At 39.7% G+C, this 142,612-nt stretch overlaps 11 protein-coding genes across 19 annotated transcripts in view; 5 read left to right on the top strand and 6 right to left on the bottom strand.

Moving 5' to 3' along the window:
- Nucleotides 1-959: 959 nt before the first annotated feature.
- On the top strand, nt 960-17,494 carry PTAC12 (plastid transcriptionally active 12). 3 transcript variants are annotated; one of them, XM_039114572.3, is made up of 12 exons: nt 960-1,129; nt 1,454-1,549; nt 1,641-1,711; nt 1,950-2,621; nt 2,809-2,921; nt 4,419-4,681; nt 7,021-7,142; nt 10,304-10,372; nt 10,528-10,581; nt 10,849-10,944; nt 11,413-11,550; nt 16,970-17,494. In XM_039114572.3, the coding sequence occupies exons 2-11, from the start codon at nt 1,516-1,518 to the stop codon at nt 11,509-11,511; spliced, it is 1,593 nt and encodes a 530-aa protein (XP_038970500.3). In that variant the 5' UTR covers nt 960-1,129; nt 1,454-1,515; the 3' UTR covers nt 11,512-11,550; nt 16,970-17,494. The 3 variants fall into 3 exon arrangements, with proteins under 3 accessions (XP_038970500.3, XP_038970499.3, XP_088572262.2); XM_039114571.3 differs by having other exon boundaries at nt 990-1,129; nt 1,352-1,549; XM_088716136.2 differs by lacking the exon at nt 16,970-17,494 and adding an exon at nt 11,646-11,664 and having other exon boundaries at nt 990-1,129; nt 1,352-1,549.
- Nucleotides 17,495-19,027: 1,533 nt separating this feature from the next.
- On the top strand, nt 19,028-28,097 carry LOC103703672 (Galactosyltransferase family protein). Its single transcript, XM_008786599.6, has 7 exons — nt 19,028-20,419; nt 22,334-22,566; nt 22,791-23,081; nt 26,569-26,697; nt 26,816-26,989; nt 27,390-27,497; nt 27,603-28,097. The coding sequence occupies exons 1-7, from the start codon at nt 19,528-19,530 to the stop codon at nt 27,807-27,809; spliced, it is 2,034 nt and encodes a 677-aa protein (XP_008784821.4). The 5' UTR covers nt 19,028-19,527; the 3' UTR covers nt 27,810-28,097.
- A 647-nt stretch (nt 28,098-28,744) lies between these two features.
- On the bottom strand, nt 28,745-35,358 carry BRCA1 (breast cancer susceptibility1). Its single transcript, XM_017841929.4, has 14 exons — nt 35,115-35,358; nt 34,345-34,398; nt 34,149-34,219; nt 33,264-33,377; nt 32,406-32,899; nt 32,222-32,320; nt 31,084-32,100; nt 30,881-30,981; nt 30,602-30,788; nt 30,360-30,460; nt 30,136-30,256; nt 29,888-30,053; nt 29,648-29,766; nt 28,745-29,312 (listed from the first exon to the last, which is right to left on the bottom strand). The coding sequence occupies exons 1-14, from the start codon at nt 35,168-35,170 to the stop codon at nt 28,965-28,967; spliced, it is 3,048 nt and encodes a 1,015-aa protein (XP_017697418.3). The 5' UTR covers nt 35,171-35,358; the 3' UTR covers nt 28,745-28,964.
- Nucleotides 35,359-42,790: 7,432 nt separating this feature from the next.
- Nucleotides 42,791-44,440, top strand: DLAH (alpha/beta-Hydrolases superfamily protein). The gene has a single exon (XM_008786665.6). It carries the CDS (start codon nt 42,867-42,869, stop codon nt 44,364-44,366), a length of 1,500 nt encoding a protein of 499 aa, XP_008784887.4. The 5' UTR covers nt 42,791-42,866; the 3' UTR covers nt 44,367-44,440.
- A 932-nt stretch (nt 44,441-45,372) lies between these two features.
- Nucleotides 45,373-54,139, bottom strand: ERD4 (Early-responsive to dehydration stress protein (ERD4)). The gene is made up of 6 exons (XM_008786601.6): nt 53,480-54,139; nt 51,112-51,257; nt 49,306-49,581; nt 48,323-49,167; nt 46,525-46,780; nt 45,373-46,159 (listed from the first exon to the last, which is right to left on the bottom strand). The coding sequence occupies exons 1-6, from the start codon at nt 53,748-53,750 to the stop codon at nt 45,782-45,784; spliced, it is 2,172 nt and encodes a 723-aa protein (XP_008784823.4). The 5' UTR covers nt 53,751-54,139; the 3' UTR covers nt 45,373-45,781.
- Nucleotides 54,140-58,940: 4,801 nt separating this feature from the next.
- Nucleotides 58,941-78,339, top strand: LOC103703676 (mediator of RNA polymerase II transcription subunit 32-like). The gene is made up of 5 exons (XM_026803234.4): nt 58,941-59,587; nt 68,822-68,914; nt 75,474-76,444; nt 76,566-76,634; nt 77,893-78,339. Exons 1-2 carry the CDS (start codon nt 59,029-59,031, stop codon nt 68,845-68,847), a joined length of 585 nt encoding a protein of 194 aa, XP_026659035.3. The 5' UTR covers nt 58,941-59,028; the 3' UTR covers nt 68,848-68,914; nt 75,474-76,444; nt 76,566-76,634; nt 77,893-78,339.
- Nucleotides 78,340-79,834: 1,495 nt separating this feature from the next.
- On the bottom strand, nt 79,835-81,738 carry LOC103703677 (myosin heavy chain-like protein). Its single transcript, XM_008786607.5, has 2 exons — nt 81,009-81,738; nt 79,835-80,841 (listed from the first exon to the last, which is right to left on the bottom strand). Exons 1-2 carry the CDS (start codon nt 81,088-81,090, stop codon nt 79,982-79,984), a joined length of 942 nt encoding a protein of 313 aa, XP_008784829.4. The 5' UTR covers nt 81,091-81,738; the 3' UTR covers nt 79,835-79,981.
- Nucleotides 81,739-94,313: 12,575 nt separating this feature from the next.
- On the bottom strand, nt 94,314-97,563 carry PID (Protein kinase superfamily protein). The gene is made up of 3 exons (XM_089928907.1): nt 96,656-97,563; nt 95,440-96,516; nt 94,314-95,322 (listed from the first exon to the last, which is right to left on the bottom strand). Exons 2-3 carry the CDS (start codon nt 96,054-96,056, stop codon nt 94,593-94,595), a joined length of 1,347 nt encoding a protein of 448 aa, XP_089785033.1. The 5' UTR covers nt 96,057-96,516; nt 96,656-97,563; the 3' UTR covers nt 94,314-94,592.
- Nucleotides 97,564-103,204: 5,641 nt separating this feature from the next.
- Nucleotides 103,205-118,052, bottom strand: LOC103703679 (Metallo-hydrolase/oxidoreductase superfamily protein). Of its 2 annotated transcripts, XM_026803242.3 has the most exons (10): nt 117,769-118,051; nt 109,741-109,876; nt 109,353-109,480; nt 107,602-107,749; nt 107,412-107,517; nt 106,180-106,238; nt 104,531-104,566; nt 104,315-104,424; nt 103,957-104,018; nt 103,205-103,558 (listed from the first exon to the last, which is right to left on the bottom strand). In XM_026803242.3, the coding sequence occupies exons 1-9, from the start codon at nt 117,978-117,980 to the stop codon at nt 103,961-103,963; spliced, it is 993 nt and encodes a 330-aa protein (XP_026659043.2). In that variant the 5' UTR covers nt 117,981-118,051; the 3' UTR covers nt 103,205-103,558; nt 103,957-103,960. The 2 variants fall into 2 exon arrangements, with proteins under 2 accessions (XP_026659043.2, XP_088572302.1); XM_088716176.2 differs by having other exon boundaries at nt 107,412-107,749; nt 117,769-118,052.
- Nucleotides 118,053-122,373: 4,321 nt separating this feature from the next.
- Nucleotides 122,374-129,401, top strand: LOC103695846 (Tetratricopeptide repeat (TPR)-like superfamily protein). 4 transcript variants are annotated; one of them, XM_039114564.3, is made up of 2 exons: nt 122,374-125,669; nt 129,178-129,401. In XM_039114564.3, the coding sequence occupies exon 1, from the start codon at nt 122,921-122,923 to the stop codon at nt 125,474-125,476; it is 2,556 nt and encodes an 851-aa protein (XP_038970492.2). In that variant the 5' UTR covers nt 122,374-122,920; the 3' UTR covers nt 125,477-125,669; nt 129,178-129,401. The 4 variants fall into 4 exon arrangements, with proteins under 4 accessions (XP_038970492.2, XP_026656484.3, XP_008775491.3 ...); XM_026800683.4 differs by lacking the exon at nt 129,178-129,401 and adding an exon at nt 126,848-127,072; XM_008777269.6 differs by lacking the exon at nt 129,178-129,401 and adding an exon at nt 127,112-127,439 and having other exon boundaries at nt 122,400-125,669.
- LOC103703684 (solanesyl-diphosphate synthase 1, mitochondrial) overlaps nt 128,277-142,612 on the bottom strand; it is a 24,189-nt gene continuing 9,853 nt past the window's right edge. For all 3 annotated transcript variants that reach the window (XM_039114566.3, XM_088716196.2, XM_088716193.2), the window contains exons 4-13: nt 142,031-142,111; nt 141,800-141,871; nt 141,377-141,508; nt 141,112-141,198; nt 139,022-139,093; nt 138,824-138,909; nt 138,475-138,607; nt 138,276-138,365; nt 129,239-129,337; nt 128,277-128,917 (exon numbers count right to left, since the gene is read on the bottom strand). In XM_039114566.3, the coding sequence (XP_038970494.2) occupies nt 128,738-128,917; nt 129,239-129,337; nt 138,276-138,365; nt 138,475-138,607; nt 138,824-138,909; nt 139,022-139,093; nt 141,112-141,198; nt 141,377-141,508; nt 141,800-141,871; nt 142,031-142,111 (1,032 nt within the window). In that variant the 3' untranslated portion in view covers nt 128,277-128,737. The remainder of the gene's footprint in view (nt 128,918-129,238; nt 129,338-138,275; nt 138,366-138,474; nt 138,608-138,823; nt 138,910-139,021; nt 139,094-141,111; nt 141,199-141,376; nt 141,509-141,799; nt 141,872-142,030; nt 142,112-142,612) is intronic.

A 142,612-nucleotide genomic window follows, 5' to 3' on the forward strand; every position in this document is an offset into this window, starting at 1 on the left:
AACTAAGTCATCGACTTGATAAGGTTGAAGGCTCAAGAGCAAAACATGATGTAGTTACTAAAGGATTAAAAAATAGAAAGTGGAGACAAATCGTTAGAATTGGCCGCGACAACTATCAGGAGAAAGTAGATGAAATGATAATAACCGGAAATGATAGATGTCAATACTAGAGATAGATAGCTTTATGATGATTAAAAAGTAGGATGTATAAATGCTAAATTGTAATTCTGTGAGTAGGTTTTTGTCAATCAATGTCCAGTACTTTTCTTTAATTTTTGAGTTATCTTATGTTATTCTTATTTATCGTTAAGTTTATAGTCTTTAGCCAAGTTGTGCAGTATCGTAGCTACTGCTTCCTTCTTCGAAATGGTAGTACTTAATAGTGAAAGTCTTTGTAGATCAAGGCAGCGAAAACCACAACCATCTATCTATTCTAATTTACACACCGACAGCATGCTCGTGCATCTATGCAGCCCAACCGTCAATTACTTCTACCTTCTTCGGAACAAATATTCTCCGAAATAATTAAAAAAATTTCAAATTATTTCAATTTTTCTCATGATTGAATGGTTCTCTAAATTATTCTCGAAAAATAGATCGATTCAAAATAGTCAATTATTCTCGTATCAAGTACAAATTTTAATTTATTCACAAATTATTTTGGATGAATTAAAAAAGTTTTATGCGTTATAAATTAGGGATACCATATATTATTGCTAAAGAATTTCTTTTACTACTTCATTTGTTATTTTACCTCTCCTATGCTTATTTTTTTAATTAAATAAATTTATAAATTTTCAAATGCTTATATTTTAAATTTTAGTATTTTTATTTTCTTTGTCATGTGAATTCTTTCAAAATTGTTGATAAATTTTTAAGATTTTTTTTTGAAATTGCCGAATTGTTGCTGTTGGCGGTGGTGTTCTTGTTTTTGTTTGCGAGTCCCCGTCCAAATTCTTATCCTATTCCAGCGACGCACCAGATGAACCGTGCGCGACCCGGCACGATCAGCGCTTCCGGATAAACCCCTCAATCTCTCGTTATCACCAAGGAGCCTGCTCCTACTAGTCTCTGGACCTTGGGGAGAAGAAGAACACGGAGCTCAGTTCAAGACCGCTTTCTCTCGGGGGTACTTTCACAAACCCTAGAACCCTGATCTTGTACCTCGTCAGGTCTCCTAATCTTGTTGCTTTTGTAGCTTTTCTCTCGCATCGTGTACTAATCAGCTAGACTCTACCAGATTCCTCTTAATATCTTGAATTTTATCGAGGCTTTTGATATGTTCCAGTATGTTGCCTTTTTTTTTTTGTAGATAGATTAGTCTATTGATTAGTATTGGATTTGTATACAGTTTGGTGAAGGAAGAATGGAAAGGAGCTGAAAGTTTCTTTAAATTTGAATTTAGAAGATGCTGTTGGAGAGGAACCCTAGTCTTACTGTTAACGTATTGCAGATAGGTAGATATTAGACTTGAAGAGTTTTTATTCAACAAGCGAGAATTCAAGGAAAGGAAAGATGACGTCTTTTTCAAATGCATTTCTGTTTCAAGGTGCGCTGGACTTGAAAGAATCAATAAAAGTTCCCTTTTTTATTCTTCACATAATCCACTGAATTGATGAATGCTTATATTTGTTGGGCAGAGGGATCCATGGGGGGTTTAGCAGCAGCAAGTGGTGCGCTTATTGGAAAATCTCATTCTCAAAAGTTCCAGGTGTAGCAAATTTTTACCTACGTTGCACCCCTTTTTTACAAAATAGTTTCAGTCTCAAATTTTAATTTTGTAATTTTGAAACCGGAACCTCCTAGCTTGTGGTGTACCTAATATTCTTCCTTTAAAGGAATGGAATTCGTTGAAGTATGCATATACCTAATTGCTTGACCACTATTGATAATATCATCCTACTGATAGGTAATGTGTTATCTTTGTTTGTACAATTTGAAATTTCCAGACACCATTTGTAGGTGTATTTCATTCAAGCAAGCTGCGAATTCTTGTTCGGTCATATAGATACTCCCAAAGGAAGTCCGGACTATTACCTTGTATAAGGTGTGCAAGAAAGGATGGAAAATTTGATCCATCTTCCATCGAACCGCCGCCATACCATTGTTACTTTGATTCCACATCCGGGCAGCTTGAGCCAGCATCTGGTGCCCGGGCCAGTATACCTGGGAGGGAGTACTGGCCTGAAGGAACTGCTAGCCGGGTGAGGGCAGCCAGGGCTCCTGAACCACTTGGCAAGTCGAAAGGGAAGCCTTCATATGGAAAAAGTCCTGGAAGCAGGAGGAAGAAGTATAAGGGGCAGGCTGCTGCTTCCGAAACTTCAGAAATGAGTAGTGATGTGACTGACCCACCACCTGTGCTTGAGACTTCTGATGATGTTTCTGATGAACCTAAAAACCCATCCAAGGAATATGTTATTTATCAGACAGAACCGGAGGAAAAGAATCTCAGTCCTTATGAGTTGGACAAAGAAATGGGGCGACCACATCCCTTTATTGATCCAGCTTCAAGCAAGCCCATAGAAGAGCCTCAAACAAGTCAAGATTTGTGGTGGAATTGGAGAAAGCCCGATGAGGAGCAATGGTCAAGGTGGCAAAGAAGGCGTCCAGATGTTGACACGGTTAGTCTAGCATGGTTTATGTATTCGAGATAAATAAGATCTGTGTCATTTTGGCACAATATATATCACATGAGAATGGTACCATTTTATGGTAGAGCTCATAAGGTGCTCTGGACCTAAGTCATTTGTCGGATATATTTGATAGTTCTTTTTTTCATACCGCATTTGTCATATATCATGAATGCAGGTGTTTGCAAAGGCAATGGCTGAGACTGGGCAAATAAAGCTTTATGGAGACTATCCTACAAGAACTGAAGCTGCTCTTGCAAAGGCAAGAAGACATGTATTCAAAGAGGAAAGGTAAAATAACTAGTGAACTTCCAAGATTTTAATATTAAAGCTATACTTGCAAATGATTGTTGCATTGTCTGTGTGTTGTTGCTGTCAACGTTAAATTGGCTGCCATTTACTGATATCTGTGAAAACATTTGAAACTTGTTGAATATGTTTCAGAATCTTATTTGCCAGCTACATAGAGGCATTTTCCTGACTCAATTGGCTACAGATGACATGAAAAAAACTAAGAGAGTGTTTTTAATTTTTTATTGCAAGGAAATTAAGCAAAATGAGAAAAGAAACACTGACGAAGCAGCTCATCCCCCCTTCCCTTTTCTCCCTCACAGTCATCACTCTAATAATTCTTGTGCTGATTTCTTTTCAGAACAAAAGAACTGCCTTGGAATTTTTTTCAAAACCCAACCTCCCCACCTCTTCACTTTGTCAAGGAACACTTCTATGATTTAATGAGTAAGCTTTATGTAGTATGTTTCAATTGGATTATCAGTTACAGTGCATTAATTTGGACATGGTTGAGTATATCATGCTTGATTACAGTTAGAAATCAGCTTGTACAACATACGCCTAATGGCACAGAACAGCATTCAGCATATAAGGATAACGACCTTGACAAAGGATGATCTAATGATATGGCTAGGTGCATTTGTAAAACATTTTTGTTTACCTTATATCAAACAGTTTGAAATGGTTTGAAATGATGAATACATGTTCACGATGTTCAAATTATATGTTAGATTCTCATAAGCACATTAAAATTGTTGGATTCCCTCACATACACATTTCTGTTTTGGATAAGCAATGGTGAGGATTCATAGCATTAACTACAAAAAATACGATAACAATTTTTTTAAAAAAACAATGTTAACAAAAAAAATTAGAAAATTTGAATTGATATATGTTAACTGTGTCAGTATACTTTGCAGTATGTCTTGCTATATGATAACTGTGTTGCTTCATACTTGATATCCTACAAGATGAAGCAGTGCCAACCATACTAGGTTTTCATGAGCCCCAAGATTCCTGGGGAGTGTATTCCACCAGTAAATCTCTTGCATGGTGTGTATTACTGATTGGCAATACTTGAAATCTTGCCTTCAGATTGAAGCAGGTATATTGAAATACTATATAATATTGTCCGAGGGATCATCATGTCTTTCTGCCTATCCAAGGTGTTGTCCATTTCTGTTCATGCTATGAATTTTTTTATTTCTGTTGGTGGGCGTCACACCATGTGCTTGTTTTCTGGGTTTTTTTTGCTTTTGCTCCCCTTTTTCTTTTCTTTTACTTTTACCAGTTGAACAAAATATTCATCCCAGCAATCCTGTAAAGGAAGTATTGCACAATCAATTCATCTGTTATTTTTTCTGTGTTATTCTTCATAAAAAAATTGCATATCATGGGCAAACTTGTGTCGGGATTCCAAATATTAAAAATGAGATTTTTTTTCATATAAAACTATTCTTTGTCGGCTCTGTTAACTGATATGCCAAAAAAAATCAGGCTACAAGCAGAGCGGAGGAGACTGGAAGAGATAGGACCATTAGCATACTATTCTGAATGGGTTAAAGCATATAGAAACAGGGATACTTCATGCAAAGCTGTGGAGAAGCACTTTGAAGAAACTGGAGAAGATGAGAACACTCAACTCATCACAATGTTCCAGCACCAAACTGCTGAAGAGTATCGCATTATGATGGGCACTGATATTCGTATAAAGCGGGATCCTTTAGCTATGAGGATGCGAGAAGATCAAATCAAAGAGAGTATGACATTTCTCCAGTTCCATAAGATATTACCAAATGTTTTTTCCTCTCTTTGACATATTTGTTATTCAACTTTTAGTGATACCAAAGCATATGTTAGATGGGGAACAAATTTATATTAATTTTTCTTTGGTTCAGGCTTCGCCAGTAAGATGGATGAATCTAAACTGTTGATATATATGCATTCCAGCATTAAATATATCACACATTAATAGGGTCAGCAAATTATTGAATTTTCACCACCAACTATTTATCAGCTACTTTTTTCTGTAGTTCTGTTAGTTTTATCCCCTAAAAAATTAATTGATTAGTGGCAGAAAATTTTAGTAAAATTAAGTCTATTTTTAGTCCAACTTATAATTGAATTTGACAATAGAATATAGTATGGACCTATATCTAGAAAATGCTTGGAGACACGTTGGTGAACAATATATATATTGCCTGAAATTCAAAATCAGATGTTTTTAAGGATCTTGACCTAGTCGTCGTGTGGGTACAAAATTATCTGAATATTGATGAACAATATACAGATTTCTTGAGATTCAAAAGCAAATGTTATTAAGGTTTTTTTACTTTTTCATCATGTGGGTATCAAATTATCTGATTCTATGGCAAGATACAATGACTTAATATGATTTATAGTTCAGTAATGCCCAGTTTCACTGGATATTGATCCATGTGTTTCTTAAAATTCCTAGATCATGTTCAATAGTGCAATTTCTGATTTATATGGAACATTGTGCATTTCCAAAATATTCAAATTTTAGATCAGTAGGCTGTTATAGCTGTAGATCGTGATTAGAAGTGTTGATTGATGATCAACATGGCTCATATTGTATTTTGCAACAGTAGGGTATGTACTTAGGTGCACTGGTAGGTCTCTCCCCCCCACCCTCCCGCCCCTCCCCCCATGTGTTTATCTAGATGTAGGCATACGTGCTTGTTGTTATATATGCACACAATGGACCTAAATGCAAACTTTACTAAGGTTCATCATAAGTTTCTAAGTTGTATACTCTTAGTGGAGTCTGTTCCTTTGATTCAAGATATTCTATGAAAATGTTCTCTGAAGATAGTCTCAAAAGGCCAGTTTGGATGTTTGGACTAACTATCTAGGTTTGATGGCGCGCTGTACACTGTTCGAAGATCCAGGCTCATCATCTAAAGGATTAGGATCCTAGTCTTGGTCATAGAACAAGATGGAAGGATCTAATGATAGACTATTCACCATAGGCTTTTCCGATGGCAGAATAGGTACCATCTGAACCCTTCTCATGGCAGTTAGTTCACTGTTGGAAGAAACTTTCTTCTAAAAGTGCCCTTTCCGCAAGATTACTTTGTAGCAATGTATTAGGAGCTATTATTGAGTTTTGCTAAGACTTTGAGGGTAGACATCATTACCCCTCGTAGATGTTCCAGATCCTCAGAATACCCCTTATGTACCCTTGTTTTCATAAGTTCATGAAAATTTCTATCTTGGGTGCTACTTTTCTCCTCTTTCTTGTATGGTAGATTCAGTGCAAGCCCTGGTGGCTTCTAGGTTCGAGGCAAGTGTGTTAATGGAATCCTTGATCATGTCGTGCTTTGAGGTGTCAATTTGGTGGCGTCCTTGTAAATATAAGCCCTTTGGTAGGAGGGCAAAGAAGCTAATAGGCATCCCTTAGCTCATAGATGTAGTTTTCCTAGCCTTTAGTTTTCAAAATTAATTTTCTTGCTTTCTAGCTTCTAGGCTTAAACCATATCTTTTTTAAGATTAATTAATCTTTTGTTAGAAAATTATAATCTTTAATTGTTTTGCTCTAAAGCTGATGTTAGGCCTTCCCCAACTTCGTTAAAAATCCCCTGCCTTCCCCTGCCTACCTATTCTTGCCCATGACCATATATGGGATATTTTGGCAGATAATTGACCTAGAAATCCAAACAGGCCCCTAAAATGCCGATACAGGTGTTTATGTTATTTACTTGCAATAGATTTATCCTCCATTCAATTTTGTTCAATGATCTACATGGTGGAACTCAAGTTGTTGCTAATGCTTCATTTAGTAACCATGCTGTGACTGACTTCTTTTTGCAATTCAAAGTACACAGTTTGTCATAACATGTTCGATGGGGTGTAGAATTTCTTGCTGCTTTATTCAACCTATAACATCTTTATGCTAAATATATGCACCTTTGCGCTACTCTATTGGTTTTAATTTACAGGATTCCAGAAGCTAAACACAGTTAGAAACTAAGAATTTTTTTTATTTTTTTAATCTTTTCTTTTACTCTTGTATCCTTTTAGTTTTATTGAATAGATAGTAAGCCTTAATGTTAAATTATCCAATGTCCTTTTGCAGTATGGGGGGGTGATCCTGTTTACCCAACTGTGAATTATGTTCAAGACCCTGATGAGGTCATCGACTATAGGGGTCCGGATTTCCATGAGCCAACACACGACATGTTGACCTATCTAATGGAGGTAGACACCATTTCTCTTGTTCTTATTTTTTTTTCAAGATATAGCGTACAGTATGTATCTTTTGATGATAAAGCAAACATCTACCTAATGATGTGTAACAGCTCATTGACCCTCTACAATTTTGTGTGATGAAATCAGTTCTATGTGTTTCATTAAATGCTCGAGGCATCTATAATCTTGTCTCCTTTTCATTTTTCCTTGAAACATATATGATAGCAAAAGCATGATTTCAGAAAAGATGCAAATTTATTAGCTGCAAATAACAAAAACCTGCCTAGCATGTTCTTAAAATGATCAGAAAGAGTTACAATAGCATATGCTTACCATGGTCATATTTATTTCCAGAAAATGCATTTCATGAAGCAACGTTTCAGAAGCCAATTCAGTTTAGGCTTTTTAATTGTGTGAATCTGCAACATATACCATGTTGCACAGAAAAGGCTGGGAATTTTTCTAGTGCTCTCCCCAGTGTTACCCATGTATTGCTAACCTAATCCTATATTTTTTTCTGTAGGAACCTTCCAGATTAGGATATGACAGTGCAGATATGCCAATATGACCATTTTTTAGAGACAGGATATAAGATAGCCAGGATAGGAGATATATGTTTATATATTATTTACATGTATGAACAAGCATCAACAAAATATAATAGATTATCACAAAAAAATAGAGGCTGTACCTGGTAAGATAACATAAACATCCACAAACTACATTAGTCATCACTGGTCACTCAAATCATAGGCTTTACTATCTATCTTTAAAAGATCAACATCATTTGAAAAAAGGCCCACCCTGTCATTCATAGAGATATTAGGGAACCACACTATGCATCAAGTATCAATAACCCTTTTTCATAAAAAAATGGATACCTAAAAATAACTATCTGACATGTATCCTAGTTGACTATATCCAACAGGTACCAGTATCATATAGGTATCGGATGTAGACACAACATGCAATTTGAATTTTCTGTGCTTCTTAGATATAGGTCAGATTTTGTGGATGCATTGAGAAGATAGGTGATTTTGGGAAAACCAATGAAGAATATATATATTTCAGCAAAAAAAATGAAGGAAAAAATAGAGTAGGAGGGACAATTAATAAGCAACCGAAGATGAAAAGAAGATTAATTTGTTAGTCATTGCTAGAAATAGACTTAGAATTAATCACTTACATTTCGAGATGTTTTCACTATGGTGCACATCAGGGGGGAGGGGGGGGGGGAGGGGGGAGAGATGAGAAAGAATTGGTCCTTTTGAATTCATGGATCGCTTGAGAAGAAACATGTGATAGGAGCTGGCTGGTTAAAGTCTTGCCTGATCAAAGTAGTGCTAGTACTAGGAATCTGCATGTACGAGGTAAATTCAAGAGGAAGGATACTTCATAATAATTATGATCAAGGTTCGCCATACCGGTGCATACTACCCCGTACAAGTACCGAACCGAGACTCAGTATAGGGGGCATACTGAGTCTTAGTACGCCAAACTAACCTTTGTGCTGAGTTACCAATATGGGGTCCAGTATTGAGACAGTGAACCTTGATTGTGATTTTAAATACATTTTCACCGTGGAACTTTTTAATATGCTCTTTTTATACTGTATATTTTCTAACATTATTTGGAAAGGAGTTTCGACTTTCAAGAGGACAATGTTCATTGAAGTGCAGTGTATTAGAAGAGGTCGCAGTCTCAGGGTCTCACACTATTTGGAAAATATTGTACATTCACATACATGCATATCTGCATGTGCAAATGCGTGCATCCATAATGTATGTATTATATTCATGCACATATGCATACAACACATGCCTAGATGTATATGCACTCTCGTGCATGTGCAACACATATCCATAAACACACACACATGTTCGTACATACATATGTACGTATATAGGTACACATATATGTATATAGAATTGCATATTTAAATGTATGTGTAACTCTGTATTTGTTCATGTATATTAAGATTTTAAGTATTGGTGCTGGTGGGCATACCAGTCACTCATCAGCATGGTACTTGTGATGCTGCAATGTGCCACACCATACTGAATGCAAAAAATCTTTCTATAATTAATCATATGAGAAAAGAGTTAAATATATGCGATGCTGTCCTACGCCAAGTGCCAATTCTGACCTGGCATGTTATATGCTGACCAACATGGCCAGCATTTTAAATTGTGCGTTGCACATACATGCACAAATAAAATAATGGTTTATCACCAGCACCGTGGGTTTTCTTTAATCAAGCATATAAAGCTGAAATAATATTTTGCAAACTTAAAGAGGAGATAAACCCCTCTAATATAAGCCAAGCTGTTCCAGAACCATATTATATTGATAGGGCATTACAAAAATTATGGGAATTCCGAATCTTATTTTTCTTTCTTTTTCTTCTTTGTTTTTGTTCACTCTTCCTTTGTTTCATAGATTCTTAAACATTTATATCAGTATGGTTTTGTTGCCTTGATATTCATCCCAATTTTAGGGATGTTGCATTGCATTTATCTATCATTGCTCATTCTTGTCTAAATAAGTCACTTTCTTCTTGCCTGGTGGCAAATGTTGCAACTGACAGTGACTTTCATTGCTGCATTGTCAGAAAACACTTCAAAGCCAATATATCTGAAACCAAAGTAGTTTAAATATTTACCTACAAGCTCTGATAATTTGTAGTTGATGACAAATTAGTTTTAAATTTTTATTGGTTACACCCTTTTTCTTTAGCCCCAGCCAAGTACAAGTGGAGTCTATTTAACTGATCTAGGAATGATTATCTCGCCTTCCTCTGTTATGACATATCTGTGGCAGGCAAATTAGCAATGATCTGGTCAACCTGCTTCTTTGCCATTATTGACTTTTTGAGAAATAATGCATACCTACCTGTACACCATATTTTGGCTGTATGTTATGCCACTAAGTGCACTGTTTAAGCGTTTGTACTTGTACTGACTCTGCATTGGTTAAGGGCTTGCACTGACTTCTGTAAGCTGGGATCTTTATATTAATTTATCCATTTTCTATTTCATGACTAAATATCAAGTTCAAACCTATCTGTTTGGATGTTATTGTTCGTCCTAAACCACATGAAGGAACTATCTGGCTTCAGATATGTCAACATGTTTTCTGGTGTTTGTGTTTACTGACTTTCTATATCTCAGCAAGGAAAAATCATACCAAGAGAGGAGCTTGAGAAAATTTTGGCCAAAGAGAAGACTCAAGAACTTGAGGTAATTAATCTTTTGGTACAGAGTTCAGGTAAATTCAAAAATTTGTTAAAGATGATAGGCACATTTTTATTTGTAAGAATTGCAGCATCTAATTACTATCAGTTTTGCACTTTCTTCATAAACTTTACATCTCACTGTCGTGGTTACTAATGCAGATCACTGATGTGGATGAAGCTATGGCAAGTGCAGTTGACATAGGAGAGGATGATGTGAGTCAAACTTGTGAAAATTTTACCTCTCTTTTCAATATTGTTATCATGTATTTCTTTCTTTCCACCCATATTTTCTGTCTCGGAGGAAGGTAAGGATATAAGACTTCTGTTTTTGGAGTAGTTGTTCAGACATCTACAATTTATGGATAATATGCTGAAACAGATAAGCATTACCATATTCTTTACTGGCAGCTCATTTTTATGCAAACATTCCCTTTTTTCTTTTTTTTTCTTTTTTTTTCTTTCTTTCTTTTTTTGAAATAGGATGAGGAAGATGGTGAGGACGAACAACAAGAGGAGGAGAAAATTACCCGCAACTGGAGCGTTTTGAAAACTACTACTCAGCTTCGCAAGTCAAAGGTACACCTGGATTCCAAGCATTCAATATTATCTATCATGCAGGTAGAAAAACAAAAATTGTGGCATTCCAGTTTTAGGATGTCAAAGTCTTGTTTTGTGTGCATTTGAGCCATCAGTGCTTCTTCTTCCCATTAATATTCATAGCTTGTGCAAGTTTCTTTCGTCTCCTTATTTATTCACAAGCAGGAAACATATGGTGCCCAATATTTGATATGCATTAATTATGTACTCTTCCATATTTAACATATAATGAATTAATCAGATAACCAGATGCAACTGTTCAAGTGTTTCCTATTACAATAATAATCTGTTAAAGTTAAAAAAACTTTGCAAATATATATAATTTATGGCGTCAGATGTTATCGTGTAACTCTCTTTGACATTATTTGTTCATTAGTTTCAATGGTTTCTCCCATTATGTAAATCAAGCATAAAAAATTTTATTTCTCTAATTTCCACCTTTTGCAGGAAAAACCAAAGAAGGAAGGTCCAATGACACTAGAAGATGCTATAGATGATTCAGAGAACTTGACTGATTTCCTTATGGACTTTGATGAAGAAGAATGATGTTTGTAACATGCTGCTGACAGAAACCGTCTGTGACTGGTGAGTAGAAGACAAGTTTTAACTTGATTTCTGCCAGCATATTCTATGTAAGTGCTTTCTGCTGACTTGGAGTGGCCACATAACTTCTTTTTTAGGAGCCTTGAAGTATCTGAGACTGCTGAATTATCTCAGAGACACTAATACAAGAATGTAACTGCCTTTATCCTACATTATGAAACATAAAATCAAAGGAAAAAAAAAATCTTTAGGAGCTTCGAGGGAAATAATGGCATAATTGTTAGTTCCTTATTTGTTGCTCCATTACCTAATGTTGCACATTTTTGTCAACTGAAAACTGTAGTTTGCCTAGAGTAATGTCTGATCTGAACTTATATTTCTCCATGCTTGTTATCGATGAACCTATAGATGAGTCTCAAGAGAAGGTGCCATTTTATGTTATTTAAAGATGATGTAATCATAACTGACACAAAATTGGAGTTCAATGTGAATTCAGATTTATGGGGAGAATCTTTAGGGATAAAAACTTGAAATCAACAAAACTAACTTGAGGTTATAAGGTGTGCAGTTTTGCAGAATGATTTTAAACAGGGGCATGGCCATAGTGTCGCAAAGGGGGGGGGGGGGGGGGTAGTCCGCTAGGTAGTATTTAGAAACCTTCAAGTCTCACTCCTTGCCCCGTGGATTTGGACTCCATCCGCTCCTGCCTCCCGATATGTGGATTCTATGCACTCATGGAGCTACTGTGATACGTAACTCAATCAGGAAAGAAAGACAACTACAATCACAAAACATATCCCCAAGACTCACGTAATGGGGAAAAAATATCATTATGAGACGTGGTCCATATGGAACCCCTCATTCACCCGTATTTTCTGTTTAAAGTTATTTATCACTTGCTAATTGTAATAGATTTTGTGTTCTCGTCTAGATTCTCACTCATCCAAGCCTTCTTGTCCGATAGAGATTTTTTGCATATAAAAAGAAAATCTAAGTCATATTGAATATGTGATTTTAAACATCTCGCAAACCTGCCCAACTTGATTCCCTCCCTCTTCTTCAAATTTTTAAACCCCTCGCAAAAATTTACCAATAACATTTTGGCAGATTATGATGCTTCTCCACATAAATTCATGCTTATCTCTGAATTGCCCATGATTTAAGTACTCTTTTGCCTTTTTAATAATAATTTCAGGAAATCTAAAACTTCAATATGTAAATATAGGTATTTTTATAATTATTAATATAAACATAATTTATATTTTTAATTAATGATGTAATTATTATTATTAATTTAAGATGAAATAAATACTGTAAAGTTTTAATACTTCACCTCCCCACATAGAATTTCTAGCTTCGCCCTTGATTCTGAATTCACATTAAACTCCAATTTTGTGTCAATTACTATTACCCAGATATTGGTAAATCATCGAATAATATATGAAATCATGGACGAGCCAAAATTGGTGGCTAAGACATCCAAAAATACTATTACTATAATCATGAAGGTATCGATGAACAAATATGTAACTATATTGGAGCAAGCAAAATAAGTGAAGTGCTTATGGCACGTTGTGTAAAAGTTGTACGAATTAAGCATGACAGAAAAGGTTCAAGTACATATACTAGTGATCCGATCGGGGAGGAGAAAGTAATTTTTTCAACCTGTTCAAGTCGAGTTTCTTAAGAAAATTTAGAAAAGGTAGAAAAATTGGCAAAAGTAGAATCTCAATCCTCTTTTCTTTCATTAATGAACTCAAAACTGAGTTACATAGTCTTTATTTATATTAGTGAGGTATACCCTTTTACCCTTTGGGTCTGATTCCTCTTCTAGTTAAAAAAAGATCACCTTTCTTGAAATAAAGATGACTAGTAGAAATAATCGTAAACAAGTTAAATTTCTACAAGAGGTAGATTTCAATTTCTACATTGACTGTCTTTAGCCGCTCCGCCAAATTCTTCTTCGATTAGGAGATATATTCGATCAAAATTTTTCTTAAAAGAAAGTTTTTGCTTTGATCGGTCTATTTCAGGGCTAAGATGATCGTACTTGGCTCTGATCATTTGGTGCACCGTGCCTTGTGTGGAGGGGGAGGCGCCATATTATAGAACTCAAAAAGTTATCCGATTTCAAAAAAAAAAGAGCACCTCAATGGGACAACCTATGGGCAAGTTTGGCCTTCGAAAGTTTGATATGCGATCTTTCCAATATAGTGGATCTCGCACCTGGGCCTATCCAATCCTCCTTGACTCCTTTTAGTGGTCAAAGTGGTTCACATTGAGTATGGTGATTTTTCTGGATCAAGGCTCCTCTTTAGAGGATTTAGCTCTTACTAAATCAAAATTAGAGACGGAGAAATGTTTAATCCATTGATCCCACGATGGTTGCAATATTTTTTTGAGTCTTATTGTCTTATTTCATACTCTACTCTTCATTTTGGCTTAGTTTTCCACAACCTTTCTTGAACTTATCACACTTTTTGCACCATTTATTCTCATCAATTTCTGTAACCTTCGTGCTAGTTCACTGAAGTCTTCAACTTTAAAGAGCTTTAGTTTTGTTCGATACTCACATGAAAACCTTCGACATACTTCACGAAGATTGCATGATCATCAATGGAGATCACGAGTGAGATTGCTTGCTTGTGAAACTTAGTGGTGGTGTAGGACGGGATAGATTGATAATATTTCAATGCAGGTACTGCTAGTTAGTCTGCCAATCTTCCTTATGGTCGATTGGATAGAATTACTTCTTAATTAAGTTCTTGAATTTTCTCCATATCAGATTAGAGGTATCATCATTTCTCATATACTAATTCCATCAGATAAGAGTATGGCTAGAAAGCTTGAGGCGAGTAAAAACTACTAGACACGTGTATCCATAGATAGTGAAATAGATTCCAACTGGTCTAACCAGTTATCCAACTTTTCTGCATCAACAGTTCCATCGTATACCAGGATCTCAATTCAAGCATCGACTTTGAAAGGTTGAAGAGGAGGATTCTGAGAACCCACAGGTTGCTCATACTCCTCACTGAATGGTGGATCCTTGTCTCCAAACATAGGAGATAGCTTTGCTACAGGAGTTGGTAGTGTTTGTGTTGAAGGCGTCACTGGTCTAGTTACGATCTCGATGAGTCAATCTTCTTCTCTAACTATCAATAGTCATTCCTATCTTTTTTCTTCAATGTATTTCAAGCAACAATAGACGTTCCCCGTCTGCTTGTACCGCTCTTGCATTTGACCATAAACCAAGGCCCCCATAGATATAGACGATCGGAGCTCTGATACCTACTTGATCCAGTTGTGAGAATGAAGTAATTCTGTCAACTCGCTCTACTCGAATCTCTTAAGAAAATTTAGAAAAAGTAAAAAAAAATGGGCTAAGGTAAAATTTGGTCCTTTTTTCTTTTATTAATGAATTTAAACTTGTGTTACGTAGTCTTTATTTATAGTAGTGAGACCCATCCTTTCACAATTTAGGTCAGATTCCTCCTATAGTTAAAAAAAGATGGAGCTTTGCTGAAATAGACATGACCATTGAAAATAATTATGAAAAATCTAAAATTTTGTAGTTGGGAGATCTCGACGACATCAACTTTGTCTTCAGCTGCTTCGCCTTATTCTTCTTAGATCAAGAGATATGTCTAATTAAAGTCCTTTTCAAAAAGAAAATTTTTACTTTGACTGGTCTATTTTAGAGCCCAAATAATGGAATTTGACCTTGATTGTTCAATGCATTGCACCCTTGCGGGGGTGCCACGTCGTAGAGATTGAAAAATTATAGAAAAGAGCACCTCAATCAAACATCATATAGGCAAATTATGGTCTTTGGAAGTTTAACGCGTGATTCGACTTCTCAATATGGCAGATCTTGCTCATGAGTCATGAGTCTTGTCTAGTGCTCCCTATAGTGACCAAATTGTTCCACATTAAGTCTAGTGATCCTCTCAGATCAACTAAGCATGATAAATATGAGGATTTTATCTTGTGGTTTATGTTGATGGAACATGAATAATTTATAGGAGGAACAAAACTTACACCACTTGAAGGTTAGGAATTGCGCCACCAAGATGATGTGCAACATAGATCCAAATCAGCATGATAGAAGGTGCAATATGGATAATATGGTGGTCAAAAAGTTACACTGAAAATCTAAAATAACATGGATGGGGATTGTATGGCGTGAACATGAGAAGATCGTTATAAAAATTGTGGCTTTCCAAATGAATGAACAGCAGACAGATGCATTAAGCCATATATTGCTAGGAGAAAACTTGATGGAAATGATTGTGCTAATTGTTACAAGGAAAGTTAAATAAGATTAATAAGAATGAGATACAGAGAACTTTATGATCAATGCTTAGGCTGTAAAACTTTTCTGTTTGAAAACGGATGCCTAATTACAAGGATATTAATTTTTCTGATATGGGCCAGCTAGAAAGTAAACAATGCAAATCCAATGATCCTACAATGTGGCCACTGAAACTTTATTGAGCTTGGATAAACATAAAAGGCATCCTTTATTCTAATTTGGGACTGCCTCAGGAATCTGGCCTGTCACATAAATCGTATCCAAATCCAGTCAATTGATATTGGCATAGAGGGGGATCAGCCAAACAGCACACACGAGAAGTGCCTGGTCAGAACAACTCTCAGCCTCTCACCCACAAAAGACATTCAGAACTAAGCTTGCTTGCGGAGTTTTTAAAAATTAAGCTATTCACAAGTCAGCTTGAGTTTGGATTGAAATTTGGCTCGCCTAGTTAGTTAACGAGGCGAGCTGGATCTGGGCTTAACCTGCGTAGCTCAGCTCTATTTGGCTCGATGTATAAATATATATAAATAATTTATATATTATATTATTTTTTAATTTATATTGTCTACATAAAACTAATTTTTATTATCTATGATAAACTAACATAAGTAATGTAAAATATAATGAATTGCAATTATAATATTAAAATATAATTAAAATTATTAGTCTAAACTATATAAATAAAGGCCTTGAAATACCTTAAGCTCTTTCCATTTCTTTTAAACAAGCTGTTCATGAACAGCTCAAGTTTAACTTGAAGTTAGATGAGCTGGCTCGAGCTTGGATTGATTACAAACAGACCTGAGCTTGAGCTAGGACTTGCTCGCTCCATGTTCGGCTTGTTTACACCCCTAGCTTGCGGTACGATGACATCCATGTTCTCTGCTTTTATAGCAACACTAGCAGACATGCAGTTTGCGCCTGAGAAGTTAGAAGCAAGTTTCTTAGTGAATGGGTCATTTTAGTAGCTGCACATGCACACAAAAGTTAGATGCAACCCTAGGGTGTGCTCACATTGAACTTCTGTACATGATCTATGATAAGTCATCATTAGATGGGGTTTGTTTTCTTTTGTCCTTTGTATTGCTTATCTATGAGCTTTAGATTTTAGAATAACCTGAAATGCACTTAATTTGCTTGCAGATTTTTAACATATTAGAACAAAGGGACCAGGAAGAAAGAGACATGGTAAATCTGATCACAGGATTGCAGATTTCGATAAAAATAAATTGATCAACTCTTGATGCCAACAGTGTGAGCATGTTGCAGTTCTTGTGGTATAAATGCTATGCAAGAGCTTTTCCACATGTTTCTTGAATGAAATGAGAGGGCACAGCTGTGCAATTTGTTGTTGCTTGATACACGGCAGGAGCTTCGGTGGATTCTGTATGGCCTCGCAATGGAAATCTTTCATCTTGCTTGTCATAGTGAATGAAATATTACAGGATTCTTGGTTCCTTGAAAAGGCTATGGACCAAGTGGCTTGAGCATTGATGAGTGTCCCAGTCTGTCCAAGCCACTACTATTGTCACAATCTCTCCGATGAACTCCGGACAAGTTGTCCCAGAATAATTGAAGTATTCTAATTATCTGTAAGTTCTTTGGTGAACTCATCTGATCTCCATGAGTTGGTTAATTATTGTAGCAAAGTGTCATCTGCTCTTTCTGGACCAAAACAAACTTGCTTTTGCTCGTACCCATTCTATACTTGCCTCGATGCGAGGTAGTAGAGTTAGATGGAGCGAGTTGGACAGATTGGATTACATTATATTATTAAAATTATTTTTTGCATATAAATATTTTTTTTCTCTTTCGAAGAAGAAATTTGTGAAGAGTTATATTTTTACAAATGGGATCCACTGCGGATTAGGTAAAACCCGTACCATCTCGGATCCACTGCAGGTTAGTTTAAACCCATCCTATTAGGTTTGAGTTGGACAAGGTATCCTATGAGGCGGAGTAAACTGCTACATCTATTTCTAGGAATGGGTTAGAGTTGGATGAAAGCTCAATGTTGAAGGCATCAATGGTAGAATGAGAGGAGATGGAAGGGTGGAAGTGAAGGTGCTACATTTTTGCTGGGTCTTTGAAACCACTAGCAGCCTTTATACTTGACTAATGATGGAGCTGGGTGGAAGGACTCCTCAAATAGGGGGAGCATGGTTGCATGAGGATGACGTAAAATGCCATGCCTCCACTCTAAGCCACTGTTGCACCAATGTGCTGGTGCCTATGGAAATCCTAAGAGGGATGTTTTTTTACAGTTTGTCGGTAGGGCTAAAACCAGATTGGATATGCACCCAATACTTGTATATATTTTAATTAATAAATATAAATATATATATTGATGTTAGTCGAATGTAAAAATTTATATTTATATTTATTTTAAATAGATATGGATATAATTCAGATACTCGAAGTATGGAGATAAATATCGATATAAGTCAGATAATTAAATTTTATTATTGTGGAATTAAAGATATAATTAAGTGGATGATAAGTCAAGTTAATAGCATATTAGTATAGTTATTTACTTTTTTTTAAGTTTGAGTGCTAAAAATAAAATTGGATATTTGGATTAGGATTGGATCATCATCTATCTATATTTATTTTTTTTTATAGATATAGATATGGATATTTGTAAAAAACTCAAATTTTTATCTAAATAGATTTAGCTAAAAAATAAATCTGAATGAATATTATCTGATCCAATTTTATCCCTAGCATGGAAAAATGCATATTTGTGCAAAATGAGAAAATGCAATTTGACATTAGAGAAGGATACTCCCAAAAGCAGCCACATTGTTTTGATGGCTCCAATCCAAAACCAGAAATGGTTCGTACGTGTCTCGCTGGCGACCACGTCCAAGCTCACCGCGAATTCTTTTTTTTCTATTTGTTAAACAATAATCCCACGCCATCCACCTGCACCGCCGAGCTGGTGGGGCCCAGCATTTTTTTACCGAATGAGCGAATGCCACCTCATTGCTTGGTCTGTATCCCGTCACCGTCGTGCTCGGGGGTCCGGCTGTCCGTCGCTGTCAGCCGCAACCGCCAAACGACAAACGCCACGTTTCAATCTTCTATTCGGGAATACTACGTTCCCCGTTTTCCTCGGCCCCCGTTACCACGTCGTCGTCCAACTGCAGCAGATCCAGCGAGAGGCAGCCATTAATAAAACCTTTAACCTTTAATTAAAGAAGTCCTAAAACTGGAACTGCCGCTCCAGGCGCCAACCCATCATTAAAGCTGAAGAGAGAATATGTACTCAAAATAGTCGACTCTTCTAACAGTGGAAAGAACTGAAAGGAAAAAAAGCAAAAAGAAAAATATTTCGGTTTCATCTCTCTACTTCTTTCGAAGAAAGAAAAGAAAACGACGTTTATTAGCATGTAATTATTAATTTAAACTCTTGATTTAAGTATTATTAATTGGGGAGAAACGACTCCTTATTCCTCCGTTTTTTCCGTTTTATGACGAGGTTCTCCTTTTTATTGTTCTCCCCACCTCTCTCTCTCTTTCGCTCGAAGCGATCCATAAGAGTTTCTCTCCGATCGCGGCGGGGCCGAGGGCGGAGCTCGCCTCGATCCCCGTCTAGGGTTTTTGGTCCAATTCTAGGGTTTTTTGTTCCAAACCCTTGCGGTGGATCTTGGCGGCACTAGGGTTTTGGTTCCAACTATTTTTTTTTTTTTTTGGTCTTTATGAAGAGGTCCAAGAGCGTGGAAGCCCTCGGGGGTCGGCGGTGGAAGCTCTCGCACGCCCTGCTCGCCGCCGCTGTGCTCTACCTGCTCTTCATCTCGTTCAAGTTCCGCCACTTCCTGGAGATTGCCACCGTGCTCAGCGGCGACCGCAGCTTCGCCGGCGGTGACGTCGGCCAGCATTTCTTGGGATCTATCTACCATGGGGATGCTTTCCACCGGAAGCTGGAGGACGCTCGGAGCCGCGATACGCCGCAGATGCCCCACAACGACCCGCTGGTGCTCCGCGCCGGCCCGCTCCGGCCTTTCCGCCGGCATTACGGCCGGATCACCGGCGAGATGCTGCGGCGGTACGGGCGGAGATGGAACCGGACGCGGAGCGGCAACTTCTCCGATCTGGAGAAGACGGCGCATGAGGCCTGGGCCCTCGGGCTCAAGGCTTGGGAGGAGGTGGAGAAAAGCAAGGCTGGGGCGAAGTTGAACTCCACCACGGTGCTCGAGGGAAAGCCCGAGTCGTGCCCGTCCTCGGTGTTGATGAGCCGGGCCGAAGTGGGGCCCGACGCGGAGCGGATGATGTTCCTTCCGTGCGGGCTCGCGGTTGGCTCGTCGATCACTGTGATCGGGACGCCGCATGTTGCGCACGAGGAGTTTGTGCCCCAACTTGCGAGGCTCCGGCAGGGGGATGGTAGGGTGATGGTGTCGCAGTTCATGATGGAGCTGCAGGGGCTCAAGGCAGTGGAGGGTGAAGACCCGCCCAAGATCTTGCATGTGAACCCGAGGCTGAAGGGGGATTGGAGCCGAAGGCCCGTCATCGAGCATAACACCTGTTATCGGATGCAATGGGGTAAGGCAATGCGGTGTGATGGGTCACCGTCTGAGGGCAGTGAGGAATCTGGTATGTCGCCATCCCTATTCCCCGGCTTTATGTTTTATCAAGTAATCGGTCAATGTTCTTACCTATCTATCTGACTACAATATTCTGAAAATAGCAAAATATAGGAGTAAAATGGTGACTTGCTTCATGAGATGCAGGTGTGCATAATTGGAACATATATTGGCCCTGCTGAGTGGAGACCTGGGTGAATGAGCTAGTAGTTGATACTCATGTTTCGGAAGTTTGTTGTAAGATTAGTTTGTTTTGAGTTATATAAACGTTGCATCTTTTATCACCTGGTTTCCAAGTGCCACTTGAGTGAATGAGTTAGTAGTTTGTTTCCAAGTGCCGCTTGAGAGTTCTGGGCATTTGATCGGTGGTAGTCAGCTTTGATGTACTAGGGTAGGCATCCTGTTTTCTTGAATTCAAATAGAAGATCCAATTGTAGCCACTTTTGTGATGTAACATAACAAGGGTTTTCTGTTTTGAGTTATCGAGCTATTTGAAGCTCAGGCTAGGTCTTAACATCAGAGAACTCGATTTGCTTTCAGATTAGGCAAGTAGTGATGTATAAACTTTTACCCCATTTATCTCTTTCTTTAGTGACTTCATCTAGTCACCGATGAGATTCATGTCTTAGCAAATTATATGTAGCTGTCAATTGAGGTCGAGGATATACTAGATGAGCGCATGTTGAGAAAGTTTTTATACAAAATTTACTTATTCTGTTTAGTCATTTAAGGGCTGTTTGATGCGTCATTAGTTATAATCTTCATTATTGATAAAAATAATGTATTTCCTATTATTTCTTTCAAACAAATGCAGAGCTGCTTATACTGTTTGTTAACTCGCCTACCTACATTAGCTTCGGTCAGTTCTGTGATATTGTATTTTTTTATTTTTTTTGAAAAAAAATGATATCAGAGTTTGAATGCCAGAAATTTGACTTCCAGTTTACATCATTATGTGTACTGCATCTTAGCCGAGCATTTGATATGTAACCAGCACTCGACAATATGATATTAACCAACATCCTAACACTTATCATCTTGTCATGCATGAACTGATAAATCCTGGTATATTGGCCAATACAATTTTAAACTACTAATCAATTTTGTGCCTCCTCAAATTAATTTTTAATTATTGAATATTTACTCCAATTCCTTAAGTGATAGATAATTGTAGGTTTCCTACATTGGCAAGATTTTGATATCTAGATTTCTATATCATCGGCCAAGATCTTGGAATATCTTGCTCCTTTCCCATTTTTCCCAACTTTCCATCTTAGCTTGGGTAAACTAAGATCTCAGCTCAATTCAGCATCAGCCACTGACCAAGATGGCCAGGATTTTGCAATTTAAAGACTTAACGCTCCTCACTACAAGCTTAGGCTGGTGCCTTGTTAGAACCAAATTCATGGCTCACCACCGTAGGCTCTAAAATTTGCTGTAATATGCAATGGCTTTTTGTATGCATGTTTATTTTGAAATGGGCACCTATCAAATGCCTTTAAGAACTTTTTCTCTTTACATTAAAACCAAATTCATAAAAAATGTTGCCAGGTGAGATCAAAATTGTAGTGCTCTTTTAAGTGGCCTTTTCTTACTTCTTTGCACCGTCCAACTGCATTATTCATTTTGGCCAGGTGGACAGCCTTTTCCAATGCTCAGGTCTGTCTCAATCATCGCTTTTTGGGTAATGTGATTTTTTGGCCTTGTCGTTCAGTGCCATGATATATAAATTATTTCATAAGGAATCCTCTTGATTTATTAGATCTCCGAATTGTTATTTATCTCCAGTTTTGTTGTTTCCTGGTCTGTTTTGGTCATAATGAGTTCCAAAAGTCAAGCATAATGCATACATGAATCTGTTCAGTCTTCAGGTTAACATGTTTGGGCTAAAATCTTTCTTATTTTTTCTTTCTTTTTTTGCTAGTTGATGGATTTAACAAATGTGAGAAATGGGAACGTGGTGATACTGTTGACTTGAAGGAATCTAAAACAACTTCATGGTTGAAACGGTTCATAGGTCGTGCAAAGAAGCCAGAAATGACATGGCCATTTCCATTTGTAGAGGGCAGAATGTTTGTTTTGACACTTCGAGCTGGTGTTGAAGGATATCACATTAATGTAGGGGGCCGGCATGTGACTTCATTCCCATACCGCACGGTCTGTATATCTTCCTCATCACTTTGCCTGAAGCATTAGTCAATCTGTTTACCTTTTGAATTAACTGGTCATTTTTAACAAATGTCTGGGTCTATAGAGTATGTTAAATGACCTTCTGGATTTTTAGTTTTAGACTTGAGCACTATTGTTTTTCAAGATAGATGCTGTGTTTCATTGTTTACACTGCATAAATAGCTTTTGACATGTTGTGGATATTTTTCCAGGGATTTACTCTTGAAGATGCAACTGGTTTGGCAATTAAGGGAAATGTGGACATACATTCAGTATATGCTACTTCTCTTCCAAAATCACATCCCAGTTTTTCACTTCAGCATGTTTTGGAAATGTCAGAGAAATGGAAAACCCCTTCTCTACCAGAAAACCCAGTTGATCTTTTCATTGGTGTCCTATCTGCAACAAATCATTTTGCTGAACGGATGGCTATCAGGAAAACCTGGATGCAGTATCCTGCTGTCCAGTCATCAAATGTAGTTGCCCGTTTCTTTGTTGCTCTGGTAAGCTTCATCTTCTGTTAGTTGCTTGTTACTATGTGAATCTGGCACCTGAAAATAAATATAAAATATGAATCATGACATGCATGTTGAAATCGTAGCTACATAAACCTTTTCGACCACTCCCAATACCCAATCTAGTAACTAATTGCTCTAGAATTTTATCATATATTTTAGCAAATATAAATTGCACTCAGTTCTAAAACGTATGTCACATATGGGGTCTTGTAATCAATTACTTGACAACTTGAATAATTAATTCCATATTTACAAATGGTCAAAGGTCTTTGGACTTTCAATTTTGGAGTTATCATCAGTTTATTTAGTAAATTATAGAAGTATATCAATCCATTACATGAACGAATCTTCAATAATTAATGGCATCTAGTATATATATACGAGTTGGACTGCACACTTTATGTTAACTCCTTAAGAATGGAGTTAATGATTTCAAAATCATTAATAGGCTATCCAAATTAAAGATCCAAATCATTGAACATGATGTACACCGTAAGAAATGCCTAGACCCAAAAAATTCATATATTTTGGGGTTCTGTGACCTATGCATCAAATCGGTGCAAAAATGAACTATATCAATTGCATTAGTATCATAAAATATATGATAGGATGCATAAATTAAAAAATCTACTAAATGGATCATAATCTACACTTCTTGAAACTTGGGTAGGTTCTGATGATTAGATCATAGTAAACCATCGTATCATGTTTATTAAAACCATCCATTTTGACACCTACTTGATGATTAGGTTAGAGACCACAAAAACATATGAATTTTAGAATCTAGGCAATTTTTTATAGTGTGGATCATGCTCCACAATTTTGGATCTTGGATTTGACTAGTCCATTGATTTTGAATCCTTAACTCCATTTTTAATTAGTTAAAGTAAGGTATATAGTCCATCTCTATGTATATAGTCTTGAAGTTTCAAACTATATTCTATACTATTAGCATTAGTGGTTGCATCTTAAATTTGATTTTTTTAATGCTCTTTTTTTGGTAACATACTGTTCATTAAATTGTGCTTATGAACATAACATTGGGATACTTTAGTTATCACGGGATTTACTGCTCATTAATTTGTATTTCTGAACATAACATGGGGATACTTTAGTTATCACAGGATGACATATATTTAGAATCATGAGTCATGTTTGAATAATCATTACAGATAATATATGAATCATGTGTCAGTCAGTCATGTTTCAATAACTAGAATCATGGGACTCGTGCCCTTTCAACTCCAGTTGTCATCCTATCTCTTTAAATTTCTTCCTTGAAAGGACAACTCTCAATATTGGACTGTGGATTTATGGAGTGACCAAGCTCCAACTAGAATGGATTCCATTGGTTGCAGGTGGCAAATAGACTGATTTCAATGTGGTCCCTAAGAACAAACTCAAAAGCAAGGTCTACTGAACCAGTATTGGTGCTTGTACTGATTGATGACCTGTTCAATACAGTACAAGTTTATACCATGCTATTGTAGGGCGTATTGAAATAGGGAGAACTGGAGAGGGAGGGAGAGAGGGAGAGGGCGAGAAAGGGAGAGGTAGAGGAAGGGAGGGAGGGAGAAGGAGAGGGAGAAAGGGAGGAAGAGAGATGGAGGGGGGGGGGAGAGAGAGAGAGAGAGAGAGAGAGAGAGAGAGGTTTGAGCCGTCACAAGGAGCTTTGAGGGCTCCGAATCTAGCGATGGGGGCTGAGAGAGAGAGAGAGGGTAGAGAGTGAGATTCACTTGGCTGGAAACCTCATCGTTGTCGTTGTATGGCATCATCGTTGACTCGATAGGACGGTGGGCTTGGGAGAGTAGGGCTTCAAAATTGAGTGGGCGTGCGCCGAATGAAAAGCTTTGAAGGAGGAACGAAGCTTTTTATATTCTGAATCAATTGGCTGAGGTGTACCGGTAATCAACCAGTTTGATTCGGTACATACCGAAACAGCCAGTTTGGCACTGTTCGGCTAATATTGCTCAAAAGGGTTTATCTTTTGTTGGGTCTTCTAAAGTGGTATACTTCCACATCTATTTGTGGGACATAAGTAGATTCCTTTTCATAATATTAATTGCTAGAAATTTGGTTTAAAATTGAAATAGTAGTGTCATCTGGTATCCTCAAGCTGAATTGTGTCGGTAGTTCTATAGCAATTAGGCTCTACCAGCATTAGTGATGTAGTGAGGGGTCATGATAGTGGCAATCATTTAGGATTTATCTATGCTTACTGGTGTGAAGAACTCATGCAAACAGGAGTTTAAGGTTTTCATTGAAACCTTTCAAAGTGCAGAGGAACAAATCCAGGTTAGATGTGCGGACAGCCAAATACATAGTGAGGAAAAGAAAAATTATATATGAAAAAAGGAAAAATGATTATATCAATGTTTTGTTTTTATGATTTTATAGTTCTCGTGGGCTACAACCATTATAAGTCACTATAAATTTATCATGAATTGTTATTAGGATAATAAACATTATGTTTTTAATTTTATTTTCAATCAGATTTGTTGATGTAATAATTGTTAATGTTAGTTATAACAGAATGTAATGGTTTATAACAACAGAACTTACAAAGTTATTATTTAAAGCTGAAAACATATGGAAGATGTATAACAAAATTACAAAAGAAGAGCTTTATTAATTAGCAAATGAAGTAGATTCAACTAGGTACCATGGGCAAAATAGAGGCATGGAAGAGAAAAAGTTAACAAAATAAATAAGATCTGGCCAGGTCCGGCTATTATTAATCAAAAAAGAATGGAGGGGAGACTCACCTTAGAGCGATGAAGAGAGATATTGTAAAAGAAAAGTAGAAGGGGTAGCGGATAAGAGAAAATCTGTTAAGAATGTAGCAACCCATATTGATCCAGGGTATATACTCTGCATGAGTGATCTACTGTCCATTCTCTTGTATGACTGTATCTCACCGCTGATAAGTAATGTTTGCTGGGGCCATAAACCGGATTAGAAGAGGATGGTGGGGTTGGGCCCTTGTGCAGGGTTAAGAACGGAGGTTGTAGGGCAACGCTAAATTTTTTAGGCGTGTATGCAGGCTTTTGGGGACCCCAGCTCTCGCGACTCCATTCCTGGAAGTGCATGTATAAGTTTTTATGAATTGTTGTGAAAAGTGAGGAGAGGATATTAACTTAGCTTGGATTGGTGAAGGTTTTCCTTCTAAAATGTGCTACTTTGATGAGATTCATGATATTAGAATGGAAATTTCCTTTTTATCCAGGCAAATTTGTTCACCTGTTATTCAAGTGGTTGTCCATTTTTCTGCAACCTCATTTAGCTATAATATCCGACCGTATGTGATTAGGGATTATTTTCTCTATCTGCCACTAATTAAGATGAAAAAAACGCATTTCTCTGAGTGCATGCGCCAGTGTAGCACCTTCCTTGGCTTTGTGTTTATTCTTGTAAAGAATTATTATCTAAGCATTTTTTTTTTGTCTCTTATCATTTATCTTGCAATGTGCAGAGTCCAAGGAAGGAGGTAAATGCAGTGCTGAAGAAGGAAGCTGAATATTTTGGAGACGTTGTGATTTTGCCATTCATGGACCGTTATGAGTTAGTTGTTCTTAAAACAATTGCAATTTGTGAATTTGGGGTGAGTTACATATGTTTTGTTTCCTTTTTGGTGTACTGCTAATGTATTTGGCCATTTGTGATGTTGATGTTATTGGTCCTTGGCAGTTGATCTGACATTAGCCATCTTTATCCTGCAGGTCCACAACTTGACTGCAGAATATATTATGAAATCTGATGATGACACATTTATCAGGGTGGATGTCGTATTGAAAGAAATTGAGAGCATTGCTCAGAATAAATCTCTATATATGGGTAATCTGAATCTTTTACATAGGCCACTCAGAAGTGGAAAATGGGCAGTTACATATGAGGTAAGGAGTCTGCACCAAGCATTTCTGAGAATTTGCTAGTGAGTCATTCAATTATCTCATTTTCCTTCTGAAAAGCTTGTCACTGAGATTCTTTGCCATTTGATTTATTCCAAATTAGGGACATCCTTGACTATCAAAATATTACTTCTCAACTATTAAAAGTAGTCTGAATTTGAATTTAACTTGTGAGAGTTAGGTTAGCTGAGTGAAGCTTTGATCTATACAACCTGAAGCAAACATCAGGATAAGAATACTGGCTCAACTTGGCTGTTGTTGACATTTTCAAATATTTCATAGATATGTTCGACAGCAATATATTTTTCACCGGTCTCCAATGAATATTTATGTCATCTGAGTTATGGCTTATATATTTATAACTTCTACTTAATGGTGGATGTAGGAGTGGCCAGAAGAGATATACCCACCATATGCCAACGGACCTGGTTACATAATTTCAGGTGACATTGCAAAGTTTATCATGTCTCAGCATGCCAATCAAAGCTTAAGAGTAAGCCTGATAACTCAGAAATCAACCCCCACATTCTATTTAGTTGCAAGTTATTCAAGCCTCGGCCATTATGTACATCTGACACGTCTTGCGACTTGTTTGCAGTTGTTCAAGATGGAAGATGTAAGCATGGGAATGTGGGTTGAAGAGTTTAATGCTACCACAACCGTTCAGTATTCTCACAGTTGGAAGTTCTGTCAGTATGGGTGCATGGAGAACTATTACACTGCACATTACCAGTCTCCAAGGCAAATGATTTGTCTGTGGGACAAATTATCGAGGGGTCGAGCCCAATGCTGTAACTTTAGATAACCACGCAAGATATTGTTCTCATAGCAGCTGATCTCTTTTCTCCCATTAATCAACCCCCCACAACATTTTTTGTTGATGAATGCTTTTTCGGTGTAGCATTTCTGGCCCCACGAGCCTTCAAGTTTTGTTGGATGGCTGAGGACTGGCATCATCTCCTGCCTCCCTCCTGGTTGTCGCATCTTGTAAAAGTATGTATATTTGATTTTGTTTTTTGACAGTTCTCAGTCAATACAGCTTGTCACACCACCATATCTTGCAACTGAACGAAAACTTTTGTTAGTTTTTGCACTTCTCTGAATGCTTGGTGTTCTGTTATGGTTGATTATCCTTTTTTTTTTGACGGCCAAGTAGTAAACAATCAGCAACGAATTTTGATTCACCAACATGCTAACCAAGACTTATTTTTTTCCTTGTGCTGTGGTTTGGAATGAGTTTCAGCACCGGTGGCAAACGCTGCCTTGGTCGTGTAATAAAACATACTGAAAATTGTGATCTCTAGCAATGTACCGATTTCTGATCCTAATTTTTAGGCTTCTCCTAGCCCTGGCAAGTTTTACTACATTGCATCAGAAGTGCTCATGTATTGAGACTTAAACATATCCAGCAAGCATTTTGCCCACTATAAAGACAAAAGATATCATGCAAATAAAAGCTTCATCAAGTTTGTCTTTCAACTCATATTAAGAATTTGTTTCTCAGGGCCAGGAGCAAGATCGTCTTGCTTGAACTGGTCTTGAAGTAGCTACAACTCCGAACTGGAATACGTCGAAGAGTTACTATAATGAAGATGGTTGTACTAAAAAGAACCAGCAAGCAAGCCAACTTTGGACCGAGATCCAATCTCATGACCTTGGAAGCGCATAGCAGCTGCAAGTAAAAGAAAAGAGTAAAAAAATAAAAGAAGACTGCTGCATGAGTACAAATGGAAGAACTCCTTGGGAAAAATTATAGTTACGCGTTACCTGCACACTCCAGCAGGAGGAAGCACCAAATATGCTTAAGAAATGATAAGGCCCAAAGGCTACTGTTATATATCAAACAAGCGTTTGTTATACTAATTGCCAAACATAAATCATCATTTCTTTTATACACGACTTGGAGCTAGGTGTTGCTGAAAACATTTCAAAAAAAAAATTGTTATATATTATTGGATGTTCAAGTGAGAGGTTGCAGTTTGCAAGCAGCAATGGAGTCTATGATCCATGTATTGGTTGCCACTTTGCCTCCAGAAGCATCAGCAAGCGCCTGGGCTTCTGCTCGCCTACGGTTAAAAACCAAAGCATAATCATTGCATCTCTTTTTCTCTGGATGCTCAAGGCTGTAGATTATGAAGATTGTGGAAGTCAAGGAGTTATCCAACAATTTTTCTTGGTCTCTTGAAATTGGCTTCCTTTGCAGAATTGTCCCTCCTGCCTTAATGGCGAGATCTTGCAGATAGCTTTTATAAGATGGTGTGTAGTCTCCACTGAAATAAAAGCTGATTCCGGCGAAGAGCTTTGGTTGCTGCAGTTAGGAGCAGAAAGTAAATTACTACATAATCTATGGAGGTATGTTGGGCAACAAATCTATGTACCAACAAAGGCATGCAGGCCACATAAAGACAATCATATTTCATTTATCATCTTTAGCCAATGTTTGCATAGTTGTAACCAATAAAAAGTTATGTCTGAGACAAACTTTTTATGTTACACTTTCAGAGAATATTGGAGATGGCTGAGCACTAGAAGCAAAGAGTTGGACTTATTAATATAGGTGCTTTTTGGTGAGCTGGAACAAAACACTAAACCGTGTTTCTGTATATTGAACAACAGCATGTAAAAGATGCAGGTGAGAATTACCTTATTAATTGCCCTCAGTCTTCCCAATTGGGGACCCCTGCTTATTCCATGCACATCAACTGTAATCTCATATTTCTCCTCATCAACAGGTTCCCTAGACTCAATGCATGCTTTGATCCCTGTATTATAAGATAGATACAAAAAAAAAATAAAAATAAAAATGATGAAGCAATGATAAAAATTTTAGCAACATCAGTACTCCTGAAATGATTTTGGCAAGAGATGGAGTATTGCTCTTACAATCAATTGATAAGATCCATTTTCCATCAAGGATGGCCATCAGGAATTTAAGAGTTCTTTTGCATGCCCCATTCTTGTCAGTTGATGCGATGACATGAGTGACTGTCGGACTCCAAGTTTTAGTTATGGGTACACCAGTGATCTTTGTGAATTCAGAGACAATAACCTGAACAGATTTTCAAGTTAGAAAAAATATATATATGGTACTATGGGTGCCTCGAGAATAGCTAAAGGAAGTTTGGATCAACCTTCTCTGCATCAGAAAGAGCAGAGCAACAGATGACCCACTTGCAAGGTAATCCAAAAGGCCATGTCCACATCTGGCTCATGTTGCTACCAGGTTTACTTCTTGATGAAATTTGAGATACTCTGGAAATTCTTAGCCAAGTTAGTCATAAAGGCACAAAATTGAGTTATAAAGATTTAATCAATTACATAACCAAATTTAAACGAGCCAAATCCATGCGGATACCCTTTCTGATCAGATCTCTTTCTGGTTTGCTTCTGGGGCTCAGAAGTTTCGATTGGCAGTTTGGCTGATGAATGAAGGGGGCACAGCATCACAAAATTTTCCTGTTATGGCAATTTTCCAGGTTTTCATCAGGATAATTTCTCAGGTTTTCATCAAAAAAAGTAAACCATTATACGGTCAAAAATATTTGTAATCACAAATCTAATAACTCAATTTACAGCAAATTTACTAATTTCGCTTACACTGTCCCATCGGCATTCTGGAATCAATTTAGCACAAGTGAAGTGGAAGCTCTTGCGACAACTTTTCTCGAAGCATCCAAGAGCAGCCCCTTTGATGCCACAACAACTGCATTTTATCCTTCTACTTCTTGCCACCTCTGCTGCAAGGTTGATGGCCATATCATCTTCAAAGTATACATCAGGGGCCCTTTATTTAAAGAATAGATCATGCATTTAGTAATGGCTATAGGTGCGGAATACTGCTGCTAGAACTTTAATTTGAGTTAGAAAGATTCTGACCATTCTGTGCAATTCTTGTGAGAATGTATTACAGTGACACCGCCATTAAAATCTGCAGTTACAGGCTTGCCATTGAAATAATGCATCATTTCCCCAGAATCCTGTAATTTTCTTTACAAATATAAAAGCTTCCTCTAACAAACAATAATGAAAGAATAAGAACGTATATAAGATCATGTTAGACAATGTGCTGATAGGATTACCTCTGTATCATTTGTAGACAGACAGAAAGCACATTGAATCTGAATATGATTGTTTTCACATTTCCTCAAAATACTATCCCCGAGAGTGCGGCACCTAATCTTTGTTGAATTTTTGATAGCCAAGCTCTCGGATTCCTCATGGAGATAAATGACAGCTTTATTTGTTTCACCCAAAGCCATGTTCATTGGAGGAATTTGGACAGCTTCCTTTGTGGCAGCTAAGTCAGAAGTCTGATTTTTCATCCTTCTTTGTGCATTTGACTCTCCTAACTGCTTTTCCTCATTCTTCTTTCCTCTTCTGGGGTGACCATTGCCAGAGCCTTTGTCATGTTCTAGACTCTTTTCCTTACAATTTTGATTTTCAGCTTTTGCTTCATTGATAAAATTGGCGGGTAGTTCCTCATGTATCTTAGCTACAGAATCACTTATTGCTTTCTTTATGCACTCCACGGAACCATCTATCAATTTCTTTGTGCACTTTCTCTGTGACTTGCTGGTGGACTCCTTGTCCCTTTTGCTGGCTTTACCTACTATACCTGGATCCCCCTTCTCTTCATTCTTATACTTTGACCTAGTATATATAGTCAGATGCCTTTCAGATGCTTCAGTTGTGGCGGAATCATAAACCTGGTCTGTTGGAAATTTTAGATGTTTTGCTTGGTAATGGCTAGCAGGATTGTTGCACTGTTTCAGTATTTTTCTTCCAGAAGTTGGACTCCTTTTATCACTTTCCTCATTTTCCTGGCTTGAATCTTGAGCTACTTCCTCAGAATCAGTAGGAATTTCTTTGTTGGCATTGTTGTAGACCTTGCATCTGGTTCTTGAAAGAGATGATACCACATGTCTTTTCTGAGGTTTACTGTTGTCTCTTCTGTTCTTAAGGGTTCTTTTTCTGGTTTCAGCAATTCCAATTTCAGCATTTTTGTGGGGGACTCCATCTCTTGATTCAATCCCGATCTCCAAGTCATTCCTACATTCTTTGTCTTGGATTCCATCAAGCCTATGCCTACCTTCAGTCTGCATTTCAGTGAAATTTCATTGATAAGCATTGATCAAGATGAGTTTATCAAATCAGTTGCATAAGATGTGAAACCTGCAGAAGTAAATTAAAAAATTAAGTTGAATGAAATAGTAGTACCAGCTCTTTAATTGGTGTTGAACATAGTTCTGGAGAGCAGGCTCTTTGGGTCCACTCAAACATTTCACTGTCAAAAGCTATTGCAGCATTGGGTTTGCTCTGCAATTCACCTCACAAAAGATTAATAACATGAAAGTTCAAAATTTCCATTGTTCTTCCATTCCACACAATAACTAAAACTTACAGTTGGGGTCATTTTAACGGGAGATTCATGGTCAGAGTCTTTGATGTCACTAAAACAAGGAACATTATGGGGTGGAGGTGTATCTGCCGTCTGCTGACTGCTTAGTTTCTCTGCAGTTTCATTATCTTCTTCCTCTTCTTCTCTCAGCCAAAAGAAAGGTGAAAACAAAGGATCCCCCTGGTCCTCCATAGCTAGTTCCTCATTTTTATTCATTTCCTTATTATCTTTCAACTCAATGCTTGAATCTCCTAATTTAGAAATCTTTTCAGGACGCACTGGAGTCTCTGAGACAGGGTATGGCGTAACATGTATCCGTTTCTTGCCAGGGAAAGAAGGCATTTTTGATGGACGACAATCAGAATTCCTGGCATCAGATTTCTCATTTTCTTTTTGCATTTTCTTGGATAATCCTTTTCTCTTTGATTTGCCTCGATGTGCCACAGCAGTTTCTGCTGAACCAGAATTTTTGTTATCATCGCGTCCGGCCAATCCATCTATTGAAATGGTTTACAGAATGAGGAATATAATAGTCAGCACCAGTGCAGAGAGGGCAAAAGAGGCAAAATTTAGTAATCTGTGATACTTTAATGAAACTTAAGGCAGTCCCAATAACACTAGAGTTTATGCAAGTGCTAATAAACAGTACTAAATGCCAGAGGAAAAAAAGAACAGGGATATAAAGCAACCAAAATTGAACAGCCTTCAAAGAAGAAGCAGCACATCACAATGAACTCTAAAGCTCTAAGCAATAAATCACACAAGCAACAATTTTTCATACATCCTGAGTTCTTGAACCCCAACCCTCCCCCATTTCGCAATTAAAAGAGGAAAGTAACTGGCCACCGGATATGTCATCACCTGAATTCTTGGCTGAAGGTGCTAATTGAGTGGAAAAAATGTTAGTCCCTGCTGCAGCTTCCATGCTCTTGTAAATGCCTACCAGGTTATCCATGTGAGGAGCGGGACGTACTTCTGCAACCAAGTCAAAACCATAACCTTTATGACAAGAATTAATATAATAAAGTCAAGGACAGATTGAAGATAGACAGATCCAAGATTTCAATTGAAGAAAGATGGAAGCTTAGACCACTAAGGGGATACATCTTCTAGAAAATGAACAAAGTGATCTAGTTTATTGGAATCTCTATTTAACCAGAGCACTCATCAATGGCTAAATTTAATTGTAGAGAGGTCCTGACATATTTTCTGGAGACCATGCTCCAGAATCTGTTGACTAATTGACTGCTAGTTTGGCACATAAGGGACTCAGAAAGAAACCTAATCCTTGGAGGTCTCTATTAGTTACATATAGAAGGAAGGTGTGATGCAGAATTGGAAATCGACAAGTAGGTTTAAATAAAGATGGCACTGAGCTTGTCAAATACTACTACATTGTACAAACCATGTCATAGACAATATGAACTTTGTTTATGAACAGCTTTGCAATCCCATCTCTTATGGATGTGGATATAAACTGCTTTCCTGGGTGAACAACTGCAAATTTGGATGTGGATCCCATAAAGCGGCTATTCTAATAACAACTGCTCTCTGCGTTATAAGCAGTGCAATTGCAGGCATTAAGGTATAAGGAAAAGAATGCCCCCGCTGAGAATAGTTATTGGATTTTGCCATCTAGGTGTCAACTAAAAAGAGTAAGCTGCATCATTTCAAGCTTCTGTTCAAACTATATTTCCCTAAGATGTTGCTTTTATCTCTGTGAATCAGATATGGTAGGAAACAAACCTCTATGATGGAATGGAACTTTGCAGACCGGGCAGCCGGACATGGACTTCATCGATTTCAAAATGCATGAGCTGGGTCAAAATAGTAACAGATGCATAAATCCCCAATACTTTTCTATCCCAAAACAAAAATGCCCGAGGACTAAAGAACATTAATACAACAGGAAAAAAAGAAAAAAGGATAGATGGAAACTCACTTGCAGAAGACATGGTTGCATGGAAGTGATACCGCAGAGCTTAGGAGGCTCCAACTGCAAAACATAAATGATAGAGAGAGTAAGTGAATATGATTTTGGGAATTCTATTATTCAGTTCTATCAACAAATTGAGAATTCCAGAGCTTAAAAAATGGATTCCTGAACTCTGATGCAGTACTCGGAGTAGAAATTAGAGAGATCCAGATATAGAATATATTGAGGATTGGAAAATGCAAAAAATATACGGGGAAATTGGAGAGATCCAGATATAGAATATATTGAGGATTAGGAAATGCAACAAATATACGGGTAATCTCAAAATCCGTTTTTTTTCAGCGAAAAAAAAACACGCTATCAAATCCAAGGAAAATTAGATTTGTTCTTCGGAAGTTTCGCGAGTCGTGGCATTTGGGTAAAGGTCATTCAAATGGAAATTAGATCCATCAGCGTTAGATGCAGTTCCTGGAACGAAAATTAAAGAAAACCTAGAAGATTCGGAGATGCGACAGCCGTAATGTCAGTAATAACAAAATCCAATTTTTTGAACTGGGACTATCAAATCCATCAAAAAACTAAAGATATGCTTCGTTGCTTTCATTAAGTTTGACGTCTGGGTGATGTTATTCAAATGAGAAACATGACATCGAAAGCAATTCCGTAGCTCTACCCCTCACTCTCGTAAGCTGTACATAGAGAAAATCTAAAGTCTAGTAAAAAAAATGAAAAGAAATAAAAACGAGATTAAAACGAAGTGACGGGGCTTCTGGTACCAGATGGGGCACTTGAGCTCTCTGCCCATCTTCTCCAGATGACCCAAATCCGCCATGTTCGCCACCTGGCGATTCCTCTGCTTCTAAGAGCGAGCGAGAGGGAGATGGAAACTAGGGGTGTGAAGGAGATTAAAGACGAGGGAAAAAGGCGGTGGGACGTAAAATTTGGTAAAATCTGAACGCCAGGCCCGGGTATTCCATTTCCCTGTTTCCCGCGAGTTCGCCAATTGTTTGCTTTCGATTTTAGATTTTGGCGGCAAGGCGCCCTTCCATCTGATTTTTTTTCCCGAACCAGAAGGCGACAAATCCAACCCGGTCAGATGTCATTCTCCGAATTATTCATATTGGTATTAAAATTAATAATGGCACTAATATTAATAATAATATTAATCAAAATAATATAACTATAGTAGCATTAATATATTATATGTATTATTTGCTTAATTTTTTCATTTTTTTTTTGCGTCCAGATAGGGATTAGGATCAACCGTTATAGAGAAGCTGATATTCTAAGAATGGGAAAACATTCCCATCTTTAATTCTTAAGAAACAAACATATGAGAATCATAGAGAATATATAGCATTGTTATTTTATTATATTATATATTATTATAATGCATCATGCCTTATATAGAATAGATATATTTTAATAATATTGTAATATATAATTCATAAAGCAATATTAGCGTATTTTTTATAAGCTACATTGCCATATTAATATTGTGTATGTAATTATTAAATGTATTATATAGTCTTACAAATATATTGATATTTTATTAGATAATAATCTATTATTGCAATTATAATGTTATTGTCTTTTATAATTACATAGTTCATAGAGTTATGAACATATTATATTAATATATATTTTATATAAGTAAAATAATATTATTATACTCATATCATAAAATATTGGTGTTAAGCAATATTATAATAGTAATATTATCACATAAAATATGATATTTATAATATATTATTATATGTTATACTAGAAAATATTATATAAATAGAATATTATAGCATGCCATCTTTTATAAAAATTGTCGGAATATACATTATAACAATATAAGTATTATATTAATTATAATGTACTAATGTTATTATATTATATTTTTGAGAGTACCGAGAGTCGAATTATATCTATTATATAATCGAGATAATCATATTTTACTGCTATCCCTTGTGTTCTAGCCCATCCCCTCCATGTTCCATAAATCAGTTTGACATAAGAAGTCCTGCTGTGAGTTGTAAGTGTCCTTAGCATGGGGAGTGACCGTGTCTGAGGACTGACAAGCTGAACATATACATGATCCAATTGTTGATCATATGATTACGTTTACCCCGAGACTTAACTGCCTCCTGGTTCTCTCGAAGTGATATTGCTTGAAATTTGGAATGTTTTGCTCAGTGCTTAATCTTCACATGAATTCAACTTCACCATTTCTCTTGTTTTGTTTCTTCAGGTTTCAAAATGTCAGCCATTACACTCTCCAAGAACATTTGCACACTCCAGAGCACCATTAAAAGCCAAGGCCTTTCTGTGCTGCCCAGGAGCCCTCCCTAGCTCTCTGGGCTTCACAGGGACCATCTCAAAACCACTTGTCTTCAGGTCATCAAAATGTTTTAGGACAACTGCAATGGCAGTCTACAAGGTGAAGCTCAACAGCTCGGATGGAAGGGAGCATGAGTTGGAAGCCCCAGATGATGCTTACATTCTGGACTCAGCTCAGCATAGCATCGGGGTCTGTTGATCAGTCTGAAGGATCCTTCTTTGATGACTCACAGAAGGAGAAGGGATACATCCTGACTTGCATTTCCTATCCAGCTTCAGACTCTGTCATTCACACACATAAGGAAAGCGAACTCTTCTCCTAGATTCCAGTTCCTATACACAGTTTATTGATTCTTTTTGTTAGTAAGAGCTAAGTTGGAAGTGTTCTCTGCCACATCAGTCTTCTTGGCTATAGGATGTGCTTGCACCAATCTAGACGGATATGCAAGAAGAAACCATTGGTTCCTAACCAAATTAAAGTGTGATTTGAATTTTGGTCAATTTTACTTCTTGGTTTTGTGATCTGGCTTGGACCATTGAATTAGATAAACTCAAGCAAGCGATTAATTATATACGTGCTTATAAAGTGCAGTGCAATGCGAGAGGGCAGATAAGGGGGCCATTGAGCGCTAGCTAGTTGGAACACACAACAAGAAGCTGAAATGATTAAATGACTTGTCCTTATTCCAGCATTTTCTCCCGGGTATAAATCTCATTCACATATTTAATGTTGTCATACAGAAATATCATGCTTATTATTTGGTTTCCATTCTGTTTTCCAAAGAACTATTACAAGAAAATTTTAAAATATAACAGATGAATAGGAGTGCTATTAGATTGTCGAATATCCAAAAATAATGTGCAGTTTACTTCTTGGTGATTGTTTTGATCACATCTTACGTAAGCTTGAAAACATCAGAAGGAACTGCAAGGGAGAAAATTATTCTCGTCAACTTGTCTCTTGAATGATCTTTATAGCTCCTCTTTCAGTAATTTAGCATCCATATTTCTTCCTGTTTTTCTGAAGATGGTATACATACTACCATCCAGCTTTCAACAATTGGTATTAGATAGTTTATAAATAATGCGGTCAGCTCATGAAGGTGTGAAGTGTAATGTCCGGGCCCAGAACCTACTAGGCCCAATAAGAAATGGGCCCAGTTAAAGGTTTGGGCCCAAATTTCACTGTGGGCAGTGCTGTATAATGATTGAAATAAAAAAAAAAAATGAAGGGATAAGACCGACAGGGGGGGGTTACCGCACCCCCTGCTGGCAGCCGATGCCGGCGCGCCGGAGACAAGGGGGGCGGCGGCCAGTCCCGAAGCATGGTGGAAAGGAGAGGATGGGACTTCTCAGAGGGGGGGGTTTCATCCTCTAAACAGATATTTAAGCCTCTGCCGGCAACCCCAAATCACAGACCCCCCTAAACACCGAATGAGAGAAAGAGATAGGGAGCCGAAGCCTAGAGCCGGAGGCAAAGAAACCCTGAAGCTCTGAGAAAGGAGGGACTACTAGGGAGGAAGCACTGCCCGACTGCAACTGACCAAGGTAAGGGTTTTTAAGGTTAGAGTTTAACAGAAGTAAAGAAACCCCTTTTGTGGGGTGCTCTCCCCCTCTGTGTCAACAGTGAAACAGAGGGGAAGAGGCCGGCACAGGAGAGAGAGAAAAACCCACAAGCCCCAGGTCGGGCCGGACTCACAGGCCGCGTACTCGACGACCACCCGGGCCGAACCCAACTGGGCTCGGCCTGCGGACGAACCGGACACCGCGGCCTCGGCCGCGGGTACCCTGGGGTTCGGGGGGGCAGCCCCGGGCCGCCGGTCGGGCCGGGCCGGCAACCGGCGTGGCCACAGGGCCGCCAGCCCCGGCCGGACCACCACCTCCTCTCCGGCAAGAGGTGGTGGTGCCGGAGGGAAGGACCAAAGAAAAGAAAGAAAGAAAGAAAGAGAGAGGAGGAAGAGGCCGTAGATCCGGCCGGAGGAGAAGAAGAAGACCGGAGGACCGGCCGAAATGGCTAGGGCTTCCGATCGGAACCAAGGAGAGAGAGAAAAAGGAGAGGAGGAGGGGACTTGCCCGTGTACGGCCGTGAGCGTCGCCGGTGCGGGCTCGGCCGGGGAAGCCGAGAGCTCGGCCGCGGGCTCGACCGAAGAAGCCGAGAGCTCGGTTGCGGGCGTCGCCGATCGCGGTCCGACCCCCTCCCCGTGAGGAGGAGACCATCGACCTCCCTTCGCCGGAGAGGAGAGGAGAGGAGGAATGGGAGATCGGGATGAAAGGAAGCTTCGGGAAGGAGAAGAAAAGAAGAAGGGAGGAGAGGAAGCTTCGGGAAGGAGAAGAAAAGAAAAAGGAGAAGAGAAGAAAAGGAAAGAAAAAGGAAAAAAAAAAAGAAAAAGAAAAAGAAAGAAAAAGAGAAAAAAAAAAAGAAAAGAAAAGAAAAAGAAAAGAAAAGAAAGAAAATGAGAAGAGAAAAGAAAAGAGTGGGTTAACGGACCGGAATCGGGTTCGGATCCGAAACACGTTAAGCCCAATAATAAGAAATTGGTTTAGCCAATTGAACCTGAACCCGAGCCCAATCAAATTGGGCTAAGTCTGGACAAGCCAGACTATAAATTTAACCAATTAAAGCCCAATTCAAGCCAATGTAATTAATTTGGGGGCCAAATTGATCCCGGATTGACCCTGACTCAGGCCCAAACGGGTCACAGTGACCCTAAACCCGAAATTAAACCCAATTAAGCTGGGAATTAAGCTTAGTGGCCAATTGGAAGGCCAATTAAGACTTATGAGCCCAGCCAAGACCCCAATACAGAGGAATTAGGCTTGGGCTAAATTTCAGGTAGAAAAGGAAATAACATATTGTTATTATGACATGATTTTAGGTGATTAAGGATCTATCACCTGGACTTGAGCAATTTGGAAAGCGAATTGAAGTAAGTAATCTGCCTTAATCTTATCGTAGATCCTGTATTACATTTTATAAGATGAACCAGTGTTTTTTATACAATTTGAATTGTATGCATGATTAGTGAAGAATGTAAGTAACCTGCCCTAATCTTTATGGATCATACATGAAATTTAACATGTTATGCATGTACTGTAGGCTAAGAATGATATGTGTATCTGACATGCTCTAGTTATACAAGATATGATGATATATGTTTTATATTCCGTTATGCCTACAAAATACTGGGATTACGTTACATGCTAAGATATGAGTTATGAAATATGAACATGAGTGGTACATGTCAGTCACATGATTCATAGTTGTGCACATATTATGTTTTCATAGCTCTTGTGATACATGCAAAATGAATGGAGTTCCATGTTATGATTTTTCTTAGCATGAGTGTAAAGAATGATAATGATTTGCCCTAGCTGCATATTGCTTGTAAGGGGGTACCTAAGAACTACTAATGCTACGGGCCGAATGCAACTGAGCCGGCCTTGCCAGTGGCCGATAATGACTGAGCTAGCCCCGCCAGTGGCCGACTAATAACTGAGCAGGCCCCGCCAGTGACCATTAATGAATTCGCCGTAGAATCTATGAGGTACTACCTATACGGAGCATTATTTATGAACTCTTAAGAGCTACTGACCCAATGTAACTGAGCCGGCCTTGCCAGTGGCCGAGAATGACTGAGCCAGCCCCGCCAGTGGCCGCCTAATAACTGAGCCGGTCCCGCCAGTGGCCAAGAATGACTTCGCAGTAGCATTTAAGAGCATGACCACGGTATGCCGGGGGCACGGTTTCATGTGCATGTTTTATGAAAATTTTGTGATTTGCAATACTGCTTTGTTTAAATTGCATACTTTATGAAAATGATATTTGAAGCATGATAATGAGGCTCGTTTCAGAGATTGGGTATATGAGGCGGGTGCTTCCAAATCCTGCAGATGTGTTTTTGGGGAGAAGCAAAATCGGTGAGGGGTGAAGGACGCTTGCGTGAAGCCCCGGAACCGGCCAACATCTGGCAGGGGAGCCCCGTGTTTCCCCCTCATGTGGGCCCGATAGTCACGTGCCCTGCGCAGGCGGGCCGTGACATTTATGAACGTGCCTGACCAAAGCATACATTGTTTTACAACGGGTTTTAAATATATCGTTATGAAATGTTGTATTTTGCTATAACCGATATCTCTTTTAAATTGCATACATATTATGCCATGAAGATGATTAGATAAATATGCATGTCAGCTTCTCAAACCCTGCATAAACATGGTTACCGTTATGTTCGATCCGGTAAGATTATGTATGATTACTTACTGAGCCGTGTAGCTCATATCCGTTCATTTACTTTTTCTTTCAGATCCTCACCACTGATAGCTGCCAGAGACACGTTAATTTGGTATCAGGGCTTCTGGGGTAAAGCAAGTATACTTTTGTGTACATAAACTACATAGAAGCTCTGTATTTGGGTACTGACCAGCATGTTGTACTAAGAATGCTTTCATATGAAAAGATTCGGTTGGTTTGACTACCCTGTTACCCAGGTATGAGGCTGCGTGCTATTGTGGGCGGTAGTCGGCAATAGCACGGCCGTGTCACGGATCCGGATCCGGGGCGTGACATGAAGTGTGAACGCTAACTCTCTGCACGCTTGGACGGTTGAAAATTTGAGTTTTCTCGACATATATTTTTATAGTCCCCAAACCTTAAATCTAGTGAGGATATTCCTCTCAAGTATATTATGGAAACTAATAAAAATGACAGCCATTAAACACAAATGAAACATATATCCTAAATATGACAAATGATAACCTTCCTTCTGCTTTTCAGTGGAGATTTATCAGCAGTAGACTACTCCCATTCATTTAAGAAACAATGCCATGGATTCTCATCTGTTAACTCCTTTCTTGCAATAGTTGAAAGTTCCATTTTCGCCAAACACTCAACCAAACAACGCAATTAGATCTAATATATTCACCTATTAGGAGCCCAACTCTTAATCTACTTTGCCACAAATTCACAACCATTTCCATCTCCCTCCGGCCATGTGGCTGTGGTTCTACTTCATGGATGTACCACACGTGAGTCAACTAAAACCACGTCGAACCAAGCATTTGACTTCACCTTAAATTATAATCCTGTTTTTATGCGTCTTTAGCCGACCCTAGTTGCACCTAATTAACGACACTCGATGTGAGCTCGGATAAAAGTTTTGCCGACCTGGTCTCCTTCAAGTGTGTGGGAAGGGTCCGCACATAGGCTGCAAGATTATTTTTTTTTGGTAAAAATGGCATTTCATATAACTCTAACGTGAATACATCCTGTTAAATCAAAAAAAAAGTAAAAGATACAAGAAAAAGGGATTAAACTGTCAATGTCCTCTAAATAAACTCTCCGGACTATTGGGCTACAAATGAGGCGATCCAGTCTACGGCTCTATTCGTCTTTCGAAACACATGGCTACAAGATTTCCAAACGTCTCTGGAACCATGGGAAGAATACGTGCGCTCTTGGTGTTTAGCTCTGGCTCCATGGTCCTCTCATAAGCAGCCAAATTGCCATTGGACTCCCAATTCTCTTATTCACACGACACACCACGGAAATATTCCTAAGAATGAGAAGGATTGATGCATGTTGACGTACAACATTCAAACCAACCACTGTCTTGACCCACCATCTCTTCTCCAACTGCTCTTGAAGAAGTTGTAACTAGGATTATTCTTCCTCAGGAAGCAACAAGGTTGTTCTGATTCATTCCATCTCATACCACCCCAAGAAACATGGTTGAATTGAAAGACTGTAAAAAAATATAAAATATATAAATAAATATATTTTATTCTATAAGTTTAAGTTTTTAGGATAAGTAGTGATTTCAATATGGTATCAGAATAGAGATCCAGAGTTCGAACTCTGTTTCTACACTCTTTAATTTTATTATTAAAAATTTCACATGTTGGGCTCATTCATTAAAAAAAAAAAGTCGATTTCAAGAAAGATCAGGACTTAGTAAGAATTTTCCACACGCGAATGGATTGACTGAGGCAACATGAATTCGAAGTCATACGATCCATTTGACATCACATTCTTGACTTGGAATTGTTCCAAGCCGGCTTGCAGCCTGACCTTTAAACTATCCACCTACCTTCCATTCTTTGTACTTCATTATCTCCGCACTTTATATAAACGGTTTTAAGGTTTCAGAACCCTTCCATCAACCCACAGTTTTCCGTATCTCGCTCCCTCCAACCATTCTTTCTTGATGGCCTTGGCATCCTCCTCCACCGTCCACCTCCCCGCTCCCATCCCCTTGATCACCAGGCGCTCGCTTCTTGCACCCTGCGCCGCCTACCGGACACCCGACGCCGCCGCAGCCGCCGCCGAGCTGCCCCACCAAAAACAACGCTCAAACTCCACCATCAACCTCCCAACGACGCTATCCAACCTCCTCCACCTCCACCTCACCCCCAAACCAGAAAACTCCCTTGAAAGCCTTGCCGTCGCCTTGCCCGCAGATCGCCGGACCCCAACGGAATCCCCCAAAGAGGACGTTTCCTCCTTGTGCTCCGAGCTCCATGGCCCCGGTGACTGGTCCCGTCTCCTCAACCCCCTCCACCGCTGGCTCCGCCGCGAGATCGTCAAGTACGGCGAGTTTGCTCAGGCCACCTACGATGCCTTCGACTTCAACCCCTTCTCCGAACACTGCGGCAGCTGCCTCTATTGCCGCCGTCGCCTCTTCGACAAGCTCGGCCTCGCCAAGAACGGCTACGACGTCACCAAGTACATCTACGCCATGTCCCACATCGAGCTCCCTCGCTGGCTCGAACGCTCCATCCATGCTGATACCTGGAGCAAGGACTCCAACTGGATGGGCTACGTCGCAGTGAGCGACGACACCGAGTCCCATCGAATCGGATGTCGAGACATCGTCGTCGCATGGCGCGGAACCATCGCGCCGGCAGAGTGGTTCGGGGACTTGCAAGGCAAGCTCGAGCCGCTGGGCTCCGATCATGGCGACGTCAGAGTCGAGCATGGATTCCTCAGCATCTACACCTCGAAGAGCGACGCCACCCGGTACAACAAGTCCAGTGCCTCAGAGCAAGTCATGGAGGAGATCAAACGTTTGGTGAGCTTCTACAGAGAGAAAGGCGAGCAAGTAAGCCTAACAATCACCGGCCACAGCCTCGGCGGCGCTCTGGCTCTTCTCAACGCCTACGAGGCGGCGTCGGCCGTTCCGGACCTCCCGGTGAGCGTGATATCCTTCGGGGCGCCTCGCGTCGGGAACATCGCATTCGGGGAGAAGCTGAAACAAATGGAGGTGAAGACGCTGAGGGTGGTCGTGAAGCAGGACGTGGTGCCGAAGATGCCCGGGATTTTGTTCAACGAGAAGATAAAGAAGTTTGAGAACGTTACTGGAACGTTGGAGTGGGTCTACACCCACGTTGGGCTGGAGCTTGGCCTGGACGTGAGATCCTCGCCGTATCTGAAGAAGGGACTAGATATCCCGGGATTCCATAGCTTGGAGACTTATTTGCACTTGGTGGATGGATATCTTAGCTCGGACACAGAGTTCCGGGTTGATGCTAAGAGGGATGTGGCGCTGGTGAATAAGGCGTCCGGGATGTTGAGGGAGGAATTGCGGATACCGCCGTGCTGGCATCAGTCGGCTAATAAGGGGATGGCCTGCAATTCGTATGGGAGATGGGTGCTGCCCCAGAGGGATCCCGAGGATATCCCCTCGCCCTACACAAGTGGCCCATGACTTTAGTCACCACTAAGGCTTGGAATTAGACCCCTTGGGCTACAAATTTGTGTAATTAATTTACAAGACGAGTTTATTCAACAATATCTTATTTTTAGTTGCAACAAGTTGATCAATAGCATATGCTAGCTCACTTTTGCTTCCCTCGTGCCAACACGATCTAGTTGTGTTAGTTTCTATAATTGATTTTAGCAATTAACACTAAAGCTCCTCTAAGGGCTCGTTTGGTTCGGAAAAAGAAGGGAGAAAAATGTGGTCAATGAAAAAGTAATGAGTTGCCTCTTGTTTGATTGAAGTTTTCAAAGGAGAGAGACAGAAAAGTTATATTTCCATGGAAATATGATTCCCACATTTCATGGGAAAGTCTTTCCCATGAGAAATATGGAAAAGTTACTTTCTAATGAGGCAGAAATCACTCCATTTTTATTTTTTCTCAAAAAAACCCTTCAGCATTAAAGACCTAATTTTTATTAAGGGTATAATAAGAATTATACATAACTTTTCCAGAAAAGTGGATGGTCAACCAAACATAAGCACTTTGTAAATCTGTCACTTTCCCATTGTCAACCAAACATGTCAAAAGTACTTTTCTAGGCATCATCTTCCTAGAATCTGCTTCCTAGAAATCATATTTTTAGAAGGAAAAATGCTTCCCACGAATCAAATGAGCCCCAAGTGTTCTAATCGGCAGAGCCGGTCTCGAACAAATTTTTAATACTCTTAGAGAACCTATCGACGGAGCTACTCTTGGATGAATTTTCAATATTCTTAGAGAACCTGCTGATAATTTAGATCCCGTAGATAGTCGTATAATATCTTCTAATAAACTATTCTATTTTATCAATTATCAGTTTTCAGAAAAGCTGAGGGTAAAGGTACTTCAACCATGGTGGGGAAGTGAGAAACCAGTAACAAAGTTGTGATGAAGAATCCAGGTGGGAATGGTATCAGTGCACATGAACCACCACCAGAAACATGACAAGCAGGAAAAGCTGCTGACCGCATGTAGCTAAAAACAATATACTGCATAAAAACTTCTCACAAAGACCAAATTACATACCATCGAGTAATTTTCCCCTACAACTTCAAGTACACAAGATGCAACAAGAAACTATATACGACATCACAGTATTACCAATAACCGAAAAGATGAAAAGAAACAACCAAAATATAGTAGGCCTCAGTCACTAACAGTTAGCATGCTGAATACAATCCCAGAAGAATTCTATCAACAGACACACAGCACCCACACATGTACAACCAATCAACAGCATCTATACTTTTTTCTACTCTTGAGCAAGCAAACACCTACTTTATATGCAGTCCTGGAAGTAAAGATCATCGCCAACTGTGAGTTAGCAGATGAATAAATGCTGCGCTAAGACATAATCGAGGCAAGGAGGATGCATGTTGCATTAAAAAGATGCAGTTCTAGATGTATGTGATTGGGCATCTTCAAATTGATCAACATCCTCCAGCTTCTCAGGCCTCAAGCAAGGAGGAATGTAACCTGCATATATGGATTCAAGGTTCGGGATTTCCTTCAAATCTCGGGATGCAACCTCCAATGGAGTGTAGTAGAAGGCAAGGTAGAAACGTTTTTTGCATACAAAAGCAAAAATGAAGGATAATATGATCAGGGGCAACATAAATGGAGCATAAATGAATTTCTTCAACCCAAAGAAGCCAAACATGGTGACTTGGTAGATGATCAGAGCTGCAAGAATTCTTGAGTGCATGTGAGGCCACATTCGCCCATTGCTCTCGTACTTTGGGACATAAACTTTCAGTGCCTGCATAGAGGGAAGCGGCCAATTATATTTTGTTAGATAATGTCAATTCCGTTCCCATTTCATGCAATGAAAGTTTACATTAATTATTAGCATGTTAGCTTTCTAGTTGTCTCTTTTAATTAACTCCCATTCAAACAAAGTAGTGTATGCAAGTTACTGCATCAATGAAATAGAGTAAATCTCAAAAGGTTTTTATCAGCTATTGAAATGATATGTGTGCCATTTTAAAGGTAACACATAAAAAGTTCTTCCTTTTTTTTAATAAAATATTCTTTCACAAACTTGAGATTATTAATGTAAAATCATAAATTACTACTATTATTATTTTTTTCTTTCCTAAAAGTAAATGACAGGTTTTCACTCACCTGATTTCGCGCAATAAGCCAACCAAGGGCAAAATATACAACACCAAAGGGAATGATCAGAGGAGCTATTACTGAATAACAGAGGACAACCGTTACGATAAGCATGTCATTGGGAACTCTAGTAGCATAACCAAAGTCTCCAGGGGCCCATGCCTCTTTCACCTCAGCTTCAGTCTTACAAAGAAACTTCCTTTTCAGATGGAAGATAATCAGAGGAACCAAACGAGAAAGCTCAAGCCCATATCCAACAAAAAATCTGAAACCCAATCCAATAGAAATTCCTTGTCATAGTGCCAGTAGAAAATGACCTAATAGCAACCAGTTATAATAAATTCACAGACCATAAATTTGTAAAGATGGATTTACAAATTAAGTTTCCTTATGAAAGTGAGATATCGATTTTTCACAGAGATATTTAAAAACAACAAACCTAATCCAATCTATTCAGTATTGGTCCTTATGATCCAATTGTTGCCATTTGTTCTTATAAAATTTGCTGTTTTCCAGCAACTTATCGCACTACTTTTTCCAGATATCACTTATGTCTCCTCCTACTGGATCTTTCCAACACAAGATGGAGATCATATCTAAACACAATCATAACATCTCAATCAGTATCATTGTATTCAATATTGAGCTATTCTAGCATTCTCAAATGTACTCATTATTTGTCTGCATCATTACATATAGAGAATTCTGTTTGGCATGCAGCATAATATATAGGAAAGTGTTTGCCAAGAGGTCAAGACAGATTACATTATTTATTCAAGTACGCTTTTCAACTAAAACACAATAGCAGCCGAGATTAGATGGAAGCAAGTATCCTTAGTCTTCTAGTTGGAAACTTTATAGATATCCGTGATCAAAATAACTATGCTAACAGACAGAACTCAGCTTTCTTAGTAAGAAATTTGAGAAGGATATCGTAGAATCATAACCACCTTGACCATCCATTGATTTATTCATTGCAGGTAATGCCGTGACCATTTAATCACTTGCAGAAAACAGTATCTGGCATATATCATGGACTAAAACAGCTAGTGCTTTCTAATAATTTTGTTATTCATTGAAAATAACAACAAAATGGATTATATGGTATCAGCGATCCTGGGTACATTTATCGACTTTTTAAATATCCTCACTGAAAAAGCCTGCTAAATAGAATTTTATATTCCTAGTAAGAAATGTGAGAAAGATAACTATACATTTATGGCACTAACAAAAAGGAAAATGGATAATGAGTTCTGTAAAACTTTATCCTCTACTCTGCAACTCCTGAGTTTTCTCCAATTGCTTATTTCTTTCTCATCAATAATTAAAAATGAATATTTTTACAGTGTTTAGCCTATATGCTGGAAAAGCTAAGTGCTTCTTAAGTGTTTAAGATGAAAAAGGTCTAATTAAAGAGCAATTATTTCCTACAAGAAAATAATAAAATAACTTTTAGCATCAGGTTACCTGTTGTGGATCTCAAGTCTGGTAAAAGGATGCTTGTGCCGAAAATTTTATGCAAGGAAAGCTTTAAAAAGAATCACAAAATAAAAGGATGTTTACCACTATAAATCATGCCATAGCGAAACAAGCACATCTTAGTATTGTATGCTGAAAATAGATAAAGACAATCATCTTACGGATATAGAAAATGTGCTGCATCTGAAGATTAAGATTAGAAGCTATATGAGTAGAAACTTGAAATAGATGCGCCCATGTTTCTAGACCATAGAAAAGAAAGGGATGCAAACAAATAGCATTTACTCTTTAGTGGAAAATAAGCAAATGTGGAAGATGAGAACAATACTTCAGAGCGACAAATGTAAGAAAGAAGGTTGCACTTGCAGGCAGGCTCGTCCCAAGCATACTAACAATTTGTTTGGGATGATCTATAATGGTCTTCAGAGAACTAAACAGTGCTCCACCAATTGTAACTCCGAGGAAGACATTGAATATGATGAAGTAAAAGTACTTCCCCGAGGCAGCTCGTACTGCATGGCTCTCAGAAGGGATTCCCTCTGCCTTTGACAGAAACATGAGGAACGATGGAAGCAAAGCCAAGAAGATAATAAGTGCAAGCTGAGGCAGATAAGCTTCTAAAACTGTCTTAATTGCAGTTCGGTCTACTATAACCTTCAAGAAGGGAAGCAGCTTCCTCAAGTTCTCCATGGTTGTAATTGCAGAGATGAATGAAATTGGGATCATGTAGAAGACCACAATCAGAAAGACAACACCATAGACAATAGACTGTCGTACCTCCCTCTCATATAACTTCTTTGGCAAATTTGTCCATAGTAACTGACTTGGCTGCGGAGCTTCCATCACAGTCCATCTATCGAGCATCTGAGCATGGATGGTCTGGGAGGCCAAAACTGCAGCTGGCCTTTTATTGAAGAAAACCAGGGCTGCTGCTTGCTGTTTCTCTCTGAGAGTGAGTTTCTGTTCAGCTTCTAATTTAGGCAGCAGTTCCTTAATTTGCTCGTTGCAATAATCAATAGTATCAACTTTTGCACCTATAAGACCAAGAAAGCCAGTTCTATTGGTAGGTCTTGTGCCATTTGGCTTGCTTGTAGATTTAGATTCTGCATACACAACTTCAGCACGAGCAAGTTTCTTTTTGTAACCTTCTATCTCTTCCCAAATTTTGTTGACCTAAAAGAGTGGAAACAAAAGAAGATGATATTGTTTCCGATCATGGAGAATTCTAATATTTCTCCTTTTATTGGAGCAGGTTGGGTCATAAGTACTGGAAACAAGAATTATAAGCAGAATGATAATATAATTAGCTACCTTTTTGTTGTCTGTCACCACCAATGACCTGTAGAAGGTTTCTGGATGGAGTGTTCTGAAATATGAGTCAACCTGTTCTTTTATGGTCTGATCTGGTGGAGCACTAGGAATGTCTCTCACAAGTATGGCAAACTCCTCAGGTTTCACTTCTGGACTTGATTTTGCTGCAGCTCTCAGATCGGAGACATGCTTGTAGGATTTCCATAGCATATAAAAGGTGACAAAAGAAATCAAATATGTTCCGAGCAAAAATGCCCACAACCTTGGACTTTTTTCCTGAAAACATATACAGAACAAATAGTACAGAAAGCATAAATAAAGCCAGCGCGAAAAATCATTTCTGTGATAAGCAAAGCTTTATAACTATGTTCCAATCACATGGATGCAACATTTCCCCACCAGTAGATGTCAACCCTCTGAAACTTTCATCTACTTAACTACATACATCTCATTTTTAAGAGAAATTAAAGAGGCTAGATATGAAGGGTACTGATGCTGGCAACACTAAATTACTGGTACTTCAACTTTAACTAAGCTATTTGAAATTGCATCATCTCCTTACCAGGCTATTTTGTTAACCTACTTTCTTGAGTCCCTGGAAGGAGGAAAAGCTTAGCCAAGGTGGCTGTTTTCCAAAGAAGAACCACAAAGAATTGTCCAACCAGGATCTTTTCCAAATCCACACTTGGCGTCTCGACGTGTTTAAGAAACAGTTTGCGCCCAATAGAAGTCACAATTAATTTTTTTTTCTCAGTCAGTCAATAGATACAGATCTTGGGTGCTAGTTGAATTACTGATATTCAGGAACCCTCCTGCCTGAATGCTAGTTGATGAGACAATCAAGAGCGCATGAGCATGAACATTAAAGAGGACGACGATGTAAGAGTTAGTGAAGTCAGAATATTTGTACTGCTCAATATTATATTGGGAACAGTAAGTTTGAGTTTTGACTTTTGATTCTCATCAAGAGACGCCAGGTATTGTTATAAAGATATTGGAACTGATGGGAAGACTTTTCTTACAAAATTAAGCAGGTAGTATGTGGATATATTCATTCACTATTAAACCATTGTGCAATGCAGATGCTACCCATTTAGAGGGACCCTCGTAGTTTAGTAGGCATTTTAGTGTTATATGAATCATTGTTAAGCCAGATAAATGGTAAAATCAGAAGATAATTAAAATGATGACCTGTCAAGGCAGCTTAGGAGTTCCAACAATAAAGGACAACAGCTTTACAGTTGAGTTTCTTGCTAGATCATGCTTAGTTCACTACGATCTGCAATGATGATTGACAGGCTAGGTTCCAAATACTTCCGGTCATATTTGGTATTCACCTATTGAACAGAGAGAGACCAAAAAAACTTCACCAAAGCAATGTTCTTTTTCAGAGTCAAGTACATTCAATTTGGCGAATCTAGCCCTTTCCATACCACTTGAAAACATAGAAGAAGAAAATCTCACCGAACTAAACATGAACAGCAGTGTAAAAACATGGGAACTCCTTCAGCAAATGCTAGTACCTGATTTGGTTAGCCTGAATCCTATCTATATTCATGCAAAGTAATCGATAGGCGGGCATCATTCAGATCAAAATCTTGAGCCAAAATAACAACAGAGTATTCAGGCAACGTAGCAACTGGTCCTTAGGAATTAAAGATCCCTCTACATACGGTTATAGATATATGAAGTTAGCATCAATCAGGTTGTTGTCAATGGTTATGAACAATTTGGTTTACTTCCCAGTGATTGTTTTTCCTTCTACAATAGAAGAAGGCTGAGCTTTAGAAGACTAATGCAACTTACTTGGACATTTCCCATTGATAGCTTGTCAAGATCATTGAAGGTCCCATTACTGTTCTGAGCATGCGCCTTCACATTATGATCGGTTCCAGAAACTGGAAGAAGAACTGGAAGCAGCACGATGCCAGAGAACACCAATATCCCAAGAACTGGACAAGCAGAAGAACTAAACTATTCAGAATGTTGCATGTTGAGTCAGCTAATTCTGCAAGTGAGGCAAAGTTGTACAGCATGCCAACCTTAATTGATACTACAGTAATTTTGTTACTGAAGGGCATGAGAACGACATCTATAATGTCTATCATACATGAATTATCCTCTTCTTATGGAAGAACAAATGAACTGACTCATAGTTTAATAAATGCTGCTTCTACATTATAATAAAAAAATACAAAGATGAAACATAGCTAATTTAAGTCTGGAAGGCAAAATCCTAACAGGCCAAAGAATGTGTCAACACTTCATAGAGTATTCAATGAAATCAATAAATTTCAGCATATTCAGCACTATTTCGGCAGACCAAAGGCAAAGGGATTTACTAACAATGAAGTAGCTAAAGCTCTATTTTCGGAACACTTCGATCATTGAATTATGTCACAAAGAAGCGAACACCCAACAAGCATAAAAGCAAACACCTAAAATGGCATTCATATATTGCAATTACAATTTTGAGATAGAACCAAGTTTAAACATCAATTAAGATGGAGAGGGAAAATAAGGAAAAGAAAGGCGAAATAGAAAGGACCAATGCAGCTATCAGCATTTATGTAATTGTTGAAAGGAAACAAAAATAGGGAAAAACAACATATTGAGAAAAATTATTTTAATAAATGTCAAGAATATATTATATCTATATGTGTGTGTTTGTGTGTGTGTTTTTTGTTATCAGGCAAAGTATTGAAGAACGAAGAAGTCTGAATTCATTATAAAAAAAAAAGGACATGCCTAAATTTCTTTATCCAAACATGCCAAAGATCTATTAAAGAGGTAGGCTAAATTTCTTTACCCATAATTGTCACGCCCCCGCCTCTGCGAGGCACGTGAGGTACCTAGTGCCCACGTGGGGGCCACATGAGGGGGGAACACGGGGCTCCCCTGCCAGATATTGTCCGGTTCTGGGGCTTCACGCAAGCGTCCTTCACCCCTCCCCGGTTTTGTTTTCCACCCAAAACGCGTCTGCAGGATTTGGAAACACCCGCCTCATATGCCCAGGCTCTGGAACGAGTCTTTCCGATGTGGGACTATTGGGCCTCACACCCTTCCCACCATCGGACAAGAGCCGTCCTCGGCTCTGATACCAAATGTCACGCCCCCGCCTCTGCGAGGCACGTAAGGCACCTAGTGCCCACGTGGGGGCCACATGAGGGGGGAACACGGGGCTCCCCTGCCAGATATTGTCCGGTTCTGGGGCTTCACGCAAGCGTCCTTCACCCCTCCCCGGTTTTGTTTTCCACCCAAAACGCGTCTGCAGGATTTGGAAACACCCGCCTCATATGCCCAGGCTCTGGAACGAGTCTTTCCGATGTGGGACTATTGGGCCTCACAATAATAATTTATAAAAAAACTACCCACAAATAAAGTATCCCCAAGGACAACAAATCCACATATAACAAAAATGGAAACCCAAATGCTGGATTCGTACTGAGTGAGAAAGAGAAAGTTCCAACCAAATTAAACATTGCCTCAGAACAACAGAGAAGATAACATGCCCAGAAATATCTCATAACTATACAAGATACAGAGCAAAAATTATAGAAATTTATAAAGATTTTTTTTTAACTTAAAAAAATAGACATCCTCGATCTCGATTAAGACGAAACACAGTGCGTTGTAACACCCCATAAGGCCTTGAGGGTGTGATAGTAGTTCTCATGCGTAGTTCTAAAACAAATCCTTTCAAATGATCAAATCAAAGTTAAACAGACAGTCATATAATCATACCGATATATCAAAAAAAAAAAAGGAAGATTCGCAAAATCCTCAAAATTTAGATTTTTCTTTTGGGCAGAAATTCTATCACCCTAGGCCACATTTTTTCCTTAAAAAAAACATAAAACAAAATTTAAACTCATATCAGGAAAGAAATAGTCGACTTTTATGAGCACAGAAAAAAGACCATCTACAAACAGCCTTAAGTTATTATCGAAACAATTACAATTGAATACCGTACGAGATATTAAAAAGATCAAAATCCATCAAACATTAATACAAGAAGAAAAAAAAGTTGAAAACCAGAATCATAAAAGCACAACTCAAAATAAAAAGAAAAAACAATAAAGATCTACAAAACTATAAAATATAAAGGGAATCGAAAGAAGAAAATGGAATAATTTTCTTTTTTTTTTGTAGAGGCCAAAATCCAAGGCCATACCGGAACCGAGGAAAATCAAATAGACAGCGGCATCGACGCCGGCCGCCTCGACGACATCGGCCTCGGTGGCGCTGAAGGCCTCTTGGATCCAAGCGAATGGGTTTCTCGTTCTCCTCCTCCCCTCCCATGCGTCCAGCCCTCTGAGGACTCGGTTGGGGTAGTACACCACCTCGTTGCCGGGCCTTCTGGAAAGCCACGCGAACAGAAGCATCAACACCACGAAGATGAGGAAGGACGTCACCAGCGACGTCAGAAAGGAGTTGAAGTCCATCTCCTCTTGTCCTCACTCCCGGCTTCCGCTGCTTTGTTTCCTCCTCTTCTTTGTTTTCCAGAGACTAGCCGTTGGTTTCAGAAAGAAAAAGCCGTTTGAATGGGGGGCATGGGTACTAAGAGCGCTTGCCTCGGTTAAGGGAAGAGAAAGAGGGTCCGGGAAGCTTGATTCTTTTCTTTTCTTTGCTCTAATGGTGCCTCTTTTGCGAGGCGTAAAGCTATAAATTAGCGCCGGGGTGGTCCTGCCTCTTGATGACCGCTTTGGGAGGGGAGGAGTTGATGATGCTTGCTTGCTTCTGAATCGTTTGATGGGACGGGAAACGGTTGTGGGCGCGGGCTGCCGCTGCTGTAATTACTAGGTTGCCCTCTTTGTGCAACTGTCAATCTTCCTATTTTTTTTCCTTTTCGGTGCCCATTTAGATTAAAAAAAATCACCTAGCAACAGCAAACTAGTTGTTCATCTTATGATAGCAGCCATCGATGCTATGTAGTATTTTACTATAAAATTCATAATACACAAAATTTAAAAGAAATATTAAATCAAAATTTGATGATCAAGTATGAGAGTATCTCAAATTTAAAAAAAAAAAATCATCCGACATTGTCAATCGTTTGGAAGTTTTTTCTCTTTGGCATCCGTTGGGATAAAAAAAAATCACCTGGCAACAACAACCTACCAAGCACAGTGTATAACATCATCTTATTTGCTAGTTGTCTATCTTCTGATAATAGCTATCAAACATTATACGATAAAAATTATAATGCACAATTTTTTTAAAAAAAATTATTAAACCAAAATTCAATGATCAGATGTGAGTATTTCAGATTTATGAGCTAAATATTAGCCTCGTAAGAAATATAAGCGATGCGTAAAAATTTTCAATATATTTTAAATTCTAGCAATTAGCAGCTATAACTTATGTTCTTACGTTTAAAACTTCATATATGTTAAATTATAATGTGCGATTGCTTCGAGACTCCAAAATAATGCTATGCACATTATATATTCATTTGTCATTAGATCTCGATCTAAAACTAAAGTTAAATACCTTTAACTATTCCATACTCTAACCGTCCAAAGACCAAATATATTTATTGTGGAGTACGCAGATTCTTGAGGAAAGCCATTCCGTTTTCTGCTCCAGGTTTCATGCTTCTATTAAATGATTCATAGTACGCGGCCAAAGTTACCTCCGCGTGGATGATGGGAGGGTATTTGTGTCATCTCACAACCAGGTCCCTCCCCGCGGGTATACCATCGAAAAAGATTTATGGGCCCCACTCGGATAGCACGTTCTCGTCGACAATGCCACGTGGCATGTCTATCTTCTCTGCCGGCACTTGTATTTTGACCGGCCTGCCCGACGGTATCAAAACAGTTTCCACTTTCCACACTGTTCAGTTCCCGTGAAGCCACTGCATCAATAAACACACCCATACTCACGACACCCACTCTCGCACCCTCTAATTGAATTCGAGTTTTACGTGACTGGTCCCCAAACAGGCGTTCCTTTGACACGTGCGCGAAGTTGAATTAGTTCGGGCAGCGGCCAGTGTCCGTTTCAGAACTGAATGCCAAAAGAGGAAACTTGGGCAACGGCTATCCCGAGACGCGTAGCGGACGCGGAAAACAGACACGTGGATTCACGTTACAACCGAGTGTCCTGTTCATGGCACCCACGTTCACACCCCGCAATTGAGTTTGAGTTTTAGGTGATTGGTCCACAAAGAGGCGTCCCTTTGACACGTGCAAGAAATTAATTATTCGGGCAGCCGGCAGTGTCCGTTTCAGAACAAAGTGCCAATGCAGGAAACCCGGGCAACAGCTATCCCGAGACGCGCAGCGAACTCGGTGAACCGACGCGTGGACGTAACGTTCCGTCGGAAATGGCCGTTTCTCTCGCGGGTCTCCGGGACTGACAGTTGGACGCGCGAGTGTCTCTTGGATCAGCTATTTTGGAGACACAGCAGACACATATTTTAACATGCAATCCAACGGAACGTAGTTGATGTTTTTACCCGTCCTAACATAACAACAGATCAATATCTAAACAACAGATGTCATTAAACCTTAATTTTGTTAGGACTTAGGGTAGCTATTATATGATTAATAATTTAAATTTCAGATTTCTATATTAATCTTCTGTCCCCGTATACTTTTATTGTATGACAAAAAAAATAATCCTTTTATTTGGCAAAATAATAAGTTGGACGATTCTGTAGTTTCTTCTAATATTGCTTATACTTTAAGGCAAAATCATTATTATTCTCGTATTAAATGATATGAAATTATAAAAGGGGAGAATGATGGTGATCATTATGGTCATTATAACAATTAATACGCATGGACCAGTGTGGGAAATGCTGTTTGTTGTTCTGTTCCGACAGCTTTGGATCCTCTGAGAGCACGAGGGTGGATAAAGTATAGCAACGTCTCCCATTCGCTTTTGTGGCTGTGGATGGCCTTCCTCTAAAGGATCCTAAGATATTTCTCTGGTGGTGATGATCTGTTTCTTTTATAAAAAAAAGTTTGTGAAGGTTGTTCCTTTGCAAGTACCATGCCATCCACATGCATCATTATCATTGTAGGTACCAATTTCAGGCATCATTAATGAAATAGTACTAAAGAGCATGGAGGGCTTGATGGTTGGGTTATATATGTCTTTATATACAGTTTATGCAAGAGTTTGATGTGTGATACAACTTTATTTTATATGAAATTTCAAGTCATCCACTTGTGTATGGCTGTCATTTAATAAAGAGAATTAATTTCAATTATTGTTATTATTAATGAAATGGTTGACATGTGGGGTATGATTTTTTTTTTTTAGTTTCTTTGAGAGGTTCTAAAGCAACCAAGTCACGCAATTATAGATGGTGTATCTCCCACCATTCAAGGAATCCTTGGCACCAAAACATGTGGAATATGCTCTGCCATTGGCTCGACTACCTGAATAATGATTATTCTATCTTCTCACCTTCTCTTTTCTCTTCATCTCTTTTTTCCTATTTTTTTTATATATTTCAGAGCCAATAATGATGATGTTTATCTTCAGTTCTGTATGAAGGTTGCAAAGATGGAGAATCTCATATTCTTGATGGGTAAACCCTAATCTCTAATCTCGAGATCTTCAAGCTCTTGGGGGTTGCAAACCCTAACTCCTTAATTCTAAAATTCTTAGGGTTATGGAAACCCTAAACCCTCGATCATATCTTCTTATTTTTTATCCTAATGGATTGACGGTGGGGTAGCTTCGATGGCCGCTGAGGCAACCGCTGCAGCCATTCCTTTAGGAGGAGGCTTGGAAGAGAGTGGAGGGAAAGGAAATCAAATATTATGATCATTGAAAAGCAAATCTGAGCCTCTCTTTATCTTTCTCTAGCTGTTTTATGTTTTATTTCCCTATTTTCCTAATGAGATTTTCTATTTCTAGAGTTAGAATTTGATGTTAGGTCTACGATTTTTGATAATTGAGGTCAGTATGGCTTAAGTTAAAAAGGCATATTTTTTAACTTTTTCTCATGTTGAAGGATTAATAGGATCAAACTATTTCTCATATGTCATGCATGTACTTGGAGGAAAAAGAAGTGAGAAGAGTGGGGGAGAAAGGGAAGCCAAATAGTAGAATATTTCACCCCCAATGTGCGATCAAACTGTTTCTCATGTTGTACTTAATTCAAGAGCTTTTTGCCTGATTTTTCAGTGAGGTGAGTATAATGCAGCATTTTGTTAAAAAAATATCTTGGACTTGGATATGGTGTCGTGTAAACAGTGCCCCCACATCCAATTAGTCGAAGATTAGGAGGTTGATAGGATGTATCTGACACCACATCTATCAGCCTAATTTTGGAATGAATATCATCCAACTTGATCGTTTTGAAGACCATGGAGGATTTAGCTGAAGCTAGATTGAAGCTTGAGCAGCATATAGCAACTATGGAGGATCTAGTGGAGGTATAACCCAATACCATTCTTGCTCTCCAACTTGTTGGTATGGCAAATATGGCTGACTTGCAAGGGAATGTGCCCAATAAATTTTAATTGGCTTAATCAATTTAAATTCTAATCTGATTGAACCTACTTGGATTTAAATCAGACCCAACACAGGCTAATGCAAATCCATTTAATTTCTTTAAATCGAATTGGATTAGTTTGGATTCGGACTCAACCTGTTAACCCGAACCAACCCGTTAATCAATTTAAATCTCCCTTCTTCTTGGTTTCTCCAGAACATTCCCAACGCCACCTCCACGACTCCACCCCCACCCACGACTCCGGACTCCGTCTCCTCGCCCCCAAGCCTGAAGGATGAAGCCGATGCCCCCCTCCCCGCCCTCCCCTCCGACAACGGCTACGACGATGAGGACAATGCTGTACACCCAATCCCAGTTCTCCGAGAAGCTTTGCTGCCCCAACCCCCACGCCCCATTCGGCCATTCTTGCGGCGAGGCTCCCCCTACCTGGCTAACCCCCAGCTTGCACTCCCTCTCCCGCGGCCGAGCCCGCGGCTAATGCCCGTGCTGGCCTCCCCCTTCTTTCTTTTCTTCTTCTTCTTTTCTTTTCTTTTCTTTCTTTCTTTCTTTTCTTTATTCCTCTCCTCCGACGAAATGCTGATGGGGGCGGGCTCGGGCTCGAGCTCCGGCAAACGAGCCTTGCGAGCTCAAGCCCGAGTCGGGCTGTGCCAAGCGAGCCCAAGCCCGAACACAATACAAGGCTCGGTATCGAGCCCGAGCCCGAGCCGAGCCAAGCCCGCGGAGGTTTGGGCTCGGCTCGGCTCGACTCGTTAACGGTCCTAATCAAACATGCTTGTTTTATTTTTAAATACTCCCACTTTTATAACCAAATACCATCTAAAAAAAAATCTGAACTTTGAATTTCATAATTTTTTATCCAAAAAATAAAATCATTATTTTGAAATAAAGAACCTTTAAGCACAAATTCCTCTTTATTTTATCTTCGATTTGTATATAATATAATTCATAATATATAAAAAGTTGGAAAAATAATATTTTGTATTTGTACATTCATTATTTTTTTCAACATGCATTGCAGATACCCAATCTTTTTTGTTTATCATAAAGAACAAAAAGTTGAATAATAAATATGCAAATAAAATTGTCTTACGGACATATTATACCCATAAAATATAATTTTCTTTAGAAAAACTTTCAATCACCATAAATGATAATTATCCATCCAATTTACCGCCCACACTCATCCCCACGTGTCTATCCTAAATGATAATTATCCTTCTCCCACGCCCACCCCCACGTGTCTCATGCCGGGGTTCTTACAAAATTTAAACGGAACAGTAATCCAAATCATAATATCATCGAGCGGCTTCGGCTCAAAATACCAAATTGAAAAAAAAAAAAACCCCGAACCGCAAGCACCGATGGACGGCATCGTCGACGAGCTGAGCAGTGCCTACGATGAGCTCGTTGCGGCGACTGCGGGCGTCCTGGAGGCGAGGTCCGCATCCGGGGAACAGAAGACGGCGGAGACCGACGCCACCCTGGTGGGCTTCAAGAAGCGGTGGGAGACCTTCCAGGCGGTGTGCGACCGCGCGGAGGAGATGGTGGAGCGGGCGCGCCACCGCATCGGGTCGGAGTTGCTCGTCGACGAGGCCACCGGCGCCACCTCCCAGGCGCCCGCCAGCGGGGTGCTCCCGATCAACGCCTCCCGCCTCGAGCAGACGAGCAAGGCCGTCCGCTGGCTCGTCCTCGAGATCCAGCGTGGCGCCGGGTCCGCCACCCCCTCCGCTGCCGCCCCGCCACCCGCCGCCGCTAGTCCTTCCTCCTCCTCTTTGGCACCCTCTGACGCTAGGTTTTCCGAAGGTCCGGCTCGCTAGGTGCGGGCGATTTTTTTTTTTTAATTTCATTTTTTGTGATCATTTTTCTTTTATGATGGCTGAAGAGTCTCGAAAGTTTTGTTTTGTTCGCAAAAGAAGACGTTTTTGTTGAAAGTTTAGTATTTACTACGGTTTAAGGGAATAATCCAGCAAATTGAGTCTCATTTGATTGATTACTGTAGCGTTGGCGGTTCTAGGGCTCCATTTCTTATTATATGGGTATTGATTTAATTCTATGACGTCAGATGCGGCATGTTCATGCTGTGTATGGATTGATTTGGGCAATTTAGTGTAGCTGAATAATTTAAAATTTTGGTAGGTTGTTGTGGAACTGAGAGGGAAGATCCCTTGTGGTGTGGGTTTGAAACCGTTGTCTAATGATAGTGACCATACTTAGCCTTAAAATTAGTAGTTGAAGGAATCTTGATAGGATATAGCTCCATTCTGGGGCCCCATTTTTGATTTTGGTATTTGTTGCTGGAAACTGGACCCGGGGGCGACCGCTGGCTGAGGAGGAGGAGCTCCGGCGGGTGGTGCGTCGGCAGGCTGCATCCTCCGGGAGACCTGCAAGAAGCCGGTGGCCGGGGTTTCCGGCGCCGGCCCTCCGATGCTTAAGTTAGAGGGAGCTTTCGTGGAGAAGGAGGGAGTTTGTATGTAGAAGTCAAAGTCAGAAGTTCCAGTCCCCCCTTTAGAGGAAGAAGTTTTCCTTTTTATAAGAAGGGCGCCAGGGTTAGCTGCGATGTGATTGGGCGAATTAATGGATTATCGTCATGATTGGGCGTGATCGTGTGAATTAATGAGTTGCCGTGGATGACTGGACGGGATTGAGTGAGTCAACGAGTTGTCGTGGATGGCCTGAGATTTTGGGCTGGCTGGAGGTCCGTGGAGATCGTGCGCATTTAATTGTTGACAGTCGTAGCAGGGTATGGTCCCTGGTTGATATGTCGTGGCATGGCCGACAAGCAAAGCATGGTGTGGTGAGGCTGCTGCAGGGCATGGCCGCAGCATGTGGACGACAAGGTCGGCCTTCTGAGGTCGGCTCGGCTTTTTAAGGTCGGCCTTTTGAGCTCATGCCTTCTGAGCTCGGCAGCCTTCTGTGCTCGGCCTGCTGAGCTCGGCAACCTTCTGTGCTCGGCGGCCTTCTATGCTCGGCCTTCTGAGCTCGTCAACCTTCTCGGCAGCCTTCTGAGCTCATGCATGCTGAGGTCGTGCATGTCGAGATCATGTTTGCCGAGGTCATGCCTGTCATTGGATTCGGGTGCTCTGATTGTATTTTTGGGGTGGTCCATTTTTTCCTCCAATACTATCCCCCGACTTTCGAGTTCGAGCTGCTTTTTAGCTCGGGCGAAGGAAGTAGTCCAGTCGTCGATCGTCCTGTAATATAGCCAAATGTCTATGAAGATGTACGTGCCAAGTAGGGTGTACCTCTCGTGCAGTCGGAGCTAACGGCCTTAAGCCGAGCTGTTCAAGCCGAGCTAAGCGACTCTACTCCGAGGTCGACTTCAGCGGCCTTCTTTGGTTTGTGGTCGACTCAGCAGGGTGCCCCCACTCAGATCAAGGTGCATCGTCGTAGGAGGCGTCGAAATATCGTCGAATGTCGTCGAAGTGGCGTCGAATGTCATCGAAGTGGCGTCGAATGTCGTCGAAGTGGTGTCGAAATGGCATTGAAATGGCGTCGAAATGTCGTCAAGCACTTAGATGAGCATAATGGAAGAGCTCGATCACTTAGATGAGCTTGAGAACGGAAGAGTTCAAGCACGGAAGAGCTCGAGCACTTAGATAAGCTCGAGAACAGAAGAGTCTAGCTCAGAGGTAAGCATCAGCTCGAGAACATAGACGAGGGAGGGCGATGTTGGAGATGGAGGTACCTTTTGGAGATATATTGACAGCTTCCGAGCTTCGAGGTCCCTCAAGACTTGGCTCAGCACCGGTTGGGAGTCGTTGGAGGCCGTTAGGCGCACGCATTGAGCTCTGGGCCACGCCGCTACCCCTCGAGGTTGAGGAGCTATGATTATGCAGGATCCATGGCTACCCAAGAGCATTTTCTTTGGACAGGCTGGACCCGATCTTGTTGTTGCCTTGGTTGGCCAAGAGTTGCATTGTAGGCCGAGCTGACCTGGGCCATGAGAAGAATTAATTTCATAGTACTTTCTTGGGGTGGAATCTCCTGTGCATCTAGCCAGAGGAGCGCTCATCTTTTGGAAGGCATTACAAAAATAAGGCGTCAGCCGAGCTTCCATTATGTACTAAAATACTTTTTAAAGCCTTGCAATGATGAAGGAAATAGCTACAGCGTCGTCATAAAGAGGGCTCATCACCCTTTTGGTCTTCATCGGAAAAGGAAACGACTTTTGCAGTGCATGGGTGCTTTGAGGAAGCTCCTTCTTCCGAGCTCGATGCTTCAGGTGCCTCTACTCGCCCGCCCTCTGATGGTATTGATGATGCCCGCGAGAGGTCAGTTGTCGTTCCGCTCTTCACGCGGCATTGGGTTTTGTTCCTCAGGCTCTCTCCTGTAGGCATGATCACGGACAAAACAACTCAACCGATCTCGGCGGACAAGTGCCTCGATCTCATCACGGAGCTTGTAGCAATCCTCCATATCATGGCCGCGATCTCGGTGGAAGTAGTAGTACTTTTTCGAGTACTTTCGCAACTCTGTCGGTCGCATCCTCAATGGAGGTCGGAGGTAGCCCTGACCCTCAATCTCCATGAGGATCTCTGCTTGCATGGATGTGAGGGGAGTGTATATCTGAAACTTTTGGAGGGGAGACCTCGAGTGAGCTAGGCTCTTGGGCCAAGGAGGCTCTTTCTCATGCTAGGAAAATCTGCTGCTTGGTTGGGAGCGCTCCTCGTGGCGCGTCTTCTGTATCTTGGCAGGTCGTTCGGCTGCCTCCCGCCGAGAGGCCATGGCTTCCTCAGCCTTGGCGTACTTGCGAGCTCGGGCCAACATTTTAACAAAGTCGGTGGGGAAGCTCTTCTCGATGGAGAAGAGAAATTTGTAGGACCAAGCTCCAGTCTTCAATGCCGACATGGCGATTGACTGGTCGAGATCGCGAACCTCCCATGTAGCCGAGGTAAAGCGACTGATGTAGTCTTTTAAGGATTCTCCCTCCTTCTGCTTGATGGCGAAGAGGGAGTCTGAGGTCCGGTGTTGACGCCGGCTAGCGGTAAAATGGGTGGCGAGTTGCCTGCCCAGCTGTTCAAAGGAGAGAATCGAGCTGGGCTTTAGTCTGGAGAACCAAAGACGAGCTACCTTGCGGAGAGTCGCTGGGAAGGCTTTGTAGAGTAGAGCGTCTGTGGCTCCTTGGAGTGTCATAAGGACTTTGTAGCTCTCTAAATGATCCAGAGGATCGGATGAGCCATCATATGGCTCAATCTGTGACATCTTGAACCTTTGGGGGATTGACTCATCCATGATCCATCGAGGGAATGGAGATTCTGTTGTAAAGTCAAGGTCGGCGTCTCGCTTCGGGCCTCGGTCTCGAAGCATCTGTATCTGCCGCTCCAAGTCCTCGACTTTTCTGCCGAGCTCGGGTGGGGCTCCTGTTGTAGCTTGGCATGGGGCAGACCCCGCCTCAGATGGGTGCTCTCGTACTCGAGGCGTCAGGCTTCGGCGCGAGCTCTCAAAATAATGGATGCGCGACAAGCCCTTCCGGCTTGGGGGTCGAGCTCGGTGGAAGCTTCGGTGGTGGCGACGCTCTCCAGAAAAATGACGTCGCGAGCGGCATCCTGAGGACTCATGCTCGTGAGGAGGGAGTAGAGGTTGGTCTTCTACTTGCTGTAGGCCTTGAACGGCCACAGTGAGTGCTTGGACTTGTTGGACAAGCAGGTTGAACTGCTCTGGTTGGACTTGAGGGACTGGATCCACCGGAGGCCTTGGTGGTGGGTTCTGGACTGAGTGTCCAGGACTTGGTGCGCGATGCTGGGAGGCATTAGAGGCTCTTTTACTCCTCAGCTTCATGGTCACGACTCAGGCCCTTCCTCTAGCGCCAACTGTTGCTGAAAACTGGACCCGGGGGCGACCGCTGGCTGGGGAGGAGGAGCTCCGGCGGGTCGTACGTCGGCGGGCTGCGTCCTCCGGGGGACCTGTAAGAAGTCGGTGGCTGGGGTTTCCGGCGCCGGCCCTCCGATGCTTATGTTAGAGGGGGCTTTCGTGAAGAAGGAGGGAGTTTGTATGTAGAAGTCAAAGTCAGAAGTCCCAATCCCCCCTTCAGAGGAAGAAGTTTTTCTTTTTATAGGAGGGGCGCCAGGGTTACCTGCGATGTGACTGGGCGAATTAATGGGTTACCGTCATGATTGGGCGTGATCATGTGAATTAATGAGTTGCCGTGGATGACTGGACGGGATTGAGTGAGTCAACGAGTTGCTGTGGATGGTCTAAGATTTTGGGCTGGCAGGAGGTCCGTGGAGATCATGCGCATTTAATTGTTGACAGTCGTAGTAAGGTATGGTCCCTGGTTGATATGTCGTGGCGTGGCCGGCAAGCAAAGCATGGTGCGGTGAGGCTGCTGCAGGGCATAGCCGCAGCATGTGGACGACAAGGTCGGCCTTCTGAGGTCGGCTCAGCTTTTTAAGATCGGCCTTTTGAGCTCATGCCTTTTGAGCTCGGCCTTCTGAGGTCGGCAGTCTTCTGAGCTCGGCAGCCTTCTGAGCTCGGCAGCCTTCTGTGCTCGGCCTTCTGAGCTCGGCGTTTTGAGCTCGGAGCCTTCTGTGCTCGGCCTACTGAACTCGGTACTGAGCTTGGCGGCCTTCTGTGCTCGGCCTTCGGAGCTCGGCGTTCTGAGCTCGACAGCCTTCTAAGCTCGGCAGCCTTCTGTGCTCGGCCTGCTGAGCTCGGCAGCCTTCTGTGTTCGGCCTTCTGAGCTCGGCAGCCTTCTGAGTTCATGTATGCTGAGGTCGTGTATGTCGAGATCATGTTTGCCGGGGTCATGCCTGTCATCGGATTCGGGTGCTCTAATTGTATTTGTGGGGTGGTCCATTTTTCCCCTCAACAGTATTGATGTAATTCTCTGAAGTATGATCATTTTATCAAATTTTTTTTCTTGGGTTGGATAGATCCATCTAGGCAATTTGGGGCAGCTGAACAGTGTTAAATTTTGATAGGATGTGGTAGAATCATGGTATGCCATACCGTATAGTACCGGATATACCGTATCGGTACCAGTGGCATACCGACCTTCGGTATGCCAAAAAAATTTCATACCATACTGTACCGATACTATGTTAGTGTGGCACCGGTACGGGGTTCGGTACTGGTACGACGAACCTTGGGTGGAATAGAGATGAAAGATCCCTAGTAGTTTGGGGTTGAAACCTTTGTTTGAATGGAAGTGGCCTACTTAGCCGTAAAATTAATAGTTGAAGGAATCTCAATATGCTATGCATATACCGGTACATAAGGATTGGATTAAATATTTCCAGAGAGTGATAGATGTCCTGTTTCTCTCAGTTTATATATATCACTATAGAAGGATTAGATTAAATATTTCCCAGGAGTGATAGTGGCCTTGTTTTCTGATTTTAAAACTCACTTCTGGATAAAAGGTAAGAAAAAAAGTATCTAATCTCTTGAGGAAGCACACCTTAAAGAAGTTGGGTTCAATTTGCTCTTAGTCTGAGAAGGTTGGACTCTCCACTTCAGAATATTGTTTGGCCTCAAGTTGGTATGTTTGTTGCTATCCACCCAATATTACCATGTTACACCTAAACTGAAATAAAACTGCTAACAACTTGGGTGTTTGCTGCAAGAACTGACATGAAATAAGGGAGGTAGGAAACATGAGGTCTTTTTCTTGCATTCATAATCTTTCTGTAATTTTACTATATATCTCTTCCATGTTGTTAAAGAACCATCAAATAGTCTAGTGACATATACTGAATTAAATTGTTAAAGTCAATCCTGGAGAAGTGCATTGCAGAGAAACTCTTTTGTGTATGTTATCGTCTTGGCAAGGTTCATATATACATGGTGACTATAATATCAAGGGGGTAGCTTAACATCTAACACATTCAATATACATTGCGCAAGACATCTAGTACTCTAACTTCTTCCCTCAACATTTGATGGGTCATAGATCAAGAGTTTGTAAAGAAGATGGGAGTGTTGTGCTCTCATCCAAGGTTTTGCAAATAAATCAAGTGGCCGAATCTCTATAGGCAAATAGTGAAGAGAAAATATTGCGATAAGGTGGTGATGATGATGACACGTAACGAGAAGCATTAACACCAATATGCTTGGTGAGGTCGTGGCTGCTAGGGTTGGTGACAATTTGATTAGCATTGTTATTATTACAGTGAAGTGGAGGTATCCTAGAAATGATGACACCCACATAATTAAAAGCCCAATGAAACCAAATAATCTTAAGAATGTTAGTAGCCATAGCCATAGTGCATAGCTCATCTTCACTAGATGAGCGAGTGATAGTAGATACCTTGTTTCTTGCAGATTCATGATATAAGGCAAATCCCAAGAAATATAGAGTAACCAGTGGTTTATTGTTGATGAAGTGGATCATTTGCCTAAGTAGCATAGAGAAGGCATGTAGCTGAAGATGGAAGGTATTGAAGAAATGCAAGGCTGGTAGAGTGGTACACTGGAAATAATTAACAAGTGAGATGAGCACAATGAACTAATAATGAGGCTGAGAAAAGTGGCTTAAAGCATCTGCAGTGTAAGGAATATCCGGTTTGAAAATAGTGAAATGGACAATACTACCACTAGGTGCTTAGCGAGCAGGATCAGTGAGAGGCCCACGACCCCAAGTTGTAAATTATGACAAAGCTCTATTGGAGTATCAATAATGGTCAATCAAGCTAGCTTTAGAAAGCAGGTCAATGATGTAGTTTTGCTGATATAACCTTTAGGGCTGTAGGCAACCTCAATCCTCCAAAAAAAAAAAAAAATAGTGAAGTGGAACAAGATTATTCATGGAGAACAACTAAGGTAATGCTTAAAAAAACAATGTACACAAGTAGTCACTTTGAGTGAAACCAGAAAGAACAATGGACTGAACTACTCTATACTTTTGACCAACAACACCATTCAGCTAGTGAAGCCAGGACAAGAAAGAGCTTAGGATGTCTCTTGTGAGGCAAGAAAGTCATGAGACATGTATTCAGTACTAAAGTCAAGGAAAAGTTTTAATGGTTTAGAAAATTGTGTGAAACGTAGCAAAAAGTTTTTATATATTGTTTGTAATGAGGTGCAAGAGTGCACAAAGTAAACCTGTGTGAACTGAGAATAATCATCAATAAAAATGATAAAATACCTATTTCCATATTTAGGTATAGAAGGAGCATGATGCCACACAATTGGGTGAACTAAGTCTATGGGTGAAAAGACGATAGAATTACTAGAGAGGAAGAAAAATTTCACATGCTTGTCAAGAATACAACCTTTAGAGGAGGACATGTAAATTAGAAAAGAAGTCTAATAAATCATTATGATAAAATCCCTATTTCCATCTTTAGGTACAGAAGGAGGAGCATGACGCCGCACAATTGGGTGAACTAAGTCTATGGGTGAAAAGACAATAGAATTACTAGAGAGGAAGAGAAATTTCGCATGCTTCTCAAGAATACAACCTTTAAAGGATGACATATGTAAATTAGAAAAGAAGCCTAATACATCATTATGAACTAAAGTAGCAAGACAAGAATGGCAAAGATGACCAAGATGATGATGGTGACATCTTAGAATTGGAGGAAGAAACTCTTGTAGAATCTAAGCATGGAAAACTAGGTTTATACTAGGTTTATACAAGTGGTCCATCAAATGTACTCCATTATGGCATACAAAGATGTCTGTAGAAGCATGCGATCAGCCATAATTATATGAGGCTGCACAAAAGGAGGTGAGCATGGACAAGAAGAGAAGCATGCAGGATCACATGTAAGGAGGAAAAGTTCTGGATGGTTGATATTCCATGTTTTGATATGATGATTATAGCAACAGCCAAGTAACAAATCTAATCTGCTTTGGATGCAGGGGCACATCTAGGGGGTGGTGGGAGCCATGGTCCGCCAATGCCCGCGCCTCCGCCCCAAGCCCAGGCCTGCTATTCTCAGTCCCTCCCTCCCTTTCCAATCCATTTTCAGTGCCAACTTTCTATATCTGGCCTTTTCTTTTCCTTAAAAAAAACTTTATAGCTGGCTTATTCTTAAAATATTTCAATATCTGTCCCTTAACATACAACCAAATTCCTTGGACTTCTCTTAAGTTGGAAGATAAAATGATTTGTATTTACCATTATCTATAAATAAATATCCATTCAAAATAGAAGGAACTTCTATAACTGAAAAGATACATCTCCCTATTTACTCACTTTTCTAAAATTCAAAATGCCAGCTTATCTTTCTTCCCCATGAACATTTTAATTTTTTATTGTGCCATTATTCTTGACCTTCTCATTCCCTCCCTAAAGCTCTTGCCTAATTAGTGCCCATTTGAGATTTGCTGCTTGTGCTTACAAGTTCATGTAAGATGAGTGTTTTTCACTCTGAACATATATTTTTTTAATTAAAAACTAGATCATAGTCCATGTGCATCGGGATCCATCAATGCTGCTTTCATGATGAAATCAAATACTCTACAACAAGCATTTTCTGTGGATATTCAAGAAATGGAATAGAGTAGCATTCATAGAGTTTAGTTAAATTTAGATTGCAAAAACATATTCTATCAGCTATATATTTCGATAAATTATAGAAGTGACTCAATGCAGCAAGATACTCCAAAATTAAGCAAAGAGCACTAAGCTTCTATAGGATGCAATGCTATCCTGTCTTATTTTGATTATATTAGATATTATTAATGAGAAGTGTTATATATGATTTACGTAGTTTTAAATTATGATCCAAATCTCAACTATATTATGGGTGACTGTTGTCTTAGACTTGAATTTTAAGCTCCATTCTAGAATGTTATCTACAGGTGGTGCCAAGTTTTATAAATATAGTGATAAAGCTAGCGACTCAGATTTGCTATGATATGTCTCTTTCATTGAAATGCTCACAACCTTATTTATCAGCATCATGTCATGTTAATCTTATGAATAATTTAAATTTAAATTACAATTTCATGTACATTCATTCTTTAAAAAACAGTAGATATAATCATATAAGTTTTGCACCCCCCCTCCCCCCTAAAAGGTAAATTCTATCTCAGCCCCTGTTTCCATGGGATTGATTTTTGAACCCTTCTTTACTCATTTTTATGCAGAGGTGCCCTTGTGGTTAGCCGAATGAAGCAAATATCTTCTCAAACTTTGTTGAGTTTTCCGGCACAAGTGGAAGCATAGAAGGCCTGAAAAAAGTGAATAATTTAATAAAAGCAAACTTTGTTATATTCTATTTCTCTCCACTCTGACAATGTTTTCATTTTGCTTCTATAATATTTGACCGTCAAACTCTGTGTTCTAATATATCCTCCTAATACCTCAATCATAATTACAAACAGAGAGCTTTATCTAATCCATTTTAGATCGTTACTTTCGTTATTTATTCTTCATCATTTGTTCCGATGAAAACTGTATGCTGTCACTTTATATTAATGCATTTTAGTAAAAAACTTAACAATACTTAGAAATTTGATGAAAGCTGTTTATCTAAAAAATTACTCCTTGTTGAAAGTTCATACCAACTTTGCAGTTTTACTCATGTTCCTTCTAACCTCCCTCTTATATATTTATTCAAATAAAAGTTATTTTTTTTGTGAAAACCTAAAACAGGTAAATCAAGCATATATCTAAATAGGCCATTAAAAGGAAAAAATTGTTTTATTGTGATCATGCATTATCTTGTTGTCCTGTTCAACTAGGATTGCTGCCATGCGCAACCAAGAAAATAAACAATGCCAATGACAAAATCTAGGTCACTAGCAGTGGCTCCAAGAGCAGGTCCCTATCACAAAATCCTTTAGGTATGATGGAAGCAAAGTTGTTCTGACCTTTTCTGTCTGGAACCAACTTTACAGCATTGTTTAACTTTGCGAAATTGTCATGAAGTTTCTTGAAATTTTCCTGCTTGTGAAAAAAGTACTAATTAAAGCTAATTGGTTTCATTGTGTTTAAATGACTAAATAGAACTCTTGGACGAGTCTCTTTTATGCGAATTAAAGCATTACTATTTCCAGCTGAAACAGTCAAATTTATTATTTCAATTCTAGATGAAACATGATTTGTTACTTGCACAGTCATGTGTGATTTCGCTACAATTTATTTATTTCCCATCTTAATCATTTTGGCCAAAACAAAATATTTTAGACGAAATGTTAACCATGTTCAATCTCATAGTTCTTCATTTCCTTTTATCTATCACTCATTGAACTCCCTAGCATCTCTTTTGTATGCATTTCTATCTTTTGCTAGACACCTTCCTACTGATGTATTTGTTTCTCTCAACTGATGGGAATGTATCATGAAACAATTGATTTATGCAATACTGCCAATACTTGTCTTTCTTTCATGAATTAAACTCTTCAATCCTGTTATTAGGTGAAGTCATGCAATACTTCAGCAGCATATCTCCTTGTTATGAAGTTCACTTCCTGTTTGTTGGAAGTGTCCTCATTGGTCAACTCTTCTTTCCATTAGTAGATCTAGGACAATAATGATTTCATAGCATTCCTTTTCTATGAATGAACATGTTTGTTAATGGAGAAGCATAACTTAATAGCTTTTGGTGGTCAATTTTCTGGGTTTCATTTCCTTATGTATTTGTAGTGGAGTGGCTTCTTAACTATTCTAGTTTTTGCAGGTTTATCGACCTCCAATTTGTCGCCACATCATTCTAATTTAGCATTCAACCATGCTGTCATCTTATTTTATTACCACCTCCACAAATTATAAATACAATGAGGCTGTTCCTGAGTATCCGGAGCTAGTTCTTTGTGAGAAGTGTGAAGATATAAGGACTTAAAAAAATATATGTGCATCTCAAGAGTTCGTCCGGTCTATGCATTGTGGGGTTGATATTATAAGAACTTTTTCCTTTTAGCTTTATAGAGTATGGTTTAGATCAACAAGAAAGTATTGAGCAGCATATGAAGATGGGGACCAGACCTGGGAGCAGGAGCAACTAGTAAGAGGTTTAACTTCCTTGCTACCACCTAATGGGATTGGCCTTGAAGTCTTTAATCATCGATGCCTATTTAGAAGCCATAAGCACAGTTCAATATTCCTTATTGCATGCAGAAGCTATACTTCACCATTTTCTTAGTTTTTTTGTCAAACCTGCATGTCAAACTGCCTTGAGCTCAAAGAAAAGGAAGTACCAATCCAAAATGTTATAGCTCTAGAGGAAAATTCTAGTTTCTTAAAACTGGCTATAGTATGTGGGCAGTCAAGGGATCACATAGTGCATATGCAATATACATGCTGCATATGCAGGTGCATATGTGTTTACTATTTTTAACTAATTAAAAATAAACATGATATTTTTTAAAAAAAATAATAGTGATAGTAATTTTTTATGGATAGATTATGAAAAAATGAACAACTACTACTAAAAATCAGTGCTTATTACTTAGTATCTAATACCCCATAGCAAAATTATAGTATAATAAACATTTTAGCCCAATTAATACTCATATTTGGTTCATTTGAAAACATATATCAAACCTAACCATCAGCTTGAACTCGCTTCACCTAAATGGACCTAGATAAGAGTGGGCTATATATGTAGCTCCAAAATACTAAGTGGACTCACATTTGCAGCCATATGATTAAGTAGGTCGATATGTGGTTGCGAAATGCTAAGTTGATTGCTTTTTTGGTCTATATGTAGTATGATCGCATATGTTACCGCATATAAGCAATGTGGTGCATCAAGGGACCACATATGCATGTGTTGTAGCATGCGCCACATCATGGTATGTCGTACCGTACTGGATGGTACCGGGCGTACCGTATTGGACAGTACCGAGCATACCATACTGGTTCGGTACCGGTATTGGTGGCATACTGACACTCGGTACGCTAAAAAAATCGTATACCGTACCGACACTATGCTAGTGTGTTATCGATACGGAGTTTGGTACTGAGACGGTGAATCTTACGCCACATTTTAAAATATTCAAGGAGTCATAAATTAACAGCTTTTGGTTGACTGGCAAATCTTTTCTTTGAATTAATTAAAATGATTGTTCATAGATTGACTGATATAGCTTTAAATTGGAATTTCCTATTCTGTTTTTAAATTGCACTAGTTAAGGTTTTAGATACCAATATCAAACCTATACCTTTTTCCCATCAAAATGGTATGATACTAGCATGGTCTCTACGTACCCAGACTAAGAGAATCAAAAACAAGAAAATGAATAGCAACTGGTACTGAGCAGCATGGTTGGTATGATATTGTCGATACTGATTTGTATAGGTTGATACAGACTGATACAGTCAGTACATACTGGTCCAACTGGTTTTGGCATTCCGAGGATGGTAAAGGTGCTGGTTTTTCATTAGAATAGTATACTATAGACAAGGATCGCCGAACCGGTACCGGTAGGCGTATCGGTCGGCCACCGGACCGGTTTGGTACCGGTTCGGGCTATCCCATAAAACAAATAGAATTTTTCACCATCAACTATGCATCTTACAATAGCTAGAATCCTATCCAAAATAGGTACAATTTCTTGCAGTTCGACATGTTGTCTGCCTTTTCTTTTACCCTAAAAACATGTTTGCCAAGCAAAGGATTTTTTGCAAAATAATCCTAACTATACAATAAAACTTCTATATTTGCTATATTGTTCTACATGTAAGCCTCGTGGCTGAGTCTAAAGTTTTTCCAGCTTGTCAGATGGTCAATCCTACCTAAGATCTAGCTTATCTCAATTTTTCTTGGAAGTAAAGTAATGAAGGTTAATTATCTAATTTCCTAATCTTTAGCTTAGTGCGACAACTCGACCTACCATCCTTGTGGCTTACACATGAACTTTCATCTACTATCCCATTGCATAATCTTAAAGGCCTAGCTACATACAAATGATTAAAATGTTACTATATTCTTCCATTCTAATGCTTCAAGCATTGTCTCAAATGTGTCATTAGGGAACACTTATAAGTTATAGCCATCATTTTATCTATTATTGGTAAAAATTTCCCATCACCATTTACTAAGAAGATGCCTGATAACTACTTAGGTTCTTAAAAGGGGTACGTATAACTTCTTAGATAACACACAATCTGTCAAAAACTAGGGGTGAAAGTGATCTGGATAATATCTTTCCAGATCCATTTTTATATGTGAATCTATCCGGATATGGATACAAATTTGAACCTCTAACTCCATCAAAGAAAAATGGACACAGATATAGATAGACAACTATCCGATACATATCCAAATATCTAGTTTTGTTTGTGATCCTTTTTAATCTTATATAGCACTCATGAACTTTTAAAGGAAACAAGTGACATTCTTGGCTTAATTTCAATTCCATTAAGTGGTATCTTTGATTTGGTGGCTATAAAGTTTAACTATCCAACTTATATCCATATTTATTTCCATACTATCAATATCCAAATTGTATTCTTGGCTATTTAAAACAAATATAGATATGATTTTTTCAATCTTACTGATATCTGTGTCTGCATCCGTATTTGCCAAATTAAAAATGATATGGATATGGATATTACTGATATCCAATCAGTATTTGGTTAGTTTTCAGCCCTATCAAAAACCAACAATGTGAATCTCTTCTACTTCAAAAAATCCATGTTGCTTAACATCCAAAAGAATTCTCTGCCAATGAGGATTTTTGGTCACCACACCCATCTAAATGCTTGCAACAGGAATGGTTTTCCTTTTTTCAAGATGAATAATGCTATGTGTTGCGCCTTGTTATTGGAGTGACACGGTGAATTAATGATGAGAATTGAAATGAGCCCTTGTATTTAATTGGAGCTATATCCTGGGCTGAATTACATGTGGCTTCAAATATTGGTTGATAGACTCTAGAACTAAAGGAGGCTAGCATGCTAGTCAATGGTAAGAATGTTATGGCTTGTTGATTATGAGATCAGAATATAATCATTTTACATTTTGAGGGTCAATTGAATAAAATCTGATAATAAAGAGGCTCTAACAGCAAAATGGAAACAAAAAGTTAAAGAATAGGAAATTATAAGATAAATTATGGAGAAAATAGATGTGATCTGAGAATCTAGATGATGAGTTATGCAATCCATGTGATTGCAGCAATGAAAATTATAAAAAGAAAGGGAGTTGAGACAAATTGGTGTTTGCTTTCTAGACTGCTTGATTGATTCAGATACAATACATTATGCTAATTTGGGTGAAAAAATGAATTTGAGGATCGTGTACAGCTGGCACATTCTCAATTTTAAGAGAAGGTGAGAATATGAACCATGACAACATAGAGGAAACTGTTCCATGCAGAACTCTTTTTTCTTCCTTTCTTTTTTTTTTTTTGATGCAATGTTCCAATGCAGAACTCTGCAGAAAATCAGAACTATTAGAATGATATCAATCTTGATTGTAAATGAAGAGAAAAGAGTAGATGGTTTTACAGCTAGTAGCTGTTGGCCATTACCTTGGCTGGTAGCTTGAAAGAGAAGGGAAAAAGGAAGAGGAAAGTCAAAAAGAGAAGGGAGTGTAGTATCCTTAAGAAAGGATTCATTAATAATTAATATACTCAACTCAACTAAGCCTTTAATCCGAAATTAGTTGGTGTCAGCTATTCATTAATATCGGTGATTTCGCTGGCCGTTCGGCCGGCGTGGTCATCGTGGTCACCCCCACGATGACCCAGCTGAAGTCGGCACCCCTTGCCGACTTCAGTCTGTTGGGCCCTAGAACGGGCCCAATTCAAGTCTTCACAATTTAATATAAAGAAATATAATTTAGTATCCATATAGTTCAAATAGGCAGACACAAAAATCACTATAAAACACCATCCTAATAACTTTAGGACTTTCCTAATCAACCTAATAACATCTTATAGCAAGTTAGAACCAGAGCCACCAAGGAACAAAAAATATATATGAAGAGTAAAACATGAAACATCTGTGTTTATGCTTTCTAGTATGCAAATTATCACATAGACTATAGAATTATAGTGTACGTATATCCCTACTCTTAAATGATTTGTATTTGATTTACATATTTACTGTCAAATATTTGGTTTTCAATTGAAGTGAAAGATAAAGAGTTCACTTAGTTGGACTGTGAGGTGTAATGTTAATCTTAGGTCTCAAGGTGCACCCTTGTGAAAACTATGATTAAAATGGAATTCTCAATTTAATTTTGGGGATATAATTTCATCAAGAAACATGATATATTGGATATCAAAATGTTATGAAATTCAATGTCCTCAGGGAGAACAGTTCCTGCACTGTAAGATTAACATCATTTGTCTACTGCTTTTAGTTTTAGTGAAATCAAGACCTCCTTCAAGTATTTCATATCAGAAAAAGGAGACTTAACAAAAGTCGACATACAATATGCATGATCGATCCTCTAATATAATTAAGATAAGCCATTGCCTGTCATTTTTAGAAGGTATGCACTTCCATTTTATCGAGTTACAGGGTTTCCTTTTCATTACATAGTGAGGTCAAAATAACTAATATCATCACTTCCTTTTCTGTACCACTTGTTATTCATAGCTAAGTGAGCACAGCAGAAATTTTCTAGACCATGAGAAGCCAAGAATAGCTTCATATGCCTATAATTATTGTGCACAGGCCACCACAAACTGATATAGTCTCTAGCACCTCCACCAGACCAAATACTGACAGATAGTTCGCATAAATACTTCTTTAGAGATTCTAATAACATCATTTGAAGATTGCTTGAGCTGTTTTTGCTTTTGTTTCAGTGGTGAAGCCTTGGCTTACCTGATGCTTTAACAGGTCCATGCCATTACCTGTACTTATGTGGAGAGGACTTTCCACCAATATGTCCGTGACCTGGTCGTGCAAACTGATGAGTGGCGGAAGCATGATGTGATGACATTGCATATTAATGGACATGCAATGAAAGTGGGGCATGCAACTGCATGAAGGTATGCCGCCTCTCACCTCCGAGGCTTGAAGAATTGCTGTGCTGTCAAGCAAGTGGAATGGGCATCTTCCTTGCCCCATCTCCAACTCTGTTGATTGGAACAAGTGAGTCTTTGTATTTCTATTTTGGGTTTCTCTTTGTTATTGATTCCAAAGTTTTTATTTAATTCAGTTTATTGTGGTATTTCCAAATATGGTAATTGGTAAGAAATGATCTTAGGTTCGTCATGAATGTTGGATGGACGTTATGAAATTTAAATGTGTACTTGTTTGTGGGATTTGGCCTTTGCTCTGGCTTGATATAATTGGGATAAGGCTTGTCAATATCTATCTATTTGGTTTTACATAGAAGATTTAAATTAAAACATTACAATGCTAGATTCTATGGGCATTGCAACACACTTTGAAAGTTCCCTTCTGAAAGTTGTAAAACCTGGTGTAGTTAAGACCAAAATGGAACAGGTAGAATCACTGTGGTCATTTCCAGTTTGTTCCATCTCTGAACAAGGAGGCAATTGGAGTGTTCTTGCGGATCTAAAAGCTTCCATCATGAACTCCTTATTAAGGTGATGTTTCCGAATACTGTGCTAAATTTTCATAAATTTCTTTATTTAAGTTTTATTTATTATTTCAAAAAAAAAAAGGTTCGATCATCTGTTATGTTGGAGGATTCAGTGATTCAGATGGTTGTTAAGATAGCGGGGAATGACATCCTTGTAAGGCTGCCCACAATCCAATTCATTCAAGGCTTGCTTTCTGAGAAAGGTTTCTGGAGTGGAAGATTGAAAGGATCCATCCATAAGCGCCTGTTCCAAGATGTGGTCAGCTGATAGTTTGTAGATTGTGATTTTTCTTTGTAACAATACATAATCCCAAGGTCATTATTGCAAGTTCTGAAGTTCCCCATTTTTCTTACATGGACTTTTTATTTCCTTTGAGCAGATCAGCTGAAACAGATCCTTAACAGGTCATTTCATGTCGGTATCACGCATTTCCAGTTCTTTATGACAGGTATGGGCAGACTTCTCTTCTATGCTTGTCCAAACAGAAATCAAAGTTTTTTGAGCTTTTCTCCTGAACAGATTTAGAAATATATTGATTCCGACAATTTGGTAAACCATTGCTTTATCTGATGTCTACAAATATAAATATATGATTCCTTAAATACTTTGTTTTTCCAGATCAAAATGTTTTATGTTAAAAACTGGAATTTCTAGGTCTAGCATCACATTGCACTACAAATTTAGCGCACATGCATGGGGTGTACTAAACATATTACACCCTGCCCCACACAAAACAGATCCTTCTAGACTTCTGGAATAGATTCACCAAATAACAATTTACGAACATCAGAACCTCCACTAGAGTTGTACAAGGCCAGTCTGGTGTAGGGGTGCAGATGGTGGGTGTGATTCACCTCCTGTCTGATCCCGATTCAGTCCAAATGGCTGTGTAAAATGCAAATCTACACCCTAACTACTCGGCGTGTTAGATCGAAGTTTTGCAAGCTTGAAGGACCTTTCTTTCACTTCTTTTGACAGGTCTAATCAGGTGCGCTCTTGTCCATCTCTGTTAGGTATGCATGACCATATCCAAACCCCATTGGAATTCAAGTTCTTGGTTGGGACCTCTGTTTAGGTAGTTTGCATTTTGAGTGCCAACTGCTCAATTGGTTTAGGCAAACAGGGGCTTTTATCTCAGTTGGTTGAGATTATGGGTTGGGTGGCTCTAAATCTAGAGAGCTCACCGACAGCCTTTGTCGAGGAAGTGTAATATATATGCAACGCTGGAAGAATAGATGTGATAAAACAAATGTCGGACCAGAATTGATGGTTTTATGCTTATTACTGGTTCTTCCTCGTGAGTTGACACCAATCATTTAGATGGATGGGGGTAAACTGATGAGTTCAGTGCATTGGCTTAGGCGCAATTGTACATGGTATATGCACCAAAGCAACTGAGGGAACCAGCAAAGGTCTGGACTTGTCTGCATGCATGTCTTTTGCCATGAGGGTCTGACCATATCATTAGCAATTCAGATGGTGCATTATTTTGAAAAGTTGATGAAAGCTTGATTCAATTTCTGCTGTTAAAAGAACTATGAACCTGTTTATATGCTGCATATGCGCTCTCCAACTTTCCTCCTCTCTCTTGTATGGACTTTTCTTTCTTTTTTGAAGAGGACATGCTTGTTGAGCCATCAGCTGAAACAGATCCTTAACAGGTCACTTCATGTCACCATTTACTCATCTCCAATTCTTTGTGACAGGTAAAGGAGGACTACTCTCACATCTCAGTGCTCAAGAACATATTTAGATCCTTCCAAACTTGGATTTTCTCATCATTCCTGAAATAATTTTACCAAAGAAAGATTTATGAAGGGTATCAGATGCTCGAATACTCAAGTTCTAGATTGATCATCTAAGAATTTGCACTATTTCAGGCCAGTGTGGAATAGGGGTATGTATGATCACCTACAGTCTGATCCAGATTCAGTCTTTTAAGTGGTTTTATTTCTGAAACATAAGTTTACATCCTAACTACTAAGCGTGTTAGATCAAAGTTCTGCAAGCTTGAACCACATTTCTTCACAGCTTTAAGGGTTGTCCGTTTGTGCTAGACTGCTAGGTGTACTTCCAATGTAGACCCATTAATCGGCAGTTTGCCTTCGAGTGCCGACCACCCAATTGGTTGAGATGACGGGTGGCTTCCAATCTACATAGCCCACTAGTAATTTTAGTCGAGGAAGCTTGATATATATATATATATATATATATATATATATATATATATATATATATATATATATATATATATATATATATATATATATATATATATATATATATATATATATATATATATATATATATATATATATATATATATATAAGTTGGATGTAATCAAACAAATGTGGAACCTGAATTCATGTTTTTGCGCTTATTACCAGTTTTTTGGGTTGAGATCAAATATTCAGATAGATGAGGGTAAAGGAACGAGGAAGGAGATCAAAGTGGCACAGGTGCAATTATGCATGGTGTATGCACCAAAGCTGCTCAAAATTTGCCGACCAAGCATTACGCCTGGCAATTTATTTTGTCCTTCTGGTATTCGACCCCATGAGGTTCTAAGAGGGCAGGCTTTATCTTGCGCAGCAGATTCGGAGCAGATATGGATAATTTGATTTTCTTTTTTCAAATCTGATCCGGATATATATCTTTTCAGAAATCTCTCTCTTTTGGAAAAAATAATTTACATGCAAAAAAAAGTAGTTTTATTTGATTAAATCCATCCAACTTGTCCCACCTTCATGTAAGCGTGGGGTGTACATGCTGCCATTCTAACAAAGCTTGAGAGTTATCTAGCCATTGGTGACCTTACTTAGCTCTCGCATGGCGTATCTTTGGCCATGAGGGTTTGCCCATATTTAATACTCTTAGAAGAAGAATTCTACTTTTTTTGCATGTTGCAAATGTATTTCCAATCTCATAGAAGTACTTTCATCTACTTAAATGCTTCCCCTTTTAAGTAACCCAACCTTCCTAATTTAACTTTTAACAGAAAGGAGAAAGGTTTCTGTGATTCATTATAGCATTCTTAGAACTCGCAAGGGTTTCTATTCATAAAATTTGGGGATAGGTCAATCTAAATCTTTTCACTCACTAAAAAATGTATAAATTTCTCAATGTACGTCAAATGAAGGAAAAAGATGTTTTATTTTGTAGAGTGAGAGCTAATATGATGTGAAGGTTCAGCAAACCAAAAAAAAAAAAAGAAAGAAAAATCTCTCCTGCATCAAGATTCTGGTCCTGTAGTTAAAAGTCCAAGCTTTGTCAAGTCATGCCAAATGGAAACCAACCCCAATCAACTCATTTACTAAGGCCGCCTTATTGAGATGCATTTGGATCCACTCACCTCCTCATTCATATTCAGAGACCTTAGATGGCTGCCTCTCTGGAGATATCTATGCGAGGATGACACACCCAAATCATGAAATGGTCCATATTTTTTTTCTTCATTGCATGTCATTCTTATATTATGGGCATTGCATGTGCTTCTCATCTTTTTCTTTGTCCTCAAGTTCATGGTACACTTAGGAAGTTTGTCAGTATAGCATTTTTTTGGTGCTATGGCATATAATTTTTTTTTCAAAGAAAAGAAAGGAGAATATATATATATATATAAGAAAGACAGAGGTCGCACTGTGCTTTTATTTATTTATTTATGTATATATATATATATATATGTATATATAATTTTCCATGACAAGAAAATTGAGAACCATTACACTAAACAAAAACTCAGAAGGAAAACCAAAAAAGAGCACACAATTCCTCCCTCTTCATTCTTAGCCTCTCTACTCACCTGCTGCTAAACCTGAAGGCTTGTCTGCGGGCAAATCAGCCACCGGCTTCACACTCTCCCCCCTCTTCGGGCTTCCCTTAGCTAGCTTCCCATGCGATCTAACAAGCATCCGCTCCACCGCCGCGAGCTCCTCGTCGATCCCCGCCACCCCCTCGCCGCCGTTACCGATCCTTTCACGCAAGCCATGAATCATCTCGATGCCCGCCGCCACCTCCGCCGCCGCCGCCGCCATTTTAGAAGCAATTCTAGCATTCTCCTCTTGAGCTTCCTTCAGTTTCCTCTTCATCAATCGATACCCATCCAACGACTTCAGCAGCTGCTCCGACAGCACCTTGTTTCGCTCCTGCAGCGGCGAGTCGCCGGGGATGCCGATGCTGTTCCTCCTTGCCTTGTGTTCGGCTGCGCAGGCCTTCACCTTCTCTGTTAACGTCTCATTCTGTGCCTTGAGGTCGTCGAGGAGCTCCTCCGTATCAATGAGCTCTTGCACCTTCCGAGCGAGCTCGGCGGCCATGATGGCCTTCTCCTTCCCCAAGCTCGCGAACATGCTCTCGAGGTTCTTGCGGGCCGTCATGCTCGAGTTAAGCTCCTTCCGGAGCTTACAGTTCTCCTCGGCGATCCGGTCCTGAGGCTTCTTCTCCTTGGGTGGAAAGCCACGCCTGAGGTCGGTGTTGCACCGCCGGAGCTCAGCCTCTCTCTTCCTGGGGACTTGAGATCTGTCGAGCCGAGATTTTATGTCGTCGAAGATGGCCATCATCCCGGTGACACGTTGCGGCTTCCGGACGTCGTCTTCTTTAGATGCATGGGTGTGATCGTGGATCAAGTTCAATAATAGCTTCGCATCTGCCCTTGCAGCTGAAATAAGAGAGAGAGAGAGAGAGAGACATGCATGGTGTGTTCTTCTAAAAAAGCAAAAGAGAAATATGAGAAATAGAAGAATAAAAAGCGATATACTTCGAGAAAACCCATCAAATATATTTTTTAACGTGCATGAAAGAGAGAAGATGGCGTACATCACTTACCTTCCAAAGTAGAATCGTTTGAAAGTTCTCCATGGGGCAAAGGAAGTGATTCAGAGGATGACTTCATGGCGAGCTTACTCATATTTTCTAGAGGCCTTGTTGATTATACCAACAAATTATATAGATATGTATGAGAGAGACAAGAATATCCAAAATACATAGTAGTATGGTTTTGAGCAGGAAAAGATTTTATAAATTGCTTGGAAGAAGAGAAGGAGAACGTTTTATTCAACGGATGTTCCTTCCAGTTGCATTGAGAGATACAGGAGGAAGAGAGGGCTTCGTTCTCCTCTTTCTTCCTCCCTTGTCTCGTCTCAATATTTTCTTGTTTTGTATCTCTTCCTTCTCTTTGTAGAAACTTTTTGGGTATTTGGCTGCGAGTAGCTTGCGATGGATATGTTGGTGGTTGTGGTTGCCGGTCCGAAATCTCCGGGTGTCTCCTGGACTTTTTCTGAGGCTTTGAATTTAGTAAAAGCTGCCCGTGCCTTCTGGGGTCCAGATTTCTTCCACATGAGCATGTTGACTTCGGCGTTTTTCTAAAGGGAAAGTCATGTGATCCATGTCCTTGTTAAGTTATTTCGAGGCAACAAAATTATAGTTTTGGTTCATTTTTCATCGAGGTCTCTTTCTATCTCTATCTCTATCTCTATCTCTATCTCTATGTAGATAGATAGATAGATACACACAAAAGCATATACATAGGTGATACACGTGAGAGGATATTTATTTCCCTTAACTCCAAAATAGGTGATAGGATATTTAAATTTGAAGATAATATTCTTACCATTAATCAAGATCTATACCAGTATAAAATACATTGAATCATGGGTTTTTATAATGATTGCAAACAGAGATCTTTATATCCCATGTATATTACAGCTATACAAACACACATACACATATACATACTTACGTGCATATAAACATACATACATATATACATATATGTGTGTGTGTGTGTGTGTAAGTAGGTACATATATATGTATCCATGTATGCATATCTTCATTTTTCTTAAATTTTAGATATTTTGGAAGAATAACCAGTTAATGGTCTCCTTTTCTCCCAAAAATATTGTTATTTAGTGTTAAGCTTGGGCCAAAATCAGGCTTTTTGTAAAAAGTACTAGTTCTTGTGAATGTATGGAGGTTTGAGGTTGGCTTGGACCTCCAGGATGAGACCTAGGCTGTTAGCCCCATGCTTGAGCCCAATGTCACCTCTAAGGCCCTAAGAAAGTGAGGGACGACATTGGTTTCTCCAACTAAATAAAAATGCTAGTAGATTTCCAGATATAGTTGATATGATCGAAGAATCTTGCTATTATTTTTATCTAAAATTAGATAGCCTAGAATTAAATATGGATTGCATTTTAATATAGAAAAAGCTTCAACTCTTAAAGGCAAAGATAAGAGCAGAGGGTTGTAAGGCTCCATATGTGAGATTGCCTAATTAAATGTCATGCATTACACATATCAAACTCTAGGTTTCATTAAATAAAACCAATACTTAGGATGCAGTTTGCTCTCTCTATCTCTCTTTCTCTCTCTAATTGTACAGAATGTTCTATGCTAAGGCTTCTTGCAATCCAATATGTGTGCCCAAATGTAGCAGTTTTATCATATAGAGTAGATAGGAAGATTTTAGCTTAGCTCGGTCCTTGTAATGGCAGGAAAAAGCGTTCATCTACTCCTATCTCCATGCCACACTCTCACACTATAATTAACTAAGTTTGGTGATGCGCTATCAAAAAATCAAATCCATAATCTTTAGTTTCTAAGCGGATGGGTGTAACTATTAAGACAAACCCTAATTCCACTACTTGCCCCATCGTATATATCGTTTTCTTAATTTTTAATTAGTAGAATAATGGCGTGATGCCTAAAACCAGAGATAGCTGCAACAAAAGATTGGTGGAAGACAACAAATCTCAATTTTTAAATGCGCACACCCTACTCTCTCTTTCTATCCATTAGAAAGAGAGATATAAATGTTAATTAATTAATGTGTGAGTATATTTAACATTTTATATATAATTGTGTATTTTGTTGTAAGCCCATATATTTCTATCATATGATAGAATTATATAAGTTCGTTAAACACTACTTAATTCCATCTTCGCACATACTATTCTTACAAGAAATCATAGAATCCTTGAAGGCCAAAAGATATTGGGAAAAATTTAAAAAATGTGGCCCATTCTATCTCCCCTCTTTTTTCAAAAATGCAGGACAAGTATTGGCTAATATGGTGTCATGGATTATATCCCAGCATTTTCCTGCTCTCTAAAATATAGAAATTTAATGCAAAAAAAAAACTTAAAAACTATTTTATGTGCCACCTTTAAGGAGAATCGAACTAATAATCCATCAATTAGCTAAAAAGCACCCAACCACAACAACAACAATTTATTTTATCAAATTAAGATTTATTATAGATATTAGAAGGCTATATGCCTTAAGAAATATACTCATGCAAAAAATGTGGTGATATTTCATATTTTAATAATTATTTATTTTCATAAAAACTTTAATATTTTACCTTTGAAAAAAAAATAATAACTTCATTCTAATATTTTCATATTTTTAAAATATTTTTTAAAAGTATTTAAACACATCAATAGCATCAACATATTCCTATATTTGTATATAATTTTCTCTTACAAGTTCTTTAAAATAGAGATAATTTTATTTTGTGCTGCAATTAAAAAGCAATGGTGGCATTTAATGTACAACTTAATATTTTTATACTATATACATTATTTAAATAATTTATAGTTTTACTAGGGTTTGGTATTAGATATTTGATTACTTTAAAAGATGATATAATTGTTACGTATACTTACTCGAAACTAAGGATGAGATATTTGATAGATTTAAAGCTTATAAGAATGAAGTTAAAAACCAATTAGAAAGGTGAACTGAAATCCTTAGATTAGGCGGTGGTGGAAGAGTTATCTCAACTTTGTGAGGATTATGGTGTAATCCATGAAGTGACAACTGCTTATGCTTCTCAACCTAATGGGGCAGCAGAAAGGAAAAAAAATAGAACTCTAACCGACATGATTAATACCATGTTAGGAAGCTCTAATTTGCCTAGAGAACTTCTGGGGAGAAGGCCATTTTATAATTTGTTATATTTTTATTAGGGTTCCCTTCAAAGGGTGTGAGATGACACATTCTCAAGTGTGAAAGATGGGAAGCCTAACTTGGCCTTCCTTAAGGTGTGGGGATGTCTTGCGAAGGTAGACATACACCGAGTTAAAAGGAGAAAAGGGCCCAAATTTGCAGACACCGTCTTTCTATGTTTTCTCAAAATAGTTCAACCTATAGATTTTTGTAATCAAACATGAATGTTGTAAAATTTTTTATAGGACCATAATTAAATCTAGAGATGCTTCCTTCTTGAAAAATATATTCCTTATGAAAAATAAACTGCATATACTCCCCAAGTTTGAATGTTTCCTAGATTACCATCTCCTAGCACCACACTACAAAAATTATGCAGAGGAACCTAGAAGAAGCAGGGGACCTAGAGTAGAAAAAGATTTAGATAATGATTCCATTTTGTATTTTGATGGAGGATCTCCCCTCCTATTCCGAAGCCATGGCATCTTCTGATGCTAGGTTCAGAAAAGAAGCTATTAAAAATGAGCCCAATTCAATTCTCTTTAAGTAACAACTAGGAACTAAGTAATCTGCCTTCTGGTCATAAACCCATAGGGTGCAAGTGGCTATTTAAGAAGAAATTGAGGCCTAATGGAACCATAGCAAGAATCGAGGCATGGCTTTTTGCTAGAGGGTTAACCAAAAGGAGGTGGTAGATTACTTTGATATTGAATCTTCTATGACTAGGACTATCACTATTGATGTGCTAATAGCACTAACTGATATTTATAAACTTCAAGTCCATCAAATAGATGTTAAGACAGTTCTTCATGGAGAGCTGGAGGAGGAGATTTAAATGGAGCAGCCGAGGGATATGTGATTCTTGGACAAGAGGACAAGGTTTGCAAACTTGTCAAGTTCTCATATGGACTAAAAGAAACCCAAAGCAATTTGAGACATCATATTCCTTAAATAGCTTGTAGGTTGAGTAGATACACTTCCAAGCCTAGTTAGGTTCATTAGAGTGCCACTTGACAGGGTATTCAGGGGTACCATAGATTATAGTCTTCACTTTACTGGTTACCCTGCAGTTCATGAAGGGTATGGTGATGCTAACTAGGCCTCAGATTCAGATGATAGTGAATCTACAAGATTTGTACTTACTTTAGGTGGCATTGCTACCTCTTAAAGTTCAGCTAAGCAAAATATTATTCCTTGGTTCATTATAAAAGCAGAGCTAGTAGCTCTTGACGCAACCTGGGGCTAGGCAGAATGGATTAAGGATCTATTTATTAATAGATCTTTCCTTATTGGTCAAGCCAAATCTAGTTATTATATCTACGCCCTATGTAATTAAGCCACTATTATGTCTACGCCCTATGTAATCGAGGCATGATTATATTAAGGATCCCAAGGAATTGCTTCGAATTATGTTAAGTCTATTAAGAATGTTGTAGATCCTCTGAATAAAGGGTTAGTGCGGAGACTAATCCATTATGCGTCGAGTAGATAGGATTAAAACCCAGATTTTGTTAGCACAGAGACTAATTCAATATTCATCGTGGGGATAGGACTAAAGCCTACATTTAGTCACCAAAAGTAACAACCCAACGTATTGCTTTGAGTTATCCCAAGAAATAGCACTAAGTTGCAGTTTCACTCCATATGCCAATCCCTATTATGTCAGTGCTTGATTGCAGTGGATAGAGAAAGAGCTGAAGCAATAATGAGTTTGAGAACTGCAATTTTAAGGCATGATGTATGTTGCAAGACATCCCTAGAGAGCTCACCTGCATATGAGTGCTCATGAAAATCCCTAGAGTCAAGACAATTCCCTAGGGTGCTTGTGAAAATCACGATTGCAAGGCCCGGGCCAAGCCAGGCTCTCACCGAGTTTTGCTTAAAGGTTAACACAATTTACTTAGATCTGAGCCCAATCTAGCCCGGCCTTCGGGCCTACATTCCAGGCCTTAGCCCAGCCCTTACATGAGCTATGAGCTTCGGGCCGGACCTCAGGCTTCACGACCTTTTTCTTTGAAAATAATAAAAATATTTAAAAAATATTTTAAAGAGTACTAAATATGAATAATTAAATATTGCTGGTCACTTATAACATGTCTATTATCCGATTAAGTTTATTTAGCAAAAAAAATATAGATTAAATGTACAAATACATGAAACATAAATAAATAATATAAGAAAAAATAAAAGAAAACAAAGGTCGGGCCATTATTTCGCCAGGCTTTAATTCTAAGCCCGAGCCTAATCTATTTATTAAATAGGTATATTTTCCATAATCGATCCAGTCCAGCCCACCAGGTTTAAAATCTTTGGCTCGAACCTGTCCAAAATATTTGGGACTAGAGCATGCAGGGCGGACCAGCCGCTCATGAACAGATCTAGTCGAGATACATGTACATTAAAGTACAAAGTTGAATAATCTAAATCTTGTAGCCACATACCATGCATTTGACTTGATAAAGCCTGCATTTTAACATTTCGAGTACAAAAATACGAGTCAATTAGATTCAGGTTCAAGTTCAAAAAACACTTGTCATCATCGAAACCATGGCACACAATGCTGCCCTATTGTTTTCTTTTACCAAAATTTTGAAGTTAGAGGGGGATGGTTAAAAGCTGTTTTATATCTTATATGTTTATTTTAAAAGGAATTTTAGCCATTTAAAAATTCTTTTACTTTTATTATTCACTTCATCACGTATACTTGTCTTCACTCGGTTTTTTATCCCATGGAGAGATTTTTGACATTATTATTATGAAGTTCCCAAATCAACATCTTGATCCAATATTGGAGCGTTAGTATTATATCTCAACTCTCCCCTTCGAGAGAGTACTTGTGAAAGGCTTCCCAGCGAAAAAGGTTTTCCTATACTCTAAAATAATTCTTACCAATCCCTGCTAATGAATGCCTTCTGAGTCGACCTCTTTGCATGACTGCATGCATCCTTAAGGAAATGAGATCGTTGTCTCCTGGGATGGGATTAGCTGCATGCGGTATTGTTTTTATAATATTTTATAAAAAGTTGTGAGATGTCTAAACCGGTCAATAAATTAAAGTATTTACATTATTTTATTTCTAGCAGGTTAGCGATATATAGTTAGCGACATATTACTAGATTTTTTATTTTTTTCTTAAAAAATATTTTATTATCAATTTTTTTTATTTTTTTAAAAATATATTTTAATATTTTTTTAGCAGTGGACGGTGGTGGCGGAGAGGTAGGGGAGAGGAGAGTGGAGGTGGCGATGGCGCCGGAGAGGGAGGGGGTAGTGGAGGGAGGCGGCGATGCTTGGTGAGAAAGGCGGCCACCTTGTCCTCCGTCAGCCTTGGATTCGCAGGCGCCATCTCCTTCGTCCACCACGGGCTTGAAGACTATTCAACTTCGACAAAATTAAGCTTCTTATCATCCTGGATTTTTAGAAAATTCCTGTACTAGCCATGCATATGATCGACTAAAGATGGCTATCCATGAATCGGATGGTCAGAATTTTGACTTCGGTAAAAAAATAAAATAAAAAGCCATTTTACCTTTCAGAGTATTGTAGAAAAACCCTTGCATTTTTCGAGGAAGACAGTCAGAAGATTACTTGATAGGCACGGTCTTCTTTAATAAGAAATAAAGTTGCTGTGGACGTATCTCGCTTCTTCTTCCGTTCTTCCAAACCTTTTTCTTTGTCTCCTTCCTACTAATCTTTATTTCTTTCATACTGCTAGCCTATTTAACTTAATTTTCTGCTTAGCATTTTAGAACACGGTATAGATGGAATACCACTGGAAATCATCATCGCTCCATTCACCGCCCAGTTCACGGGAACTACGTCGGCACTCGGCCAACTTCAGCATTATTCTTGCAGGCCGTGCATGGTACCTGCACCTTTATCTCTCCCAGCACGCAACGATTAGCGCAGTAGATAAATACAACGCAGTGTAAGGGTACTTTACACAGTATGAATCTAAACCGGCTAGCAAATGGTAGAATGGTTGGTAATGCATGCTATATATATTCCATTGTTGCAATAAAAAAAAAAAAACAAAATAAGAAGAGAAAAAAAATATAAAAATACATAATATTTATATGATTCGATTTATTTACCTACATCCACAGATAAAAATAATACAAAAGCATCACTATATATATATATAAAATAAAGATTATATAGTATAAGATTATTATTTTTTTTTTTTTTGCTAAAACAGGTGATTCATACAAGTCGGGTACGAATACACCCAGAAGCGTCTGCAAACAAAATGTCCCGGAAAGCACCGGGTAAGTCATCCTCACCAACCCATAGGGTATCTCCCGAGTGGCGAGCCACATATGCCGCCACCCAGTCCGCGGCCCCGTTGGCCTCCCGATATATGTGCATAGCCCGAAAGGTGATCCCCTCCCCTACTATCGACCCTATATCACAAAGCAGAGGATGCACCCCTCCTCCGTCCCTGTGAGGGCCCTGCTGGGCCCATCTGATCACCGTGGACGAGTCGCCCTCCAGAAGGATAGCGCTCGCCCGAAGCACACGCCGCGCATGTCGCAATCCCAGCCAAGCCGCTCGCAGCTCTGCCCCTAGGACCGAGGTATCAAAGATCTGACACCCACCTGCTGCCACCATGGTAGAGCTCGGTCCTCTGATAACATAACCTGCCCCTCCTCTCCTGCCTCCATCCAGGACCAAACCGTCAAAATTGACCTTGAGGAAACTCGGGGGTGGGGGCTCCCAGGTGAAAAACACCGTGTGAGAAGCTGCCGTAGCAGTATGGGGGCCCCAGATGTCCCGAGCTATCAAAGGTCTATCATCCAACCCTGCAGAGAGAAGCTCTGCTGCCTGTGTCCGAGCCCGCTCCATCACAAATCGTGGGGACGGACGGAGCTCGCCAAATACTCGAGCGTTCCTGGCCAGCTAGATCTGGTACGCTGTGCAGGACGCTCGAATAACCGCAAGGCGCATTTGAGGGGAGCTAGACCACTGCCGAACCTCCTCCAAAAAACAATCCCTCCGGCTCCAGGCACTCTCCGGGATCTCGGACAGCCTCCAAGTCCGCCTCGCCCAAACGCACTAGAATAGTGCATGATCCACTGACTCGTCCACCTCACAAGATAGGCACACAGGTGGAATGCTAACCCCACGTCGGCTCAAAATCCAGCTCGTCGGCAGACGATCCCAGGCCACCTTCCAGAGAAAAAGTGCAACTCTCTGGTGTAGCCCAAATCTCCAGACCCAGCCACAGTCCCTGCCCAGCTCTGATCCCTGCTGAAGGACCCGAGCAACATCGCCCACCCTGACTCTGACACTGCAGGTGGTGCTCCATACCCTGACATCTGGCCCTGCTGATCCCGGAACAGGAAGGGCCTGTACTCGCTCGGCTAGGTGCTCCCCAAATAACTGGCCCAGCCTGTCCACATCCCACTCTGCCTCCCCCGGCATCATAAGGTCGCACACCCGTAGTCCCTCCGCCCCCTCACCGCTGATCATCGTCGGCCACAAACTCAACGGAAGTGCATCCACCCATGGATCCTCCATCACGTCAATGCTCCGACCGTCACCAATCAGCCATCTAGTGTGCGCCAGGGCCATAGGCAGATACCTCCCAACCTCCCGCCACATAACAGAGGTCCTACGTCTCCCCACCGCCGGGCCAGCAGGGCCTGCCCGGCCATATCTCGCTATCATAACCTGACTCCACAGTCCCTGGGGCTCCAGAACAATCTGCACTGCCCGCCGCGCCAGGAGCGCCTCCCGCCTCACCAGCAGTGACTGCACCCCCAAGCCACCCTCGCCCAGAGGCGAACAAACTCTCCCCCAGGCCACCAAATGTACCCCGTGGCCTCTCCCCAAGGAGCCCCACAAGAAGCCACGCATAAGCCGCTCTATCCCCATCAAAATCATCTTCGGCACAACAGTATGGGCCATAAGGTAAATAGGCATGGAAGAGAGAACAGACCTGACCAGCGTCAGCCTACCCATCATAGAAAGTGATGAGGCCCTCCAGCCCTCAAGTCTGCTCTGCATCCTCTGCACCAAAGTAGAGCACTCCGCCACTCGCAATCTCCTCCCAGTGATGGGAACCCCAAGGTAGTCCAGAGCTCCCTCCTGCTCCTGCATCCCCAATATCACCCTGATCTCTCGGCGCACCCTCCGCTCCGTGCGTGGGCTGAAATGTATAGATGACTTCCGGAGATTGATCCTCTTTCCGGAAGCCCCACAGTACTCAGTCAACACTCTCTAGAGGGCTCGTGCGTCCCTCACCCTCGCCCTGGCAAGTAGCAGGCAATCATCTGCAAAAAGCAAGTGAGAAATGGGGCGAGCACCCGGGGCTGGACTATAGGCATCCAACTCCCGGTTCTCGCAAGCTACACGTAGTGCACGGGAAAGGGCATCAGAGCATAGGATAAAAAGGTATGGGGACAAAGGGCATCCCTGGCGGAGCCCCATAGTGGCTCGAAAAAAAGGCGAAGGCGTACCATTGACCAATATGGAGAAGCTAGGTCCCTGCACACAGCCAGAAACCCAGTCAATCCAGGTCGGGTGGAAGCCAAAACTCTCCAGTGCCCATCTAAGGAAGGCCCAGCGGATCCGGTCATAGGCACGCTCCATGTCCACTTTCACTGCCATCAAACCCCTCCTCCTCAGGGCTCTCTATAGGTCACCCATCATCTCTTGCGCTAACAAGATGTTATCTGATATGCTTCTCCCTCCCACAAACGCTCCCTGCTCCTGACTAATAATGCTAGGCAGCACCGTCTTCATTCTCCCAACCATAAGCCTCGTCACTATCTTATACAAAGTGGTGCACAAGCTAATGGGCCTGTAGTGGCCCGGTTCCGATGCATCCTGACGCTTCGGTATCAGAGTGATATAAGTAGCCTGCCAGTCATCTGTCATCACCGCCCGACTGAAGAATAGCTGCACTGCCTCTACCACCGACCTTCGAATAATACTCCAATATCTCCGAAAAAAGAAGGGTGGAAACTCGTCCGGACCTGGGGCCTTGTCCTCTGCTAGAGCCCATACCACCTCTTGTACTTCTTTATCAGACACAGGTCGAATCAATGCTTCATTTTCTGCCTCCTCAACTCTGACCGCCAGCCTGGGAAGCCGGCCAAGCTCCAAGGGCTCCTCTACCTCCGTCCATCTAGTCCTGAAGAAATCAAACAACATCCGTCTCACTGCAGAATCCTCCTCCACCCGCTGTCCCACTCCTACTCTCAGTGATCGTATCATATTCCTTTGCCTCCTGATGACCGTCGATCGGTGGAAAAAGCTGGTGTTTCGATCTCCCTCCTTGACCCACTGAACCCTCGACTTCTGCCTCCAAAAAATCTCCTGCTGATGCAACAACGAGTGATGGGAGGACAGATGTCGTCGTAAGTCTGCCATCTCCTCCTCCTCAAGCTCCCCCTCACGGTCCTCCCTTCCTTGGAGGTTCACAATCAACCCCTCCACCTCCTCCAATCTCCGGAACACATTACCCACAACATCCCGATTCCATCTGCGAAGGCGACGCTTAGTAAGCTCCAAACTACGCGACACCCTCTGCATAGCATTTTCCTGTACTGGCACTCCCCAAGCCCCCCTGACCACTTCCCAAGATTGTGGGTATGACAACCACAGCTTCTCAAAGCGGAAGGGGCTATAATGACTGGAGCTCGAAGCTGTAGAAATCAAAAGAGGGCAGTGATCTGAGGCAATACGAGCAAGATGACTAACCTGGTAAGATGGGAAATGCTGAATCCAATCCGGGGATGCAATAGCTCTGTCAAGCCGCTCCCATACTCTCCCTCCTCCAGACTGATTGTTGCACCAAGTGAACCGCGATCCGGTGAAGCCGAGGTCCACCAATCCATTTACATCCAGAAACTCCCGAAACTCCCTCCTGTCCACTGAGTCAGAGTAGATCCTCCCACCTCGTTTCTCATTAGGGCCTAGTACACAGTTAAAATCACCCACTACCATTGTCGGCACCCCCTGAGTCAGTAAACATGACAGCTCACCCCAAAGGACTCTCCTAGTCCGGTAATCAGTGCTGGCATAGACCCCACACAAGACCCACGGGGGTTCATTTGGTTCCGAAATGACCATCACCACCTGCTGAGTACAATGGCGGAAGACATCGACAGAGGCAACACCTCGCTTCCACAACATCAAAATTCCTCCAGACAAGCCCTGGGATTCAACTTCAAATGATTCCCAATCAGCTGCTAAACGTCGCTGCACCCGACGTAGACCATCTCCGGACACCCGTGTCTCACAAAGGAAACAAATATCGGGGCAATGAAGCTGAGCTAGTCTTTTGAAGGACGACAAAAAAGAAGGATATATCTGGTCTTTAGGATATTCAATTATTTTTTCTTTTTTTTTTGAAATTACAAAGAATATATATATTAAAGTAAATTGACTTAAAATTAGATTGATATTTCTATAATAATCAAATTAGATAAATATATAATTGATAATCTAAATCTAAAAACTAAGAGCATACACAACATCCACTAACTAGTATTGCTGTTAGGATTAAAGTTGAGGTCAGTCATCATCTGAGGTGCGCTGAGGTTGGCCAAGATCTAGGTCGAGATCAAAGTACGTTGAGATCGGCGGAAACTAAAGTATAAGTATACATATACATACATTATAATATATATATATATATATATATATATATATATATATATATATATATATGCACACATATATATATTATAATCCTGAGATCAATCCTAAGCACGAGTCCGTAAAAGTAGACACCGGGGAATCTTTGGGAGGCAGGACCACCATTCTACGGTCCGTGTCGCGAAGTTGACGCCCACGCAACCAGATGTCAACGGCAGCGAGGACCGATCCATCCACCTCAACATCTGGGGCAGCGTTCCCCTGTCCCCAGAGCAGTACGACCACCCTACAGCCCGCCAGTTAGTGGCAGTACGAGCACCAGTAGCAGAGCTTGCTCTCGTACGTCACCATTATTATCCTTCATTGTTCCATTCCCATGCAAAAGAAAAGAAAAAAGATAGGAATAACAAATCATCGTAAAAGAAAACTCACCGCGCCAGGTAAGCACCAGTCGTGGCGTCACCGTCGCCGTCAGATGTCGTGGATCCCCCCCCCCTCTCTCCTTCTCTTTCCTTTGCCTTTAAGGATATTGGAGCCGAGAACGACCATGCATGCGTGTTCCTCTCCTCTCAGACCCCATTCTCCATGCAGCCAATGGAGACCCGGCACGTCCACAAGTAAACAAATCTTGTCCCTGCGTCATGTCCCTCTCGGAGTTTCTCCTAGTGCCTCTCCTTCCTCCATGCCTTTACATCGAGCGTAGCATCACTAGGTTTTTCAGAGTATCGCACCCTGCGCAGCCCGATCCCACCTTTCTTCTTTCCAGATACTTAATTATGATGATGATGGCTAAAGGCTCCGGGCTACCGACGGACAAGACACCAGGGCTTGGACCGGTCCATTGCATGCTCTCGAGTTTTGGCAGCTACTGGAATTCTACCACTCATCCGTACCATGCAATCTATCGATACCAGCGTTAGGTTTTAATTACGTGACTGTGTGCACCCGCAACGTGGAGGCAGTACAGAGCCAAGTTTAGATAATAAATGAGGGCGAGTAACAAGTTTATATCATATCATCCTGTTCATTAATGGCGTGAAACGAGGTTAATAAGATGGCGAGGCAAGTCCCATCGACGTAGCTCTCACAGTCGGCCGGGTGGGGAGCAGCCACATGGCGGAGCCCAGAAAAGCGAGTCCGGTCAGCGCAGTCGCACGTAAGGCCAAACCCATATGTCCGGTCCGCATTAGACCGCGCCCAACCGAAAGCCCGTCACATGTGACGCCCACATGGTGCTCCATAAATGCTCCATCCCACTACTCTCCTGGACCACGCAAAGATCGACAAAGTTCATCAATCCAACGGTGCTGATCAGCATAACAACAAAGTCAAACGAGATTAAGGCCATGAGGCAAGACTTTTTGGTGGGACGTACAGCTCCCTTCCGACATAGACCAACCCATTATCCAACCTGCCAGGATTGGTTACAGAGTTCAAAAGCTATTAGGCTTGGGATTTGCTCGCCGTTAGTCTAAGTACTGTACTAGCGGCCATAATTGAGTGCTGCTAATAGTCTCCGGAGCATTAGTTCGTTGCGAGGGCGAAATAATAGTTGTTTAGAGAGCAGTAAGCATCGAAGAGAAGGCAAAATATTTGTAGTTATATGTACGACCAAGGAGAAGGCCTGCTCATGAGTCAATGCATGGCCCCTTACATCAATTCCAAAGCTTAATAATTAAGTTCGTTCGTGAATACTTTTCTACTTCGCAGAGACGGGGAGCATGGAAACAAAGAGAGGAGAAAAATTCCAACTCCTGTCTCCTGGTGACAACTGGACGTGGCGGCTCTGCGTTGGCCATGATTTGCCACGAGAAAGAAAAGGTGAGCCGGAGTATGCGACCGGTTCGGTTCATGTCAGAAGTAGTCGACGACGCGGGTCGGGTTCTGGCGCTCGCGGCAGGAGTTGGACCGGGTCAGATTGGGGATGACCGGGGGGCGGTAGGAGCGGAGGAGAGCCAGGTTCAAGCCTTTGAAGAAGGGGTGGGTCTTGACGTCGGCGGCTCCGCGTATCGAACCGAACCGGGAGGCTGGGTCCTTGACGAGCAGACCGGAGATGAGGTCCCGGGCGGCGGAGTCGGCCGGGCAGCCAGCCGGGGGGAAGGCGAGGGGCTGCTTGACGATGTTGCGGAGGGTGGCGTCGTTGCTGGGCCCGGCGAAGGGGGTCCGGCCGTAGAGAAGCTCGTAGAGGAGGACGCCGTAGGCCCACCAGTCGACGGCGCTGCCGTGGGAGCGGCCGGCGGCGACCTCGGGGGCGACGTACTCGTGGGTGCCGACGAAGGAGCAGGACCGGGCGGCGACCGGCTCGGCGACGAACCGGCGGGAGGGGAGGGAGGGGGCCGGCTTTCGGGGGCGGAACAGGCGGTCGGGGAGGCAGGAGGGGTCGGCGACGCCGTCGGAGACGTCGGCGGAGGCGGCGGCGGGCTCGAGGGTGGGGGAGGAGGTGGACTGGAGGGAGAGGTCGAAGTCGGAGAGCATGATGTGGCCGTCGGAGCGGATGAGGATGTTCTCCGGCTTGAGGTCGCGGTAGACGATGCCGAGCATGTGCAGGTACTCCAAAGCTAGCAATACTTCAGCGGCGTAAAACCTGGAAGGAATGGAAACGGAAACAAAATAAGGAGAAATTTAATAAAAAGAACGGTGGTTTTTGGTCAAATTTTTTAATTGGAAAAGAAAAAGAAAAGAGATTTTTTTTTTTTGGGACCTGGCGGCGTTAATGGAGAAGCGGAGCCCGGGCTGGCGGTGGCGGAGGGTGTGGAGATCGCCGCCGCTGCAGTACTCCATCACCACGCACGAGAAATGCGGCGACGCGTCGAAGTCGGCGTACAAAGTCGGCAGGAACGGGTGGTCGAGAACCCTCAGAATCCTCTTCTCCGTCGCTGCTCTCTCCAGCTTCTTCTTCTTCACAAGCGCCAGCTTGTCCACCACCTTCATCGCGTAACACACCGGCGACGCCTCCGGGCACTGCCGTTCCTCTCGGAGCCGGCAGAGATAGACGGTCCCGATGTCGCCACTCCCGATCCGGCGGACCAGCTTGAAGTCGCGGGGGCCGAGCCGTGACGGGAGCCCACCGCCCCGCCGCGACCGGATCGCCGCCCACGCCGGGTCCGACGAGCGGTGGGGCTTCGAGGCCAGCCCGGGGGGCGAGCAGGGGCAGTGGCCGCCGCCGGACGAGTCCGCCGCAGGCTCCGCGGCGGCGTCGAAGGAGAGGCGGGAGAAGCTGCTGCGGCGATCACAGCTCCCGCTGCTCATGGAGCTCTGGCTGGAATTTAGGGTTTCGGAACCAATCTCGCCGTCGGAATCCGGCAGGAGACCGATCATCTTAGCGTCCCGGTCGCAGACTTCTCGGCCTCGACAACCTCGAGCGCTTTAAATTCAGGAAAAGAAAGGGGAAAAAACCCCCCAAAATCTGCTGTTCTCTTCGATGCCAGAACAGGGGAGCACAGAAGAAAGCGGAAAAGATGGAATCTTTTTGGCCTTTTCCGCCGAATCAGACACCAAGAAGAACAATTGGAGACATTCAACAATTGCTGGCAACGGTTGACGCGATTCTTCAATCAGGAATCGATTATCACAGCAACAGTGAAAGGGAGCAGCGATTCCTTTCCCCGCACTCAGGGCATTCTAGAACTGAATACGCGGAACAGGGGCGTGAATAGAGGAAAGAGCTCGGAATAATTCCTCCCCCTTTCCTTCCCATTTCTCGCTCGCATTCATGCACGGGAACACCAAAGGAAACGCATTGACCCAGATGGATTCGTCGTCTCTCGCCTCCGTGTTTCTGGACGCATTGGAAGCAAGGGAAAAAAAAAAAGAGAGAAGAAATTCAAAAGCAGCAGCAATTCTTCGAGGAGAAAAACAGCAAAAGAGCACGGAATCGAGAGGCTTTCGGCAGGAATAATAACGGGGACAGAAGAGACCAGTCAAGTGTGCTCCGATTCTCCCACAAAGCTACCACCTTGAGACCGCCATTAGAGCACCTCTCGAGCTCCCCATCTCTCTCTCCCTCTCTCTCGGGGTGTTGCTTTCTTCGTTTGGAGAGAAGGACGGCTCAATATTTATAGCAACGGCGGCACGGGGTCGCACGCGGTCCTTCTACGATCCTTTCAAAACTATTTTCTATTACAATCCTTTTAAAAACTACTTAATTAGTACTAATTTCATATCCTTCTGTGATCCTTCTTTCTTGGTAGAGTTGAAGCATTCTATAATCCTCTTAAAATTATTTAATTAGTATTAATCTTATGGTTAGCTTAACCCGAAGTTAGCCGAAGGTAACCTGGGTTAGACTGGCACGTGCGTGCGGCTCCCTAGCACGTGCGTCACACGGGTGCCCGTATCTATTTTCGGAGCCTTTTATTCTGCGTTTGACCTGACACGTGCGCGAGTGGGCAGGATATGACGTATGCATGCAAAAAAAGAGGTGGGAGGCAGCGTCGTCAGTGTAGGGGTAGAAGTGGAATTTTGGTTTTGAGCTAATGAGAGAAGCAGTAATTAATGGACCTCGGAGACTGGAATGGTGACACAAGTGGCAGGGAAAAGAGGAGAGAGACTCATAAATGATTGAGAACCCCAAAAATTATGATAAGCCACTGCTCTTTTGAGCTGCTCTTGCCATGGATTTTGCACCCCAGCATCTAGGTTGGGGTGGTATTTTATGGCCCGACCCATCGATTTGGGTTCAAAATAACCCATCTTGATCGGATTAATAATTGAATATGGGAATGAATTAACCTATTTAATATGTTTAAGATCGGTTTAAAAACCCACTTAAATTGTTGCAAATATGATAGAACGACAAAATGAAGTAAATAATAATGTGAATGTATGGTAATTAAATAAATTGACTTAGTTATGAAATAAGATAAAATATATAAAAACTTAGAGTTACTTTGGTATATCATAAAGATGGAATAATCATAAAAAGATCTAAGTTGAGCTTATTCATCTAAGGATCTAGACTCTTAAGGTGGTATTCAAATACTTAAGAAGATTAGGATGATGATCTGTGATAAATTGGATAAATTGGCAAGGCAAGATATAAAAGTTGAGAGGGTAACTTTTATCGTGATCAAAAGATGGATATACGAAAATACTTCATTACCGCTGCTGTTGTTAATTACATGCATTGTAGCTAGACAGGATCGGAGTTTACATTTTTTCGAGGCATGGACTCATTATCCAATTACTACTAGAGGATCTGAAGCTAACTTACAATAGGCTGAGCATCGATGAATCTAAAGGTAATAGGAACTCAAGCTACTACTAGGTAAGCAGGCTTAAATCATTAAGATTACTTTCAACATTTGGAAACACTAAAAATCTACATATTATTATGAAGTTACTTTTGTAAAGAAAGAATCTTCGGCAAGCACTGCATTTGAATTACCTTTTTGATTTTTATATATATTTGTAGTGATGAAGGTAACACCTTATATTAAACATACCTTCCTCTATTAATCTCTCCTTCTTTCCCGTTGTTTAGGTAGGGTTACAAAAAGTATCCATCTGGCTATATTATCTAGGCATGCAATTACATTTCCAAGCTCTATGTTGTAAAATCTAACCACGAGAGCAGGACCAATTTAATGAAGGTTCTATTACGTTGGGAGTATAAACTTTAGTAGCTTCTTAGGTATTTATAATCTAAACTTTCGATTACTGATGCTGGCTGAGGGCAGGCAGAGGCTAGGCTTGTTTGTTGAGAGGTCAATATGAACTAAATTACACCAGAGAGGGCTTTAGAGTAGCAAATTCATTATGTACGACAATATTCTTAAAAACAAGAAAATTATTCTAATGCGGAAAATTGCTAAGGTTAAGATTAACCAATAGCGCACTAAATGTTTTACTTGTTTTCATGGATGAGATTAAATTGGATAGGATATTCCAGATCAATCACAAAAAGAAAGGAATATTCTAGTGCAAACCATTCAAAAAAGTTAAAACTAGGCACATCATGCCTAGGAGATTGCTCTGGATTAAGGTTTTAGATTCATGTCAAATGCTCTAAAAAGAAATGGACATCTAATAAGAGCCATTTCCAATAAGGCCAAAGTTTCATCCATAATCTTTATCATTCGAAATTTTTATCTCTATTAGTTCGTGCTTCCAATAATTAAGTTTTGTCTAGTATATCTTTATTCGAATCTATTCACTGATGGTCATAGTAATCGATTTAATTCACAACAAACTTGTGTTCCTTGATCCGGTCGGAATATTATTTATTTTTATGGCTCGGTCCACCAAATAATAGAATATGCTTGGCCAGAACTAGTATATAAATTGCTAATTAGAACAAATGGTGGTCAGAATACTAATAATATATGAAAGTATCGATTCCATCCATCTATAAAATTGATATTCTTGATCTTGTTCAAACCAACCGATGTCGATTCGACGTCATGGCAGCATTATGGACCACGTGCGACCCACACCCATGTGCGGCAACAGGCGGCATTTCAGTTGCAGGAGTGCAGGTCCCACATTAGGAATGGCATTAGGGTCCACATTGGGAATTAATAGCTTAATGACTATGATGATCCATCCTTATCTTATGTACATTGAATATTATTTGGATATCTTAGAGTGGAGGGAGGAAATGTGGAGGAAGGGGCCTTATGAGGTATGTATGTGAAGGCAAAGTTGCCTAGTGAAATGCCAGCCAAAAGTACATCAAGTGGAGCCCTGCCTGAGGAGAGAAGCTATATTCCTCAATGAAGAGGATGCCAACAACTCATTAAGAGATGCTTGTTGGTTTGCTCAAGGACAAGCTTAGAGCCCTTCCATAATAACTGTCACCAGCTACAAGAACAACTAGGTCCTAAAAAATAACAGTAAATCTGTCCAAGGCTTATTACAGCACAAATGATTGGATCCAAGAAGAGCAGAGTTGTCTAATGGTACTGTAGAAAAGAAGGATTGAGATCGAAAAATAGATTCGGCTGCGTCGACGTTGACGCAAAGAATTAAATTCTCAAGAAAAGAGAGGATAAGAGATAAAGATGTCGCTATGTAACATTGCAGGGAAATCTGTCCAACACTTTGGTATTCATCAAAGGGGTTGCATGTTGAAAGGTTTAAGAGAACCAAAACTTAAATGTCGAGCTCGATATATGTGAATCCATGGAGGAGGCATCCTCGATGTGTTATATCCAAGGGGTTAGTGAGGCTTATAAACTTTCCATAATGCTTCGAGCATGGCATGATATAAAATGAACACTTGGTGCAATGTTAGTTAAACTACCTAGCAATTCTGCCTCCCAAGTCTGCAGAGCTCACTCCTAGGACAAAAATCAAACTACAATAAAACCCAAATTTGATTTAAATTTGCAGTGGATACTAGCTTGGCAAGATCCTTGAGGCTTGATGGACAAAAAATATAGCAAATCTTCTCTTTCAGAGGGAGGATGGTCATTTAATAGTAACCATCAAGTATTAATTATCCAAATTAATGATGTCATCATCCAAAGAAAATTAAACACTGCAATTTATTCATGAAAACAAAGATCAAGGATCTCCACCTACTCAGGTTATTAAAGGAAGAGTTAAAGAATCTTTTTAGCAACACGTTTTTAATTTGTGGCCATTAGGATTAAAATCCTAGACCTCCACTAAGAACAAGCTCTTAGAAGAGAGGTGCCAACCAGCTGAAATAACCACTATTGGCACTAGACAGAAGCATCTATGTATATAAAGAGACCGCAAATGCAAGTTAAATTTAATGCAAGAAAAAAATTATAAAAATCTGCTGAAACTAGTTCTCACCAAGATGATGACACCTTTGATGCATATTATCTTGTTAAGCTATAGATTACTTCTGTTATCACTGACTAGCTTAGTTTCCATTATAAGCCTTTCGTTTGACAAAAGAGACAAAGGATGGACCAAAGAGATACAAGTTAATTTGAGGAGCCCACCTCATGCTTCTATATCATCCAACCAAACAAAAATTTATATGATTAAAAAATGGAAAAGGATAAGAATAATACTACGAAAACAATCCCAGTGGAAAGTAATCCTCAAAGATCTTTTTGTCAGGTGGTCCCATCTGTCAGTATCTGATGCTTCTTTCAACCAAAAAAAAAAAAAAAATGATGTGCTTCCAAGTTTTTTTTTTCCTTCAATTTTTCATGATAATATTTCACTTAGTATAATGGTGAAACCTACTTAGAAAAATGTTATTGCCTATCAAAACATCCTTCTTCTAAAATGTTTGTATGGTATGAATTGAATTGCTATCCTAAACAACTTTCAGGTTTTCCTAATTTTGAATATTGGTCAGATATAGCTATAACCAATTAAACTAATGTAGAAGAGCTTAATTGCCATGAGTCTTGAGTTCAACCACAAAATGAGTGCTTGAACTGCCACTCCAATCAACATTTTATTCGAAGTCATTTCTTTGGCAAGAGAGCCAGTAGCTGGCTTAATCCTACTTTACAAATCATCAGTCTCTATAACAATGTTTCTGACAACCCAAAAGTGTTTTTTTTTTAATAAATTCTTCTAGGCAACCAGTTTGCATCAATACTCTTCCTACAATAGTTTCTTGAGTTTTTTTTACTCCTTTTTGTTTAGTCTACAAGCTCTAGGAGGTGTAGGATTCATACTTTGCAACAAAGCTCACCACACTAGTTGCTTATTATGCCAAAGTAATTTCTCACATGACACCAACTAATAAAGTGACTCATAGGACCCATTCATCCACCTATGCTACTCCCCCAAGGTGGGCTACAAAATATACATCAATTTTTTATAACCCCTGTTCCATCATTTATGCATCAAATCATACCTGTCCAACAGCTAAATTTAGAGCTTGTGGGATGTCCAAGTTTACATGCTCAACATCTCTCAGTGCCCTACCTTTCTCACTTCTAATCTAACCATCCAAATGATCAGTTCTCCTTATACTAAAGAGAATCCAGCACATATAACTGAAACATATCTCAAAGCTAATTTCTATCCTGTCAAAATTTGCTGCAGAAGATCTCCATGAATTGGATTGCAGAATTATAGGTGTCTCATCCAAGCCTTATTCTCTAAATGCTTCAACTAAAAAATCAATCTCAAAAACCAATACCTCCCACTCACTCCTTGTGGATGGCATGCCTACAACCAGCCTAGGAACAATAAATTATTCCAATGGAGAAACCCCGAGGCAGATGACAATGATGAATTGATTATAGTTGGCACACAAAACACAAGCTTGTTATATATGATGCAATAAATTTTGATCAATCATGGAAGAACTTTTTTGTTGACGAGCCCGAGAAGGATGGAGGGGAGGCAAAGGCAAAGGAGCAGCAGGGGGCAAAAAGAGACAGCCCCACCAATATTCGCGCTGCTTTGATAGGGAGACAACAGTGCACAACAATGTCACCTCCATGACACTCCCTTCCCCTGGTACCCAACATACATACACTAATGTCACACATCTGAAGGGAATCTAGACATATTTTGTACTTCATAAAGTTTTTAATCTAATCATGGCGGTTCAGAGATTCACTAGTGATCATAAAGAACACGGAGTTATGGCTAGTCTTACAGCTATTAAACACAATCTATATATATCCTCCTGGATTTGAAAGATCCAGGGTAGAAAACTATTATAATATATACACTATTATAATTATTTATGAGAAAAATACTTGTTTAAATATACTGGATGAGGGTGCCAACTAGTTGAATTTGGTAAAGTCATGAAGCACAATAACATGGATTATATATTATCGTCACTCCAATTTTGGCCAGATTTTCTCCAATTATGACTCTCAAGAATACACAGAAGAGACCAAGTTGTCTGGATTTGCATGACATAAAATTACTGTTATTATCCTTGCATGCAAAACATTCTTTTGGAAAAAATGCAAAGTACCCTCCTTTGCGTGCCCAACAGCATGCAAAAGTGTGAACCTTCCGTCCATGAAAAAGGAGTGATTAAGTAAAGTTCTATCTGTCCTCAATTAATTTTTCTGGCTTGTTTGGTTTGTTCTCGAGAAGATCAGTACAGTTCTAGCTCTAAATGAAGGTCCATTCTACCTAAGTTTTGAGTAATATCAAAACTATGAGCTGCATGGGAGGGAGAGATGCATGAGTGCTGGGCAAGAACTTTTTTATAAGTTCACTTGATGGCTGTATTTTTTTAACGGAGAGGGGTCTAGGTTAGAAGCACAGGAGTTCACCCAATATGCAGAAGGGAAAGAAGCGAAAGTTTCAACCATTCCTAATCCCAGGCCAGACAAGATTTAGTTCACTTACGAATGGAATCATGACCTGCTTGGGAATATCAGAGAACAGGGGAAGGGAGAGGGGAAAAACAATCAAGGCCAATCGTGCCGGATTTTCTCAGGCAGGCACTAAAATTTTATTTTCCACATTACATCTTGATAGGTTATTTATGTCAAACGAGGTAAACAAAATGGTCTTCATGCTAACAAACATTTGGTACCTCAGAAGCCACCAATCAATAACCTAAATATGTCTGAATGTTTATTTGCAAACTTGCTATAAAAATACATCATCATAATGAAGACAAAGACATTGGATTTTATAGATACAATCCCTATGGAAGATCATATGATATGCTTCTAAGACACATGTATTAAAAATGAGTACCAACAATTAGTTGCTTGGCTCACTGTTTTCTTTTCCCCTGTTGCACAAAGGAACATCTTTCACACTTACATACTTCAGCAGTTCCCATGGAAGAATTGTATTGCCCATTCAATCAAGATTTAAAAGAAATCGGATAGCCAATAATTTCTATAACAAATAATGCACTCTGCAATGCAGCTATCCAGATACAGTCTTTGCAGTTAGGCCTGTTAATTGAAAAAGGATAAGAAAATCAAGTAGCCTGCCGTATGTTAAGAAAAAAATAGCAGTCAGAAATGATATTTAACAAAGTAATCTGTCGCTGCAGGTGACACTGATATAACAGCAGATTGAACCAAGTTCACATCATTAAATCACTGATACCGTACCCCAGTTTATATCAATGTTACACCTCCTTGCCAAAGGGACATGCAAACCACTTGTTAAAAGAACACATTATGAGTGGTAGGGTCGGTATCAAATTGAGCAGAACTGGAATAGGGAGTAGCCCCTTTCATTGGTGACTCCTTGCTACTGTTAAACTTTCTTTAAAAAGATGGTGCTTAATCGTAGATAACAAAGTAACGTGTCAAGAAGCATATTAAATCAAATACAGTGCTCATACCTTATTACAAGTCTATGTAGATCCGTAAACCATCATGAGCAAGCTGCACCGGGATCCCTTCTCTGAGCAAAAGAAATACTCCAGTTCAGATAGCGATTCTCAACCAGGAAGACATTTGAGAACTTTAAAAATAAAAGCAATTTGGGCATGCCATGTGGAAAAGACTACAGGTCGATTGTTTTCTTTGGTAGAAGAATTTCTATGCACTATGTGAATGCAGATTTTCCAGATCAGGGACTACAGTCTTATAATTTTGACCTATCTAGAATTGAGCAGAAGAGCTCATGTTAGATTAAGTTTGCAAATATTGGCTTTTAAACAGCTAACTTATTCTCTAAAAGACAAGATGATTATTTACCTTCTAGACCATTCAGCAAGTGCCTCATTATCTCTGTGGTGATCAAACTCATGAGTCATTCCGATTAACAGCGCCCGTTTGGGGCATAGCTTCTTAACAGCATCAAGAGCCTAATAAAAGGGACATATTTACATCAAATCCAGTCCAAAATTACAAATTTAATACGCCCATAATGGTTTATAATTGATGAAAAACTGCAATACAAACTAAACTAACCTGGGGAAAGCAGAAGTGTACATTATGAGAGCCTTTCTGTGCAAATAAGAAATATATTATATTAGAATATGAGTAATCTGTACCAAAAACTTATGATTGTCAAGATTTCATAAAAGTATATTTCATCCCAATTTCATTCTGGTGCCTCAGAAATAAATGAACAAAATCACAAATAGTTTCTCTGTTACAATATATTCATGATTTGTAGCAAAAACATATTGAGATCTTTTGAAGAAAAACTGACTCCAACAGTACCTATGTTAGTACTAGAGCTGATCACGGGCCTTCTGGCCCGCCCAGCCCGGCCCGGAATTTTTCGGGCTTGGGCATTAAAAAAAGGCCCATGGGTCGGGCCTGGGCAAGAAAAGCAGCCCGACCAAAAAAACGGGCTGGGCCTGATCGGGCCATTCTGGCCCATTTCCATATTCCAAACAAAGAAAAAATCGGGCCTGTCGGATCGGGCCTATCGGGTCGGGTCGGGCGAGACGGGCTTAGAACCAGATTTATAAAGTCGGGTCGGGCCTGGACAAAAATTTAAGCCCGACAGTCGGGCCGGGCCGGGCCGGGCCTGGGCATAGCCATCGGGCCTAATTTCTGTTGTAGAGCCCGGCCTGGCTTGGATTTTGATCAGCTCTAGTTAGTACACAGAATGTCTAACTTCAAAATGCAATTATAAAAATGAGGCTCAATTGAACATTAAGTTTCCTGAGTTCACATTGATCAAGTTTTTAAAACTTGTACTGGATGACAGATGACAGAACAAGACAGGAAATTGACTGGAAAAAGCAGCACGTTGTTGACTAACGATTAACACATTGTTTGCAAAACAAGCTAATAAAACATTCTCGGATTTGTAATGAATCACTTTCTTAAACTATGCCTAAGACTGCTGTGTGTTGTTTATCTGAAGTCCAGCCGTTATTTTGCACAACATACAGTTAGACCATTTCTCTTGAAGGCTGTAATAATGCAAATTCAGTCTAAAGAAGTCAGCATAACATCATCAATTAACGGAAAACAGTATTTACTTGCCAATGATATAATCCTACAACAAAATTGCTATTTCACATAATTAGGATTAGTAGATGATGAGTGGAAAATTACAATGTAAAACAGTGTCAGCAAGTTCTAGCAGTAGCTATATTCTATTGCTGTCAAGAATCAGCATATATAGCTCAAACTGTGAAAAACGTGGTCCAGTACAAACTGCCAGAAACAATTTCTAGAATCAGGAAGTTGCAAATGAAACTTGTTCATATCTGCTACTCATTTAATTGACTAAAAATTTGAAGTTGGCTCAGGGAGCACACATGCACACAAAAAAAAAAGGTCAAGCAGGACAGTTCAATGAAGTTGGCAAGAACCATCTGCAAAGAGTTTGAGATGTTTTGAATAGCTATATGAAAATAACTGCCAAATTTCACTCTGCTTAATTTTAATATAAGGTTTTCAGACAATTTAAGGAAAGCGAATGAGGATGGAAAAAGCAAACCAACTCCAATATTATAAAATTGCAAAAGTTAAGTAAGACTGTCAAATTTGTTATGCAGTCACTAATGCAAGGAAGGTGAAGGAAAGAGTAGTGAAGCAAAACCAAGTTTTTCTGGAAAAAATTAAAGAAAATGAAGCAATATATTTCACCAACTGACCTTGTACAATGTATCTAAGATGAGAAGATCCAACTGTCCTGCTCCAGACTTTGAAATAACTGCAGAAATAAAAGTGTATCAAGAAGCAGATATAGGAAAAGAGATTAATGCAGATGCTACTTAAATACTTGCTGCAAAGAACTGATCATATCAGGTTAAGTCTGATATACTGGCCTCAGTTTATGACTTGCTCAACCTATGAATATTATGGCACAAATATTTTAGTCAATAGATGACCAGCACATAAGTGGTTTTCCTACTTCATCAACAGTTTGACTAGGGTCCATCAACAGTTTTAATGTTCCTATGAAGCTTTGTCGATGCAAGAGAACATACCGGTCAAAGTAGATGTCCTCAATCAGTGCATAAGAATCCTAGTTTCAGTTAAGAGTCTTTAGCAAGCCGATTTCAAAGGGAAAGGTGGGTGTTCTTGAAGAAAGGTGATTGATGGTAAACAAGAAGAGCATAAAAGCCAAAGCGGAAAAATATAAAAAGAAAGAGAAAGCTTTGGGTCGTTCAGAGATGCCAAGATAGTTTGCATGAAGGAAGAGCAGCCAACAGCATGGTGGCAAAGGATAATGAACAAAACCCTTTGGTAATTTCATAACAAACATCAAGACATGCTTGCCAACAGAAAACCAGTCACATTCACCAAGATTTATGCCCAAAGGAAAATAAAATGAAATAATAAATAAAATAAGGAATCTCGTTGTGAGGCCTAAATCATTTGAGACTATTCAGCACATTCACCGGGCAACAAAAACTTCCAAAGGATATAGTTAAGAATCAGCTTCTATGCCTTTGCATCTCCTTTGCTAATGCTTATAAATCAAGAATCAATTTGGGTTCCACCGATTAAAGTACTGAAACTCAAGGATCTTTTGCCACACTGAACTCGACCAGACCAGTTCATATTAGCATGTATTATGGTCAAGTAGCTCCACAAGTTTTTTCTTCTGACTCGAAATGAATCAATAACCTACCACGCTACATTGCCGAATTCCAAGCAACTATAACTTTGACCCATATATATGGTTTACCTAAATTCTTCCATTAACAAATTCATCTTAGGGTACTTAAATCATTTATCAAAGCAATAAAATGGGGCAACCGTTAAATTATGTACTTGAAACTTTGCGTATATATATATATATATAGATAAATAAGAACATAAAACATTTTAAGCGGTGAATAAGCCAAAAGGAAAAAGAAAAAGAATAAACAATGCATACCATACTCAGTGCTAGCTGGGAAACGTGAAACATCAGATACATATGCAATTCTTGATTTTCGCCCAAAAAGGAAGCCTAAGGAAATGTAATCCTCTCCATGCATTACCTGCATACAGAAATACAAATTAACAAAATAGATGGATGACAAACAAGTTAGAATATTATGGGGTCTGAAATTTGAGCAAGTAACTGGCAATGGAACAAACTCTAGGCCTGATGATATAAATGGTTTGTCACAGTGGCCCTCAATTATCTTCCAGTCAAGTTGAGCAACGCGCCTCACTTCTTCGCCTTCTTTTAATTTTTTCTTAATCAAGTATGGGAATTTTGTTTTGATACTGTTTCCAAGGTGCAAACATGTGTCAGAATAAAGATAAGGGGATTGAATATCATGCTGTAATTTCGTAACATGAAGAGTAATGATGAGTGGAGTCAAAAAACATCAATTATCACACTACTAACAAGGATTACTTGCAAAGAAATTCCCAGCTCAATGATCATAGTATTAACTACTTTTTATCACGCAGATTCATGACCTTGTTAATTGATGGGTAATGATTTGCATGCAAGCCATGCCCACTGAAACAATACAAACGAAGCAGGTAATAACAATACCATTGTCCCATAATATGTTGAATATTTCTAAAGATTCACTCATATCTACTAAGTCCTTCATATGCTTCTCTTATCTAGAACTTTTAAAAAAAAAGCATTCCAAATTTGAACTCATTCAAATCATCATCCTTAATATCCACTTCTTGCCTCGCTAGTAAATTTTCAATGACAGATATGGTAAAAAAGATTCCGAATGTAAAATCTTTCAGTAATAACCTTTACAACTAAATCATCCACAAGAGAGTTAATGTATAAAATTTCACATTTTTTCATATCAAGTAATAAATCTACAACTTTCTCGCATGCCAATAAATCCACTCTGACATTGGACTATAGGCCAATATAAGCCAGACAGAGAGAACACTGATACTTGTGGCTGCTGGTCAAGGAAAAAAAAGAAGCAAATGCGATTTTTTCTTTATCCTTATAATGGTGTCAAAAAAAGATATTACTAAGCGATGTCAAAAACAGCTCACTTCAATTTTTTATTATATTCTCAAAAGAGAAAAGGTTTCATTCATTCCATATTTTGTCAATTGATAAACTTTGCTGCTAGCATGCGGGGGGGGGGGGGGGGGGGGGGGGGCTCTAGTATTTAGACATTAGATAAATTCCTTGGCTAAAAATTATAGCATCACAGGAATCATACCTCTCATTGACAACAAAGGTGGGCCGATGACATCATCCAAACAGAAGAGAGTGAATGTTCTATTATTAGTTGTCTTGCTTGTCATAGAAACGTCCTAATTTTGTTTGATACCCACTAGAGGCAGTTGGATATGGATCACATAATTCCAGCGCCTTTCTTTTATCAGGTTTTTGGGTCTTTTTCACTTTAGACAACTTCAGCATGATTGTCTTTAACTAAACATCGATCCACTTTTAAATCAACTTCAATTTCCTTCTAGGTTCTTCACTATTGTCGGGTAAATGTTCCACTAAGAGCTCTAGATATTCATTCTTGTATGTTTTGCAGAAAGCTTCAAAATATATTGCTCATTTTATGTGAAATCTAAAGATAGCCTTACCAGATTTAGTAGCAACCTAAGAGCAACAAATGAAGGTGCTGATAAGCTTGTTATATTAAGATAAATATGAACAGATAATGGACCTTTCTTCGACATGAAATGCATCAAATCACAAGAAAACTCCACTCCCATGATAACTCCTTTCTTCTTGTTATCAAACTTTTTCTGTACATAGAATAAGCTACCTTCAAAAATTAACATGGTAAACTAGATTTTTATAGTAATATAGGATGATACTTGCAAGCCAGTTGAACATTAAAAATACTAATGAAAATTATTTAATGACATAAAAATCTACCTGTCCATTGCATACTGGGTAAGATAAACAGGAGTGGGATCGATATCATTTGTAGAACTATGTGCTTGTACCGCACGAATGTCATCAAGACCAAGAACTGCATCAGCATGTTCATGGGTCAAAATGATCTGCAGCAAATCAAAACTGTTTCAGCTTCATATAAAAGACGTTCTGTAATCAGTACAGGATTGGTTCTAGCCACTCTGCATTTTGTTTAATCAGTGTATACGCAAAAATTAGACACATGACAGCAGCAATAAAGAGCATGAAATCACACAAACATTCATTTTTTTTTAATTTGAAGCTAAATAATGGGAAAACAAGACTTTACCATATAATAAGAAAGAAATATATAACATGATAAGAAATTTATAATAATAATACCCACAGAATCCACCCGGGGAATCTTGTGGTGAGTGAACCATCGCAAAACTTGCTCTCTGAAAGTCTTTCCAGCATCAATCAAGATGTATTCATGTACACCATCACCTTGACAATAATCAATCAGAAGGGAGGTATTGCACCTATAAGGAAAAAAAAAATCGGACAGTCATTAGCAAATGATAGTCAGATACCACATTAAGGTGTCTATAGTTAAACTATCACAGAGAGCTATTTTTCTTAGACACGCCAGCCTGAATCATTATAAGCCAATGGCACAGAATTCCTTCCAAGTCTCTTAATTGTTCCCAAAATACTGAATCTATGCATCAAATCTTATTTTTCAATGAATAAAACAAATTTTGAATAAGGAAAATCGATTGTGGGTTGGCAGATCGAGTCTAGCTAAAGCTCTATGGACCTTGATTTATGAAGTAAAGCCCAACACAGCCACTTGATTGCCACCCCTAGGACAATATGGGGCTCTTGTCACCTTGATGGCACCTTTTGCTTTTGACAAGCATGAATGATGATGTGACCCACCATTTCTATGAAGCACACTAATCATTGCAGTCTGCATACTGAAGGCATCTGTCACATGAATTGCACATGCCAAATGCTAGTCTAATAGTAATAATAGTAAATTAGTAATAACAATAAAACAATATGATTATTCAATATATTATGTAATGCTAAAGCAACTTATAATGCTTTAACCCTCTTGATGGCTTTCCTAGTTCTCAGTTTCATGGACCGGACAATACCATGTACAGACCTATTTAGCATAGGGGGTAAATGTTACTTTAAATGATGACCTAATAGTATAAAATGATAATGCAATTTTAAATCTTATGATCATCTTCAATATAATCTTATAATACATAGATTAATAATCCATCTGCATTTTGCAGCATTAGGCCAATAGATTTGACCTACTAGGCAAATGGGTATACACACAAAAAACACTTATTGTCTTGCCATGTGAATGTTCCAAGAGGACTATATGTTAGAATCCTCCTATCGCAAAATATGAATGCATGCAAGTTTTAAAAACTTTCATCCATAACCAGTTTATAAGGTGCAGATTGAACAATAGTTTCATCTCAGCTTTCGCGCAATGTGTTTGGACTTTCATTAAGGTTGTCCAATAAAGGGCATTAAGCAGTAGTTGAACTTTCAGACAACATTTTGAGAATCTTTTGATCAGGGCATCTAACACTTGCATTTGAAACAATATGAAAGACTAAGAAAATGGGATGGTGCCAGAAATAGGGCTGAAAACATGTCAGATGTACTCTGACCAAATACAATTCCACATCCAAATCTGGTCGGATTCAGAAGTACAAATGTCTGTCTGGCCCAGATTTGGATATGGATTCAGATAGAGACCTACAAAATATTTCAGATATGAATCTCCAAATATTAGCATTTTCTGGGGATATGGATTCACATATCTGAAGGTTTTATTCAAATACCGATATCACTTGACTTACCTAGCCATCTTGCCTGATTGACTCATTTATTTTCCCTTTTCTCCTTTGATTTGAAGCTTTGCCTTATCTCTAGCTTGTCTCTGAGTACAGGTGTAAACGACCCAACCTTGATAGAGCCTAGGTCTGAAAAATAATTTTTGGCTTGAAAGTTAAGATCAAGCTTGATTTGTTTACTACAATTTCAAGCTTAATTTCGAATTGAGCCAAACATGAGCCTAATTGATCAGCTTGGAAATGCTAAATCAAGCTAGAAATGAATTCAAACTTAAGACAAACTTGTTTAAAGCTTGAATTAACCCTTGACTCAAGCTTGATGTCAAGCTTCCGTACCTGAATTAACATTTAATGGATTCAAAACTAAATAAACATTCAAGCTTGAAATGGTCCTAATACTATGGACCGTTGGATCTTATCCAATAGTCACTATCTAAACATATATAATATATATGACATTTATTTTTGAGCCTAATTGAGCCGACATTGATCAAAACAGGTATATTTTTGGCTCGACTTGAAATTAATATTGAGCCTAGATTGTTGGTTCAATCTTTGTTTGTCTAGCTTTGGTCTTAGACTAAACTGAGCTTTTCTCGAGCTGAACCCGAGCTGTTCAGATCATTTACCACCCCTAGTCTCGAGCATCAGCCATGGAACATGGGAGCGTCAAGAGCCACACACAAGTGCCAAACACCAAGTCTCAACTTCGAGGCATTGTGTGCTAATCTTTGGCTAGCGATCCCCAAACCGAGTTGCTTCCAAGTGTCAACCTTTGCCTCCCTCCACCCCAAAAAAAAATCCCACTTCCCAAGCCACCATCACCCATTGCTATAGTTAGGTTGTGGCGTACTTTCCTATTTGTCTCTTTTTGACATCCTCTATACCACAGTCAACACCCCTTATATCAGATCAATCTATAAGATAGATTTCTTGTTTTTCCTTTCCTATTTTTAATCAATTTAGTGTTTATATATTTCTATTGAATTGGTCGTGTCTAGAGTTATCAAAATAAGTATTTGATAATGGATAGCATTTTATCAGTTTTTTTCTGTTCCTAAAAGATGTTATAATATCTTAGACTGCCAGTTTACATAGGAAATAAAATATTCCATACATATGAATTTCAAGAATACAAAATGTTTATATATCATCTAACATTTAAAAGATATGCATTAGATTTTGTAGCAAAGAGAATAAATGTTCACATTGTATGTGGGAAGCATTAAACCTATTTGCATGCATGGTTGGTAGGGAAAAAATAGTGTTTTAAAAGGCAACTGCAGAGTAGGAGCATGCACAGGATTGCATAGTGGATATGTGGTTTGTGGGCTGCATAGATGATTTGTATTTTTAAATAATTAAAATGAATAAAATGCATTAAATAATAAATGATAATAATAATAATAATAACCATAAATAATAGCAAGGAAGAAATGTGGTGCTGTCAGGTGATCACATCTGCATATGGCAGCATGCATTGTATTTTAGTACACTGATGTGATATAAGATAATAAATTGAATAATTCTTATGCAACTAAAATTCATAATTTCTGATCTTTAATCATAATAGGATTTATGTTTGAGTGAATTATGGTGTCCATATAATCTCAAGCTTGATTTTTTAGTTCTTTTTTTCTTATTGCCTTAAAGAATGCACTATGGTGTAGGCTTGGTGCCTTTTTTTTCAGGAACACCGTATATATTACAAAGGTCTAGAGCAAATACATCCCAAAAGATAAGCAAAAACAAAATCGCGTAGCTGCTTCAGATAGGTATTAATCCCATGGTCAACCCCCTTGGGGGCAAGTTCTAGCCAAGGAGCAGATGGGGCTTTGTTGACAAAGCTTGAGCAGATGGAGCCTTATTGTGTACCCTCAAATATATCTAAAAAGTGGGTAACCTTAACCACCATGAGTTTCCCCCAAGAGTTACAAAACAGTAGGTTTTACACGTATTTCAAGCACATTCTAAGCTTTAAAAAGCAACATTATCTCCTGCTTTTGTGGAGATATGAAAGATGAAAGTTAGAGGATTAGAAAGAAAGAGGGAAAAAAAATAAGAGTGCTTAAAGGGAGGGAGGAATGCTTGAAGCTAGGAGATGACAAGAAAACTACATGAAGCCAAGCACTATCTCCAAGATCCTCCCCCCCCCCCCCCCCCCCCACCTTCTCTCACCCACCCAGCTAAGGTTCTTTGTCAGCTAAAATCTGAACTAGGTAGGACATGGTGGTCAAAAGCAAGGGAGAAAGCAAAAACATGGGGTGACTCTTTCTGTTCCTTTTTTCAGGGTGAGACACAGGACCAGCATGAGTGAGACATGTGGCTTACTTTTGCTTCATAAGCTATCATGAGATATGTGATCCACCCATCAAGCCATGTCCCTACTGCACTCTATCTGTGTCAATGTTGCCATAGCATGTCCCTGTCAAAACATGGCAGTAAACATTATTATTGTCATGTCTGCATGCATGGTCCTCATCTTCTTATCTTGTATATGCCGTGACATATGCAATTTGACTACACACCATTTGTTCTTTGAATAACAGCCTTGAGATCTAAAGCCTACTGCCCAACCTTAAATCAAAGCATTGACCATATAAACATGGACACTGTTAGAGCAGGAAAGTGACTGTGTCCCGACTAGAAGTATTGTCCGCTTTGGGAAAGTGCGTCCGTATCGCGCAATGCGTGTCGTGTGCATCTCTTAATGGGCAATATTCCCCTCACGGCTTTGTCCTTCTTAAAAGGGCCCTCTGGAAGGAAAGGGGTGGCCCCTCCTTAAAAGGCACAATCCTTTCTGCTACTCTTCCAATGTGGGACTCAAGTCCCGGGTCCCCCATTTGCCCCCCAACACTACCCCCCCTCAGCGGGAATGATTCGTGCGGAAAAGTTTTGGCGGGGCCCTTCCTCTAGCGCCATCTGTTAGAACGGAAAAGTGACTGCATCCCGACCAGAAATATTGTCCTCTTTGGGAAAGTACGTACGTATCGCGCGACACGTGTCGTGTGCAGCTCTTAATGGGCAATATTCCCTTCACGGCTTTGTCCTTCTTAAAAGGGCCCTATGGAAGAAAAGGAGTGGCCCCTCCTTATAAGGCACAATCCTTTCCGCTACTCTTCCAATGTAGGACTAAAGTCCCGAGTCCCCCATCCGCCCCCCAACACTAGACACCCTTCTTTTTCTCCTAGTATAGGCTCTTCAATTAACACAACTTCAAAACAGCTAGTATGTCTGATCTGATTTCTTGCAAACATATCTTTCCACATCATATAAGGCTTTGTACACCTATTGCTTTGATTCCGAATTATAGTCTTAACAACTAGAAACCTTAGTTTGATGCATAACCCAATTTTGGTATCTACTACCCAGATTCATTTTCAGCTTTGCAGATTTTGAAATCCTAAATAACAAGCCTTCATTTTATTAAATTGTACATCATATGGACTAAATCTTGTAACCCTCTTGTAATTCTACCCTAGGGGTTACATCACTAGGCCTCTCACTAGACAGATAGGAAACAATGCAGGTAAATGGTTTCTCTTAAGAAAACCCTACAAGGACCTAAGATGATTACAATATAAAGTAAGATAAGAATAAAGTAGGGGTGACAATCGGGACGAGTTGGACCAGATATAGGTTGGGTTGGATATGGGATAGATCAAAAATCTATCAACGCAAACCCGACCTATTTATTAAATGGGCAAAAAAAGTCAGATACGAACATGGCCATTTTATTAAATAGGTAATGAAATTCGACCTACAATAGGTTAAATCAAGTTAAAAGGGATAAACGGTTAAGCGCTACCAACTGTAGAATCAAATTAAATTTTATTCAAAGAAGCAACTACCTTAAATTCTAAATCATAACCATACCCGCACAAGCATAAGCTAAAGACCCATGCAAAGCACAAGGGTGCATTAAAAAAGAGGGAAGAACAGACACCATTGGCATCGATCAATCAATAACTGTCCTACTCCAAACTATACTTATGGCTTATGATATAATCCAAAACCTAAACTCAAACTCCTATCAAATTGAACACTTCTCTAGCAATATTAGAGTGAACCACTCAAGTCTAAGGCTGACTTGATTATAGATGACAAAAGGTTAGTCAAATTTTTGGGCTAGCTGATAAAACAGTCCCAACCTGAACTGGGTTGGAAGTGTAAGCCATCTCATCAAACCAGTTGGTATCTGCGTACAAAACATGGGCTTGAAGCTAGTCTAAAGTTGCATATGGGTAAGCTAATAGCTGGAATTAATCCGACCCACTCATAACCTAACCATAATGGACTGAAATAACTTGTACCATGAACATTAAAAAAATAAAGCCACCCAGACATCAAACTAATGATTTAATCTGGTCAGTCCTTTAACATTATATGGAAAATAGTCAAAGTGCAAGTGGTTTGGGTAAACCTAGATATCATGCCCTGCATGATTTTAGTCAAAGCAAACCTTTGAAGTCTGGACCCATGGGACTGGTATGGTGCTGAAATTGAGACTTCAAGCTCCAACCAAGTCAAAAGTTCAGGTCTAGCATGTTTAACTCAAACCTAACCTAACATGAGCAGGACCCAGCCATCAAATAAATGAATCATATTTGAATCTAAATTGTATAATACAGCCCAATACCAACATAACCTCACCCACTTGATCAAAATTGAACAGACTGAAGCATCCCCTACAAATTAAGTTCAATAAAGAGGTGTGATGTATTTAACTCAGCCAGACCTAAGTTGACTTTTATAAAATACAAGCATCATAGGGCATATGCTCGAATGAGTAAAATCAACTACAGTTCGTTTGGGACACTTCTTATTAATACAAGAATCAGAATCTAGCAAACCTCAAGTAATTATCTGAGCTCCGCTCAATTATGCAGGCATAAACAGTCACCAAGCCCATAAATGAAATCATAAGAGTGAGGTGAAAATGTGAACATTGTGCATTACATAGAGAATGAAAGAACATTACGCAAAGAATGAAAGAATTTGTCCTGCCCATTTATAAAAAGCCTGAATCTCAATCTTATGAGTCTTCTCAATGATGATTTAAAATGTGGATTTTGGTCAAGACAACTATTTATTTTCTTTTTTTGACTAATTTCTTTCTAGTAACCAATAAACTCGATACGCTATTGTGGATTTCAGATGGCATAACATGCTACTATTGTTCAAATAATAATCTCATTCAAAATCACACAAAATAATGTCACATTTGCCATGTTTACTTTAGTGTATATCTAAATCCATTGCTTAAAAATTGGATCTAGGTTCATCATCAGTAATAACAGATGGAAACAATGCACAACCATTTTTTATTCCAAATTAGTTTTTTTTTTCCAATAGTTGTATGATTTTCTAGCTTTCTCCCACCACATAACCTTTATTCTGAAAACATAACAAAATAGGATAAATAAAGCTTCAGAAGGAATAGAAAGGAGGTATTTTCTGAGGGAATAGAAAAGACATTTTTTTATCAATAAGATAGAGAAAGAATTCAGGAACATCCTGTGGTGAAATGCTGCAATTATTGTAAACTCAAACCCTATAGAACCCTCATAGACGAAGCACTTGTCGTTTACTGAGGTTGGAAAAGAAAAACCAATAGTCGCCACAGGAAAAAAAAAAGTGAGATAACTGAGTAATTAAGGAATGCAGAGGAAGAGCAAGAAAGAATAAAAAAGAGAAGTGGGTAATTGATGATATAGGAGGAAAGAGATGAATATGTGGCTAATTGAGTACAAACCAAGAAATGTGGTGGGATTGCTGGGAGAGCATTGGAATCCTGATTCAGAGAATTTATAATGAAAAATATTTTAGTGATAGAAATATCAAACAAAGGAAAAGTTATACAACTGATGGTAACTCTCTTGTAGCTTTGCAGGCTGCACAGCACCGATTAAAAAGAGAATAATAGCAGAATTCCACATCTGTAACTTTTATGTGTCACACTGCATTGCTCTTCGCATAAAAAAAGGTGGTGGGCAGAGAGGGGGAGTAGTAAGATTACAGAGAGGAGGGGGAAAGGACAGATGCTTCATGGGGCATTGCAGAAACCTACATTCATTAGGTTTTATAAGAAAAGGCAAAGGAGAAATTCTCTCGCGCAGACCGGTTTCTCTCACCTCTTATTAGAGTGCATGCGTGATGACAATCAAAAAGCACTGAATAACCCAAACAATTAAATAGCCAAGAAGAACCGCTGTATCATGGCCAAACAACCAATTGAATTCAAATAATAAACATCCGAGTATCCAAATTGATACTTTGACTACGCTCGCAGTCTCACGACACAAATTCCCTTCCATTAAACCACAAATCCAGCGCGCAGAAAACCAGATCATTCATAATAACTAAAATCACACGCTCCACTCCAAGAAAACCACCCAACTCGCATGTCCAAATCGGCATCGAATCAGACTCACAAAAGAAACTCACAGAACCCTAGCAACGATCAAATCTCAAACCATGAAAACAGATCCAAAAGAAATCAAACATCCAACAATCGAAAACAAAGAGGAAAGATTCGGCGATCCGACCTGTAGTTAGGGTTTTGTTCCGGAGGGATTGAAAGCGATTGGGAGCAGACTTGGCAAGGGGGATCCGTCGGCTGGATCAAGCATCGGGCGTTGGGGACCGAGCTGGAGCAGCCGGTTCCAAGGAAGATCAGAGAAGAGGATCCGCTATTGTTGGGGCCTAGACCATCGCCCTTGCAAAGGCTCCCGTTTTGCGATGAGTTCTTGGATTCCATGGTCCTTGGAATTTGATGCTTGAAAAGGGAATGGAAAGAGAGAAGGGAGGGTGGGAAGGCGGCCTTCGAGGCAAACGGAAGCGGTATTTAAAGGGGCGGGAATTTGGCCGCGGATTGCTGGACTTTCTTGCATCCTAACGCTTTCGTTTCTTCAACGGCCCAGATTCGAGGTTAGAGATTGGCGATCGGGTGCCACCATCAAGCCTCCAGGATCCTTCCCCACACCACCGTGGCACGTGCTATAATGTATTTTTTATTCAAAATATTTTTTAAGAAAAAAATATATTTATAATAAAATAATTTCAACATTGTTTTAAAAATTTTAAACAAAAATTTTTAAATAAATAATAATAATAATAAACAAAAACCTTGAATCTTTAGCCTAAGAGGAAAATATGACATAATTAGAGGTGGTAATTTATTCTGCTCCATCATATATCTAATTTACCTCATTCGCAGCGAATTCAAAGTGGATGCAGATAATGGTAAAATTCGCCCCGAACACAACCTAAGATATATAACTATTTATGAAACTTTTTTTGAAATAAAAAAAAGATTTATATGTGTAATATATATATGTATATATAACTTTAATTGATCCCTCCAATCTAATTTATTTAGCCTAATTCTATCCACTCTGTTCCATCCAAAAGCAAATACAGAGCGGGTATGGGTATATAACTTGGTCACATAAGGAGGAGGTTGAAAAATTTGAATCGTCCAACTTGGAAGTTGGCATCATATGGTAGAACAGAGTAAAGTAGATGCGTGTTTTATTTGATCACGAGAAGGGAGATTAGGCTTTTGTTGAGCCCACACTTGTCCTGTACTTTTATACAGTCACACTTCAACGCATGAATCTGTCTCACATCAACTCTCGTGTTTACCATGATTTGTGGGGCATCCATAATGAGATTATTGTTTATATGGATGGTTTTATTTGTTACTGCATCTTCTTATCATTTAGAATGCACAATTTTCATATACTCAATTCTATAATAAATAAACTTCACAAGCTAAATGCCAAGCATCAAATTTCCAAAATATAGCCAGAAGAATAAAACAATGATTTTTATATAAATTATAGTTTCCTTCATTGTGAACATGATACTCCAAAAAAAAATCATGCAGAGCTCAGATCATTAGCTATTATGAATTTATTACATAAAAGAGAACTATAGACATTGGAAAAAGTGAGAGAAGGTTGTTTCTTAGAAAAAAACAAAAGTGAAAATGATACAACACTAGTTAAAAAGCATCCATATCTGAGCATATTATTTAGAAAACAAGGTGGTTAGCTTTTTTTTTTTTTCTTTTGCTTTTTCTTTTTTTCTGCACAAACAAAAACACTAACTAGGATGTGTTTTTTTTTTTTGGTTTTTCTTGCTAGGGAAAGGGGCCAAAGCCTCACACGGAGGATTCATGCTGGAGCCCAGAGGAGTAACGAGGCCGGGCCCACAGATAGGAAGGGTATGAGTAAAAAACGGCCGACGTGCCCAATGCATAGTCAGTTCTGCCCTCATCGAACATTCTCCTGACGAGGTGGGGGCTCAGTGGAGGCTGCTACGCGGGGGTGGACTTGTCTCTTCCTCCCTCCTTCCCCTTTCCCTAAGCAAAAAAAAAAGAAAAAAGAAAAAAGAAGATGAAGAAGAAGAAAAAAAAGGGGCCAAAGCCCTTACATTGTCTCCATGTAGATACAACCTTCCATAGAAGCCAAGTATCCAATTTGCATAGTCAACTGTTGACTCCAAATTATGACATTTGCAATAGTAGACTAGAGTAAGCTTGGTCACATCTATCTCCTTGTCTATGGTGGTTGATTTCTGTTAGGGGAAAAACCCTAAGTCATACATCCACGGAGGCGTTCGGTCGAAGAGCGCCGACCGGAAAGCTGCTCGGCCAAGAAGTGCCGACCGGAAAGCTGCTCGGCCAAAGGATGCCGACCAGGAAGGCGCTCGACTAGAGGGCGTCGACCAGAGCGCGCGCCAAGAGGTGCCCCACCCAAAGTAAGCTGTTCGGTTAGAAAGTGCCGACCAAAGACAGCGCCAAGGCGCTCTGCTAGAAGGTGCTCGCCTAAAGGGCGCCGACCAGGAGTACTCAAAGCAGCCCCGCCACAGGGCGCCCCATTGGGCAACCAGCTCGGCTCGGCACCCTTGCCGAACCGATGCCTTTACCAAATGTTCAACCCCCGCCTAAAGTCCAAGGGACTTGACAACTCCTACGGCTTGCGACCTGCCACTATCTCCAAGCCATCAAGGCATAAGATCTCCGCAGGCGTTCGGCACAACCTGCCATTAATGCATGAGACTCCCTCAAGTCTCCGATGCACTCAGGCATTTAATGAACACGGCCCAAGACGATCTCCGGATCACTGAACCATCAGAGCGTATGGCTCTACCTGGCCGCCGGTTCATTCGGTAATAAATGCACTTACCATCCACAGACCCCAGGCCCGCTACGGCCGGCGGTTCAACCACTCCAACAGGTCCGATCGACCGTGACAACTCCCTGGTTCCGGTCTGATTCGGCCCCGTTCTCCACTACGCCATAAATGGGCCAAATCGTGCCCAATTATCACAGATAGGGACAAATCCCCCGGTTACCTCCCAGGTAACGTGATTCCCCCCTATAAAAGGGAACCTGGGAGAACCAAGTGGGGGGAGAGGAACACAAAAAACGGAAACAGATCCCCGGGACTGAACCGGCCGGGAAGCACAGATACAATTGAGGACATCATCCTCTTCGTCTTCTTTATCTTATCCAAATGTTCTTGCTGTCTTCTCCAGATACTCTCTTCCCTGCTCTCTCCACATACTTGCCCCCTCTGACTTAGGCATCGGAGGGCCGGCGCCGGGGAGCCCGGCCACCGGTTTTCCTTGCAGGACTTGCACACCCCCCCGCAGCGGAGGGCGCAGCCGGCCGGCGCACCGCCGTCCGCCCCCTGTAGCAGCGGAGCTCCTCCTTCCTCGGCTTCGCGGCGGCCCCCGGGTCCAATTTCCAGCAACAATTTCTATCACCAGAATGAAGCTAGAGATCCAGTTTTAAGTCATCTTCAATTGTCGGGATTGATATTGACTGGATGTTTACATCTCCTTGAGTGTATTTGGGCTTAGAGAAGGATCATCATAGAGGTCTTAGAGTACTGTTACTGGAATTCAAATACAACATGACAATAGGTCATGAGCAGTGATTAAGCGCTGCAACTAAGCTCTTCAACAAATTATGTCATTTGCCTCTCTCTTAAGCTCAAAAAGCAAGGCGCTTGCCTTCGGTTTACGTAGAAGAGCATGTGTCCATACTAACCATACCTCCAACAAATGAAGCATTTGGTCACCTATAAATAAAACATACAAGCATAAGAATTCCAAATTATTGATCTACATATAAATTTGCATATAACTTTACATAAAACTTTTTCAATTATGTTCACACATCAACTATAATCCTTATAGTTATATACGTTAGGAGTTGAAGGAAAAGAAAACTAATAAGTTATAGAACCTTATAATCCTTATTTAACTGAAAGTATTGGTGGAGTTGTTAGCTTAGTTGAGCTGCAAAAGGGTCCATCAAGGATTTCCAATCAAGCCTTTAATTGAAGAGTCATGAAAATAAAATGGGAGACTATTTATATGATGAAGTTGAAGATATCTTGGATTGTATGTTAATTAGATGGCCGAGATTGATTTGATGAGCTATAAAAGCTCTTATCGTTTTTTTACATAGTACAAATTAAGAACTTAAAAGATTTTAATGATTTCATATTTAATTTATTAATTATTATATTTTAGTTATGCAATAATGGTAAAATATTTGACTCAACTATAAATTCAGGCTGATCCAAATCAGAACATTTTTGGTCGGATCCAAGTTATGCTTGATTCTGACCTTATCTAGATAATCAATTGGTCTAAAATCTTTTCAATAGGCCCAACTTAACTCGCCCTAGTTGAGTCGGATTAGGATCTAAGCTTGGATCTAATCTAACCCATCTCTAGCTCGAGCCTTATTTTTTATATTTTTTCTATTGTCAAATCATGTACTTACAGTTAAGTGATAGGAAGCAAAATGTATTGGGGTCTGTGAAGGAGAAAAAAAAAGAGAGACACTAAGATTCCAAAGATAATCCGGCCTGAACTATGTTTAAGAGGAATTAAAAATAATAAAAAATTAGAGAGTTGAAATGCGACAGTTAACGTTACAATAGTAATGGTTTTTTTAGGTGCATTCCGGAAGTTGTTGTCCTTTTAGTTTTTTTTTTTTTTTTTTTTATGTATTCGTATCTACTATGTATAATACATTCATTTCAAAAAAAAAAAAACTTTTTATTCTTTTTATGTGGAATTCTAGGTATCCAGCTTTAAGATTCGTGCGGATATCCATGTCAGGTTTCAGGAACCCGTGGCCGCGCACTTGATCACGCCGCGCTCCCTGGGACGCGCCCCCCCGCTCGACAGGCGTCACCGAAGCCGCCCGCCTGCTCCTCCCCGGCGACCGAGTCGTCTCCCGGCGTCGCCCCACGCCCTCCTCTCTCTCTCTCTATTGCCGTCAACTCCAACTCCACCCCTCCCCTCCTCCTCCCCGCCTTCCAAACCGCCGCTAGCACAGTCCCGGCCGCCGCCACCTCCGGCGGCGGAGCCATCCGGCGCTGTCGCCCTTCCTCGCCCCTTTTCTCCCTCCTCGCGCTGTCGCCATCGCCTCCCACGTCTGGTATCTCTGGTATCCATACCGTGGCCTCACCACCCCAACGGATAACCCAACACCACCGCCGAAGTCACTGGTTTCATTCTCTTATCCTCTCTCTCTCTCTCTCTCAAGCACATCGTTTGAGACAAGATTTTGACTTAGATACGATGTATTCTGATTTAGAAAGGTTGATTATGTTTCGTTTCATACGCTAATTGTCCTCCAAGGTTCTTTTTTCCCCCTCTTCGATTACGATGCGTAAAACCTTAGAAAAGGGTTTCAAATCTAGGATTTTTACCCTATCCCAGCATGCCCGTTCGACGAAGACAGCATTGTGGGAATCGCAGATTATTTTTAGTTCCATTTCTGATTCATTTGCCCCGAAGTATCGGTACAAAAATGGGATCTTTTTCTCATCCGCTCCACCTCTAAACCCTTACCTTAACCCTAACCTGAGCCCTCTTTCGGGTTCCTTGTTTGTGGAAGGACGCGACTTTGATGATCCATGGGCGAGGGATGGAGATACTAATGCAGCACAAGAGGTTCCAATGGGAGGTCTTGGTGATCCTGGAGAATTTGGTAAAGAATCTAGTCCAGCTAGAGACCCTAGTAGTGAAATCAAACCAGATTCTGGCTGCCGTTTTGGTGAATTTGATGATTTTGATGATGAGGGGGATGAAGATGGGGAATCCGATGACCAAATGGAGGGTGGAGATGGGAATGATGATGACGACTTTAGGGTTTTAGATATATTCGACAGGAATGCTGATCTGATGGAAGAAAGCAAGCACTTTGAACAGGAAGAGAAAGATGTATCAAGACACCCTCTGGTTAGAGAGGCTTGTAGGTTGATTGGACTCCGGCATGCTTGGAACCCGAACCTCGAAGGGGAGCTACGACATCTGCTAAGAAGCCTTAAACCCCAACATGTCAGCGCTGTCCTCCGTTCTCAGCCTGATCAGCGCATTGCTGTGAGCTTCTTCTACTGGGCTGATCGGCAATGGCGATACCGACATACTCCGGAGGTCTACTATACAATGCTCGAGATCCTCAGCAAGACAAAGCTGTGCCAGGCATCAAGGCGGATACTAAGGCTGATGATCCGCCGAGGGATCAGTCGACAACCTGAGGCATTTGCATACTTGATGGTCTCGTACAGCCGTGCCGGAAAGTTGAGGAGTGCAATGAGGGTCTTGAATTTGATGCAGAAAGATGGCTGTGGGCCGGATCTTTCTATCTGCAATACTGCAATCCATGTGCTTGTTATGGCTAACCGGCTGGAGAAAGCTTTGAGGTTCCTGGATCGAATGCAGCGTGTTGGTATCACCCCTAATGTCATATCATATAATTGCTTGATAAAGGGTTTTTGTGATGCTCGCCGGGTTGAAGATGCACTTCAGATGATCCAAGAGATGCCTCTTAAGGGTTGCTTGCCAGACAAGATCAGCTACTACACAGTGATAAGCTTCTTATGTAGAGAGAAAAGGGTTGGAGAGGTTAGAGAGTTGATAAAGAAGATGAAAACAGATGCTAGCTTGATCCCTGATCAGGTTACCTACAATACGTTGATCCATGTACTTGCGAAGCATGGGCATGCAGATGAGGCTCTTGAATTCCTGAGGGAATCAGAAGAGAAAGGGTTTCGTGTCGACAAGGTTGGCTACAGTGCCATTGTGCATTCTTTTTGTCGTGATGGGAGGATGGAGGAGGCGAAAGGGATTGTGAATGAGATGTTTAGAAAGGAGTGTTTTCCTGATGTCGTAACTTACAGTGCAGTTGTCAATGGGTTTTGCCGGATAGGGAAGATAGATCAAGCTAGAAAGATGCTGAAGCATATGTATAAGAATGGCTGCAAGCCCAATACTGTTACATACACTGCCTTGTTAAATGGGTTGTGCAGAATTGGAAACTCATTGGAGGCCTGGGAAATGCTTAATAAGAGTGAGGAAGAGTGGTGGACTCCAAACAGTACTACATACAGTGTTGTCATGCATGGACTCAGGAGGGAGGGAAAGTTAAAAGAGGCTTGTGATTTAGTCATTCAGATGTTGCAGAATGGTTTTTTCCCCACCCCGGTTGAGATTAACCTACTGATTCATGCACTCTGCAGGGAGGGCAAAGCCGGTGAGGCAAAGAAGTTCATGGAGGAGTGTCAGAGCAAAGGTTGCACAGTTAATGTGGTGAATTTTACCACTATAATTCATGGATTTTGCCAGGAGGATGATTTGGAGTCTGCGCTCTCTTTGCTAGATGACATGTATTTGACTAACAGGCATCCTGATGTAGTAACTTATACAGTTGTGGTTGATGCTTTGGGAAGGAAGGGAAGATTTGAAGAAGCAACCGAACTCATAAAAAAGATGCTCCACAGGGGTTTGGTTCCGACACCAGTTACTTATAGGACAGTTATCCATAGGTACTGCAAGAAAGGTAGAGTAGAAGAGTTACTCAAGCTGCTAGAGAAAATGCTGGCGAGGCAGGAGTTTAGAACGGCATACAATCAGGTCATGGAGAAACTTTGTGGATTTGGTAGACTTGACGAGGCTTATAAAGTCTTAGGAAAGGTTTTGAGGACAGCCTCAAAGACAGACGCTTTGTCATGCCATATTTTGATGGATGGTTATCTGACTAAAGGCCTTCCTTTGCAGTCATACAAAGTTGCCTGCCGAATGTTCCAGAGAAATTTGATTCCTGATGTGAAATTGTGTCAGAAAGTGAGCAACAAGTTGGTCTCATTGGGACATTCAGATGAGGGTGGAAGGCTTATGATTAAGTTTGTTGAGAGAGGACTTATGTTGCCTCAGCGTTAGTAGATTTGCTCTGTGACATGAAAGCTTACGAGGGTTGTTATTTCGACATTTGAATGTACAGGATGCTGGGAGAAGTATTGCACAGAAAATTCGGGGGTAGAATTCAGCTGCATGACTTGAATGATTTGAATTTGCACAAAGAGACGGCTTGGAGTTTTATTATTCACGATTTGACAAGGCAGCGCATGCTGAGGTTTGTATAATATCAATTTATGCTCACAAGTCATACATGTCTGTAGGGATATATATCTGTTTCCATGCAAAATATGATTACCATAACATAATCCAAATCTTTGTCTGAAATTAAAGGGTCTTGCTATTGCTTTAGGATATCTTATCAGTTTGTCATCCATCGGCTGGATCACAAGCATATGACTTCTTACCAGTTCAGCACATGTATACTACTAGATAATGCAACACTTTGCTTGGTATTCATTGTCATTTTTTCTTTAAATAAAAAAGTTTCGTCTTCTGAATGTTTTAGGGAGCGTCTCTCCTCCGCACATCCCCACACTCCCCCTACCTGTATAGCTACTCCCATCTTAGGCAAATACAATTACTTAGTTGACTTTTTAGTTTAAGGAAGAGATAACACATGTACACCTCCCAAAAGCTGGATTATATTTATCATGTTGCATAAATAACAAAGAATGTATTTAATCATGGGAGGAATGCCAGCTTGCACACCTCCTCTAATGTGCACAATATGTGCCAAGTATTGGTATTAGTAGATTCCATCCCCCAAACTTGCCTGTGACATTATAAGATTGAACAAATAGTATGTGCGAGTTGCATAAAAGTTGAATCATATAGGTGATATAGCAGTCTTATCAGTGTATTCCATCAACCAATGTCATTCACAACTATGTCAGACTGCACAAAATCATTTAATTGTTTACTTTGATAGAACACTCTGCTCATGAAAAAAGCATTCCTTAGATGTTCAACCAGTTTTCCCCGATGAACCATTTTAAACTAACAAAACACATATACATTAGTAATTAGTCAGCATTCATAGTGCACTCCTATAATACTAGTGTTCTTCGTAATCAGAAAGGTGATGGAAGACTTCATTCTCTTGCTTTAACAAGTTCTTGAATTCTGCTTCTTGAAGCTTTTGGTGTGGCGGATGATCATTCTCTTTGTATGTATAGATCCACATTCTGCTATTTGTAAGTCATTTAGATTGACTGAAGACTTGATGTAATGCTTCCAGGATGTTATAAGAATGAGATTTCTGATTTTAGACTGATACTATTCTTATTTCCATTTTCGTCATTGGTCTTTCGATTTTCTTGTCAATTTTACTTGATACCTTAGTTTTCTCACGTTGATTACTGGTATATGTGTTGCGAGATGGGTGTCATCCAGTGGCATGCAGACAAACTCGTATGTAGGTCGGTGGCATGGTTATTTTCTTTAATTGAACCTAGATTATGAAGTATAATTCTACTCCCCAGCCGACCTGACTTGATGAGCAAAAGATGTCAATGAAGATGTATTTTGAAGTACTTAAAATCATCACTGCCTGTATATTTATATGTATATGCAGACAGATAAGTAGAATGAGAGAAAGACGATGGTCTAGTTGCTCAACTTCCGGTCCAATTAACTGAATCTTACTTTTTTCATCAGGCTACTCTTCAGAAAAGTTAATCAGGTGGAACATATTTTGGTGTAGTTCAGTCATCAAGCCATACAATTTCTGGAGTACAACCAATCCATCCATCAAATTGCCTGAATTGTTTAGTAAAGTTATGGTGGGTTGTGCCTAGTAAAAATGATACTGCTCAGTCAGTGTATATACATACAAATCTCTATAAACTTCTAATCATGGTGGAAACAACTGTTAGTAGATGGAGATTATTTAACTAATTGTACTCAATTTATCGTCAAAATAGAACATGTCATAAAACACATTCGCTTTTTCTGAGATTTATATATGACAGTCAGTGATTAAACATTTTGATGAAGAGTAAAAGCATTTCCATCGTAATCATTGGTCGCATAAAAATTAAACGCTTGGCATTGACTCACCATTCTAAACAGAAAGAATAAATTAATAACACTTGGCTAAGTTCCAAGCAATGTGCAACTAATAGTAACATTCAGAACAATGTGCTGCTTATCCAATCTTAACTACAACCAACAAGATTTATCCCGTGCACACAAGGTTGGATTCATAGATCATGACTTGACCATTAATGCCAACCATCTAAAAGCTGGAGCTGAGTTCCTAGCTATGGAACTTTGGGCAGGAGAAAGGCACCAATTAATGGTCTCATTCGTTCGTAGTTTAGGATCCTGAATGCAAGGGACAGCTCTCCAAGAACACCTAGACTCGAAAAGATCTATGGACGAAGAGGAAAGATCTATGGTTTCCCTCCCATTGTAACGGAAAAGAAGCAGGCTGGAATTTTTATTCTTTGAAGAAGGTAATTTTAGAAGTGGAAACTAGAGGAGCTTAGGGGTGCGGTCACACCCTTGGGGGTTGCTATTATATGTAGAGATAATTTACAAGATGCAGATCAGACTTTGTTGTCACCACTTCTTAAAAGAAGGGATTCAGCATGTATGATGGTGTTTATCAAACGCAAGGCAAGGCACAGGGAGTATTTTATGGATCAATGTAGGACTTGATCAATCTATTAAATATTTGGGACTTATAATATAAGGTTTACATGAGAGGTAATACGCTCATAATCCTACTCTTCTTATTTTCCTTCTAGAGCACAGCTAGAGAGAGAGAGAGAGAGAGAGAGAGAGAGAGAGAGAGATCTGTGCAATTCAACCCTAAAAATGAGATAAAGATTGGCAGTTGAGGATGCCACAACTTTGATAATCTGAAGAAAGAATCATCACTTGGTCTTACGCCTTTCAGTGCGAAATTAGTAAGAACTATCGATCCCTAATGAAATACAAGAGAGACAAATTATTTTAGGTGATACAAGTCATCCACTGCCAAGCATCGGTGGATAATATTTCTTGGAGGTCAGAAACGAAGCTTCAGACCTGGTTAACAAAAACCAGCTACAGGCGAAGCCGTTTATCTGAATAAATGGATTACAACCATCAGAGCTGTACTTTACAGCGAAAAATCAATAAATTTGAGCTACATGACAACGTGGATCCTCAGAGCCAAGGGTTAAGTAGGCATAGAATGGGCAAGGAGTTGACAGGAAAGTGAGGCAACAATAAATCCAAATTTTCTGAAACTAGGTGAAGACAGGTGGGCTTTCTCAGCAAGATGGATGGGTGTTTTCACTTTGTTCTTGTAATGACTCTACGAGTAAGATCCACAAGAGCCCGCCTTGACACCTGGACATCCTCATCATCACTGCAAGGAAGAGCTTCGATTGCTTCCACAGCACGGCTTGCATGCTCTTCGGCTAGTTCCTTTGTTCTCTGGATTCCCCGACTCTTCCCAAGGTAGTCAAGAGCCTGAAGTTTTGTTTGAAGGAAAATTATTCAAATTACTGTCTCCAGAAATAACTTTTTTTGTCTATAACAACATAAACATGTTGAATTCATCATTCTAAGATAACCCATTATTAAGCACATTTTGATACAAAAGAATAGTATTTAATACTTTGATATTATATTGCATGTTCATCATGATTATGTAGGCACACATGTCAAGTCCCCAACATGCTCAATGCTGATTGGTAGGTTCAATTAATTCCATGCTCTCCTGTAATTAGGAGAAGAAAAAGGGAAAGGTCCCGGAATATAAACCATGACTACAAGGCAGCATAAACTTACAGCATCAACATCTTCAGGTTTGTCAAAGCCTCGGTCTACAAGCTCACGCAGCTGAGGGAACTCTTCTATTGCAAATAATATGGGAGCTGTTGCAATTCCCTGTAAGATCAAAGTTTGTTATGGCACAATTTATTACAACATATGTAAGGCATATCAATTCACTGAATCCTGCATTTGTTCACAGGATAAATTTAGAAAATCAACAAACTTCAGATATTGTCAAAGGCATGATAAGTTCTAGGTCAAAAACTACCACAGAATGAAAAATAGAAAGAACCTAAGAAGACTAAACCAGCCAAGTACTTATATTCACACCATATTATAGCTAGTAGATAACTGAAGTGTAAGTGCCTTGTACATATAGTATTATAATTAGAAGCACAAAATTAAAAACCTAGAAATACTCTTCTATCATGACATACATTAAAAGGAAACATTCTCATCAAATTATAAATCATTCAAGTGGAAAAATTCAATCTACAAGCCATAAGTCCACTAATTTGGTGAATGGGATGTAACTGATCTCTACATCCATATTATAGTACTAGAACTTCGGAATGTGCAGCACCATTATTTGGGTTGTGTAACAACTTTGTTTATTGTGTGTATGAGAGAGAGAGAGAGAGAGAGAGAGAGAGAGATTTAGGCAAAGAAGGGTGAATTATTAAAGGAAAAAAGTTGTACAAATAATAGACATGAACAGATGAAGTTGGAGTGGATCATGGCTTCAGAGATCTCCTAGGAAGACTCTTCAATTATTTCTTTTCCACCATTATTTCTTCCATTTCTTCTTCTTCTTCTTCTAAAAATGGATAGACCTTCAAGAAATGAATGTTTTAAGGATCGCTGATGAAAGAAAACTAAACAGCCAAATGGGCCTACTGGTAAAGCCAGCATTTTGCACAGACAGGGACAGTAGTGACTGCAGATAGTGGTCAATTTATATTATTGATTTTCAAATACATAATCAGTATAAATTAAAAAGGAATATCAAAACAGTGATAAATTAGCTTAAACAGCAAAATCTGATTCTGAAAAATTATATCTTGGTGTTCATATGGTTTATTATATATACAAATGACACTTCATAGTTGGCTTATAAATTTTATAATAAAATAATTCTTGAATAACTATTCCATGCAAATGTGATATGTTCGTATATAGGGGCAGCTGTAAGAAAATCCCATAAGTTTCCTTCAAAACAAAAAGAAAGAATAGCAAGAGCCTCTATTGCTGCTTTTCTCAAACAAAAGAGAAACTATTGATGCAGATATCTTTATAAGAATAACACCAAAAGACACTGAAGACATTTGACATGACCAAGGTTGGTCTCACTGCTACCAGGCATTGTATCGGAAGTACAATTACAATCCTGCTCCAATACATGATATGTTGGACTATGCCGGTCATGTACCGATGATCAGACGATCCTAGAACATTAAAAATCCAATAATCCAAACTTTTCAAGTTTATTTGGTTTAGAACTCAATTTTTTTTGGTTTAGAACAATATTTGCCATACCACTTCAAAATACCAGTTTGGTGCGTACCGTACTGTAACAAATCGGAATTGGCATGAAAATACTATTTTGATCAGATCAGCCTTGTACTGACTAGTTTTAGGATGTACAGTGATAAAAAGTGAGAAAATGGCTCAGAAGCTGTCTCGATATGGGATATGTATCATACCATATCAATCCGTGTCGTATCGAATTAGTAACATTCTAGTATGGTATTAGGTACTGAGATTGCGATCTTTGGTTTAAAAATTGTTTAGGCCTGATTTATGCATTTTATTTCTATAATTGGTGTTTTAGATAGGAAAGCATGGTATGCCGTATTGTTGGTATTGGTGCATACCGGGCATAAAAATGTACCACACCGATACTGAAATAGTATGCAATACTAGGGGCATACCAAGTGTTGGTACAACGAACCGACCCTCATACCAGGCTTACTGATATTGTACCAAGATGTTACTGATATGGGGTCTGGTATCGAGACAACAAACCTTGTAGGTAAGTGTCTCGGAGTCACTATTTGGTGTTGTAGCATGAATAGTATTGTCTATTAGTAATTGACCTTTCAGGAGTCCTACCAAGAGTAAAGTAGATTTGTACTTAATGGGATCTTAGAGAAATTTCTTTCGATAATTTGTAAGTCTTGGAGACTCAAGCTAGGGGATCTTTGCGAATATAAAGGGTCCAAAAAGAGTTATCTAAAAGAACATTGCATGCAGAATTTTTATGAATGACAAACTTGCTTCTTTGGAGTCTGGTTCGACTGCCCTTCACTCCCCTTTCTTTTCTATATCTTTGCTTTCTTAACTTCTACTTGCTCCATTAATTCTGTTTTTCATCTCTCTTCGTTTTATACTATTTATAGTTTACTATAGATACTATTTAATTGGTCATCAGACTTCATTCAGCAAATTTTATCTTTACTTTATAATCTGCTAGGTTTAAATATATCAATCTTTTCCTTCTAAATCCCACAATAGATTCCTCTAGTTGGTTGCTAAATTCAGTTTATTATGTTATGTTTCATTCTCCAATTATTATTGTTGAAATCTGATTGCAACTCTACAACTGACACATCAATCAAGACCTAAATCTGTGAGGGACCTCTTTCTACCATGTTCCCTCAGTTCAAAACATTTCTTTGATCTACCATTGTCCTAAATTCAATTTTATTATTGGCTGTCATGTTCTCAGGACTTGGACAACAAGCAACAAAGCTGATTTCAAACCCTATGCCATCTAAATTCTAATCCCCAAGGTCCTCTCACACAATGCAGGTCATCCCAATTTGGCCCTACATCACTAGATCCCTTACATCCCACAACATTAAGCTGGCTCTACATAAGGTAGAATATCCAGCAAAGTGGAGAGCTCGTGGAACTCATTAGCCATGTTCTCAACCTGGAGGAGGAGTCACATTCAGCTTTAGGTGGAGCATCGTCGAGCAAGGCCTTGAAGTGCTAGGAAACAAGGAGAATCTCTGAGGCAAAGGGAGGCAGATTAGGGGAGATCGAGCGAGATCATGGAGGAGCTCCTTTGAAAACACCTCTAGGAGCTTTAACTCCCAAGCAAAGAAAAGTTTTGATTTTGGAGGGATTTGGGAGGCTTAGGGAGGGAGAGGTTGTGATTGGAAAGAGAGGGGGGGGGGGGGGGGGGGGGGTGGCGGGCGGGCAGGGGAGAGTGGCAAGGGAGGAGGAGGGAAGAAGAGATCACTATGGAAGGAGTTTGAGCCTAAAACAACAAACCAACACTATTTTTTTTCTTTGCAGCAAAGAGGGATGCTGAATATTTATATAGGCGATTCAGCATTGTATGAGAGAGGATGTAGGAGAACCAGTCAGTACTATCTAAAACTGGGTAGAACTAGTTGGTACCATCTAGTCCAAGCAGGTTTGGACATGCAACCGAATAAGAGTCCATTTTTGTCCCGATTCTTGGCTAGCTCGATATAGTTTGGACCAAGGTCCGCCGTACCGGTACCGGTGGCCGGCCGGACCGGTACGGTACCGGTCCGGTCCGGTACCGGTCCGGTCCGGTCCGTACCGGCCGGTACCGGTGGTTTCAAAAACCACAGCGCGCGGCGCTGTGGTTCTAAAAAAAAAAAAAAAAAAATCGTACCGGTGCGAACCGGCCGGTTCGCACCGGTACGGGCTCCGGGAAATACCGGTTTTTTATCCGTTCCGGTACCGGTCTAGGACCGGACCGGTACGTACCGGCCCGTACCGGCCGGTACGGGCCGGTACGGCATTCCATGGTTTGGACTATATCACCCAATTCAAGCAGGTTCACCAAACCTTGGACAAGATAATTTAAAATGCATCTAAATATAAACTCAAATCCATAAAGCTTTAATGTTAATATATTAAATCATTCACTAGTTATTCATTCAAGCTCTCTACATCATGGTTTACCATACCGCTCTGTACGAGACGTACTAGACTGTATCAGAAAAAAAGGGTACAAAATTCAGCTTCGAGTCGGTACAAGCCTCGTACCATCCCGTACTGAGGTTTACCACCTCGTATTGAGATGTACCGACATGTACTGAGGTCTACCGATATGTACTGAGGTATACCGAGGTGCGTACCAGCCAAGGACTCTTTTGGTGCAAGGTGCATACCTTATCGTACCAAACCAATAAGGTATTGATACAATATCCAATACCAACATTGCAAACCTTGCTCCACATCCAAGTTCTTGGGAGATACACTCTTTGTCAAAAATTCCATTTTGTTCGATTTTCACTTTCCAATTAACATATACTGATGGTAAGTTTCTCTAAGTTTCAATCGATCGAACTTTTGGGTGCAACAATCAATGATGTTTGATTCTTTCGTGTAGTAGTAAAACATAAATTTAGAATATAATGATGAGTTTTAAAAAATGACGACAATAATGAGAGAAAGTACTTATCATCTATTGTTGAAATAATAAAGTATCTTTCTTCATCAATTTAAGTTAATTCTCTTGGCAATTTGAGATATATGTGTAAAAAGTAGGATGTAAATGTCAATTATGAGTAAAAATATATTTGTAGTTCAATCTAAGAAATTGTTTGTTACTTGGACATGAAATCATAACATTCGTAAAGAAGAGGCATGCAACATCATTATTATAAAAAGTAGCTACCAACAATGTCTAGGCAACTAGAGCAGCCTCTTGGCCTTGCTATTTGGTGTTTGATCGCCTTGGTGAACCTTATATATGGACATAATGGACTAATAGCTTATGAGATACTTAAGTGGCCTATGTAGGTGTAGGTGGTCCATTAATATCTTGTTTTGGTTACTTTTACACTGGTTTTGGTCTCCATGATATTATGCATGTCAGATGAGGAAATTATATAACCCATTACCCATATTTGTCTATTGGTATTCAACTATCTTACATAGAGTTGCTTGTTGCCTCAACTCACTTGAATTAATGAGATTTCTTTTTTTATTACTAGATAAAGTTATTAAACTTTTTGTAGGAAAAAACTTTTTAATTATATGTTTTAACATGCCATGTCACACTATACTAAGCCTTCAAATAAATGTAAAATTTTTCATTTAATTTTTTTTGATTTTTCTTTAATTCAGCTAGGTGTTCCACCTAAGCAACCGCCTCTTTATGCACAATGCAATCTCATGGGCACTAGGATAATGTAATCGCCTTTAAAACCATTTGCAACTTTTTGGGTGTTATTCAATAAATGATAGGAAAAAGCAAAGAATCTTAATTAACTAAGGAAGCTGGATACATTATAAGGAAAGACAAAGATTATATAATACAAAACATAAACTAGCTCCAATATAAAATGTTCAAACAAATGGGTGCTTCTTTTGGGTTGGGGGGATGCGAAGAAAGGCGAAGCCTTAGTTAGTGATATCTATGGAAATTACAACCAATAAAATTGGCCCTAACCATCTCACCTATCTAATACGACATCAGGTCTCTGATCATACATTCATGTTTGTGGCATGGATCCACATCTACCAACCAGTCAGCATGTTAATCCATCTCCTTGTATGTATGGCTAGCTCAAAAACAGTGGAAGAAGTCTACCAAAAACCATGCATCCCCTACAAGTGGTTTCCCATAGATGGCGCCAATTTATACTACAAGACGTTTGGAGCTAGTGCTTTGCAACCAATCTTTGTTAAACAAGCTGGCCGCTACTAATGAGTCTTCCTCTAAGCATATGCTCTGCATCCAATTCGATCATAAACTGCATGAAAGCCCTCTTATGCAACCTCAAGTTCAGCATCAAGGACTTTGATAATATACCCAAATTTATAGAGAACACGGTGATCAAGGCATCAAGCCTTCACTACGCCAAGGAGAAATAGCAAACATACTACAAGGCTTTTGGGCTTTTTCCTATGGCTACTCACCTACCCATTGGGTCCTCCACTCCATTCTTGGTGGTGGGTGTCAAACCATTAGCCATATCCAAGGCCAAGACGGTAGGTAACACTACTTTCCCGTGTTCCTCCTTTTTCCCTGCTAGGGTGCTAACACATTAATTTTGCAATTGACCTATTCTATGACTTATGAAGTGAAACTCTTTTAAGTTTTCATTGATAAATGGCTGCCAAAACATCTCCCTTGTTTCAATATAGAAGCACTGCTTTAGTAGTTTTTTCTTTTTGGTAAGACACAAGACTCTACTACAAATGCCATCCTACTACAAATGCTATCTGAAGGATCATCTTCCAACCCTAGTACTTGATCGGAAAGCCTAACATCTGCATCTATAATACGGAACAGCAAATCACATCCTTTGTCAATTTAAAATAGAGCATCCAATTCTTAAGGTAACATCTAGTCCTACAACGCATAGTGGCATAGCCTTTTTAGTTTCGACACAGACATTATCCTCATCTTAGGAAGTCACACTTTAAAAATGCCAAGATTTTAGACTTCCTTTGAAGCTTCCATTGCAGCTTGGAAACTATAGCAAAGAACCCCATCAAGAAACACTATCCTAAGAATTTCTCCTGCTAAGCTAGGTTCCAAGGCCTATAGACTTCCTTTATCTCCTAATTTGATAACTTGATGCTTTGTCTCCCATATATACCTTCCTTTACCCATGTCAATTAGGCCCATAAGCACTTCATATTACTAGAATCTCCATTTCTACTTGTCCAATCGGCATCAACATCTCTTCTCCATGGATGGACAAAGAGCTTAGTTTTTGGCTATCTTCACCTTGGACTCTAGTCTAGTGATTCAAATCCCAATCGAGTGTCCACGAAATGTTAGGATGGGGCACTGCCACAAGTATCAATACAAGACCATGCCACTATTGTCCCAGAATCCCACGCAGCTTGTCCCGAGATATCCTCCGTCCAGCATGTCCCGAGACATCCCCCATCCCAAGCGTTAGGAGGGGGCAGGATGGTGGCGCATCCCTTTTCATGGAAAAACTGGGACAACCACCGCCCATAGGATTTGGAATTTTTTGCTTTAGTCTTGTTGGCTGCTTTCTCATTTACCAAGTCTTCACCTCCCTTCAGGATCTCTGCAATGCACTACTCTGTCTCCCATCCCCTTCCTCTCCATCCTTTCATCTCTCTCATCTCCTCTCCTAGCTAGGGCCTCTATAAGGTAAGCCTTGGTCTTTCCCTTTCTCATTCTTCTTTTAGATCTAGGTCATCAAACCCTAATGAAGTTTTTGGGTGTCCATTAGCAATGTCATTGTCAAGGAGAAAATTTAATATTCAAATTTTTTAAAGGCCAAAATTAATAGTTTATAAGATAAATCTTTGTTCCATGATGTAAAATTTATTAATGAGATCAATTTCTAAGATGAAATCTCTATTAATCATTTTAATAGGACCAGAAATGAGGAGGATCCTTTACAAGTATATAGTAACTGAGAAAGCAAGTGCCATTATAACTGGACAACTATTCACTAGGTTAGAACTATGAGAAAACGTCCTTAAGGTTTTAAATCCATGCTATAGACCTGTAGAGCACTTGAGATCAAGGTTTGATATATTGGTGTGTACTATCCTGTAATAGGCATACTACACTAGTAGTCTAGTACCAAACCGAGACTTGGACGAAAGGCTTATCGAGTCTTGATACACCGAACCAATCCCGATACCGGCCATATAGATGTTGTACCAGTATGGTACCAATACAAATTTTTGTACCCGAGATGGTGAACCTTGCTTGAGATCTTACTGATATAGGATGTACTCAAGCAATTCAACAAAAGGTATATTCAAGTTCCCAATAGATCAATTTCATAATCATAATCATAATCATCAAGGTTTTTTCCATCTATTTGAGGTTGGTTTGGTGGATCCTCATCCTTATTCTCCAAGTATTCCTATTTAAGGCCATCTCTGATTTTGATCCAAATTTTCCCATATCCTTCCTCACAACCTCCATCCATGCTATCTTAGGTTTCCCCTCTTTTTCTTGCCATCTTGAATACAAACCAAATTATTGAAGCCTCTTTAGATCTTCGTTATACATTTCCATACCATCTCAATCGACTTTCCATCATTTTGTTCCAAGGTTCGCAATCTCGATACTGAACCCCATACTGGCACCATATGATATAGTGTCGGTACACTCGTATGGGTGCCAGTTCAATGTACCGAGACTAAGTAGGCCCTCCATACTTGATACACTGGTATGGCAAATATTTTTTGCCCTTAATTTGTGTAATTTCTACATTGCCTCTAATGTATTCATTTTTATTTTTATTTTAACCTTTCTAATTTTACCATACATCCATCTTAACATTCTCATTCTACGACATTCAATCTATTTTCGTATACTTTCTTTATTGCCCGATACTTTAAGTATACAATATCAATTTATTAGATGTTTAAGACCTTAACTGCAATTGGAGAGCGCTAACTCATCAACTAACTACCAATGCAGACTAAAGTATTACTATTCTACCTCATTTATCAAACATTTTGATATACTGTTTCCCTGTCAACTTATATTTCCTCTTATAACTCCTATACATGTTTATCTATGTTTTCCCTCTATCAATACTACCACTAATATGTCGATCTCATCCCATGATTGCCTTTTGATACTTAAAAAAATTCCATTTGCAATATCCAAGCCCTTATAACATTCATTATCTCCACCATCTCCATAATAACACTAAGTTGTTCATCAATTATATGTCCAACACTTTCTTTATTATGCTGTTATCATTTCTCCTTCACAAGATCCAACTCTTAACATCAACATATTATTCTTCTTTTTGGATCAAAAGTTCATTTCAATCATAGCATAGCATGGAAAAGGAGATAAAAAAATGGCACAAGTAAATGGAATATAGCCAACATAACCAACAAAATCAATCACAGCTATTTGAGGTTCGCAACAGCACTAGTTAAATATGTTGACAAATATATTTCAGAATTTATTTGTTAGTTATTACAGTATCTGCGATGATATCATAATGACTCAAAATGGATAACAGTAATTTCTTTTAAAGAAAGAATAAGCTGTTTTTATCTAGATACTAAAAAAAAGCATTAGGTGAAGGGAGATTACATGGCGGATGTCAGATAAAGAACCTTTTCCCAGTGAAGTTGATGTGCCAGTGAAATCAAGAACATCATCTATCAACTGATACGCCAGACCCTGGATATGAGACAAGACTAGTACTTCAATTAAATATTGAGTCGACAATATAACACATTAAGAACATGGACACACTAGGCTACTTCAAATGATTAAGATGATAGCAAACCAGATTTCGGCCATATTCATAAGCAAGCATCGAAACTTCAGCAGTTTGCCCTGCAAGGAGAGCAATAGCTTTGCAACTGTTTGAAATTAATGAAGCTGTCTTATAGTATGTCTTCTGCAGGTAATACTCCATGCTGTAAAGCCAGATGATAGCCACATTAAGTGATTTTATCTTAATCAAGAAAGGCAACAAATCTCACCCATCATGGGTACTGCCATTGAGAAATCAAAAGTCAGCAAGGAATAGAATCATGAGAAAGCGGATTTAGGCATCCTGCAAGATCGCATCCAAAGGAAGGGAGGTGGGAGTAGAAACAAGATATCATATTGTACATAATGAAATTATGTACCTATGTCGTTGCTCAGATGTGGTTGACATTTGCATTGTTTCACCAGTAACTAGATGTTCCACAACAGTTGCAAGTAATGATACAACCTGCAGACATGCAATTAAGATTATACTAAAATTATACAGAAGAATAAATTGCAAAATAATTACCAGAAGCATTCGGCAAGTTATGCTCACAAAATTAGAGGTCAATAATTACCTCTGTATTTTTTAGTGATGCTAGTGCAACACAAGCTCTGGAAAGCAGAAAATCTCCTGCTAGCACAGCAAGCTACACAACCAAGGAAATGACAATATTTAGTATCATCTCCTTTTTTTTAAAAAAAAAATACAAGTCATGATGTAAATCTTGTGAAAACAACAATGAACTGATGTTTGGCATGTGCCATAGAGTATTCAATGAGTAGAAATTACATGTACAAGGTAACAGAACTTTTCCACATGAATTATCATCATATTTGAATTTCATTACAAACATATGGCGATTAATCACTTAAGGTAACATTATAATATCTATAAATTATCATACATGAGATCTTTCAAAAGACCTGATCTGCAAAACACATCACGGTGGAATTAATATTAAATAAAACTTGTATTGCCAGCTTACAATACCATAGCAGATTTTACTGCAAAATGGAAAACTTACAACTAGTATATTTCATCTTCCAAGTGATCATTAAGATTGACATTAGATACAAATATCTCTTTCATCAAATAGAATATCATTCATCAAGTCACGTATAAGTTATTATAACTTCAACCTATTTTTCCTTCACTTTAGATCCATCTCTGAGATATAACTTAGCTTTCTCATGTCTTGAGGCAACTTAAAAACTGGGTGGAATCTTCCCACCATTTACCAAAAAATAAAATCATAATTATAAGTGTATGTACATATAAACACTATAAATGGTCTGCCAGGTACGGGTCATCGGTACCGGACGGAACCGGTACGGTACAGCTATATTTTTCGGTTCCAGCTATTCGCAACCCGTACCAAACCGGTACCGGCCGTACCGAACTGGTACCGGCTCGTACCGACCTCAAATTTTTTTTGGCTTTTGGCCCGAATCAGCCAAACCGGTACAGTACCGGTTCGGTTCGATATGGTACCGGTACCGTACTGGTACCGGCGCCCACCGGTACGTCGATATGGCCGGTACAGCGGACTTTGCACTATATTATGTGGAAAAGCATAAGTTAAGGCTAGCGCTACCTGCACATTAGACAGGGGTGTCAAGTGTCTACGTGTACTGAAGAACCTGACATGGCGATCGACGACATATAGATACAGGAACACGGCTATATATGCCACATTATTAAGACCAAATAAATATTTTATATTTTAATACCCTCAAATTAGAGAAAGAAAAGAATAATATATCTCAAGTCCCAACAGCCCCTGTTTAGGGGTACTGGGCTAGTGGGTAGAAGAAGAGAAGACTACTGCTAGATGTGGAGGATGGGTCAAAAGATGGTATGTCCTGTTTCTTCTTCTCTCTTTTCTTTGCACTTTTTTTTTTCATGATCACTGCTATGCCGTATTCCCTCTTCTCTCTCTCTCTCTCTCTCTCTCTCTCTCTCTCTCTCTCCTTCTTTCGATTTTTTATTTTTTTCTTTTACTTTTTCCCCCTGTTTGCGGCTCTTCACCTCTTCCTTCATTTCTCTTCCCCATATATTTCATAAAGGAGCAGATGGATGAGAGGTGACAGTCCCAAAAAACCCTAAGTTATCTGTTAGATCAGGAGATGAGCTTGATCATTGATAGCAGTCTTTGGAATCAAGAATTTGGATGAAGCATGAGCTGTGGAAACTCCTTTAGTTGCATATCCACGGTGTATCAAGCCATATTCAGCTTGTCATATCATGTCCCCAAAAATGCCGTGTCCTGGCAATACTGGTTAAGGCCTGAGTCTAGACAATTTGCCCATATTGAAAAAGAAATTAATTTATTTATTAAAACAATATGTGTTATAGATTGAGACTATGGGTAAATTTTTTTTAAAAAAAACATAATTCTCTTAACCTCTCTCACCAAATTTTTGATCCATCATTTTTTTTCCATTTCTATCCAAGAAATTATCTTTTTACACTTAATGTGCCTATAGTCTGCCTTAAATACAAGAAGTCAATGTCATGCTCATAAGTCATAAACTTATGTCTCGCTTTTGACTGCTAGTTACCTTGATATGATCATTGATTAGTCCTTAATTATATCAAAGAAATTTAAATTTGTTCATTAGTATCATAATATCATAAGCATTAGAAGCAAAGCCAATGCAATACCTTGTTTCCCAAAGCAAAATTCAATGAACCAACACCACGCCTTGTTTCTGCATCATCCAAGACGTCATCATGAAGAAGGCTTGCCACCTAGAATAAGGAATGAAAAGAAGCTCATGAATGATAGCCAAAAACAAATTTTGGCTTTCAGATATATTTACTGAGCAAATTTTCAGGAAGAAAAGATGGAACACCAACAATACAAGGTTACAAGTATGAACGTCATAAAAGGAAGAACAAACACAAGGTGCTATTTTCGGCCACCAACATGAATCATTTCAGTTATTTCTGCAATACACTGCTGTCTTGAACGCAGTTCATTTGGTAAGCTATGAAACACACCGTCAGCAGCTGAATGTGGTAGGGGCATATTCAAAGCTGATGCCATCAACAACAAGACCTGTGCAAAGTGCTAGTCAATAACTCCACGAATTGCTGAGAATGGGTAGGAAGCTAAATGAATATTACCAACATGATCTATCAGGCTCTTTTGTCTCATCGATCATAAAGTAAATAAACTAATATGGTTGTACAGAAATAACTCTTGACACTTGTGATTTAAGAATAAACAGAAATGATGTATATGCATAACAAATAAGTAAAATAGAATGAAGCATACAGCGGGCTGCTAAAAGCATACGAGGTAGGCAGACATTTTGTTTCAGAATATCTTACAGATTTAAGACTTTACCGTAGGACGGAATCTTTTCCCTTCAACACCCATTTTGAAAAAATATTCAGCAGCTGAAGCTAGCTTTGGGACCTGTAGGAAACTTAGCTTCCAGTAATCACAATCATAAAGTTTCTAAAATGAATTGCACTTCCTGTCGTGCGCGAAACATGATATGTCTTTAGGAAACTACTTTAGAAAAATATAATAAATGGCATGAATAGTCAGACAAAGCATGGTAAAATTACATACCTCTGCAACCACCATTGCACGAAGTCTATTTGCAACGATGGACAATTCATCGGCAACAAGGGAGAACGGATCCAGTGGTTCCTGATAAAAACAAATGATCTCTCCAAGCATGAGAATCATTTAGTTTTTGCTTACCATACTTGCAAGTATCATCATGTGTAAAAGAAAATGATAATTCCTTTACAATCATTTATGTTGAGCATTACAATGAAAAATTAACTGATTTTCTTGAAACAAATTATCTCTTCTCTGCACTGTTCTGGCTGTTATAAATCATTCTTTCGCAGGTTTTTATTAGGCTTATAAAATGCATGATGAAATATGTTCCTCAAGAAAGGGGTATCTGACCGCAAGGAATGCTTCACTGAGATCATCTTTTGGACTGCATAAGGCAGGCCAGATACAACAACAACAACAGGAAACTACAAATAAAGAATTAAGCAAAAAGATAGAGCTGAGAAATCCTACATAATTGGAAGATATAAGAAAAAAGAATTCACATGGCAGTAATATGGCCTTTGAAAGAGAAAAATTGTAAAAAAGGACGCTGGAATATGAATAGTGAAAACAAATAAAAGTTCT

The sequence above is a fragment of the Phoenix dactylifera genome, chromosome 1 (genome assembly GCF_051530095.1).
Source record: "Phoenix dactylifera cultivar Ajwa chromosome 1, Ajwa_hap1_PhDact_Kaust_v1.1, whole genome shotgun sequence".
Taxonomy (NCBI): Eukaryota; Viridiplantae; Streptophyta; class Magnoliopsida; order Arecales; family Arecaceae; genus Phoenix; species Phoenix dactylifera.

What these genes read in the sequence shown, in the direction of transcription:
- PTAC12 (XM_039114572.3), top strand. Translation starts at nt 1,516, where the DNA reads ATGACGTCTTTTTCAAATGCATTTCTGTTTCAAG. An exon ending in TGTTGACCTATCTAATGGAG is followed by an intron (nt 7,143 to 10,303) that starts GTAGACACCATT and finishes TCTATATCTCAG; the next exon opens with CAAGGAAAAATCATACCAAG. An exon ending in TTGACATAGGAGAGGATGAT is followed by an intron (nt 10,582 to 10,848) that starts GTGAGTCAAACT and finishes TTTTTGAAATAG; the next exon opens with GATGAGGAAGATGGTGAGGA.
- LOC103703672 (XM_008786599.6), top strand. Translation starts at nt 19,528, where the DNA reads ATGAAGAGGTCCAAGAGCGTGGAAGCCCTCGGGGGTCGGCGGTGGAAG. An exon ending in AATGGGCAGTTACATATGAG is followed by an intron (nt 26,990 to 27,389) that starts GTAAGGAGTCTG and finishes TGGTGGATGTAG; the next exon opens with GAGTGGCCAGAAGAGATATA. An exon ending in ATGCCAATCAAAGCTTAAGA is followed by an intron (nt 27,498 to 27,602) that starts GTAAGCCTGATA and finishes ACTTGTTTGCAG; the next exon opens with TTGTTCAAGATGGAAGATGT.
- BRCA1 (XM_017841929.4), bottom strand. Translation starts at nt 35,170, where the DNA reads ATGGCGGATTTGGGTCATCTGGAGAAGATGGGCAGAGAGCTCAAGTGC. An exon ending in TGTCTACAAATGATACAGAG is followed by an intron (nt 30,982 to 31,083) that starts GTAATCCTATCA and finishes AGAAAATTACAG; the next exon opens with GATTCTGGGGAAATGATGCA. An exon ending in CTCTTTCTGATGCAGAGAAG is followed by an intron (nt 30,054 to 30,135) that starts GTTGATCCAAAC and finishes AAATCTGTTCAG; the next exon opens with GTTATTGTCTCTGAATTCAC.
- DLAH (XM_008786665.6), top strand. Translation starts at nt 42,867, where the DNA reads ATGGCCTTGGCATCCTCCTCCACCGTCCACCTCCCCGCTCCCATCCCC.
- ERD4 (XM_008786601.6), bottom strand. Translation starts at nt 53,750, where the DNA reads ATGGACTTCAACTCCTTTCTGACGTCGCTGGTGACGTCCTTCCTCATC. An exon ending in TATCAATGGGAAATGTCCAA is followed by an intron (nt 49,582 to 51,111) that starts GTAAGTTGCATT and finishes ATATGTTTTCAG; the next exon opens with GAAAAAAGTCCAAGGTTGTG. An exon ending in TGGTGACAGACAACAAAAAG is followed by an intron (nt 49,168 to 49,305) that starts GTAGCTAATTAT and finishes CCACTCTTTTAG; the next exon opens with GTCAACAAAATTTGGGAAGA.
- LOC103703676 (XM_026803234.4), top strand. Translation starts at nt 59,029, where the DNA reads ATGCCGGGGTTCTTACAAAATTTAAACGGAACAGTAATCCAAATCATA. An exon ending in TGACGCTAGGTTTTCCGAAG is followed by an intron (nt 59,588 to 68,821) that starts GTCCGGCTCGCT and finishes ATTTTTATGCAG; the next exon opens with AGGTGCCCTTGTGGTTAGCC.
- LOC103703677 (XM_008786607.5), bottom strand. Translation starts at nt 81,090, where the DNA reads ATGAGTAAGCTCGCCATGAAGTCATCCTCTGAATCACTTCCTTTGCCC. An exon ending in AAACGATTCTACTTTGGAAG is followed by an intron (nt 80,842 to 81,008) that starts GTAAGTGATGTA and finishes CTCTTATTTCAG; the next exon opens with CTGCAAGGGCAGATGCGAAG.
- PID (XM_089928907.1), bottom strand. Translation starts at nt 96,056, where the DNA reads ATGATCGGTCTCCTGCCGGATTCCGACGGCGAGATTGGTTCCGAAACC. An exon ending in TTCTCCATTAACGCCGCCAG is followed by an intron (nt 95,323 to 95,439) that starts GTCCCAAAAAAA and finishes CATTCCTTCCAG; the next exon opens with GTTTTACGCCGCTGAAGTAT.
- LOC103703679 (XM_088716176.2), bottom strand. Translation starts at nt 117,980, where the DNA reads ATGGAATCCAAGAACTCATCGCAAAACGGGAGCCTTTGCAAGGGCGAT. An exon ending in CCCAGCTAGCACTGAGTATG is followed by an intron (nt 106,239 to 107,411) that starts GTATGCATTGTT and finishes TTATTTCTGCAG; the next exon opens with TTATTTCAAAGTCTGGAGCA. An exon ending in TCTTAGATACATTGTACAAG is followed by an intron (nt 104,567 to 106,179) that starts GTCAGTTGGTGA and finishes TTATTTGCACAG; the next exon opens with AAAGGCTCTCATAATGTACA.
- LOC103695846 (XM_039114564.3), top strand. Translation starts at nt 122,921, where the DNA reads ATGCGTAAAACCTTAGAAAAGGGTTTCAAATCTAGGATTTTTACCCTA.